The following is a 144,179-nucleotide window of genomic DNA, read 5'->3' on the forward strand; positions in this document are numbered from 1 at the left end:
AGATTAATGGTACAATATAATCAGGCCCAAATCCGGAAATAACCAATAGAATTCCACTAACATTTTTCCTAATCAGGCTATTAGTCAAATGTGGATCAAAATCACAAGGGTTTTCAATCTTCAACTATCATTCAAAGTGTTCTTCAAATATTCAAACCCATATTCATCAAGTATTCAACCTTTATTCAAACAAAACTATGAACAACCATCAAGATACAATTTACTAGCATGCATTCTAACATGACAAACATACTCCTTAGCCGATTTCATCACATATGTAAACCGATTTCATGAATCATCAAATCTAGTAGTTTAAACTCTCTTTAACACATGAACACATTCCAACACTAAACTTTTTAACACACATAAAACATCATCTCATGCATTTTATCATTTAACATGACTAACATAAATCCATAAACATTAAAAGCACTAACCGGTTAATGAAGTGTGTGTGTGTGTGTGCCGATCCGAAGTTCCAAACCCGAGAGTTCTTGTGCTAACCGATTGGATCCGAGAGTCTTGGAGGTGTGTTTGTGTGCTAGAGCTCTAGTGGGAGAGAAGATAGAAGTGTGTGTGTGTTCTTGTTCAACAAAATGGTAACAAATAACTAAGGGTGGTATTTATAGTCAAATTCCAAGTGTGTGCACCCTTCATGGGTTTCGAGTGGGATTTACGGCCCAAAGGCCCAACCGGCCAAAGGTTCTCGGCCCAAATTCACTCGAGACCTCATGGTCTCGAGTCGGGTTCTTTGTTGTTTCGTGTTGGGTTCTCGGCTCACTTATAATACATATAAATATATACAATGCACACATAACAAGCACATATCACATAAAAAGGTTCACGTTATCATTAAGTTTGATTGGTTAACTAGTCACAAAACGTACAAGCAAGTTACAACGAAAGGTTCTAAATTTCGAGTTGTCACATCATCCCCAAGTTGAAAGAAATTTCGTCCCGAAATTTGATGGCACTCACTGAGGAAGCTAGTCAAGTTGCATGGTTTTCCCGGTTTTCCTGGGGTGTCACATACCATGAAGTCTAATGATTTCTTGAGTAAAGACTTCAGATAATCTACTGACTGAGAATCCCTGCTGAATCGGAAGAAAGTGAGCTGACTTTGACAACCGGTCGACTACAACCCAGATAGTGTCATTCTTCTTGAACGTCCTCGGTAAACCAGTTACAAAATCCATTGAAATGTCATCCCACTTCCATATCGGAATATCTAGTGGTTGAAGCAAACCACCGGCTCTCTGATGTTCTGCCTTCACTTGTTGACAAGTAAGACATCTGCTAACATATCTGGCTACATCTTCTTTCATAGCGTTCCACCAAAAGCGCTGACGAAGATCTCGATACATCTTTGTAGATCCAGGGTGGATAGAGAATGGTGAACTATGAGCTTCAGCTAACAATGATTCACGTAGGGCGGAATCATTAGGAACACATAACCGTTTTCCACACCAAACCACTCCATTTTCATCAATGCGAAATTCTGATTGCTTACCAACCTCCAAATTCTGTATGATAGCCCAAAGTTCTCCGTCATCTTGTTGAGCACTCTTGATACGTGAGATCAAGTCAGGCTCAATTCGAAATCTGGCTAGATAACCGTTAGCGTCACCAAGATGGATACCAATACCTAGCTTTTCAAGATCAGTTAGAATATGAGGTTGTAATTGGAGAGATGAAATTGTTCCAGAATTCTTTCGGCTAAGAGCATCGGCCACAACATTGGCCTTTCCCAGATGATACTGGATATTGGCATCATAATCTTTTAAAAGCTCTAACCAACGTCGTTGTCTCATGTTTAACTCCTTTTGGGTAAAGATGTACTTCAAGCTCTTGTGATCAGTGAAAATATCACAAGTCTCTCCGTACAAATAATGTCGCCAAATCTTTAAAGCAAAGATAACGGCGGCAAGCTCGAGGTCATGCGTCGGATAATTAACCTCATACGGCTTCAACTGGCGTGAGGCATAAGCAATGACCTTATTTTGTTGCATCAAAACACATTCGAGTCCCTTCTTCGAAGCATCGCTATAAATCTGATATCCACCTGTACCTGATGGAAGTGTGAGAATTGGGGCAGACACCAACCTTTTCTTCAACTCCTGAAAACTTTTCTCTCTGTCATCATTCCAAGCGTACTTAACCCCTTTCCTTAGAAGTTGGGTTAGAGGTAAGGCAATGGTTGAAAATCCTTCGACAAATCTGCGATAATATCCGGCGAGGCCAAGAAAATTGCGAACCTCGGTGACTGAGGTAGGTGTAGGCCATTTAGTGATTGCTTCCACCTTAGCAGGATCCATTGAAATACCTTCAGCGGAAACCACATGACCAAGGAAAGCTACTTGGTTTAACCAGAACTCGCACTTCGAAAATTTTGCATATAGCTTCTTCTGTCATAAAATTTCAAGTACGGTACGAAGATGGTACTCATGTTCTTCCTTGCTCTTAGAATAGACCAAAATATCGTCGATGAAGACTATGACGAATTTATCGAGAAACTCGTGAAATACTCGATTCATTAGGTCCATGAAAACAGCTGGAGCATTGGTTAATCCGAATGGCATAACCAAAAACTCATAATGACCATACCGAGTGCGGAAAGCTGATTTAGGAATATCTGAATCTTTGATCTTCAGCTGGTGATACCCAGACCTTAGATCGATCTTAGAAAAACATTTAGCACCCTGAAGTTGATCAAACAGATCATCGATGCGAGGTAGCGGATATCGATTCCGAATGGTGATTTTGTTCAACTCTCGATAGTCAATGCAAAGTCTCATAGAACCATCCTTCTTTTTCACGAACAAGACCAGTGCGCCCCAAGGCGAGACACTTGGTCTAATAAAACCAAGTTCCAACAACTCTTGCAACTGCTCTTTGAGCTCCTTGAGCTTTAGAGGCGCCATGCGGTATGGTGCTTTAGAAATCGGCTCGGCACCAGGAATCAGATCAATAGTGAACTCCACTTCGCGATCTGGTGGGAGTCCAGGCAGCTCTTCAGGAAATACATCGGGAAACTCACGGACAATTGGATAATCGGAGATGTTAGGCTCATTCGGAGACGTAGCTTTTATCGAAGCCAAGAATGCTACACACCCGTGTGAAAGAAACTTTTGGGCCTTAAATGCAGAGATTATTTTCAACGGCTTACGAGGTTGAGTCCCTTGATAAATGAATTCAGGATGCTGAGGATTTCCAAAAAGAATGCGGCGAGTCTGACATTCAATCGAGACGTTATGCCGAGAGAGCCAGTCCATGCCAAGAATAACATCGAAGTCATTCATCTGAATGGGATACAAATTTGCGGGACGAATAATGGACGCGATTTCGATCGGACAATCTCGATAAACATGAGAGATGATAGTAGAATTTCTTAAGGGAGTAGATATCACTAAAGGATACTCTAAAGTAGTAGGCCTAGACATCAAGTGCTTAGCAAATAAGAGAGATACCACAGAATGTGTCGCACCAGTATCAAACAAGGCATAGATATCACGTTCACCAATGCGTAAATAACCGGAAACCGTACCTGGGGCATTTGCTGCATCATCAGCTGTCAGCGCGAACACACGTCCTCCCACAGCAGGTCTAGAATTACCCCCAGTATTGGCTTTGGGGGCAAGCTGAGGGCAAGCTTTAATCATGTGTCCTGCATCTCCACATTTGAAACAAAGGCCTTCAGCTCGACGACAAATACCTTTGTGAGGTTTCCCGCAAGTGGCGCAAGGAGGATCACGATTCGGTTGTGGGTTTTGTTGATTCAGTGGTTGTGCTCTAATGGGGGCCTGATTCTGTTGTGTCTGGTTCTGTTCAGGCTTATGATTTTGATTTCGATTCCCCCCATTTCGTGACTGATTGTTGAAATTCTTATCAGAACGATGTTTACGGTCTCGGGGTACTAAGGTCTGATCGTTTCCAGCGCGAAAAGAAGAGTGATCCTGATTATTTTCCCTTGGGTGTTTGCGGTTATCATCAAACGCCTTCTGACGATGCTTCTTATCGTTATCCAAGTTCTTAACCGCGTCAACAATCTCATTAATGTCATTGAAACGAAGATTCAAGATAAACTTCCTATCCCGGTCACATATAGCCCACTTGAAAGTGTTTGTCTGCTGCTCTATCATGCCAGCGGCGGGGCCTAGAAAACTAACCAAGCGACAGAAACGGTTCTTAAATTCCATGATAGGCTCATCATTTCTCTGCATGATGGATGAATACTCTCTCAGATATTCACTACGATCAGCATCAGTGAAATACTGCTGATAAAACAATGAGCGAAACTCATCCCATGAGAGTGTAGCTGCGTAATTATCTCCTCCATGAGAACTTTTCAAAATCTTCCACCACCTATGAGCATCGTCCTCCAATTTATAAGTAGCAAGCCTGACTTTGAACACATCATCAATGCCCAATACTTCAAACAATTTCTCGATATGAGCGATCCAGTTTTCCGCCTCAACTGGTGTTGTAGCAGTACTAAATGATTTTAGCTTTTGTTTTTGGAAGTGTGTAAGCCATTGATGGATGCTAACAGGAGGGTTAACATTATTTCCGAGAGGTGGCCTGTCGTGGTTACCTCCTGGTGGTGGTCCGTTGTGGTTACCTCCTGGTGGTGGTCCGTTGTGGTTACCTTCTGGTGGTGGTCCGTTGTGGTTACCTCCTGGTGGTGGTCCGTTGTGGTTACCTCCTGGTGGTGGTCCGTTGTGGTTACCACCATGATTCATTTGTTGTAACTGCTGTAATAAGTTAGGAACTAAACCCGCAATAGCTGTATTGACGGCGTTAGCAACAAGAGCCTCAAGAGGAGTGTCGTCTGAGGTATTAGTCCCACTACGACGAGTGTTCACACGTCTTTTAGGAGCCATCTGAAAAGAAGACTTTCAGATGAGCATTGAGATTTTACATTAAGCGGAAAAATTCCAAAGAGGAATCCTAACCCGATGTTACCCATTACCTCACGTGTTTTGTTATTAAGGTTTAAGTTTTCTACAGGAAGGAGCCTTGGCTCTGATACCATAACTGTAACACCCCAACCCGGGGCAGGTCGGAGCGTCACTATTACGAATACCATAACCAAAACACATCCACTTAATATAAGATAGGATTCAAGGTGACATACACGTCTCAAAATACCCTAAGTCTTAAGTTCATTTAAAAGTACATGATTTAACAAAATAAAGAGTCTTTAAATACTCTTGAACATCCATTAATCTCTCATTACTGAATCCCCATCTTATCCCTGATTACCTGTAAACAAGACAAGAAAAACATAGAAAAGAAAACTACGGCTGAGCCAAAGAGTTGCTCAGTAACGGAAAGAACAATAGTACAAGTAAGGATGACGAAAAGAAAGAAACACGAAATGATATTGAAATAACGAATCCAATATGGGTACAAAAGTTAAACTGAAGTAGATGTTGAACCTAACCAGAAACATGCGTCTAAAGTATAATTGGCACAATAGTGGACGGATCATATCATATCACAAACGTATCAAACGCATATACTTATTAGGTGACCTTGAATGTCACAACAATAAATCATGTAATAAGGAAGCACCCAAAGCCAAATACAATATGGTACACAGCTAGCTAGTCCATGCACCTATGAGATGGTGAGTGTGGCGTTCACCCATTATTCCATCTCCACACAACAAACTCAAACTCGGAACTAAGATCGATCTATACGCCTCTAGGGGCCAAGGTGCTACACGAGCACAAAATATATATATGTATATATATATATATGATGGATAGGTTTAAACAAGATTATATAAATATCTTTATATAAGGCATATTATATAAAATTTTAGAATATAAACCATATTCATGATTAGGTAAAATGTAAATAATAAGCACACTAACATGGTTTATAAAAAAATCAAAGTAATCCACTTTAACTTGTTTTAAACGTGAAATTCGAACTATACTAAACGGTAATAAATATTATAACAATTTTAGAAATTTTCGAGTGTTACACACCCAATCCTCCTCAAGTGCGTGGACAACGCGCAGCAGGTAAGCAATCTGCTGCTCAGGAGTGAGGAAGCGAACATCAGAATCAGGGGGTAGTGGAAGAGGAGCTGATGGTGTAGCAAAAGGAGACTGACAATGACAAGGGGTAAGACGCGGAGTCCTCTCCAGCTCCTAGACTCGACGGCTCAAAGCATCCTGCTGTAACTGCAGGGATATAAGTATGTCATCTGTGGTATATCCGACATGAAACGGGTGATATGGGTCTGACAGAGGCATAACATTGGGCGATGACCACAAAAAATGGCTCGCCCATAGGTGCAAAAGGTGATGTAGTGCGAGGAAACTGAGACATGAATGGTACAACTGACGACACAGGCGGGACAAAAGCAGGCTGCTGTCTCGATGAACCCTCCCCAGGACGAGGTGGAGGAATGTCCTAGAGAAAAGTGATAGGAAGGTCGGTGCGATGGATATCTGACACATAGGGAAAATGAGGGGCAACATCAATCGGTGCAGAAATGGGTGCATGACAGGGAGTGACTGGTCTAACATATGGGGGATAATCGTCATCATCGACCCACCCATTGTGGGTGTCAGCATATCTAGGATCTAGGTGGGTGGCAAACGGAGCATGGTCATCAAACATAAGGACCGGATCAAGTAATATCGGTGCAATATCAGGTATCTCAGCAAAGATAGGGTCATGATCTGGCAATGGGACAGGGTCAGCTGGGGCTAGATCTAGATCAGCGGGTACAACAGGGGGCTGATCGATAGGAGCAATAGGAGCCTCTAGGGGCTGATCCTCGTGCGCAAGCCCAATCTCGTGATTTGGGTCGAGATCGTGAGGAGAAACAGGGGCCTCGAATGGCTACTCATCAGGAGCATAGTCCATCTCATGCTCGACGTCATCAGCAAGGTCAAACTCGTGATCGGGGTCATCAGCAAGGTCAAAATCATGATCGGGGTCATCAGCAAGGTCAAAATCATGGTCCTGATCGGATGCGGCTGACATAGCCATATTAGAATCTGAGTCGGTGGGGTATCACTGTAACCCCAACACGTGGAGAGTAGAAGATGCTACTGACTCGAAAGAGTCTGAACCAGACGAATCAGAAAGAACCTCCATCTCAGGAAGCTCAATGACAGGGACAATAGGGTCATCAACGGGAATATCAGCAGGTGGTATGTCGTCATCCGACACATAATCGAAAGGCAAATCCTCCATGGGAAATGCAACGAGTGGGACAGGTGCAGGGATCTGCACGAGGGGTAGATCCCCATCAAGAATGCCATCAGCGAGCTGAACATCGTTCCCGAAATCCGGCAAAGCAAAAGGCTGGAAATCGTCATCATCACTGCTGTTAGTATCAGATGTATAAATCTCGGGATCTGTGGGCATTGGATCATCTGGATCTACTGCTATGGGGTCTAGTGTGCCAGAAACTCCACTCGAAGAAGACATGATGTCTGTAACAAAACAATCACGACAATTGCACATATATCAACATATAATCAATTAAGCATGTAAGTCACAATAACGTAAGCAAGTAATCGTCCTAGTCTTCCCCAGACTATCCCACCCAGCCTTTCAGACTAAACTCCCTGGTCTCTAAGACCAACTCGCTGGTCTCTAAGACCAACTTTCCTAGTCTCTAAGACTAAACCCCTGGCCTCTAAGACCAACCTCCCAGTCTCTAAGACTAAACCTCCCTCAGTCTCTAAGACTGATCCTCCCTCAGTCTCTAAGACTGAACTCCCTCAGTCTCTAAGACTGAAATATAAACTTTGAAATATGTATTTGTGCCTTTAGTTTGTAAAATGTTTGTGCCCTGGATCTGCACGTTTAGTGTATGCAATGTAAAAAAAAAATGTTTGAAAATGTTTTCGTGAGAGCCCTGATGATCATAGTCTAGACTCGAGAAAGAATCCTAGTTCGCTATGATCGAGGCTCTGATACCAAGCTGTCACACCCTGGCTTTTGCGGAAGCGTGGGTTTAATTGGTGTGACTTCGTAATGCCATAGCAACAACCATAACAATGCTATATGATAAAACAGAAGATATTCATCCATTAATTAGGTCTTAGAAAATACCATACATACTTGTCTTAAAAACGTTGTTACCAAAATAAATTACAACCCTTGAAAATGTTTAACCGAGTTCCTGAGACTCCACAAAGACTTAAAATAAAACGAGGTTTCGAGACGTGTGACCCGTCCTAGAAAGGGTTACACCTCCCAAACCCTACAGCCCTGGATGACATCTTTATTTAGTACGCAACTTGACACATATGCAGACACTTGCCAGATCCGATCAATTCCCTGAAATACATGTAGTTTGAAAAAAAAAAGAGATCACCAATGGGTTGCAAAGCCACTGCTATGTGTGTAGTGATACGGGAAAACTCAAACCTAGCGGAGTTGCACCAGGCTTCCGGCTGTAAGACACATATGGGCCGCCCCGGCCTCATGGGTGTGGGCTCGCTACACCCAAATAGATCTATCACTCATGTCCCTCGGTCCTACGATGAGGATTAATGGCCTTAAGTGTTGTGCCCACAACTCACATGATCTAAGTAGTATGCCCTCCTTAAGCTAAGCATGCCATGTATAAAACTCTTCGTAATATTGTACCATGTATTTCACCCCCGAAGTTATAAAACTGAAAACAGTTAAGAGAAAGGGGGACATGAACTCACTGTAGTGCGTCTCCTGTGCTCGTACTCAAACCTAGTCAGCTACACGATAACCTACATCGTACTAATGTCTATTAGACGAAAAGGCCGTGCCTTGCTTTTGTATTTACGATTTGAGTTGCGTTACTTTGATATTATTCCAAGTTATAACTTATTGTTAAAATAATAATAATAATTATTTTAACTTACATTATATTTTTAGGTCTTGGAATAATAGTTAGACAACTATTTCGTATTCATACTTCTCAAGTATTTTATGTGCGTATTTCTTTCCCAAGGATGGGGGTATTTTATACATGTATTTTTGTGATTTAAAGTCTTGATATTATGTGCTCTTAAGTCCCATTTTTAGAAAGTATATGATAACTTAGTTGTCAAAAATAATGTGTTTCCAAGAAAATAAACATTTGTCCCAAAATTTATATATTCTCCAAATATACTAGAAAAATATATTATAACTTCTCAAAATAATATATTTTCTACTTGTTCAACAATATGTTATACTTTGTGTCAAATCATATTGTTCGTTATCCATCAAGAATATACTTGTAATGGTATTTTGTTAAGTTATATTATTTTTCTCTAAGTAATATAACTAGTTCCCAAATCATGCAAATATTCACACAAGCGTTTTAGTATAAAATATATATTGTAAATATATATTTGTCCGCTTTTATTTACGAAAACCAACCCCCGACAGTTTGTATTTTTGTAACAAATCCTATGGTGAAGTTTATTTTGAAAAACAAAGTTTAAAACACAATTGTTTGTTAGAAAATAATTTCTAAGTGTTTATATTTTTAGAAAATTTCGCCATAGTTTCCCTTAAAAACGGAGGTGTCCATGCTATTAAGCATATCATTTTCTTTTCAAAATCCATCAACAATCAATCCTTAAACAATTTTACATTACCAAGAACAAAAACTATATGCGTTACATATTAATCATGAACCTGATACATCCCAAAAACACGTAGTAACTTGGTAGTGCGTTTAGTGGTCATAGTTACCTTCCAAAGTATATTTATTTCTTTAAAAATCTTTCTCTTAAAGGAGTCTAGTGTTTACAACTTGTAAACAATTTTTACAAAAAATTAACCCTTTGAACTCTTCTTGTAAATAAAAGGTTTCTACACTTATTTCATTTCCAAAAATGGTGTAAGTGTATGTAAAGGTCATAATCTTTTAAAAATCGATTTTTAAACTTAGTTTGTTTTAGAAAAGTCTTTTGTAAACTCGGATCTACATGATCATCAACTTACTTTGTTCACTTATAGTTCAAGAAAATCGTTTCTTTCAAGTTCATGCTTAGACTTAGAAGATGATTATTCTATGAACCATATAATCACCTTCTAGTCTTGTTAAATCATATTTCTAAACATCATTTAACAAGATCCATATGGTGATTAACACCACATAACCAAGAATCAGCATGCAATCAACAACATATTCACTGCAACATCCTACTAACAACATTTCATCTTCATGTAATCTTTTATGTTCAAGTTTCTTATTTAAACCCTTTAGTGTTCTTGCAAATTTCAACATACCATAACTTTTAACTACTCAAAATGGAAGAAAACTAAGGTAAATCAAAGACTTACAACTAGCTCAAAGGCTAGGGAAGTATCTGTAGTGAAAGGATGGTGAAAATGGTGTGAGAAAGCAAGTAATGAAGCTCCTTGATGCTCCACAACTTCAAGCTCCTTTAATCCTTCTTCTAACACTTGATTGAAGCTTTAAAAATGGATGAAGATGGTGGTGATATGGTGATGGTGGTGGCGGTTGTGGTGAGGCTGAGAGGGAGAGAGAGGAGAGTGAGTGAGAGAGTGTGTGATATAGTGAAAGATATGGAATGATATGAAGGATCTCTCATAATCTCCAACCATACTTATAATCTCCTACTACATATCTTGTTCACTTCAATAAGCAACAAGGGGATGGTTCAAATGAAAACCACTTTTATTGTGAAAACTCGAAAACTAACTAAAAAAACCCTAAAAAACACACAAATTATTTTTTTCAATTTTTTTTATAAAAATCGCTGGTTTTTATATATAAAAAAACTTTTTTTCAAAAAAAAAAAATTGTAGTACACATGTGTAATAATACACATGTGTAGTACACATACACATGTGCAGTATTACACATGTGCACTACACAATTTTTTTTTTTTGAATTTTTTTTGTTTATATAAAAACCTGCGAAATTTGGTTTGCAAAAAAAAAATTAAAAAAAAAAATTTTTGTATGTTTTTTTGGCTTTTTTTTAATTAGTTTTCGAGTTTTCACAATAACTAGTTGTTTTCATTTGAACCATCCCCTAAGCAACAATCCAATAAAATATAAGATAAAATCTTGGAGGCATGGGGGTGGGTCCCTTGGGTGACCGAAATCGGGTATGGGGGGGGGGGGTTGGATGTAAGTTTTGCAACTAGTTGGTAAAGGTAAGTTAAATTCCAAGTATATAATTTCATATGTTAGTTAGTGGGTATTTTGGCGGGTGTTATGGTGTACGGGGATCATGGCAAGCCAAGAAATGATTAAACAATGTATTTGACAAGAATTTAGTGTTTCGGGTAATGTCCGGGTGTTCGGTTAGATACCGTTTCGTTAAAGTGTTTAATTATTCCGTAAAGTGTCTTTTATACATCTTTTGTAACACTTTTAATTCCCGGCACTTAGGAAAGCATACAGGACCATTCTGCCATATTTTTGCATATTACTAGCATGTTACAATGCTGAATTTTGTTAATGAATGCAGAATTCTGCATTATTAGTGGGTTTTAGGCACTTCCCGGCACTTTAACTATCACCTAGTGACGCAGTTTTATGGTCCTCACTTCCCTACACTCCATACTAGTGTAGTACTTTGTCCCTGGCCCATACTGGGACTCAAAACACTGTCTGACTATTTACTGGCACTGTCAGTAAATTTTGGAGTTATCCATTAACTCTGCTAATTGTGCTTTGTGCATCAAGTTTGTCACTAAAGTTTGTATGTAATGAATGGAGTGACAATATGAAGTGTGATGCATATGTATGTATGTAACAGAAATCAGAAAGCAGTTTAATCATCAGTTGTAATTAAGCACAGTCATTAAGCACGTAATTAAAATTAATTAATTGTACGGATACCTGGTTTAGTGAGAGTTGTCACATTCTCCCCCCATTAAGAAAATTTCATCCCGAATTTTAGGTTCTACTTCTAGTTGCAGGGGTCTTGGGGAACAAATGTGGGTACTTGGCCTTCATACAATCCTCACGTTCCCCCGTGAATTCTGGGCCGTGTCATGCATTCCATCGAACCTTGACGAGCTTGACACTACTCCTGCGTGTTTTGTTAATCTTCCAATCCGTAACCTCAACTGGTTCCTCAATAAAGTGGAGTGTGTCGTCAACATGAACTTCGTCAGCAGGAATGACCACTGTCTCTTGAGTTGGACTCTTTTTCAAATTTGATACATGGAATGTATCATGAACGCCATTTAGCTCTGCGGGTAAATCCAACTTGTATGCTACGAGACCAATCCGTTCCAGGATTCTAAATGGACCAATATATCTGGGATTCAACTTCCCACGCTTCCCAAAGCGTGCCACACCCTTCCAGGGTGAAACCTTCAACAATACCATATCTCCCACCTTAAATTCTAAAGGTTTTCTTCTGTGGTCCGCATAACACTTTTGTCGATCACGAGCCACTTTGATGCATTCTCGGATCTGCATAATCTTGTCTGTTGTTTCCTAGACCAATTCCGGGCCAACAAGTTGTCTATCACCCGCGTCTGCCCAGCATAGGGGTGATCGACACTTACGTCCATAGAGAGCTTCGAACGGTGCGGCTTGATTGCTTGCATGATAACTATTGTTGTATGAAAATTCAACCAATGGTAGGTGAACGTCCCAACTTCCACCTAAATCCATTACGCAAGCTCGCAACATGTCTTCTAATGTTTGAATCGTTCATTCGCTCTGTCCGTCTGTCTGTGGATGAAAGGCAGTACTCAAATTTAACTGAGAACCAAAAGCTTCTTGGAAGGTTTGCCAAATCCTTGACACAAATCTTCCATCTCTATCAGAGATAATTGAGAGAGGCACTCCATGTCGTGCAATAATCTCCCTCAGGTATAGCTTAGCAAGCTTACTTGTACTATCTTTTTCTCTGATCGGCAAAAAGTGTGCAAACATGGTCAGACGGTCCACGATTACCCAAATTGTATCATGACCTCTGGGTGTCCTTGGCAATTTTGTTATTAAATCCATGGAAATCTGTTCCCACTTCCACTAAGGTATTTCAGGTTGATGCAAGAGACCTGAAGGCTTCTGGTACTCGGCCTTTACCTTGGCGCAAGTCAAACATTTGCCTACATATATCGCAACGTCGCCTTTCATCCTTGGCCACCAATAAAAATCCTTTAGATCTTGGTACATTTTGTCCGATCCTGGGTGGATCGAGTACCGTGACTTGTGAGCCTCATCAAAAATAACGTCCCTCAGACCACCAAAGAAAGGAACCCAGATTCTTCCCAAGAAGCATAACGTTCCATCCTCCTTTGGTACCAATTGCTTCTCCATCCCACGAAGATATTCATTCTCAAGATTTTCCCTTTTGAGAGCTTCTCTCTGCGCGGCACGAATGCGCAACGAGAGGTCTGTCTGAACAATCATTTCAAAAGCCCTAACCCTTATGGGCTTAATCCTTTCTTTCCGACTTAAGGCATCGGCGACTACATTCGCCTTCCCCGGGTGATACGTGATTTCATAATCATAGTCGTTTAATAGTTCTACCCAGTGTCTTTGTCTCATGTTAAGCTCTTTTTGGTCGAAGATATGCTGTAGGCTCTTGTGATCAGTATATATTGTACATCGCGTGCCATATAAATAATGTCGCCAGATTTTCAGAGCAAACACCACTGCGCCTAATTCCAAATCATGCGTGGTGTAATTTTTCTCATGAACCTTCCACTGGCGCGAAGCATAGGCAATAACCTTCTGTCGTTGCATCAGCATGCAGCCTAAACCTTGAAGCGAGGCGTCACAATATACCACGAAGTCGTCGTGCCTTCGGGTAGAGATAGGATCGGTGCGTCACAAAGTTTGTTCTTCAATAATTGAAATGCCTCTTCTTGTTTGTCTCCCCAATCAAACTTCTTGTCTTTCTGGGTGAGAGAGGTCAGAGGTTGAGCGATTTTTGAGAAATCCTCAATGAACCTTCGATAATACCCGACCAAACCTAGAAACTGTCGAATCTCAGTTGGCGTCTTTGGAGTTTCCCAGTTCTTGATTGCTTCAATCTTCGTGGGATCCACATGAATTCCATTTCCATTAACCACATGACCAAGAAACTGAACTTCCAGTAACCAGAACTCGCACTTCGAGAACTTCGCGTATAACTTTTCCTTCTTAAGCAGCTCCAAGATAGCCCTTAGATAATGCTCATGTTCTTCTTTTGTTTTTGAGTAGATCAAGATGTCGTCAATGAACACGATCACAAACTTATCAAGGTAGGGCTTGCAAACTCTGTTCATCAAATCCATGAATACCGCTGGTGCGTTTGTCAACCCGAACGGCATAACCAGGAACTCGGAATGCCCGTAGCGAGTCCTAAAGGGCGTCTTTGGGATACTTTCTTCTTGAATCCTCAACTGGTGATAACCTGATCGTAGATCGATCTTTGAGTAAAAACTTGAACCTTGTAACTGATCGAACAGGTCGTCAATCCTTGGCAAGGGATATCTGTTCTTAATTGTCAGCTTGTTCAGCTCCCGGTAGTCAATACACATGTGGAAACTACCATCCTTCTTCTTGACAAACAAAACTAGAGCTCCCCAAGGCGAGAAGCTTGGTCTGATAAATCCTTTGTCTAACAGCTCCTGGAGTTGCGTTGACAGCTCTTGCATTTCCGATGGTGCAAGTCTATAAGGTGCCTTAGCCACAGGCGCGACGCCTGGAATTAAGTCAATATTGAACTCGACTTGTCTTTGTGGTGGCGATCCTGGCAAGTCTTCTGGAAAGACTTCAGGATATTCCTTTACGACTGGAATGTCTTCTATCTTTGGCTCCACGACTTCTTTATCCACGATGTGTGCCAAGAAGGCAACACATCCCTTCTTGAAACACCTTCTAGCTTTTAAACAACTAATGATCCTCAAGGGTGTATCGTGCTTCTCTCCATGTACCACAATCGTTTCTCCATCTGCCATTGGGATGCGAATGGTCTTCTCGTGACATACAATTTCGGCTCTGTTGCTTGACAACCAATTCATTCCTACTACCACGTCGAAGCTTCCCAACTCGACTAGCAGTAGATCCAGTGTAAATTCGCGTTCTCCCAGTTCTATCACGCATCCTCTGATGACTTCATTTGTTCAAACTAGCTCTCCATTAGCCAGTTCAATTGAGTACGGAACGTCTAACTTACTAGCAGTTAACCCAAGCATATTCTTAAATTCTTGCGATACAAAACTATAGTCGGCACCAGTGTCAAATAGAACAGATGCAAAGCGTTGATTTATAGGGAACGTACCAGTGACAACATTCAGGTCCTGGCGTGCTTCCCTCGCTCCAATGTTGAATACCCTTCCACGAGCTTGATTGAGTTTTCGGCATTCACGCTTGAAGTGCCCGATGTCTCCGCAGTTAAAATATCCCGGTCCTCGACCGTTACCATCTCCATTACCGCCTTGATTGTTGTTTTGATTGCGGTTACCATTTCCTGCTTGATTCCTGGAGTTACCGCGATTACCATTTCTGCCGTTGCGGTTCCCATTCTCGTTACTTCCACAGTTGTTGTTACCAAATCCCCTTTGGCTACCATAGCCAGTACCAACCCAACAAGTGTCCTTTAAGTGACCAATCTTCCCACATGACTCACATTTTCTAACACTGCACCGGCTAGCATGATGATACTGGCAAAATTCACATTTGGGCAGAGCGCCCATGTATCCTTTCCCTTTGACTTCAACACAATACTTAGCTTTAGCTGGGGGGTTCACATCCTTCCTCTTGTTGGCACTGCCTGTACTCTTTTTAAAGTTGGAGAATTTCCTCTTGTTCTCCCCTGACGATTCAACATGAGTTTCTTTCTTCTTTGGTTCAGAAATTGAGAACTTATTTAACCTGATGGCTTCTTTTGTAAGTGCTACGCTGAGATTAATGGCTTCGATAATCGTTGGAGGCTTGGACGTTGTTACCATGCTCATGATCTGGGGTGCCAATCCCCAGATGAAACGCTCAATGCGTTTAAATTCAGGATCAACCATATATGGCACAACATGTGAGAAGTCGTGGAATCTTTGGACATATTCAGCAATTTTTGGGCCGTCCATTTTTAGGTTCCAGAATTCCGTCTCCAGCTTCTGTATCTCTGCCCGTGAACAATATTTCTTCCTCATGAGCTCCTTCAGCTCAGCCCATGACAGTGCATACGTCGCCGCCTCTCCCAAGGTTTGAACTTGCAGGTTCCACCAGGATAAAGCACCATCAAGAAAGAGTCCTGAGACGTAAGTAACTTGGTTCAGGAGCACACTTGCTCATCCTTATTACCGAATCTGTCTTTTCCATCCATCTGACAAAAGCAACAGTACCCCCAGTGCCGTCGTAGTTTAAGGGCTTATAATCCAGGAATTGTTTGTAGGTACAGCCTGTACAGGCAATATCATTTACAGAAAGCATTAGTGGATGTGTAAGAATTATCCAAATGTAACGCAAGGTGTCTCAAGCGACTTGACATTACCATTGAGTGGGTTGTTGTTGTTGTTGTTTGAGGTATTCCTGCTTGTTTCTGTGCGCGAGGCCTCATACTGTGCTATTGCTGCGACAATTCGCTCCTGTAGTTCAGCCTCAGAAGTAGGCAAGCGTGTGTCTCGACGTGGAGGCATCTTCTAAATGATGATCATATTGCTCAGGTCATAGTAAGTATAGTAAATATGCATATATAATAACATCCATCAACCTCATAACACATAACATCCCATGTTATAATATGAAACAAACAATTCCACAATGCATGTAGTGAGAACGTTGCTATTGAGCTTTCATTTAATCATGACCACAATATAGTTTTACATGTTTCACAGTACATCATACATCAAAATAAGATCATAGGGTTACATCACCCCAAAATACAAGTCAATCTACACAAATCATATACAAAAATGTGGTCTTCCAAAAGTCTTCATATGTTGGCCCAATTGCGACTCTCTCACCAAAACAATCTACCTGCACCAAACCAAAATATAGCTACGCTGATGGCGGGGGAGGAGGAGGAGGGAAGAAAAGCAAACGACGCATAAGCACCCAATCCTCCTCAAGTGCGTGGACAACGCGCAGCAGGTAAGCAATCTGCTACTCAGGAGTGAGGAAACGAACATCAGAATCAGGGGGTAGTGGAAGAGGAGCTGGTGGTGTAGCAAAAGGAGACTGGCAATGACAAGGGGGAGGACGCGGAGTCCTCTCCAGCTCCTGGACTCAACGGCTCAAAGCATCCTGCTGTAACTGCAGGGATATAAGTATGTCATCTGTGGTATATCCGACATGAAACGGGTGATATGGGTCTGACAAAGGCATAACATTGGGCGATGACCACAAAAATGGCTCGCCCATAAAAGGTGATGTAGTGCGAGGAAACTGAGACATGAATGGTACAGCTGACGACACAGGCGGGACAAAAGCAGGCTGCTGTCTCGACGAACCCTCCCCAGGACGAGGTGGAGGAATGTCCTAGAGAAAAGTGATAGGAAGGTCGGTGCGATGGATATCTGACACATGGGGAAAATGAGGGGCAACATCAGTCAGTGCAGAGATGGGTGCATGAGAGGGAGTGACTGGTCTAACATATGATATCGGGGATAATCATTATCATCGACCCACCCATTGTGGGTGTCAGCATATCTAGGATCGAGGTGGGTGGCAAACGGAGCATGGTCATCAAACATAAGGACCGGATCAGGTAATATCGGTGCAATATCAGGTATCTCAGCAAAGATAGGGTCATGATCTGGCAATGGGACAGGGTCAGCTGGGGCTAGATCTAGATCAGCGGGTACAACAGGGGGCTGATCGATAGGAGCAACAGGAGCCTCTAGGGGCTGATCCTCGTGTGCAAGCCCAATCTTGTGATTTGGGTTGAGATCGTGAGGAGAAACAGAGGCCTCGAATGGCTGCTCATCAGGAGCATAGTCCATCTTATGCTCGACGTCATCAGCAAGGTCAAACTCGTGATTGGGGTCATCAGCAAGGTCAAAATCATGATCGGGGTCATCAGCAAGGTCAAAATCATGGTCCTGATCGGATGCGGCTGACATGGCCATATTAGAATCTGAGTCGGTGGGGTATCGCTGTAACCCCAACACGTGGAGAGTAGAAGATGCTACTGACTCGAAAGACTCTGAACCAGACGAATTAGAAAGAACCTCCATCTCAGGAAGCTCAATGACAGGGACAATAGGGTCATCAACGGGAATATCAGTAGGTGGTATGTCGTCATTCGACACATAATCGAGAGGCAAATCCTCCATGGGAAATGCAACGAGTGGGACAGGTGCAGGGATCCGCACGAGGGGTAGATCCCCATCAAGAATGCCATCAGCGAGCTGAACATCGTCCCAGAAATCCGGCAAAGCAAAAGGCTGGAAATCGTCATCATCACTGCTGTTAGTATCAGATGTATAAATCTCGGGATCTGTGGGCATTGGATCATCTGGATCTACTGCTATGGGGTCTAGTTTGCTAGAAACTCCACTCGAAGAAGACATGATGTCTGTAACAAAACAATCACGACAATTGCACATATATCAACATATAATCAATTAAGCATGTAAGTCACAATAACGTAAGCAAGTAATCGCCCTAGTCTTCCCCAGACTATCCCACCCAGCCTTTCAGACTAAACTCCCTGGTCTCTAAGACCAACTCGCTAGTATGTAAGACCAACTTTCCCAGTCTCTAAGACTAAACCCCTGGTCTCTAAGACCAACCTCCCAGTCTCTAAGACTAAACCTCCCTCAGTCTCTAAGACTGATCCTCCCTCAGTCTCTAAGACTGATCCTCCCTCAGTCTCTAAGACTGAACTCCCTCAGTCTCTAAGACTGAAATATAAACTTTGAAATATGTATTTGTGCCTTTAGTTTGTAAAATGTTTGTGCCATGGATCTGGACATTTAGTGTATGCAATGTAAAAAAAATGTTTGAAAATGTTTTCGTGAGAGCCCTGATGATCATAGTCTAGACTCGAGAAAGAATCCTAGTTCGCTATGATCGAGGCTGTGATACCAAGCTGTCACACCCTGGCTTTTGCGAAAGTGTGGGTTTAATTGGTGTGACTTCGTAATACCATAGAAACAACTATAACAATGCTATATGATAAAACAGAAGATATTCATCCATTAATTAAGTCTTAGAAAGTACCATACATACTTGTCTTAAAAACGTTGTTACCAAAATAAATTACAACCCTTGAAAATGTTTAACCGAGTTCCTGAGACTCCACAAAGACTTAAAATAAAACGAGGTTTGGAGACGTGTGACCCGTCCTAGAAAGGGTTACACCTCCCAAACCCTACAGCCCTGGATAAAATCTTTATTTAGTACGCAACTTGACACATATGCAGACACTTGCCAGATCCGATCAATTCCCATAAATACATGTAGTTTGAAAAAAAAGAGATCACCAATGGGTTGCAAAGCCACTGGTATGTGTGAAGTGATACAGGAAAACTCAAACCTAGCGGAGTTGCACCAGGCTTCCGGCCTTAAGACACATATGAGCCGCCCTGGCCTCATGGGTGTGGGCTCGCTACACCCAAATAGATCTATCACTCATGTCCCTCGGTCCTACGACGAGGATTAATGGCCTTAAGTGTTGTGCCCACCACTCACATGATCTAAGCAGTATGCCCTCCTTAAGCTAACCATGCCATGTATAAAAATCTTCGTAATAATTGTAACATGTATTTCACCCCCGAAGTTATAAAACTGAAAACAGTTAAGAGAAAGGGGGACATGAACTCACTGTAGTGCGTCTCCTGTGCTCGTACTCAAACCTAGTCAGCTACACGATAACCTACATCGTACTAATGTCTATTAGACGAAAGGGCCGTGCCTTGCTTTTGTATTTACGGTTTGAGTTGCGTTACTTTGATATTATTCCAAGTTATAACTTATTGTTAAAATAATAATAATTATTATTTTAACTTACATTATATTTTTAGGTCTTGAAATAATAGTTAGACAACTATTTTGTATTCATACTTCTCAAGTATTTTATGTGCGTATTTCTTTCCCAAGGATGGGGGTATTTTATACATGTATTTTTGTGATTTAAAGTCTTGATATTATGTGCTCTTAAGTCCCATTTTTAGAAAAGTATATGATAACTTAGTTGTCAAAAATAATGTGTTTCCAAGAAAATAAACATTTGTCCCAAAATTTATATATTCTCCAAATATACTAGAAAAATATATTATAACTTCTCAAAAAAATATATTTTCTACTTGTTCAACAATATGTTATACTTTGTGATAAATCATATTTTTCGTTATCCATCAAGAATATACTTGTAATGGTATTTTGTTAAGTTATATTATTTTTCTCTAAGTAACATAACTAGTTCCCAAATCATGCAAATATTCACACAAGCGTTTTAGTATAAAATATATATTCTAAATATATATTTGTCCGCTTTTATTTACAAAAACCAACCCCCAACATTTTGTATTTTTGTAACAAATCCTATGGTGAAGTTTATTTTGAAAAACAAAGTTTAAAACACAATTGTAAACACTTGTTAGAAAATAATTTCTAAGTGTTTATATTTTTAGAAAATTTCGCCATAGTTTCCCTTAAAAACGGAGGTGTCCATGCTATTAAGCATATCATTTTCTTTTCAATATCCATCAACAATCAATCCTTAAATAATTTTACATTACCAAGAGCAAAAACTATATGCGTTACATATTAATCATGAACCTGATACATCCCGAAAACACGTAGTAACTTGGTAGTGCGTTTAGTAGTCTTAGTTACCTTCCAAAGTATATTTATTTCTTTAAAAATCTTTCTCTTAAAGGAGTTTTGTGTTTACAACTTGTAAACAATTTTTACAAAAATTAACCCTTTGAACTCTTCTTGTAAATAAAAGGTTTCTACACTTATTTCCTTTCCAAAAATGGTGTAAGTGTATGTAAAGGTCATAATCTTTTAAAAATCGATTTTTAAACTTAGTTTGTTTTAGAAAAGTCTTTTGTAAACTCGGATCTACATGATCATCAACTTACTTTGTTCACCTATATTTCAAGAAAATCGTTTCTTTCAAGTTCATGCTTAGACTTAGAAGATGTTTATTCTATGAACCATATAATCACCTTCTAGTCTTGTTAAATCATATTTCTAAACATCATTTAACAAGATCCATATGGTGATTAACACCACATAACCAAGAATCAACATGCAATCAACAACATATTCACTGCAACATCCTACTAAAAACATTTCATCTTCATGTAATCTTTTATGTTCAAGTTTCTTATTTAAACCCTTTAGTGTTGTTGGTGCAGTTGTCTGTCCACTTGATCTTCGTTCGAGTCTTAGTTTAGGGCTGATTGTATAGTGTACGGAGATATAGAGTTGTAGTGGTGATTTCCCAAGAAAGTTAATTTTCACACGAAAGTTGATTTCACACGAAAGTTGATTTCACACGAAATGGACATGTCATTTCGTGGGAAATCAGAAGTTAGTCATTTCGTGGGAAATCAGAGTCTAGTCATTTGGTGGGAAATCAGCATGTTGATTTCGCTCCAAATGGTCAGATGTCATTCTGAGCGAAATTAGAACAATATATATAGGTAGTTTCGAGCGAAATCAAGTAGGAAGTTCATGTATGTGACGGCGAAGCCCTGCCAAATCGTCTCCAGCTTGTAAATTGTTAGAAGATCAATAAAAGAGATAGTAAATAGTATTTTCAGTGTTAAACAAGCTAAACGAAGACAGAATCAATGAATTCCGCCTCTGATTCTGTCTGAGCACTCTTCTGGTCGACTCGTTAGGTCGTTTTGCGATCCTACATGTGGTATCAGAGCTCAGGAGGAAGAGTTCTTACCGTTTAGCTCGTTTTCGCTGGAATATTCTGATTTCTACACCTTCTTTCTTCATCAGAACAAGTTTTATTGGTCAAAATTGGATCAAAATTTCACAGACTATAGGAAATTGGACATAGATAAATCCTTGAAAGTTTGACACTTAAAAACAGACTAAAAATGGACAAAAATGCCATCCGAGTTGATTTCGCTCGAGAGGACATTCTTTGATTTCGCTCCTATAAGTCTGATTTCGCTCCTGCAATATTCTGATTTCGCTTCTAATTGCCATAGTCTTTTGATTTCGCTCCAATATTAGCTAAGATTTCGCTCCAGGGTGTCTGTTCAGTCTAATTTCGCTCCAAATAACAGTGGTGATTTCGCTCTTGCGAAATTTAGTATCAGATTTTGCTCATAAGACACCACATCTGATTTCGCCCGAACCTTTATCCTGATTTCGCTCGAACTTTAAAGTCTGATTTCGCTCGAACTTTAAAGTCTGATTCCGCTCGTAGTTTAAGTCCTGATTCCGCTTTAAACGTGACTGTGCAGATTTCGAGTAAAACATTTCATTGAACCGTGTGTTGATAAAGTTTGTCTGTTCGCCAAAACAAATCGGTCCAATGAGAACTTGAATGTGTGTCGGTTCACTGTTTACATCGACCCAATACATTTCATAAGTCCATAAATTGAATTGTGAACCACTAATTGATAAGGCCCAATCAAAATCATTTAATGTGACGACCCATGTGAAGTATTAATTGAATTGTCAATTTGATATTGTCTGACAAATTGTCAAATTGCATGTGAAGGCCTAATGAGACTTTCGGTCAAGTCAGAAATTGAGATTACAAGTTTTGGTCCAATCAGAAACAATAGGTGTCGGCTGGATTGAAATCAACAAGTGCAAATTGTTGTCGGACTAGTGGGTTTTAGACCCAATCATATTTGAGCATATTTGGTATTTTGTCGGCCCAAGGTACAACAAATTAAAAGAGCGGCCCAATCACAAAGTTGAATGTAATAAATTTTGTCGGCTTAGTGAAAGTGAAGGCCCAATCATAAAGTTTGTGGTGTTACCGAGGTTGCATAGTGATAAGTTGGTGAAATAGTTCGGCCCAATCAAAAGCTTTAATCATTGTTTGACGAGTTTTTATGTTTTAATCAGTAGTTTCATTCGAAATTTGATTCTGCCTCAAATCATTTTGATTCCGCTTGTAAGGGGATTGTTTTGATAAACGTGTTTGTGAATCATGGATTCAAATTTCTTTAATATGACTAATGAAACAATTAACGGAATAAATGTATTAAAGAAAGAATTTTACTCGTTTTCAGGTTGTCCAGGAGAGAGTACAAAGAATATCATTGAGAGGTATAGCCATCTTCTTCGTTCGATGTCTGGGATAGGTATAACTAAAAATCCAGATGAATGGGTCAATAAATTTATCAAAGCTTTACCTCAAGAAGAAATGGGGAGAATATCTTTTGAAGTTAAAGCACTCCGAAGAATTTCCTCAATTGACAATTTGTCAACTCATTGAAAAGCTTGAAGAACAGATGGAGAAAAATGCTATGAAAAAGAAAAGTCAAGATGGAAAATCGTTATTAAAAATGAGCAAGAATATAGGTGTCCAAGTGGGAGAGGAACAAATTGGAAAAATTTCAGTTTTGAAAGATGAAAAGCAAACTGATGATAAACATATTCTTGTTTTGCAGGGAAAGTGTGCGAAGCTGAAATCTGAAAATGACAGACTGTTAAGTGACTTGAACAGTTTGACATTGGAAAACCAGAAATTGAAAGAAAATGCAAAAATGTTTGAAGATAAAATCAAAAGGTTTGAAATTGAGAAATTAAAAACTGAGAAAGAATTTCAAAGTCAAATAAAAATTCTTGAAGATGGGAGAGATGTATTTAGCAAAAACAACATTGAAAAGCAAAAGGTAATAAATTCCCATCTTAAGAAGATTATTCGACTTGAAAAAGAAGGTGAATGTGCTCGAAAGAAAATCAAAGAGTTAGAAGAAAAGGATGAAAGCAAAAAAGAAATCTTCTGAAAATGAAGATTTCTGGATAAAGCTTGAGAACAAGAACTTGAAAGCAAATAAAACAAAATTTCAAGAACAGATAAAAGTTTTGGAAAATGAAAAATCTGTTCTTGAAAACATGAAAATAGAAAATGGAAAAACAATCAAGTATCATTCTGATAGAATATCTCAGCTTGAAAAAAAAGCTGAGAATTCAAGACTAAAATTAATGAGCTTGAAAAGAAATTGAAAGGTTTTGTGACCTCATCTGAGTTTTTAAATATCCCCTGTCCAAAACCGATCAATTCTGTTCCAATAAGTGACAATGTCACAAACTTTGACAATGTCAAAGTTGAAGATTGTGATGATAAGACTGATGATGAAAATGAAAAACAGAAAATATTTTTGAAATTAAAAGATAAATTTCAAGAAACTGTTCTACAATCAACCGAAAAGGGTGAATGTTCTACACAAAAACCCTTGAAGAAGAAAATAGAACAAAAACAAAAAGTTAAAATTCGAAAAATCTTCAAAAAGAAAATAAAAGTTCATCAGTTCAGTCATCCAATCATCTTAAAAAACCACAAAAATCAGAAAATAAAAACTCAAAAATAGTTGGTGATTAGTGGTGCAGGTTGGACCACAGTGCTCAAGTGCAAAATCCAGCTCAAAGGAGAAGATGGAATAGGAATTCACCCAAGAATAATCATTTCAATGATAGCAAATTGAGAAATGATCAGTACTTCAAATCAAATCAATGCTATGATTTGAATATTTGGGCTGAGAAAGAAGAATGGTACGACAACAGAGTGTGTTACAATTGTGGCTATCAAGGACACATCGCTGTTGATTGCCAGAGAAGGAGTTTTGAGATGAGAAGATGCTTTGAATGCAACATCAAAGGTCACATTGCCAGAGATTGCCCAGGGAGATTTATGAGAAGATCGAGGGTTGTATCTCAGAAAGTGGCAAGAATTCCAGTCAATGTCAAGCCCGACGAACAAAAGGTTCAAGAACCTAAAGCTCAAGAACAGAAAGTTCAAGAAAAGAAAGTTAAACTTTCACAGGGGCAGAAAGACAGACTGAGGAAGAAGAGGAAGAAGGCTAGAGAGTATCTCGAGAAGATCTTGTCCTCGGGTTCATCTGTTGGTAAAAATAAGAGTTCTGATGAATCGACTCCCTCGATTGCAAAGTCAAGCAAGACGAATTCATCGGATACAAATCTGAGGACGAAAGAAGAAAAGAAGAAGAAGAAAATGGTCAGCGATGAATCTGATGTGTCAAAGTCAGACAAGCCACCTTCAGGCAATGAATCTGACAGGTCAAAGTCAGACAAGCCATGTGCAGGCAATGATTCTGGTTCGTCAAAGCCAGAGGAGCCTGGTGTTGAGGTAAAAAAGGAGAATTCGGGTTTAACAATGGATGATGCAAATTTTCCACCATTGTTGAACAAGAATTCAAAATCACCCAAGTATCATCAGGCTTGGGTGAATCTGTTCAAATAGAAAAGCCTGACTTGCTGTCACAACCCCCGATCCCTAGTTCCCGGGAAAGGGCGGCCGCGAGCCAGTTTCGGTGGTATCATGTTTATTTATTCAATTTGGTAGCGGAAATTTTCATCAGGACCGTAGTTAGGAAATATTGAATCAGAGTAAACCACCACATTTTATAACATTAAATACATGGGTAAAACCCAAGTTTTCAGTACATATAATTTCATAGGGATACACCCTATTTTATTTAAGAAAAACATCTATTTCTTTTTAGGTAAATTTTATTGCCACTTTTCCAAGCCTTTAGTGCTGTCCAGCTGGCTTCTATTTGGCTTTCACATTTTGTTACCTGAAACGCGTTTTAAAAACATTCTGTCAGTGGGAAATACTTGTGAGTGAATCCCAGTTTAATCAAGTTTAAATAAAAACCAATTTGCAGTATTGAGGGCACATCCGCAATTACATTTGTATCCAAGACATCACAATTAACATCAGTGGTACGATCATACTCAACTTATGGGATGTTACCACGCCAGTAACCAATTTTGTATACAAAACCCTAACATACCCACTATAATTGTATTCTTTACAAATACTCAATAATTGCTTTGTATATATTTAATTTAGTGAGGTTTTCTAAAAACAATAAACAAAAAGGTTTACAAAAAGTGGATCAACTCACAAAAATGAGTTCATAAAAAGAAGGATCACTCACATTGCTGTCTTAGGGTTTTCAGTAGTGATTTCCTGGGAATAATCTATAAATTACACAAATGCACGTGTGTTAGTATAATAACCCATTTTAACATTAGTAATACCCTCCCCGAGACGGTATTCCAACGACTACTTCGGGCAGAACCACGACAGCCGTTACGGAACCCTAGATCAATTGGGCAGCGTAGCTAATACGTCTCCAAGGGTTATAATACTTACATCGTAGCAGAACCTCGCTATTTAAGGGGTATAATACCCGGCTATAATAACTTTCTACAGAAATTTGAGATTCGAGATTGAAATTGTGAACGTCGAAAACGAAACCTAATGGCCTTCTTATATAGTGCTGAAATCTGGTCTCCACACGGCCCGCGTAAGGAACAGGCCAAAGTAACACGGCCCGCGTCAACCTTGGTCAACCGAGTAGCTTAGCTGCGTCAGCTTGTAGACCCGCCACAATGATTACACGTGTCATCACCGGGCTGCGCCACTATTTGGGACACTCGCGGCCCGTGTCAACTAACGGGAACTCTTACGCGACCCGCCTAAACTAAAGAAATCAAAGGTATCCGGTTTACACCTTCATACGGCCCGCGTGAATGGTTGGGGTGGGTCTACGCGGCCCGCCTCAACTTAATATTTAATGTTTTTAATTTAGTTTATAGGTTATGTTATATTTCGGCTCGGTTTTCACATACGGGGTGCATATAAAAACATATTGAGACATTTTAAGATATATTAGGGTGTCGGAAAAGTTATAAAGGTATTGTTTTACATTAGGGCTGTTATACTTGCCGGAGTTCCCAGGTTGGTAAGCGTGGAACATGAATCGGCACATTTCTTGAGAAATTTCACTCTGGTGATTTTTCGTCTTACATGTGGTAAATCAGGGACATTAAGTTGTACTTGATTTTCTACAAGTGGTTTTTATGGCAAAATCGGTAAATGATAAATCTTCATATGGAAGAAGAAAACAAAGTGATGAAGTGACCCCGAACCTACAAATGTCTGGTAAACAAACTAATTTTTCCGGAAAAACCATTTTGATTAAAACAAACTTAAGTGTTTTGAAATCATAATGGGAAAATAGTTTGTTGTAAGGGGGAGTTCTGGTTGTTTACGTCAGGTGGATGGAGAATTGAAGTGATTCTCATCATGTTGTCTAGTTTGTACAGTTTTGTTTCAAATTTTCCCAGAAAATCAAAATTGAAACATATTTTGATTTTAGGGGGAGTAAAAATTAAAAAAAAATAGAAAATTTGAAAATGTCAAATATATGAAAAATTTAAAAATGACTTTTGCTGAAACAAGAGGAAAATAATAGAAAATCAGTGGACGATCACAGCATGCTAAAGAAATGTAAAGTCTAAAAGTGATAAACGGTCTCACTAAAGATGTGACGATAGGTTCAGCTAGACTAGTAGATTTGTGATAACGATACAAACTAAATGAAAAAGCCTAGTTCTAGTGGTAAACATGGTTGAAAGCATTGTACTTAGTTTTGTCCTTATTGATTGTGTACCTACTCAGTAATCGCTGAATGCAAAGAGCATAAAAACTGGTTAAATTTGTGAACTTTCAAAATTTTGCTGAAAAGTCGCTGTGATTGTGCATTTCATTTTGCAAAGATTTAAACTTGTTTTATTTCTTTATGTTGTTTAAGCATTGGACATCCTCTGCGTATACGTGAGTATCGACCTGGATTTTATTGCCTAAACGTTCTGCTTTATTTTCTTTGGTGTTTCGTTTAAGCTTTGGATCACTTCTGCGTATACGGGAGTATCGACCTGGTGGTTAAAGCCTAAACAATTTCAACTTGTTTTATTTTCTTATTTTGTTTAAACATTGGACTTTCTCTGCGTATACGGAAGTATCGACCTAATTGTTAATGTTTAAACATTCTTCGTTATTTTTGAACAAATCACAGTTGATGAAAGTTTAAAGGCATTACTTGAGTTAATGTATTACATGATGAGGGGATATGCTGAGATCGTGGGGTCCATAAGAATTTAGTGCGAAATTAATATACCTAAACGTATCGGTAAGCATTTCGAAAGTTTTTAGTTTGAGTTTATGTGGACAACTATATCGTCAATCTATGTGAATCGTTTAAAACTTAAAACGATTAAAAGCTTAACGGTGCTTGTGATGTGTCTCAAAACTGATATGATCCTCTTTCACAAACTTATAAAAATACTGTTTGTACGTATTTCATTTCTGCATTTAAATTTCTGTTAGTCTGAAAAATTTATAAAAAAAAAAAGATTTTCGACAACTGATGTTGAAGAGCTGATTTTCAAAAATTCCAAAGGCTAAACATGATGAACAGTTGGGTTGGATAATTGATTTGAAATGTTTAGAATGATTCATTAAGTTGAATCAGAATTTAGAATGATTCAAAGTTTGGAAAAGTTCTTTAATGAGTAAATCCTCAAATGTTTAGATGATTCATTAATTTGAATCACAATATTGTTTGTTATGTGTTTGAGAGTTTGATGTGTAGGTCTCTGATCTTGTTGCTACGAAAAGCCAGGAAATGCATCAGAACCTGCGGAGAGCTTAATCAGAGAAAATGCCAGGATGTAATTTCAAAGGCGATAACAAATTCCAGACGGCGATCCCAGCATGGTGAAAGGGGGAGTCTGACGAGAGTTAGAGCCAGAGAAAGATTCGGGTACATGATTCCAGGAAAAGTTCCTGAAGAAGACCGATCAAGATTAAAGAGTAGAATCGTCATGTTGAAGACTCTCACTGAAGATTCCGTCAACATTCAAGGGGGAGTCTGTTGGTGCAGTTGTCTGTTGACTTCATCTTCGTTCGAGTCTTAGTTTAGGGCTGATTGTATAGTGTACGGAGATATAGAGTTGTAGTGGTGATTTCCCAAGAAAGTTAATTTCACACGAAAGTTGATTTCACACGAAAGTTGATTTCACACGAAATGGACATGTCATTTCGTGGGAAATCAGAAGCTAGTCATTTCGTGGGAAATCAGAAGTTAGTCATTTCGTGGGAAATCAGAAGTTAGTCATTTCGTGGGAAATCAGAGTCTAGTCATTTGGTGGGAAATCAGCATGTTGATTTCGCTCCAAATGGTCAGATGTCATTCTGAGCAAAATTAGAACAATATATATAGGTAGTTTCGAGCGAAATCAAGTAGGAAGTTCATGTATGTGACGGCGAAGCCCTTCCAAATCGTCTCCAGCTTGTAAATTGTTAGAAGATCAATAAAAGAGACAGTAAATAGTATTTTAAGTGTTAAACAAGCTAAACGAAGACAGAATCAATGAATTCCGTCTCTGATTTTGTCTGAGCACTCTTCTGATCGACTCGTTAGGTCGTTTCGCGATCCTACAAGTGTTTGTCACTTGTAGGACACTTAGTGAGAACAAGTTCACAGCAGGTTTGTCACTCGATCGGATAGCAATCCGATCGGATGGCAATCCGTTAGTTACTGATGATCTTTGAAAATTGCGAAAATGGTTAAGTGTCGAAGTTCCAAATGTCAAACAATCGGATGGTCGTTCGATCGGATGACTATCCAATCGGATGGCAATCCGTTCGACGTGCAGATCTTTGAAAGTTTGAAGAATAGTTTAAGTGTGGAACCAAGTGCAATCCGATCGGATAGCAATTCGGTCGGATGGCAATCCGATCGGATGGTTATCCGATCGGGCGGCAATCCGTCCCAACGAACCTAATTGCAGTTTTCTCGAGACAGTATGACAACGTACTAAACAACGGAACCTCGGCAAGTCCCAAGTCGTTCGATCGAACAGAAATCACCCTAATCCAACCAGTTAACTGTTCCTTGACGGTTGTACATGTTTAATCCGGAATCGGATGTCTCTTTGATCGAAACCAGATCTCAGACCGGTACTTCACTAAGAAATGAGTAGAAGACCAGAATGAGCTCCGATTCTATCGGTTCTGAGTGCACTGAGTGTAAAAGAGTTGAAAGAAAGTTGGAAAAAAACTTCTTTCAATCCTTTTATTCTTGAAATGTTTAGATCTATGCAAAATCGTTGTGAAATCATGTGGAAATCCTTCAGATCTGAACTATTCATGGTGGAATGAGGTCAAAACTTGAAGTTCGTAAGAACTCCGTGATGACATCACCCTAGAACACCTCAAATCCGCTGATTTCGCGGTTAAAAGTTAAGATTCAAAGGTGAAAATGATGAAGAGGTGTGTGTAGATCGTAGAAGTACAAGATTGAGGTTGAAAACTTACAAGAATCGTGAGGAATCGAGATAAATAGAGCCAAAAGTGTGTTGGTCGAACGAGAGCTGTCACATCACTGTTCAAGTGATGTGACAAGTGCTATTTATAGGTGAAAAGGAGAGAAGGTGATGGAGTGCCATGGATCGGATGGCAATCCGATCGGTGGTCTCCAGCGAATTGCGTTTCGATGTTTCATTTTGTTCATTAAGGGTTGCGATGGTTTGGTTACACATTTTCATACACACATTCATATATTCATATGTTTATTCAAATTAGTCACAAAGGGTCGTATAAATATCCACATTCCAAAGTCTGCGTTACGATAATCGAGTTGCGCGTTTCGAATATGCGTTGCGTTGCGATACAGCACGGCTATCGAGGAGGGTAGATTAGGTCCTCACTCAACGTCATCGTGAGTGTTAGTATGTGGGATGTGATGTGTTGTAGCGATAAAGTATGTGAAATATGCGAAAGTACTACAAAGTAGCGATGTATTCGATATAGCTACATTATGATCTGAATCTCCAGAGCTAGGCGTAACGAGTATAGCGAGTAGTAACAACGCACGAACGTGCGGGTTGTTACAGATGGTCGTTCGATCGGATGGCTGTTCGTTTGAAACTGACGATCTTTGAAAATTTTGCAAAAGTTTAAGTGTTTAACTTATAAAATCAAATCACATGTTCGAATAGTCGTTCGATCGGACGGTCGTCCGATCGAATGACTATTCGATTGAGCAACTGTTTGTTTGAGAACTTGTACAACCAGTTAAGTTTAGAAAGTTTGCGGTTTGACAGAGACAGTGTAACAACGTGTTAAACAACGGAAATCACATCTAATCCAAGCCATCCGATCGGACGGGAATCATCCCGTTCGATCAGTACCAACTGTTCTTGACGGAGTTTCATATTCAACCCGTGAATTGGTCGTCTCTTTGTTAGAAATCCATTCCCCGCCCGGTTCTCCACTAGAGAATGAGTGAAGAGCCCGAACGAGTCCAGCTTCTAACGGTTTTAAGCGAAAAAATGAAGATTGTTGAAGAAAAGTGGAAATCAGTTGGAAAAATTTTTAGATTTAGGCGAAATAAGTGTTTAAACATGTAGAAATCCATTAGATCCGAACCGTTCTTGATGAGATGAGGTCACACTTCAATGTTCATAAGAATTCCATGATGACATCATCTTAGAACAACCCGAATAAGAGGATTTCGCGGTGGAAATGTGAGATTTGTTGGTGAAATTGATGAGAAAGTGTGTAGTGAAGATGAAAGTACAAGATTTAGGGTGAAAACTTACAAGAATAGCAAGGAATCGAGAGAAAAGAGCTTAGGAGTGCACTGGATGGAGGGAGCTGTTACATCAAGTGAACAGTTGATGTGACTGCTGTGTATTTATAGGGGGAGGTGAAAGGCGGTGCAAGGTTGTGTGGGTCGGATGGCTGTTCGATCAGATGGCCATCCGATCGGATGGTCATCCATTCGGATGTCCATTCTACCGAATGGTCGTTCGATCGGAGGGCCTTCGCGAGTTGGTTTTCCGACCTTCGTTTCGTGCGTTGAGCGTTGCGTTGCGTTTAAGTGAGTGACGCGTAAGCGGTGCTATAGTTTTAAACAATAGTTACACAAATAACATAACTAACACATAACATAAAAGTATAACTTAGTTTTCGAGTCCGCGATGAGATTGTGTTGCGATAGAGTTGCGATTACGTTTGCGAATAACACCTCAACCAAATATAAACATCAAATCAGCACACACAAGTAAAGCACATAATAACACACACATATAGAACAATCAAGTAACTGCGATTTGAGTTGTGATGTAATAGCGTTAAGTAGATTAGCGTTTAATTGCGTTTATCGCATTGTTACATCACACATTACGAATCGTAGAACAAAATAGCGTTAACCAATGTATCAATTATCGGGTCGGAGAGTACAAGCAATAATTAAGTCAGAAATGACAGGTCTGAATAGCAATCCTTTCTTCCTTTGACTTTGACTTTGACTTGTACTTTGACTTTAAAAGTCGGGTTGTTACAGCCTCCCCTACTTTTGGGAATTTCGTCCCGAAATTAAGGCGCAGGCGTAACGAATAGCTATGGATACTTAGCCTTCATGTCACTTTCGAGTTCCCAGGTGAACTCGCCGCCGCGTTTGCCTTCCCAACGAACCTTCACTATAGGAATGCATGAGCGTTGAAGTTTCTTGGTTTCTTGGTTCCAGGATCTCGATTGGCTTTTCCACGAAGTGTAATGTTTTGTCCACTTGAAGATCCTTAAGAGGAGCATGTAAATTTTGCTCGCTAGACACTTTTTGAGGTTCCAAACATGAAAAGTCGGGTAGACGTTGCTAAGTTCCTCTGGTACTTCGAGTCTGTAGGCCACTTTGCCAATTCTTTCCAGAATCTTAAAGGGTCCAACATATCGAGGGACGAGCTTTCTTTTCTTATCGAATCGGATCACCCCATCCAAAGTGAAACCTTTAGGAGTACGTGATCGCCAACGTCAAATTCAAGGGGCCTGCGGAGTTTATCGGTGTAACTCTTTTGACGACTCCGAGCTTTCAGGAGATTGTCTCATACTGGAGGATTTTGTCAGTCGTTTCTTGCAAAAACTCGGGACCGGTAATTTGTGCATCTCCCATCTCGTGCCATACAATTGGCGATCGACATTTTCTTCCATATAATGCCTCAAATGGTGCCATTTGAATGCTAGAATGATAACTGTTGTTGTACGAGAATTCGACTAAAGGTAAATGCAAATCCCAATTACCACCAATATCTATGACACACGAGCGAAGTATGTCTTCGAGGGTGCAAATCGTGCGTTCCGTCTGAGCGTAGGTTTGGGGATGGAAAGCGGTACTTAAATTAAGAGTAGTACCGAGAGTAGATTGAAATGTTTCCCAAAGGCGCGAGGTAAACCGACCGTCGCGGTCAAAGATGATATCACGAGGCGTCCCGTGTCGACATATAACTTCGTCGGTATAGATCCGTGCTAATCGTTCTACCTTAAAGTCTTCTCGTAATGGCAGAAAATGAGTAGATTTGGTAAGACGATCAAAGATAACCCAAATGCTATCGTGACCTGATGGTATGCGGGAAAGTTTCGTTATGAAGTCCATAGCTATACTCTCCCATTTCCACATAGGGATCTCGGATTGTACGAGTAAGCCAGATGGTCTTAGCTATTCAACCTTGACTTTCGAACAAGTCAGGCACTTTGAAACATAGACAGTGATATCCTTCTTCATTCCAGGCCACCAACACCGTAGACGAAGGTCATGGTACATCTTGTCGGCACCGAGATGAATGGAATACTGAGACTTATGAGCTTCAGTCAGCAATAATCCGCGCAAGTTATTGCGACTGGGGATCCAGATGCGATCGAGATAGTAATAGATACCGTTTGATTTTGTGACAAGTTGGGCTTCAGCACCACACTTCCTCATTTCCTCTTTCAAGGTGTTCTCAATGAAGCAGGTGTGCTGAGCGTCACGAATTAGAGCTTCGAGGCCATGCTGGGCTTGAATATTACGAACGCCATGCAAATAGCTTCGTCTGCTGAGAGCATCGGCAATGACATTTGTCACACCCCCAAAATCCACCCGCGGAATACCACCGCTTGGGAGCGTGACTGACCAGGATCAAGCCATCAATCATATCAAACATAGCATTTAATAATAATAAAAGTAATTAACGTAAGTCACCATGACATGATTGATGTTTCAAAACCAAATACTGTTTTAAGTAGCGGAAGCATAGTAAAGTAAATTCAAAACGAGTTATGAGTTCGACATCATTAACGATCCATCTGCCCACAACGACCTGCTCCTTCCCTGTGCAAGCTCCCAAGTATACCTAAGGTCCTGCAAGGCATGCAGCAAATAATCAACAAACTAGTTGAGCGAGTTCACAGAAAGTAAGTTCATAAAGTAATGCATAAGTATAGCTAGTGGGGGCTTCCCATACTAGTGTGTAATAAAGGTGGGGGCTTCCCATGTTCATCCTGGTTAATGAGGGCTTCTCATTAACGGTACTTACTAGACTAACTTCCGACCATGTGTTCTTCTTTACCGAGAACAGGAAAACGTACAGGGTCACGTAGGCTTTACGTGACGTGCCCTTCCCCGAGGACAGTGGTACGCGTGGGGGCTACGTAGGCTTTACGCAGCGTGGCCTTCCGACCTGGAAGCCAGTGGAGGGTATTGGGTTACGTAGGCTTTACGTAACGTGTCCTTCCCGACCCGGGAGACATATGGCAAAAGATCTGGGTTACGTAGGCTTTACGTAACGTGTCCTGACTAACCTGAGGACGATGGTCTATAGTCTGGTATATGCGTAAGTACGAGTAATCATTCCATTTCATCATATCCAACCCAATTCCCAACCCGGGAATCCCATGCCTTGGCTGTGTGAACTCACCTTGGTTTGCTCGGCAGATACACAGAAAGTACAAGTAGCAAGTAAATGATCACTCACGTCCTATCATGGTTATTATACGAGTCAGGTTCGTATATAGCACGTATATAGTAATCACGTATAGTCATGGCAAACATGTACGCACGTAAACAGATAAGACATAGCATGTGAGGATCCAATTGTTCTAAGTCCATTCATACCCGGCCCAATGACATAAGCAGCCCAATAACAAAACAATCCAGATTCTCAATCGGCCCAAATAGCAAACACATACAAGTCCATTAATAAACAGTCCACAATTCAAATCGTTGGGCTCAATAGATTGGGCCCGTGACAGTGAAGGCCCAACAGTGTGCGTGTAAAGGGTGGTCTCGAGTCGCAACGGAGATCTCGAGTCGCAACCGGAGATTACGAGTCGCAACAGCTGGTTGCGAGTCGCAATGGAGATCTCGGTTCATCATGGTCTGGTTACGAGTCGCAACGGGACTCGCAACCGTGGTTTCGGCTGGTGCTGTTTGTGGTTTCGAGTCGAGACGGGGAGGTTTCGACTCGCAATCTGAGTCGCAACCGGCTGTGTAACTGGTTTCCATAATTCTAGTCAATTAAACTCCGTGATTTCAGCAAACACTTAGGCAGTTTCGGAAATCAGATCAAACAAGGATTATACAACATTCAATCATATTCATAATGTCTTCAAACCTTCATCATTTAGCAAATTCATAACCGTATCAAATCAATAATCGGATTATCAACCAACACTAAACCGAATCCTAATCATAACACCATCCTAGCATGCACCCTAATTCGCATGTACAAACAGAATCATCTCAGCCGATTACAAACATCAATTCGGACCAATTAACAAATCACTCATGCAACCTATTTCGTATGAAAACATGATCATCATTCACAGAAACCGATTAACAAGAGCACAATCAAATAACTCATACCAACCGAATACTAAATCATACAATCCGATTTATCATGGCATCACCTAAGCATAAAACACATAATCATAGATAATATACTAACCGATTACAAGTAACGAGATGTGATCCGAACAAGAGGGTGGTCGGATGGCCTTGTGCCGTCGGTTCCTCAACAAGCCGAGAGAGAGAGAGCAAAGCTTCTAGGGTTTGTGTGTGTTTGTGATTTGCAAAAGTGGTAAAACAAAACCCCTAACTCGGTTTTGTGTTGCGAGTGGGGAGTGGGCCGAGCCCACTTGGTTGTCTAATGGTCCGCGTGCACAAGGAGTGGCCCAAAGGGCTTTGTGTGGCCGGTTTGTGTAGTTTGGGCTCGTGCAACACATAACATTCATACATACACAACACACGTAAACAATTATTCATTTAAAATCATATAATTCAGTTCTCATGAGCACGTAACGTTACATCAAAGCATGTCTAAAGTTCGAGTTGTCACATTATCCCCAACTAATTGGAAATTTCGTCCCGAAATTTGGTATGCACTCACTGAGGAAGCTAGGTAAACTGTACTGTTCACTGGTTTTCCTGGGGTGTCACATCCTCCCCCCGTTGATCTGGAATTTCGTCCCGAAATTCCGAAGTAGTAGCTTCAGCCTCAGTAGTGGTTGCCTTGTTCCCGAATAACTGGGGGTACTTTTCTGTCATCCTGTCTTCGCGTTCCCAGGTGTACTCTGGGCCACGTTTGGAGTTCCAACGAACTCGGACAAGAGGGATTCTCTTGTGTTTGAGGACCTTCACATCCCGGTCCGTGATTTCTACTGGTTCCTCAACGAACTGCAACCGCTCGTCGATAGTGAGTTCCTTGAAAGGAATGATAAGATTTTCATCTGATAGGCACTTCTTTAAGTTCGATACATGAAAGACATTGTGAACTGCCCCGAGTTCAGCTGGTAGGTTCAACTTGTAGGCTACCTTGCCAATCTTTTCTATGATTTCAAATGGTCCGACGTACCGCGGATTCAATTTACCCCGTTTGCCAAAACGAACCACACCCTTCCAGGGTGAAACTTTCAATAAAACCCGGTCCCCGACCTCAAATTCCAATGGCTTTCTATGCTTGTCCGCGTAGGCTTTCTGACGGTCGCGTGCTGCCGCCATGCGTTGTCGTATCTGTGCAATCTTTTCTGTGGCGTCCACTACAATCTCTGGACCCGTGATCTGACTATCCCCCACCTCTGCCCAACAGAGAGGTGACCGGCATTTACGCCCGTACAATGCCTCGAATGGAGCGGCTTGAATGCTGGTATGGTAACTGTTATTGTAAGAAAACTCCACCAAAGGGAGGTGCTTTTCCCAGCCGTTGCCGAAATCGATGACGCATGCCCGAAGCATGTCTTCAAGTGTTTGGATCGTACGCTCAGACTGCCCATCCGTCTGAGGGTGGTATGCTGTGCTCATGTCTAACCGTGAGCCGAAAGATTTGTGCATCGCTTGCCAAAGTTCTGACGTGAATCGTGCGTCGCGATCCGAAATGATAGATGTGGGCACCCCGTGCCTCGAGACAACTTCTTTAAGATATACGTCTGCGAGAGTGGAGAACTTATCCGTTTCCTTAATCGGCAGGAAGTGTGCAGACTTGGTGAGTCGATCAACTATGACCCATATTGTATCGTTCCCACGCTGGGATCTAGGTAAACCCGTAACAAAATCCATGGAAATTTCTTCCCATTTCCACTGAGGTATCTTAGGCTGCTGCAGTAGGCCAGCTGGTTTCTGATATTCGACCTTGACTCTTGCACAGGTCAAGCACTTTCCAACGTACGTAGCGATGTGGGCCTTCATACTAGGCCACCAATAAGTAGTGCTGATATCGTGGTACATTTTATCCGACCCTGGATGTACCGAATAGCGAGACTTGTGTGCTTCGTCCATTACAAGTTCGCGTAGACCGCCATAAAGAGGGACCCAAATACGGCCCGTTACATAGTAGGCACCGTCTGCCTTCTGTTCCATTTGCTGTCGTGAGCCGCGTAAGGCTTCAGCCATGACGTTTTCGGGCTTCAGTGCTTCTGTCTGAGCATTTCGTATCTGTGCAGGAAGGCTAGACTGGATCGTAAGCTGTAGCGCTCGCACGCGCTTCGGTAAGGTGTCCTTTCGACTAAGGGCGTCAGCCACAACATTGGCTTTGCCTGGATGGTACTTGATAGCGCATTCGTAATCGTTAAGTAACTCGACCCATCGTCGTTGACGCATGTTCAAATCCTTCTGCTTAAGAATATGCTCGAGACTCCTGTGATCGGTGTAAATCGTGCACCTGGTACCGTACAGGTAGTGTCGCCATATCTTAAGCGCAAAAACAACAGCTCCCAGCTCTAAATCGTGCGTCGTGTAGTTCCGTTCGTGAACCTTGAGTTGACGAGAGGCGTAAGCGATAACCTTGTCGCGCTGCATTAACACACATCCCAATCCCCGAATGGATGCATCACAATAAACCACAAAGTCATCCGTGCCCTCTGGCAATGAGAGGATAGGTGCACTGCAAAGTCTATCCTTTAGGTGCTGAAAAGCAGTCTCCTGGGGCTCTCCCCAGCGATAGGTAACACCCTTCTGTGTCAGTAACGTAAGCGGCTGAGCAATCTTCGAGAAATCCTTGATAAACCGTCTGTAGTAACCTGCCAGACCCAAGAATTGGCGTATCTCTGTCGGTGTACGCGGTGCAGGCCAGTTTCTGACCGAATCTACCTTGGATGGATCGACATGTATCCCATCCTTGTTCACTACGTGGCCTAAGAAGTGGACTTCACGAAGCCAGAAGTCGCATTTAGAAAGCTTGGCGTACAACTGTTCCTTCCGAAGGAGTTCCAAAATAAGACGAAGATGCTGCTCGTGTTCCTCCTGACTCTTGGAGTAAATCAGGATGTCGTCGATGAACACAATGACGAACTTGTCGAGATAGGGTTTGCACACCCTGTTCATAAGATCCATAAATACCGCAGGCGCGTTCGTTAACCCGAATGGCATGACGAGAAACTCGTAGTGACCGTAACGAGTTCTGAATGCAGTCTTGGAGACGTCCTCATCCCGGACTCTCAGCTGATGATAACCAGACCTCAAGTCTATCTTCGAGTAGTAGCACGACCCTTGCAACTGGTCGAATAAGTCGTCTATGCGTGGAAGAGGATAACGGTTCTTCACCGTCACCTTGTTCAGTTCCCTGTAGTCTATACACATCCTGAACGTACCATCCTTCTTTTTCACGAAAAGTACTGGAGCTCCCCAAGGCGAAGAGCTTGGTCGAATGAAACCCTTTTCCAAGAGCTCTTGTAATTGCTTTGACAATTCCTCCAATTCCGATGGAGCTAGGCGATATGGTGCGCGAGCTATGGGTGCTGCTCCTGGAGCGAGCTCGATCTGGAATTCGACCTGACGATGAGGCGGTAAGCCAGGTAAGTCTTCAGGAAACACCTGAGGGTAATCACGTACAATCGGAATATCCTCCAATTTCTTTTCCTTTGCTGATGCGTCTGTAACGAGAGCCAGAATGGCTGTGTGCCCCTTTCGTAAACATTTCTGAGCCTTCAAGAAAGAGATGATGCCAACCACAGCACCACTCTTGTCACCTTGCACTTCTAGAGGTTCCTGACCAGAACGAGGAATGCGAATAACCTTTTCGCTGCATAAGATTTCTGCCTGGTGTTGGGATAACCAATCCATCCCAATCACGACGTCGAAACTACCCAAAACTATGGGAATGAGGTCGATAGTGAAAGCTTGACCAGCTAGGATAAGATTACAACCTTGAACTACGTGCGTGGCTTCTAGACTTTTACCGTTAGCTAACTCTACTACATGTTTGGCGGGTAAAAGTGTTGGTGCACGTTTTAGCAGTTGACACATTTTCACAGACATATAGCTTGTATCCGCACCCGAATCAAATAAAACAGTAACGTAAATATTGTCAAGGAGAAACTTACCCATGACAACGTTGGGATCGTTCACTGCGTCGCCTCGACCTAGCACAAAAGCACGACCACGAGCTTCATTGCCGTTGTTGTTGTTTCCACCGTTGTTGTTCCCGTTGCCCTGGTTATTGTTGTTGCGATTCTGGTTCAACTGAGGGCAATCGCGTTTGAAGTGACCTTCAGCCCCACACTGGAAACATCCCCGGTTTCCACGCTGTGGCTGCTGCTGCTGCTGCTGGTTCTGTGGAGCTGGTTGCTGAGGCTGCTGATTCTGATTCGCAGGACGAGGGCTCCTGCAGTCTTTGGCCTCGTGACCCATCTTAAGACACCTTTGACAACGACCCTTGTTACATGGGCCGTGGTGATGCCTGTTGCAGTTGTGGCACCTGGGTTGACTACCCTGATATCTCCTCTGTCTGTGACTACCAGAGGATTGCTGACTAGGACTCTGGTAGTGATCGATCTTCTGCTGCTGAGCTTGTGGCTGAACAATCGCTGAACCTTTGCTGGAATCCCCATCCCACTTTCTTTTACTGTCACCAGTTGTAGCAGGAGTAACTGAGGTGGTGACGTTAGCAGTAGCATTAACACGCTTGGGCAGTTTATTCTGATCCACTGCCTGATCAGTGATGCGATGAGCTAGGCGTTGGATTTCCTGGATGTTTTCGAGATTAGCCGACGTCACGTGGCTCTGAATTTCTGGCGCCAATCCCTTGAGATACAACTCAATGCGCTTGTATGGAGGGTCCACCATAGTAGGACACAGAACGGCCAGCTCGTTAGACCGTTTGGTATATGCTTCGATTTCCGATCCAACCATCTTCAAGTTATACAGCTCGTCTTCCAGCTTGTGAATATCTTCCCGCGTGCAATACTCACGCTTGATGAGTTCCTTGAAATCGTTCCATGGGGTGGCGTTAGCAGCTGCCAACCCTAAGATCTGGACTTGGGCGTTCCACCAAGTCAGTGCTATTCCTTCCAAAGTGCCAGTAGCAAACTTGACCTTGCGAGCCTCAGGGCACTCGCACATTTCGAATACTGATTCTAGCTTCTCGAACCAGTGGAGGAGTCCAACCGCTCCTTCTGTGCCGCTGAAAGAGTTTGGACGACAGTCCATGAAATTCTTGAAAGTGCAGACAGGCTGCTGCGCGTGTTGACCTATTGTGTATAGTCTGGTATATGCGTAAGTACGAGTAACTCATTTTACAGTAACAAATCCAACCCAATTCCCAACCCGGGAATCCCATGCCTTGGCTGTGTGAACTCACCTTGGTTTGCTCGGCAGATACACAGAAAGTACAAGTAGCAAGTAAATGATCACTCACGTCCTATCATGGTTATTATACGAGTCAGGTTCGTATATAGCACGTATATAGTAATCACGTATAGTCATGGCAAACATGTACGCACGTAAACAGATAAGACATAGCATGTGAGGATCCAATTGTTCTAAGTCCATTCATACCCGGCCCAATGACATAAGCAGCCCAATAACAAAACAATCCAGATTCTCAATCGGCCCAAATAGCAAACACATACAAGTCCATTAATAAACAGTCCACAATTCAAATCGTTGGGCTCAATAGATTGGGCCCGTGACAGTGAAGGCCCAACAGTGTGCGTGTAAAGGGTGGTCTCGAGTCGCAACGGAGATCTCGAGTCGCAACCGGAGATTACGAGTCGCAACAGCTGGTTGCGAGTCGCAATGGAGATCTCGGTTCATCATGGTCTGGTTACGAGTCGCAACGGGACTCGCAACCGTGGTTTCGGCTGGTGCTGTTTGTGGTTTCGAGTCGAGACGGGGAGGTTTCGACTCGCAATCTGAGTCGCAACCGGCTGTGTAACTGGTTTCCATAATTCTAGTCAATTAAACTCCGTGATTTCAGCAAACACTTAGGCAGTTTCGGAAATCAGATCAAACAAGGATTATACAACATTCAATCATATTCATAATGTCTTCAAACCTTCATCATTTAGCAAATTCATAACCGTATCAAATCAATAATCGGATTATCAACCAACACTAAACCGAATCCTAATCATAACACCATCCTAGCATGCACCCTAATTCGCATGTACAAACAGAATCATCTCAGCCGATTACAAACATCAATTCGGACCAATTAACAAATCACTCATGCAACCTATTTCGTATGAAAACATGATCATCATTCACAGAAACCGATTAACAAGAGCACAATCAAATAACTCATACCAACCGAATACTAAATCATACAATCCGATTTATCATGGCATCACCTAAGCATAAAACACATAATCATAGATAATATACTAACCGATTACAAGTAACGAGATGTGATCCGAACAAGAGGGTGGTCGGATGGCCTTGTGCCGTCGGTTCCTCAACAAGCCGAGAGAGAGAGAGCAAAGCTTCTAGGGTTTGTGTGTGTTTGTGATTTGCAAAAGTGGTAAAACAAAACCCCTAACTCGGTTTTGTGTTGCGAGTGGGGAGTGGGCCGAGCCCACTTGGTTGTCTAATGGTCCGCGTGCACAAGGAGTGGCCCAAAGGGCTTTGTGTGGCCGGTTTGTGTAGTTTGGGCTCGTGCAACACATAACATTCATACATACACAACACACGTAAACAATTATTCATTTAAAATCATATAATTCAGTTCTCATGAGCACGTAACGTTACATCAAAGCATGTCTAAAGTTCGAGTTGTCACAACATTTGCTTTGCCAGGGTGGTAGCGAATCTCACTATCGTAATCGTTAAGAAGTTCAACCCATCGGCGTTGGCGCATATTCAGTTCCTTCTGGTTCAAGATGTGTTGCAGGCTCTTATGGTCGGTGAAGACCGTACACTTTGTACCATAAAGGTAGTGTCGCCAAATCTTTTACGCAAAAACAACTGCACCAAGATCGCGGTCGTGGGTTGTATAGTTCTTCTCGTAGATCTTGAGCTGACGAGAGGCGTACGCGATAACCTTGTCCCGTTGCATAAGAACACAACCAAGACCGAGGTTAGAGGCATCACAGTAGACAACAAAGTCATCGTTTCGATCGTTTCGAAAGTCTTCCTCTTGATCAGTTCCTCAAACAAAAGGCTTGTCTTTATGCGTCAGAGAAGTAAGCGGAACGGCGATTTCAGAGAAATCAGTGATGAATCAACGGTAATAGCCCGCAAATCCGAAGAACGAACGAACTTTGGACGGGGATTTTGGTGTAACCCAGCTCTTAATTGCTTCAATCTTCGCGGGATTGACATGTATACCTTGACTATGGATGATGTGACATAGGAATTGAACTTCCTCTAGCCAAAATTCACACTTGGAGAACTTGGCATAGAGTCGATTCCCTTGGAGTAATTCAAGAACCAAACGTAGATGTTGCGTATATTCAGCTTTCGACTTCGAATAGATAAGGATATCATTGATGAACACGATGACGAAGCGGTCGAGAAAGGGTTTACATACGTGATTCATCAAATCCATGAAAACCGCGGGTGCGTTGATTAGACCAAAAGGCATAACGACAGATTCATATTGGCCGTATCGGGTTTGGAAAGCGGTTTTAGGTATATCTTCCTCCTAGATTCGTAACTGATGGTAACCTGAGCGTAAATCGATCTTCGAGAAACACGTAGCACCTTGCAATTGATCAGACAAGTCGTCGATTCAGGGTAAGGGATAGCGATTCTTGATAGTCAGCTTATTAAGTTCCCTATAATCGATGCACATCCGGAAAGATCCGTCCTTCTTTTTGACGAAAAGGACAGGTGCGCCGTAAGGAGAGGTGCTAGGGCGAATGAAGCCTTTGTCAAGCAATTCCTAGAGTTGACTCGAGAGTTCGCGCATTTCAGACGGAGCGAGGCGATATGGAACTTTAGCAACAGAGTTAGCTCCAGGAATGAGGTCAATACGAAAATCAATATCACGAATCGGGTGTAAACCAGGTAAATCGTCAGGAAAGACAGCAGCAAAATCACGAACCACATGCACCTTATCAATTGCCTTCCTCTCCTTTTCCTCCGCTAGTACGATGTGTGCCAAGAAAGCTTTGTATTCATTTCGGAGATACTTACTCGCTTGGATGCACGACATGAGTTTGAGGTCCTTCGAAGATACTTCGCCATAGACACAGAGTTGATTGCCATTGGCAAGAGAGAAGCGAATCATTTTATCGAAACAAACGACTTCAGCATGATTTTCACGAAGAAAATCCATGCCTACTATGATATCAAAACTACCAAGCTGCATCGGGATGAGATCGATAGGGAAGATGTGATTGTTGAGTTCAAGCGTACAATCATGGAGAATATAATTAACAGTGACGGTTCTTCCAGTGGCAATTTTTACGTCGAACGTCATAGGGAGGTTAGCGCGTTTACGGTTTAGGAGCTTTTCGAATTCTAACGACACAAAACAGTTATCGACTCCAGTATCAAATAAACACGAAACATATATACCATTGACAAGAAACGTACCATCGACAACATTGTTGTCAGTTTGCGCCTGGCGGACATTGATGTTGAACGCTCTGCCGCGGGCTGCTTGCTGAGCTGGTTGCTGCTGCTGAGGCTGCTGCTGTTGATGTTGTTGCTACGCTGGTTACTGTTGTGGCTCTTCACCACTCGGTTCGGGCAGACATTTGCAAAGTGGTTTGGATCACCACATGCGAAGCAGGCTCTTGCGTGAGCAGCCGGAGCAGGAGCTGCTTGAATACCCTGAGGAGCGGGAAGAGGAGCTTGCAGTGCATGAGGTGCTTGAGCTTGAGTTTGACGGGGACCAGTACGGTAGTTGGCGGTAAAGTGCCCGTAAAGGTTGCAGTGAATACAAAATCAACATGCGATCCCAACAGGAAGATGATAAGTACAAGTAGGGCACAGAGGGTGCGGACCAGTGTATGCACGTTTTGTAGGAGGTGCATTGGTCACGGGCGTGGCTACTTGGCGGTTCTGGTTCTGGGGTTAAGCAGGGACAACATTTAGAGGTGCGGTTGCAACAACACAGTTCTTTTTGTTGTTGTTGTTCTTGCGCTTGCGGCGTGAAGATTTCGACCCTTGCGGTGCGGCGGTTTCAAGAGTGGGAGAAGCGGTGACTTGGTGGAGACTCTTGGTGGTGTTCTTGAAGTAACCAACCCTAACTCGCTTGTCATTGATTTCTGCAGCGAGTAGATAAGTCTCTTTGATGGTGGTCGTCTTGGCGGCTTGCCCGAAATCAGCAACACAATCAGGTAAAGCGTGAATATATTTATTGATTGTGATATCAGGAGTTGAGACTTGGCCGGGAAAAATGATGTTGAGCTGCTTAAAGCGAGTAGTAAGACAAGCATTGTCGCCATCTTCTTGCTTAATGTTCCAAAACTCGTCCTCCAGGTTCTGAAGCTTATGTGGGGGACAGAATTCATGATTTCCTTCAATTCCTCCCAAGAAAGCCCATAGGCTGCGTCGTTCCCTCGCCTGTTTCTTTCGGCGGTCCACCAATCCAGAGCCATGGACTGGAAAACGCCTGTTGCGTTAACAGTGTGGAGGTTGTCTAGACATCCGCTTTGGCGAAGAGTGACTTCAATCGAGTTGAACCATTGAAACATGGCGCTGGGCCCGTCTTCACCGGAGAAGTCTTTGGGGCCGCAGGCCTTAAACTGCTTGAACCTAAAAGTAGCACGAGGTGAGTCAGTCCTAGATTCCTCAGAGGACTTGCTACCGATTTCATTAATTTTGTTGATGATTTGCGAGGCGATGCGTTTGTAAGCGTGGTTGCGGCGGGTAGCGCGAGAAGTATGCGAACCGAATGACGACATTGTCTGCAACAGACATCGTCATAGAATTCAGACGTGATATAATCGAATCTCTCCTCACAAACATACTTATTACTATTAGATAAAGCATTAGGAACACGTCTAACACATAGGCACATAATCAAATGGGCACATAATCCACATAAACACATAAGCACCTAAGCACGTAGAGCACAAGAACACATATTCCACTATATTTTGCACGTATTCACCCACATATATTGCACGTATTCACCTATCTTTCAAGTTTCGCGAGCGCATTCGAGAATAGCGAGTGCGAGAAGCGAGTAACATAAGCAAGAAAACATAGCATGCGGGAGTCCATAGGGTAACAGCGATTTGTTAGCGTATTGAGATAAATGTGTAGTGCGAGTTGTGCGTGTTTATCAAAGTGATGAGCGGAAAGCGTATAGTCTTCCAAAATCATAACACATATAAACTCATAAAACCACATAAAAAATAAATACACATCAAAACTTTTACATAAAAGAGAGGAAGCGTAAAATCGGCGATCGAAAATAGATTGTCCTGGGTTCCGTCGAAATATGTCTACCACCCAAAATGATTCAACTATTCTCAAGGACTTCGAGTACACGCCTTGGCCTAATAGACTGTGCTCCCTCATCGACATACGGTGAATGGAACGCATCCTTTCGGCTTATACGTGAATTGAGTCATTGGAATCCATCGAGACTTTGCTGAGAGTTTTGTAAAACCAAAATAGAGAACGGAACAAGTCATCAAGATTTGGGTTTCACCCCTACCTTGACGACTGCATTCCTGTTTGTGTGATAGAATCACGAGTTAGAGAGGGAGAATTTTGTCGAGATATGGATTTCACTCCTGAATCAACGCAAATTCTTGTGTTTATAGTAAAAATGTGCGTCGAGCGAGCGATCTAGTTGAGAGTTTGCGGTTTTCACACCTAATCTCGACCCGATTACTCGTTCGTTTTTGAAAAATCGTGTGTGTTGTGCTTGCCTTAGGAAAGGCAGGGTGATAGTGTTCCATGTGACAACTGTGCTCTGTAATCTCTGTACGATGTAAAACAATGGTGATTATCAATAAAACAATGTGTTTTAGTGTTAATATAGGTGTATTTGTGTTTGACAATTTTACAATTTGATTCGATTTCGACTTCAAGCTTTAAACCACTTTCTGGAAGGTTATACGCAAACTGGTGCTTAAACGCAATCAGTTTAACGCGACCTACATTCCGGAACCGTGATGTAAGCCAAACATACCCTAAATATCCCTTACATAACTTAGAAATAAGTTTCGAAGGATTCGGTATGGCGAAGACATGTTCATTTGAACTAAAGAACTAATTACGACAAAACTGCGAAACGAACGTTGGTGACCGCCCGGATAATATTTAAATCCCAAAAATATTCTATTATGATTAAAAATTTATTTTTAATCAGGTCTGTGTTGAAAAATGAATTGAAACGCCTAAAAACGTTATTTTTCAAGTGTAAGCTCGTAACGCGTGTTTCTGCGCGACACAGTGCTTATACTGCAAAACGCGGACAACGCAGCCAGTCTCAGCAACTGAAATTTATTTCAGTAATATTTTGGCGAGTTTATTTTTATAGAATAATAAAAATAATTTAGAACGCCATAAACCGGGATTTAAACGCTAGATAAAATACCCGGTACCAAGTTAAACACCTACTTTTATCTAATTTACCAAACAATTTACACTTTAACCCCCCTCCCTACTCAAATTTCGGTCAAAATATTATGGTGGCCCCACCAAATTTTTACAAGATCACCAATATATTTTCCTTTGATCTTGGCTAGATTATGTGTGTACTTGATATCTTCACTAAATCCTTCCATATCTTCTTATATATTCCATAATCTTTTCAAGAGATCTCATCCTCACTCAACACTCAAACTTCCTCACTCTCTCTCCCTCCCAACCGTCCACCCTCTCTCTCTCTATCCATCTTCATATATTCAAACTTAGTTCATCAAGATTCAACTCCATTCCAAGCATATTTCAAGCGGTTGTGAAGATCCAAGGGTGTTTCCAAGATTCATTCAAGTAATTTCAAGCTTTCTATCATCAAAAAAAAAAATCTCATCCCACAACCTACTTGAATCTTGAAGGTATAACATTAATTTTTTTTTTTAAATCATACTTTTGGTTCTTGGTTGTTCTTGATGGTTTGAAGTTCTCTTGAATCTTGGAATTTTCACTAAACTTGAAATCTAAAAGAAATGGGTCTTGAATCAAGCAAAAAAAAAATGATGGTGATATGTATGTATGTATAATCGTACATATATATATGTGTGTATGAGTCTTGAAGTTTGATTTCTTGTTAAGTACTTGTTTATGTTGTTGCATGTTCTTGAATATAGTTAAAAATGCAAGTATTTGATGATTTGTGCAAGATATGATAAATGATCAATTAAATCAGCAAGTAAACATGAATAAATCACATGTTTGATGCATCTAAACTCATATGAAAAGATGATGATATGATAGTGTGCTTTAGACACTTGTACATGAAGGAATATGTTGATTTAAGGCTCAAGAAGTGATAAAAAAATGGTTGTATGACAAAAGTGATTTTGAACAGATTATAAACACTAAAAATAACATTATTTGGTGTAATATAATGGCATAAAACTTTGACATAGGTTTGGTAGCATTGCATGTTGTACATATAGCTTAAAAAGTGATAAAATATGTGAGATTTGCATGATTTATATGCTCTATTTAAGACCTGCACTATTGTGAGTATAACCATTATTTTGTTCAGTAAATAACATGGGTTGTGTCAAAATTTCAAGTCGTTTCGATTTTGGATGGTTCGGGTAACGTTTGATGCAAAACTATGCGGTAAAACGGTTAAAAATCGCCTTTTCGGAGGACTTTTACAAAACTGTTTTAGATCAGTAACCAAACTGATATTTTTGGTATAAAAATACGTATTTTAACTTATATTAAGTTTACTTTGTGTTTGGTTAGTCATACGTGGCTTCCGACGTCCAAAAATGTTACCGAAACGTTAAAATAAGTGTTTTTCAACATAACTAGAATGGGTTGTTCATAAGTAAATTTAATGTGTCACAATGTGCTATGTGTTTTACAATATGTGTATGATGATGTGTTAGTGTTGACAAGATTATGCGTATTACGCTTGAGTATATGTATATATACAAATACACCAAAATAATCAAAAATAATAACTTTTCGAGAAAACTCAAAGTTATGTGAAAATTCCAAGTATCGGAGAAACTTCGGTATTTATGTGAATTTTGATTATTAAAAATCATCCTTACTTTATTTAGGACGCATAAACAATTTGAGGGATTGTGTTAACATTTAAAAACGCACCCAAGGTGAGTACATAGTTCCCCTATTTTACTATTTTCAATTGTTTTGGGGTGATTCATATGTATCAAAACGATTTCGATGTTTTCACGATGGTTTCAAAAACGATTAAGGTGGTTTATACAAAACTAATAACGACTTCGATGTTTTCACGATGGTTTCAAAAACGATTAAGGTGTACACGACTTGTTGGTTGTAATTACATAACGAATGACATTCATTAACATTGATCAAGCCGACCAGTATTAGGTTATGGTACCATAGGATCTGACAAATCCCGTTATTGCACTGCACCCATGGTTATGTGTGGGGGTTGTGGGTAACGACTGAATCTGAAAATTGTTAACTTACCCTTTGGAGGTTTGTTAATGCGAAAACGAGTTGAACAATAATCGAGTCACACAGGTTTGAATGTTATTAGCGAGACGACCAAAAGTAGTTCACTATTAAAACGAATATGATTTTGAGACGAGTTAAACGATTTGAAACGAGATACACGAGGTGAAACGAGTAAACGATTTGGGAACGACTTGGAAACGATGTTAAACGATTTCGATAAGCGATTGGTTTTTGGTTAAGTGATTAGATAACGAGACGGGTGTAATGTGGTGAAAACATGGTAGATACGGCGATGGTACTTCTTATATATAAGTGTTTTCATCATATTACATATCGTGGCGTTATTTAGTTCACTTGGGTAAACGATTTTGAAATGATATCACACAACGATGTTTTCTAAGAGATATAAACTATACGAGTTTTTAACGAGCTTTTACATGATGTTTTACAAGTTGGTGTTCTAAAGCAAAGGTTTTTGGGTTAAGAATCATGGCTACGAGGTTTTATGAACTATAACCCACTTGATTCGAGTTGGTTAATTAAGTTGCAATATTATACTCTTTTCAAAACAAAGTTTTTATTAAAGTATTGCAACACTTAAACTAGCCATGAATTCGACACTCCTATAAAACCTATGTACTCGCCAGCATTTCTTTGTTGACTAAGTTTTTACATATGTTTTAGGTGTTGATACTCGAATGACTGCTAGGATGCATGCGTCACATAGGATCTGGACGAGGCCTTAGTGACATAATAACTATGATAGACAATATTAAACTTGTTTATTCTATGTTAAGACAATGAAATGCTTAATATTATCAATAAAACGAAACACTTTTTGTATCCATGGTTGTGAAACGATTACTTCTGTTACAACACTCCCCGATGTTTCCGCCACGGTTTGTTGTCCTACGTGGTCGGGGTGTGACAGAAGAAGTTGGTATCAGAGCCAATGGTTATAGGGAATTAGGTTATTAGTAATGCTTTGACCTAGACTATAACTTTAGGACCCTAACACAAGTTTACTTGTGTTTAGATTTTAAAACAATACCGTCACCTATCCTTAGGTGATAACCACAACGAGAACACAAATCCGAATCCGCTTTGAAAATTAATCATCCGTTCTAGGATGATTGATTACTAGGTTTTGAACCCTCTGTTTTATGGTTTTGAACCCTTCCAGTTTGATTCATATTTGGCTTAGTGCCTTTTGAATTTTCAAAATCTCGTCAAAGTCTGGGTTAAAATAATGTGAACACATGCAAACTGGAAGAGTGAATGCCTGTACCCTGAGTTTTCTGTCTAAGGCTAGAGTGTTCGTACAAATCCACATAATCGGACCAGTCACTCTTACCTGGGAACTCTTGGGGTGAGTGTTCACTTATAGGCGAGCATGTCTTCGTGATGCATTATTTTGATTCATTTACTTTGATTAATCTCTGTGTGTCGTTTGTTTGTTCGAGGTAACGAACAAATGATCGCCTCTCTTGCGTTTTGTCGATGCCTCTTTTGTTTTTCCAATGATCGATCCCGCTCATGGACGAGCATTCAATCTGAATACAAACAAGGCTAGAGTTGACAACCTCGTTGGTAATGGTACCTTCGTTGTCAACGGTACGTTTCTTGTTAATAATCAACCCGCATCTATTCTTTTTGATTCTGGTGCCGATCGAAGTTTTGTTTCGTTATCTTTTGAACCTTTGCTTGCGATACCTAGAACTAAATTAAGGAAACCCTTATCTGTCGATGTTGCTACTGGTAAACCTCTTGTTCTCGATTCTGTTATTCGTGATTGTCAGTTAAACCTTGATAGCCATCTTTTTCCTATTGACCTCACGCCAATGCAACTTGGAAGCTTCGACATCATCATTGGAATGGATTGGTTAACCAAACACCATGCTGAGGTGGTTTGTTTCGATAAGATTGTTCGTATTCATCTTCCGTCTGGCGATGTTTTGGAAGTTCGTGGAAAGAAGCCATCTGGCGGTTTGAAGCTTATGTCATGTACAAAGGCCCAAAGATATTTAAGAAAGGGATATGTTGCTTTTCTAGCACATGTCACCGAGGAGAGACGCAAAAGTAAGAGTATTCAGGATATTCCGATTGTTCGGGATTATCCAGAGGTGTTTCCCGATGAACTGCCTGGTTTGCCTTCAGTTCGTCAGGTTGAGTTTCATATCGACCTTGTACCTAATGCCAACCCGATTGCAAAAGCACCTTATCGTCTTGCACCGTCAGAGATGCAAGAGTTATCGAAACAACTTCAAGAGTTATCTGATAAAGGATTCATCCGTCCGAGTTATTCACCTTGGGGAGCTCCTGTCCTCTTCGTGAAAAAGAAAGATGGGTCTTTTCGAATGTGTATCGATTATCGTGAGCTTAGTAAGCTTACCATCAAGAATCGATATCCCCTACCTCGAATTGAAGATCTCTTTGACCAGCTGCAAGGTGCTTCATGTTTTTCTAAGATCGATCTGCGTTCTGGGTATCATCAACTTCGTGTTCTCGAAGAAGATATTCCCAAAACTGCTTTCCGCACGAGATATGGACATTACGAGTTCACAGTCATGCCTTTTGGCTTGACGAATGCTCCAGCTATCTTTATGGACTTAATGAATAGGGTCTGTAAACCTTATTTAGATAAGTTCATTATTGTGTTCATCGACGATATCCTCATTTATTCGAAGACTCGAGCCGATCACGAGCAACACCTTCGCTTAACGTTGGAACTCCTTAAGAAGGAACAACTTTTCGCTAAATTCTCCAAGTGTGAATTATGGCTTAAAGAAGTTCAGTTTCTAGGTCATATAGTCAACAAGCAGGGTATTCATGTGGATCCATCCAATATTGCTGCTATTAAGGAGTGTAATACACCGACAACGCCGACAGAGATTCGATCTTTTCTTGGTCTTGCCGGTTATTATCGTCGATCCATTTCTAATTTCTCGAAGATTGCGTTCCACTCACAGCTTTGACTCAGAAGAATAAGCCTTTTGAGTGGGGACCCAAGCAAGAAGAGGCGTTCCAAACGCTGAAGCAGAAATTATGTAATGCTCCTGTTCTATCTCTGCCCGAGGGAAACGATGATTTTGTTGTCTATTGCGATGCATCCAACTTAGGCCTTGGTTGCGTCCTCATGCAACAAGGTAAAGTTATTGCATATGCATCTCGACAGCTGAAAATCCACGAGAAGAACTATACGACTCATGATCTCGAGTTAGGAGCTGTGGTTTTCGCGCTTAAGATCTGGAGACACTACCTCTATGGAACGAAGTGTGTGGTTTTCACAGACCACAAAAGTCTTCAGCATATTCTTAATCAGAAAGAGTTGATCATGAGGCAACGACGTTGGGTTGAACTCTTGAACGATTACGATTGCGAAATTCGCTACCATCCTGGTAAGGCGAATGTCCTGGCCGATACGCTTAGTCGAAAAGAGCGAGTCAAGCTTCATTTCGTTCAAACTCTATCTGATCTTCAATCTCGTGTTCTTCAAGCTCAACAATTTTGTGTTTCACAGAAGTTGATGGTTATGGAATTACCACATCAGCTTGAGCTTAAACTCGAGGCAAAAAGCGATGGTTTGCTTTATTTCAAGGATCGTTTGTGGGTCCCGAAACAAGACGATCTCCGCACCCTAGTGATGGACGAATCTCACAAGTCCCGATATTCTATCCATCCTGGTGCTGATAAAATGTACAAGGATCTTCGTACTAAGTTCTGGTGGCCTGGTATGAAGAAAGATGTTGCCTTGTACGTATCGAAATGCCTAACTTGTCTAAAAGTTAAGGCTGAACATCAACGACCTTCTTGTTTGCTTGTACAACCAGAGATACCGGTTTGGAAGTGGGAGAGCATTGCGATGGATCTCATCACCAAGCTACCGTGTACTTCTAAAGGTTGCGATGCTATCTGGGTTGTTATCGATCGATTAATGAAGTCATCTCATTTTCTCCCGATTCACGAAGACCTATCTGCTGATAAACTTGCAAAGATCTGTGTAGACGAGATTGTATCACGACATGGTGTTCCTTTGGATATCATTTCTGATCGTGAGGCTCGATTTTCATCTTATTTCTGGAAAACCATGCAATCTGCTATGGGAACCCAACTAAATCTAAGCACTACTTATCATCCCCAAACAGATGGTCAATCCGAGAGGACAATTCAAACTTTGGAGGATATGCTTAGAGCATGCGTGATAGACTTTGGTGGTAATTGGGATTCTCATCTGCCAATGATCGAGTTCTCTTACAACAATAGTTATCATGCTAGCATCAAAATGGCACCATTCGAAGCTCTCTACGGTCGAAAATGTCGTTCACCTATCTGTTGGAACGAGGCCGGTGAAGCTCAGCTTACTGGACCTGAGCTCGTTCTGGAAACAACGGACAAAATCAAGAAAATTCGCGATAATCTTGTGACAGCTCGAAGCCGTCAAAAGAGTTATGCGGATTTAGGACGCAAGCCCTTAGACTTTCAAGTCGGAGACCGTGTCCTGCTCAAGGTTTCACCTTGGAAAGGAGTCGTGAGATTTGGAAAGAAAGGAAAACTTGCACCTCGATATGTTGGACCATTCAAGATTGTGGAAAGAATTGGGAAAGTTGCCTATCGACTAGAGCTACCTCCAGAGCTTGGAAATATTCATCCGACTTTTTACGTGTCCAAAGATAACAAATTAAAGGTCAAGTTAAACGATTAATGCGATTATGTGTTTAGGTGTTCTCTTTTTATGAGATCCGATTTTCGTTACCCAAATCCTCATAGAATCTTCCATATCCTCATATGAGGGATTCTTAATAGGATATTCAAAAGGTACTATCTTAAATCCTTAATGGGTTTCTAGGTGGTGGTTAAGACCCTTGGATTATATAGTACAATTCCATGATTCGAAAATAGACCCTTGAGTGGTCTAGTTAAAGATTGATTCAAAATCTTGTTAAGAGTGGCATGTGATGATACAGCTGAAAGGACCCTTTGGTGGCCCGGTCACACTCATCACAGGTTCATTCATTTGGTTTTTCCCCTACACATTATTAAATGCACTGTGTGGACTATGCAAGGAATTACGTAATTATGGACGCGTACATAATTATAAAAATTCAGTGCACGGAAACCACAGTAAGATTTATCATGTGTAAGAACCAATAGTGACAACAATAACGAAATGTGAACAATGTAATGAAGGTACGGTGGACGCACCAATGACGCTTCATATACTTGTATATAAGTGTCCCTCTTGCCTTGCAAGCATAATGTTATTTAAAGTTACTAGAAGTTCGGAACCCTAACCGGTGTTGTTTTATCTTTTCGACCTCATGTTTCAAGCTTTCACAAGTTTCCTCTAAATAAAATTTCGGGACGAAATTTCCTAAAGTAGGGGAGACTGTGACAACTGTGCTCTGTAATCTCTGTACGATGTAAAACAATGGTGATTATCAATAAAACAATGTGTTTTAGTGTTAATATAGGTGTATTTGTGTTTGACAATTTTACAATTTGATTCGATTTCGACTTCAAGCTTTAAACCACTTTCTGGAAGGTTATACGCAAACTGGTGCTTAAACGCAATCAGTTTAACGCGACCTACATTCCGGAACCGTGATGTAAGCCAAACATACCCTAAATATCCCTTACATAACTTAGAAATAAGTTTCGAAGGATTCGGTATGGCGAAGACATGTTCATTTGAACTAAAGAACTAATTACGACAAAACTGCGAAACGAACGTTGGTGACCGCCCGGATAATATTTAAATCCCAAAAATATTCTATTATGATTAAAAATTTATTTTTAATCAGGTCTGTGTTGAAAAATGAATTGAAACGCCTAAAAACGTTATTTTTCAAGTGTAAGCTCGTAACGCGTGTTTCTGCGCGACACAGTGCTTATACTGCAAAACGCGGACAACGCAGCCAGTCTCAGCAACTGAAATTTATTTCAGTAATATTTTGGCGAGTTTATTTTTATAGAATAATAAAAATAATTTAGAACGCCATAAACCGGGATTTAAACGCTAGATAAAATACCCGGTACCAAGTTAAACACCTACTTTTATCTAATTTACCAAACAATTTACACTTTAACCCCCCTCCCTACTCAAATTTCGGTCAAAATATTATGGTGGCCCCACCAAATTTTTACAAGATCACCAATAAATTTTCCTTTGATCTTGGCTAGATTATGTGTGTACTTGATATCTTCACTAAATCCTTCCATATCTTCTTATATATTCCATAATCTTTTCAAGAGATCTCATCCTCACTCAACACTCAAACTTCCTCACTCTCTCTCCCTCCCAACCGTCCACCCTCTCTCTCTCTCTCTATCCATCTTCATATATTCAAACTTAGTTCATCAAGATTCAACTCCATTCCAAGCATATTTCAAGCGGTTGTGAAGATCCAAGGGTGTTTCCAAGATTCATTCAAGTAATTTCAAGCTTTCTATCATCAAAAAAAAAAAATCTCATCCCACAACCTACTTGAATCTTGAAGGTATAACATTAATTTTTTTTTTAAATCATACTTTTGGTTCTTGGTTGTTCTTGATGGTTTGAAGTTCTCTTGAATCTTGGAATTTTCACTAAACTTGAAATCTAAAAGAAATGGGTCTTGAATCAAGCAAAAAAAAAAATGATGGTGATATGTATGTATGTATAATCGTACATATATATATGTGTGTATGAGTCTTGAAGTTTGATTTCTTGTTAAGTACTTGTTTATGTTGTTGCATGTTCTTGAATATAGTTAAAAATGCAAGTATTTGATGATTTGTGCAAGATATGATAAATGATCAATTAAATCAGCAAGTAAACATGAATAAATCACATGTTTGATGCATCTAAACTCATATGAAAAGATGATGATATGATAGTGTGCTTTAGACACTTGTACATGAAGGAATATGTTGATTTAAGGCTCAAGAAGTGATAAAAAAATGGTTGTATGACAAAAGTGATTTTGAACAGATTATAAACACTAAAAATAACATTATTTGGTGTAATATAATGGCATAAAACTTTGACATAGGTTTGGTAGCATTGCATGTTGTACATATAGCTTAAAAAGTGATAAAATATGTGAGATTTGCATGATTTATATGCTCTATTTAAGACCTGCACTATTGTGAGTATAACCATTATTTTGTTCAGTAAATAACATGGGTTGTGTCAAAATTTCAAGTCGTTTCGATTTTGGATGGTTCGGGTAACGTTTGATGCAAAACTATGCGGTAAAACGGTTAAAAATCGCCTTTTCGGAGGACTTTTACAAAACTGTTTTAGATCAGTAACCAAACTGATATTTTTGGTATAAAAATAAGTATTTTAACTTATATTAAGTTTACTTTGTGTTTGGTTAGTCATACGTGGCTTCCGACGTCCAAAAATGTTACCGAAACGTTAAAATAAGTGTTTTTCAACATAACTAGAATGGGTTGTTCATAAGTAAATTTAATGTGTCACAATGTGCTATGTGTTTTACAATATGTGTATGATGATGTGTTAGTGTTGACAAGATTATGCGTATTACGCTTGAGTATATGTATATATACAAATACACCAAAATAATCAAAAATAATAACTTTTCGAGAAAACTCAAAGTTATGTGAAAATTCCAAGTATCGGAGAAACTTCGGTATTTATGTGAATTTTGATTATTAAAAATCATCCTTACTTTATTTAGGACGCATAAACAATTTGAGGGATTGTGTTAACATTTAAAAACGCACCCAAGGTGAGTACATAGTTCCCCTATTTTACTGTTTTCAATTGTTTTGGGGTGATTCATATGTATCAAAACGATTTCGATGTTTTCACGATGGTTTCAAAAACGATTAAGGTGGTTTATACAAAACTAATAACGACTTCGATGTTTTCACGATGGTTTCAAAAACGATTAAGGTGTACACGACTTGTTGGTTGTAATTACATAACGAATGACATTCATTAACATTGATCAAGCCGACCAGTATTAGGTTATGGTACCATAGGATCTGACAAATCCCGTTATTGCACTGCACCCATGGTTATGTGTGGGGGTTGTGGGTAACGACTGAATCTGAAAATTGTTAACTTACCCTTTGAAGGTTTGTTAATGCGAAAACGAGTTGAACAATAATCGAGTCACACAGGTTTGAATGTTATTAGCGAGACGACCAAAAGTAGTTCACTATTAAAACGAATATGATTTTGAGACGAGTTAAACGATTTGAAACGAGATACACGAGGTGAAACGAGTAAACGATTTGGGAACGACTTGGAAACGATGTTAAACGATTTCGATAAGCGATTGGTTTTTGGTTAAGTGATTAGATAACGAGACGGGTGTAATGTGGTGAAAACATGGTAGATACGGCGATGGTACTTCTTATATATAAGTGTTTTCATCATATTACATATCGTGGCGTTATTTAGTTCACTTGGGTAAACGATTTTGAAATGATATCACACAACGATGTTTTCTAAGAGATATAAACTATACGAGTTTTTAACGAGCTTTTACATGATGTTTTACAAGTTGGTGTTCTAAAGCAAAGGTTTTTGGGTTAAGAATCATGGCTACGAGGTTTTATGAACTATAACCCACTTGATTCGAGTTGGTTAATTAAGTTGCAATATTATACTCTTTTCAAAACAAAGTTTTTATTAAAGTATTGCAACACTTAAACTAGCCATGAATTCGACACTCCTATAAAACCTATGTACTCGCCAGCATTTCTTTGCTGACTAAGTTTTTACATATGTTTCAGGTGTTGATACTCGAATGACTGCTAGGATGCATGCGTCACATAGGATCTGGACGAGGCCTTAGTGACATAATAACTATGATAGACAATATTAAACTTGTTTATTCTATGTTAAGACAATGAAATGCTTAATATTATCAATAAAACGAAACACTTTTTGTATCCATGGTTGTGAAACGATTGCTTCTGTTACAACACTCCCCGATGTTTCCGCCACGGTTTGTTGTCCTACGTGGTCGGGGTGTGACATTCCAGCCTTAGGAAAAGTTGGCTTTGCGCGAGGCTGTAGTATGCGGTGTTCTTGCAAGGATGAGTTCGAGAGAGTATAACAGAAATAAGCTCGTGCAGAACCCCTACTGGGTTTGCACATGGCGGTCTGTTGGTACTTAGACTATATACTAGGTCATTTCTAAGACATCGACCCGGACTAGGTCGAGTCTTGCCTAATTCCCTATAGTTGTGGCTCTGATACCAATCTGTCACACCCCAACCGATGGCAGAAACATCAGGGTGAGGCACTGAGCGAAACAGATTGTCCAAGAGAATCCATAACAACTAATATATTACCGAATCCTTAACGTTAATATCCTATAATACTAACAGATAAAGTAAAAATAGTTATTACAGATAATTGTTCTCAAAGACAAATATTGTTCCGACAACTCATAAATTATTCCTGGGTTTCTAGACCACCTATTCTTGATTCACCACAGCAAGCATAGAACAGCATCCTAAACACCTGTCACATACGTTAAAATAGGTCAATACACATAGTGTAAAGGTGAGCATACAAGTTTAATAGTATAATAGGAGCGAAAAGCGATTTACGCATAACCAACATGTAACACGTAGAAATGTGAAGCTAGTAGGCTATTGAAGGGGTATGGTCCCAAAAACCTTGCGCAGGCACATTGGACCATGCCACAACTTTGCGCGGCTACGCACCGGTTCTAAAGAAGAAAACCTAAAAGAAAGCAATCTTCAACATCCGCGCGCCGAGATAGAACTAATAACACATCCCTGCGCGGGCTCATGCAACGGAATAGTTAGGAGCAAAACCCTGAAACATCTCCGCACGATCACAACCCAGACTTAAACAGAAAGTGACCTTTCTGTTACATCCGAATTAGCATGAGGAAGAGGCATAGAGGATTACAGCTGTAAACCTTCTAGAAGACCTCATCGTGCACAACCATTTTGTTATAACTGAATAGTGATGTGGCATCATCCTGAGTGCTCATCAGGGTAACGATGATGGCAACAACTTGGAAGAGGATCCACACACATACACTTTCCATGTGGCACCTCCCTAGCCGTGGATCTCGACCACGATCCGTGTGCATAAACATCAAGATGAGGATTAACGGCAGGAGGAGTAACCGCTTATGGAAAATGCTTCCTGTTATCTCTTCTGTCAACAAACTTTCCCACCCAAATCCGGTTATAAATAAGACAATTCAGGTACAATCTCTCAAGTTACTCTCACTTCACTTCACTTACACTACTACTTCTTCTTTTTCATTGAGATCTGTACTTATTCTCACGCCGGAGGGTGGTCACGGAGAGAACCCCCATTCTCCCCGTGGCGAGTCTAACGGCTGTTCGTTTTGCAGATATCGTCCGGAGAAGAAGCTCAGCCAAACCCGGATCAAACGAGAGGACTTACCTTTTTATGCAGAACTAAACCCCTGGTCCGATTGATTCCGGTCATTCGAACCAGTGTTTTTTCATTGGCGCAAACCGATTCTTCAATTTCTGTTCTCAATCTTCTAGTTGTGATTCATTTCTTTCCAACCTCTGTTTTCCATGGAAGAGACTCCGTCAAATCGTCCATCAGGCCCTCGACCAGCGAATTTTACTAATGATCCTCGTGTCGAGGGGATTGTGGAGGAAGCTTCTGATGATAACAAGGTCCAGCACAACGTTAATCATCTGAACGACCTTGTTACACCGGGAGCACAACCCAAGATCCTGATAAGTTCAAACTTACCTCCAGGTGAAACTCCCATCTCGTGGTACGTTAGATCTCAGGGTGCATTAAACACAGTATACGCATAGCTTTGTGCACAGACGGCCCCTCCTGTGACTCAATCACGGAGATCTGCATCTCAGGTACGGGCACCGTCTGCACCACGTACATCACACTATGACGTACCATCGCGAATGCCTGTAGACGACACAGAAGTCTATTCCAGATCTCCTACTAGGTACGAATCTACTCACTCTGAGACTCGACGAAGAGATTACCGTGATGAACCATATTCTCATAGAAGGCAGTCAGTCCATTCTCGGTTGTGCCCGCGTTCTTACCAGAAGCGGGACACCCAAACCGACGAATACGACAAAACATATCAGGAAGGTGATAACATAAGCGTGTTCAGCCAGTTGCAGCGGGACCATGAAAATTATAAACCTCATGCGGTTTATAACCCGGATGCAGAACATGATTACAACCTAATTTAACGCCCGACAGAAGCAGCTGAGAACTCGAAATTCGTCAGTGAAATCGCTCTAGCTCCCCTCGAAAAGGCAAAACTACCATCAAATATCGCAAAATTCAATGGGATGTCAGATCCAGACGACCATCATCGTGTGTTTACCAGCGCAGGCCTGGTAAGGGGTTGGACATTGCCTATGTGGTGCCACTTATTCGTCCAAACCTTGACAGGTGCGGCACGGTTATGGTTCGACAACTTACCGATAGGGAAGTTAACATCATGGGTGGATTTAAAAGAAAAATTCCTGGTCCACTTTAGCCAGCAACGCAGATCCATCAGAGACACCGCCGATGTAATGAATAGCTGGAGGCGATATGATGAAAGCCTGGAGGACTTCATAACAAGATACAGCAAGGAGGTGCTATAAATTGGTGATGTACACGAACATCTGATACGAGCAAAATTCAAATACGTCGTACGTTGTGACGACATGATTAAAGTTCTCTCAGGAACAGAAGGTTTACCCAAAAGTTGGGAAAAACTGATGGCTGCAGCCAAGGTTTAAGCTCAAACCAAGCCTAATCTAAGCTCCAACAGACCACCGCCACCACACAACCGTCCGCGGGACATGAGTGGGAGCAGCGGAAAGAAATTTAAGAAGAACTCGAGGGACTCGGCCTCAGGTACATACTCGTCCGACGATGCGCGCACAACAATTAACAAACTAACAGCGCAGAAAGAAACAAAACAGGAGAACCGTGAACGGCAATGGACTCCTCTCACAGAAACACCGGCGGAGGTACTCAGCACTGAGGATTATCAATTTAAAACTCCTCCCCCAATGAAAAACAAGAGAGGGCAGGATCCAAACCAGTATCGTGAGTACCATAAGGATAACAGCCACACCATAAATAATTGTATAAGTCTCCGCACATAAATCGAGAAGGCACTAAAAAGTGGTGAACTTACCCACCTACTTCAAAATGTGCGGAAGGACATCAAACAGATTACTCGCGAGGATGAGGGGCCGAGCAAAAAAGCCAAAACTTAAGCCACGCCAGAGCAACAAGCATACAATAGCTTCCCTTTATATTGGTTAAGTTCTTCAACTTACCAATCTATGGCACAGGACTACTCGTATGAGTAAATTAAGTCTCAATTAATTATCCTAAGAAACAACTTTGTAACTATGGCCTCTGAGCCCTATCCAAAATCAATGCAAAGTTTGTTATATTATTTATGTGTTTATTACAAAGTGCATGCAATTCCTTTTGCTAAGCGCAAAAACACTACGGTAACCTTAACACAAGTCTCATGAACGGTCTGCGATCACACATATCACGCAAGGCCCAGCCTTACGTTCACACATGAGCTTTATACCACCTTTATTCGCCATACCTAATCAAAGAAATTGTACTCATGCAAGATATTGTAATTCAAACATATATTATAACAGTTACTGGCACAACGCGCGCCTTAACAAAAAGCTATTTACATGCACAGCAGTGCATCGACAAAGTTACTTGCGCCATAGCGCATTAACAAACAGGGATCCACATCCCAAACCTATTTCAACTACCAATTGTTCATACAACCACAAAAAATCATAGAAAACCTACTCTAGGTCTTTATCATCGTCATCCTCTCTATCCGGGAAACCTTCCCTCAGCTGTGCCACGAAATATTCAGACTGCAGTGCAATAGTAACAAGGTCCATCACAGGAAGCTGCAAAGTGTTATATTGAGCCTTCGCAAAAGCAAGAGCATCTTCAGTATCCACTCCTTGCGTAGCAGACCTACTGGTATCCCAATCAACCTTTAAAGCGTTTATAACATGTTTAGTACATTCTGTGCACCCTTGGGCATACCCATCATTACGCGCAGCAACCAGCAGGTGCGCAACCGTTTCATCCAGCTCATTGGAATTAAGAATAGAATTGGCAACCTGCGCAATAAAACAAGTAAGAAGGTGTATAAGCATCTCAAAACATTATGAAAAGCGGATACACTTACGCTTATGATTACGCGATCTTTCAACCATAGCATGTCATTCTTCAACGGTTCAACTTGACTCTCCCTCGTCACTCGGGCAGTCTCAGAACTTTCCAACTTTTCTTCAGTTTCAACAAGACGACGGGAAGTCTCAGCCTTTTCAACCCGTTAAGTTTCAAATTTTTTTTGGCAGACTCAAGACCCGCCTTAATTTGTTCCTGCTCAGAAAATAAAGAGGTGAGTTCGTCTATCTCCTTATCCTTAAGGGCAAGTGTGGAGCAAGTTCGTACCTCTCTCTGTCGCTCCTCTCTCGATGAGAGCGCGCTTCATCACGAGCCGCTTCAGCATCAGCTTTTTCTTGCTTCAACTTCTCAATATCCGCATCTTATTTCTTTAGTCTCTCAACTTCAGCCTTGAGATTGTTGATGACATTGCGGAGACCCATTTTTTCATTATTATCCTTCTCACAGATCTCCCTTCTACGTTTGCGCTCCTTTGAAAGAAGCGCAGCCTCAGCCTCTGCTTTCCTTTTCCAGATAACAACAGACCATTCTTCAGTCTTCCAATCATTCTCAAACCTGGCCTGGTCAGCCTCCAACTTAGCCCTCAACAGAGCAACTCGGGCCTCTTCTTCAGCAGCCCTTTTCCTGGATGTTTCAACGGTAGACCATTCTTTATACATGCTACGCCACTCGCGCACTATATGATGGGTAGTAGAGGTAAAACTAGCATCTTCTTCAAGGTAAGCGTAGTAAGACTGCTCGTGAAAACGATCTTCATGGAACTTCACTTCACCAGGCGGAAAGGTACCTTGTATCCAATCATGACAAACCCGCCAATCTGAAAAGGTATCGCCTTTTTTCAGCTTCCACACCAGAGCATGAACCTCGGAAACTTGTTTTTCTGAGTAGGTTCTATAATAATAATCCCCCAAAGTTTCCTCTGTGTGGTCTCTGGCACAATATCTTCTTTGCCTCTAAAAGTCATCTTCATCGGAATCACTCCGGCTCTAATGAAGAAAAATTTTGGTTTCCACTCATGAAAGGACTTTGGGGGGTTCAACAAAATCTTCTTTGCCAAAGCACGTTGGGCAAAGGAATAAAAACCCTGAGAGCAATGCATTTGATACAATACTCGGAAACAGTTAACTGTCGGTTCAATATACATCGACCGACAAAGGAATTCGAAATGGCGAATCCGAACCATTGCGATGGGATGCATTTGAGAAATATGAAACTTGTAGAATGAAAGGATTTCAAGAAGAAACCTCATCACCGGCAATCGGAAGTTGCCTTCAGCAAAATAATCCCAGAACAAGGTAATGTACCCGGCCGGAGCATCTTCCGCCGTCTGACCCTCATCAGGGTATCGAGCACCCCAACTGTCAGGGAACCTAAAATTCCAAACCATACTGTCAAACATTTCTCGGGACCACTTCAGGGGTGGAAGACTGGTAGACATCTCTTCAGAAGAATCTTCGTGATGTTCTCCGGTAGACATAAAGGAAAATTTTGCAGAGAATAGTGGGGAAGACGAAAGAAAATCAAGAGCAAACAATAAAAAATGAGGCACTAAAAAGAGGTTTATATACTCACCGCCAAAAATGCCCTAGAAAACCGTAATAGCCCTTTTTCGGAAAAACACGGTTATCGAAGCATCAGGAGTGAGTGAGAAGCAACAAACACCCTCACGCACGCGTGTAAGCCACGGTTGACTCACATCTGACAATTGACAGCCTGTCATCAAAACATCACACGTCAACATCAGCATAGTACTTTTCACCTGCCAAGGATCACATTTTTCAAAATTCGAAATCATAAGCAATACAACTTAAAAGAGTATCTTCTCCAAGAAGATTCTACACATTTCGTGCCAAAACTTCACAAAGAAAATCACACCTCTCTTATATTGTCCAATACTCCACTTCCTTGCATAAGAGCAACACTGGACTGGGGGGACCTTGAAGGGGTATGGTCCCAAAAACCTTGCGCAGGCACATCGGACCATACCACAACTTCACCACAATAAACTTCTTTAAAAAAAACCTGCGCGGTTGCGCACCGTTTCTAAAGAAAAAAACCTAAAAGAAAGCAATCTTCAACATCCGCGTGCCGAGATAGAACTAGTAACACATCCCTGCGCGGGCTCATGCAACGGAATAGTTGGGAGCAAAACCCTGAAACATCTCCGCACGATCACAACCCAGACTTAAACAGAAAGTGACATTTCTGTTACAACAGAATTAGCATGAGGAAGATGCATAGAGGATTACAGCTGTAAACCTTCTAGAAGACCTCATCGTGTATAACCATTCTATTATAACTGAATAGTGACGTGGCATCATCCTGAGTGCTCATTTGGGTCACGATGATGGCAACAACTTGGAGAAGGATCCACACACATACACTTTCCACGTGGCATCTCCCTAGCCGTGGATCTCGCCCACGATCCGTGTGCATGAACATCAAGATGAGGATTAACGGCAGGAGGAGTAACCGCTTACGGAAAATGCTTTCCGTTATCTCTTCCATCAGCAAACTTTCCCGCCCAAATCCGGTTATAAATAAGACAATTCGGGTACAATTTCTCAAGTTACTCTCACTTCACTTTCACTACTACTTCTTCTTCTTCATTGAGATCTGTACTTATTCTCATAGCAGAGGGTGGTCACAGAGAGAACCCCCATTCTCCCCGTGGCGAGTCTAACGGTTGTTCGTTTTGCAGATATTGTCCAGAGAAGAAGTGATGTGCACAAAATGCAACATATAAATTACATCAATTGAGGCATAAAACTAACCCTTTTTTAGTACTAATGTTGGAAAAAGTGTGCTTTTGTCTTCCTTTTGTATTTTCAGGATTAAATGAGCTCAAATAAACAAAAGAAGCAAAAAGGCAGCTAAATCTAACATAAATACAAGAAAAGGAACAAACGTGGCATGCCCGGCCTCCCGACAGCATCTTCCCAAGCAAAACAAGAAAACAAAAGACTGAACACGCCCCGTGCTCAGTGAGCACGGGGGCGTGCCCAAGTGTCAGCAGAAAAGACAAAGTTGTAGAAGCTTCTATTGCCCACCACGTGGTCGTGCTCAGCGGACACGGGGCCGTGGTCAACTATAAGATTCGCAAAATCCAGGCAAATCTTGATAGTACAGATATGCTTCTGCACACGGGGTCGTGCTCAGCGGACACGGGGGCGTGGTCAACTAATGCAGACAAACTGCATTTAATGAAGAAAGAGAGAAGGATGAACACGGGGCCGTGCCCGAGCTTCTGTTCAGCCTATAAATAGGAGTGCTTGGAGCTCTTGCGACTCATCCCTTGGCACACCACCTCTCTCACACTTCACCCACCACCCACCACAATCCAACCCCATCATCCACCACCATCATCCATTGTCCATCATAGAGTGTGTGAGTCATCTCGGGATCCAAGATTGATTGTAAGAGTTCTTGACAATCAAAGGCCATGTTTGCCTAAGTCTCTTACATCACTTGGTGAAGACAAGTGTTTAGTGTAATACTTTTTATTTTTAATCTTTTGCACTTTTTAATTGGTTATGTATTAATGACTGATATACGTTAAATTATACATGTTTTTATACCGCAAAACACTTCCGTTTTAAGCATTTTTGACCGAAAACAAGACGGTTAGGTACCAAAATCGGTACTTTTATATTTTCAAGTCTTAAACAGAGCATAAAGGAAAATTCTGACGAAAACGGACAAATCCTGATGCATTTCTGATGAAACGGGCAAAATTCTGATGACTGCCATGTTTGGCACTACCGTGCCACCGGCGGCACTACTGTGCCGTTTCTCCGATCTCGGAAGCACTGCTGGTGCGACTAGGAGTGTCGACTGTTTCTCGGGTCGCACTACCGTGCCACCCGCGGCACTACCGTGCCAATGCCAAATCAAGGCTTCTGACCAACATTTCTGATGAACGGCACTACCGTGCCACCCGCGGCACTACCGTGCCGATCTGATGACCCAGGCAACTCGTCCACTAGTCCACTTGGCTGACGCGGGATCGCTGAAACTGACGTCACCCGACAAGACCTGACCGCATGGCCGTGCCAAATCCGCACGGCCGTGCCAAACTGAAAATTGCCTATAAATAGCAGCATTCGCTACTGATCAAAATGTTGGCTTTTTCTCCATGTTTCTGGGCGATTTCTGGGTTCCGAAGCAGTCCTGATCAGACCCATTTGAAGCTTAAAGATCGAGTGGAAGCATAACCGATCCAACCCATCAATTCCTTGCTTGTTTATGGTTCGATTCCTTGTTCTTGAACATGTATTCTGATCATTTTGCAAGTGTTGAGCTGATGTTAGTTTATGTTTAATGTAGTTTATGTAATAGTAGTTATAAACTTGTTTCTTGAATAATCTTTATGTTGTAATCTTGTTTGTATGAAACTTAAGTACTTTTTCTTGTTGAATCTTCATGATTATATAATGAACATTTCATTGATGTTGAGTTCCTGATTATGTTTAGTTATCTTGGATAATGAATCTGTGGTTTGTGGGATGGTAACTATTTCTTGATTAATCACTTATTTGTAAACTTTGTTTACACCATGAAACCAGACCAGGGTATTGGTTTTATACAAGATATATCTTATTGTGATTAGGAATACTTTCTTGCACGTAAGGGTTCTAACGAATTACATGGTGTTGATTGCATGTTCTTAGATGCGATTTATGATCCTTGTTTAGTAGTTTTGGTCTGAAATTGCTGACATGGTAGATTTGTGTTTTTAAGACGTGTAAAGGTGAAATTGTTTGTTATATGATCTACATAATTGCTTATCCTCGTGGCTGTATTGTGACCATCGGTATTGCTTTCTTTGATAAGTGAGGTTAGGAATCCAGACCCGGTAAATAACCTATCTTTAAAGATTCGCATGAATAAATATCAATAGCTCACTAATGAATGATTTTAGGTGGTTAACGTGTGACCATCGCGTTAACTGTGACATCTGTGCTTGTGATATCATTTTACAAACTCTGAACAATACAATATTAATAAAACAGCGTGTTTTGATCCCAAATGTTTGTCTTTTATGTTTGGTTTTGTGCCCATGTTGATTTTTGATTGATCTGGAACTCTATGTCGCATTCTGGGAAGTTATACGCGAACTGGTGCGTAAACGCAGTCAGTTTAACGCGACAAACACCGGAACATCATCATAAACTTAACATACCTTAAATAACCTTTACATAACTTAGAAATAAGTTTTAAAGGCTTTGGTATGGCAAAAACAAGTTTATTCGCTCTCAGGGACTAATTGCGTCAACTTGCAAAAGTCTGCCGTTTCGTCAGGCAACGTATAGTCCGGAACTTGATCATAAGTTAAACATACCATATATAACCTAAACATGGCTTAGAAATAAGCTTTGATAGGTTCGGTGTGCGAAAACATGCTTACATGATCTTATAGGGACTAAAAGTGTCAAAAACGGCGTAAGTTTGCATTTTCGCGCATATCTTACGTTCTGGCCACATCTGGACATCCAAACTTTTTGTACACACTAAAATATTTTTATTTTAGTGATCGGCATGTAAAAATTCCATTAGTCGCTTAATTTGGTTCGTTTTCGCATCCGTTTGAGTTCCGTCGTAATTAACCGAACAACGCGATCGTACGACCAAACGAGCCGACATCCGAGAGTGTTCCAAGCATATTTTGAGTCCTCTAAACTTCATTGACCTTGTAGAGCCTTGAAAATGGCCTAACGGGGGTCAAAAAGGCCAGAAATGGACTCGATTTCATGCAGGGACCAAAACTGTAAATTTTCAAAGTTTGCTGATCTGGGGAGCTCAGGCGGGGCGCGTAAGCCCACCCCCACCTCTTACGTGGGGCGCCTTAGCAGCCCAGTGACCAGAAACTCAATTTTAGCAAACTGTTGATACTTCAGGGGCTGTTTTTGGCAATTTCTTTGTGTGGTAGCCAAGTTAACACCTTCCCAAGTAATATTAGCTGGCTTTAACACATGTATGGTTGTGATTTATTGCTTAATGGCCAAACAAAACACTTGTGATGATCCTAGAGCATCAACACAACTATAAATAGCCATCCAAGTTCACTTCATTCCTTGCTCATTCCTTCTTTCTCTCCTTCACATTTGCTTTGGAGCTCTTCTAATCTGATTTGGGACTTTGTCTTCTTTGTAGAAAAGATAGCAAGGACCCTAAGTGAGCTTCTTTCATTCTTTTTATTGCTTTTTCCTTATGTTGTGTAGAAAGTCAAACGGTTTGGCCAATAGTTTGACTTTCGGTTTTGACCATCAATTGGTCAAGTCAAAGTTCAATTGAACTTTGAAACGTGATTGTAATCACGATAGTTATAATCCTTCGTGATTATAGCCGCTGATTACCACGTTAGCTAGTTGTAGTGTCGAGTCAAAGTTTCGGTCAAAATGCGTTTTAGCACGCATTTTGCCTCGGAACTACTTTAGGGTATCAAAACATTTTGTTTTGATACCAAATCAGTAGGTTAAACATGTTTTGTCATGTTTAACTCGACACTACTAGTTTAGTGCTTGTTTAGGGTCGTAATGTAAGCGGTCTAAACAACCGCTTAGACTTTCGAACCCGACCCGTTTGGTCGATCTTTAGGATCCGACCAAGCTTAGTTAGTGATCATAGTTGCATAGGGAATAACCACTGAGGTTATACCTTATGATCACATAGGATTGGTTAGTCATTTGCTAGTTAGCTTGTATGCCCATAGGAAATGACCAAAATGCCCTTTTGAAGCTAACATTCGTATTTTGCCTATGTGAACATATTTTTGACAAGTAATCTGATTTAGTAACATGTTTAGGGATAATTAGGCATGTAAGACTTGACATAGCACATAGTTAACCATCCAAACATAGTTTTACGCTAACGACACCTTATAGTAGCTTATGTTACCATAATGTTTCAAAACGGGTCAAAAGCACATAGGTAGACTTTCCAATCAGAATGTAGGGTCTATTAAATCATACCATATGAGTTCAATTACACATTTGATTTATAGAACCTCATTCTATCCTATCTCCCGATTTAGGAGCCGATTTATTAACATAGTTACCTATACTAGGTGCCGGTTGATTCCGTGACCCTTGGAGCTTAAATTGGTCTTAAATCTCAAGACTAATTAATCCCAATGAGTACATAGTTCCCCTCTTTTACCGTTTTCAAATATTTTAGGGTGATACACATGTACATACATGTTACTTTTGTGCATTTCATGCTTTTATGACATAAACATGCTAGTTTCACCTAGTACATATTTAGTACATGCTTTCACTATGTTTTGCTATGTATGTTAAGCATGCTAGCACATTGATTTATTACACATTTGTTGCATATGTTTACTTAGCATATGGAACACATTGTTTTAAATGACATTTCTGCTATGTATGTTTACTTAACATGCTAGCACATTGTTTTACATGAACATTTCTACTAGGCATGTTTACTTAACATTCCTAGTACATGGTTTTCACATGCTACATTGGTTATGACATTTGGTATGTTAAATCGGGACAATAATACATTCATTAACATTGATCACGCCGCTTGGACTTATGTAATGGTACCATAGGAATTGACAACTCCCGTTTCCGACTTCCTAGGTTTGTTTGGAAGTTGGGAATGACAGAATCCGACTACATAGTTTAGATAAACCTTTAATTCGTTTAAGGGTTTGTCGCCACATTCGCAAGGCTTGAATGTATGTGATTAACATTACTGCATAAATGTTTGTAATCATAAAGCATTGTTTTTCTGCAAAGCATAACATTTGATTTAGACTTAGATTTATTCAAAAACATTGTTTTCTGCAAACCATACATGACATTTGTTTTCAGATTTGACATCATTACATAGTTAAGTAGATGATTTCCTACTTGCTATGCATTTCATTGGTTATACATGATACATATTACACATGACATTATACATGGTTTATACATGAACATTTTGACTTTGAACATGACATTTCGGTTAGTTATTGATAAGTGACTTATGTAACGGGGCTATGTGTTATATGATAAAAGCATGGTGGATACGCCGCTGGTACTTCCTATATATAAGTGCTTTTATCATATTACACATCGTTGCATTATATAAACCACTTGGGCAAGACATGAAACATTTCATACATAAACATGACATTGTTTTACAAATTACATATTTTATACAAATTCACTTCTACTTGGTTATTTATTTAATCATGCATTATCATTTCATCATCATTTGATTTTCCTTGATTTTCACATGGTTTTACAAAGGAAAACATTTTATAAGGTTCATGACTACACTTTATTAAACACTTCTTTCAAATACAAGTCATGAGTCTGCATAAACAAAACCTATGTATCTCACAGGCATTTTTATGCTGACATACCTATTTTTACATGTGTTTCAGGTGCTAATGCATGATGGTGTTTGTGCTTCACTTAGGCGGACTCGGGCCTTAGTGACTTAAAAGACAGTTGTTATATAGTTTTAGTTGAACTCAAAGACAATGTAACTTTAATTTTAATAATACAAAACTTTATTTGCCATGGTTGTCGAAACAATAATTCTGCCGCTACTCACCTCCCCGGCGTTTCCGCCGCGGCTTTCGTTGTTTTACCCCGGCCGGGGTGTGACAGAAGAGTTGGTATTAGAGCCAATGGTTATAGGGAATTAGGGTATTAGCAATGCTTTGACCTAGACTATAACTTTCTAGGACCCTAACACAAGTTTACTTGTGTTTAGATTTTAAAACAATACCCGTCACCTATCCTTAGGTGATTACAAAAACTTGAACACAATTTTCCAAAATGATTTCAAAATCAATCATCTATCCTTAGATGATTTCTTTTGGCCTCGTGCCTTCCAATTTTTTTCAAAATCTCGTCAAAGTTTTGGGTCTAAATAATGTGAACACGTGCAAACTGGAAGAGTGAATGCCTGTACCCTGAGTTTTCTGTCTAAGGCTAGAGTGTTCGTACAAATCCGCAGTATCGGACCAGTCACTCTTACCTGGGAACTCTTGGGGTGAGTGTTCACTTATAGGCGAGCATGTCTTCGGTAATACATTATTATGACTCATTTACTTTGATTTGTCACTGTGTATTGTTTGTTTGCTTTGTGGTAACAAACAAACGACCACCATCCTTGCTTTTTGTTGATTTTATTGATATCTCATTTCTTTCATCACATCATCTCACTCGTTTTCTCTCATGTTTCCTCTTTTAGAATGCCTCCTCGACGTAATGTTCCTCAACCTGATGCCAAACTGGCAGCTATTATAGCACAACAGATGGCTGCTATGCTACCTGGTCTCATAACTCAAATAAACCAAGCCACCAATAACAATGTTAATGCACCTACTCCGTGCAACTTTAAACAGTTTAACTCGTCTAAACTGCTCAAGTTTAGTGGTACTGAAGGAGCAACAGGGCTTCTCCAGTGGTTTGAGAGTCTTGAGAGCACATTTCGCCATGTTCAGTGTCCGAACAATTGTAAAGTCGAGTTTGCTTCGAGTGTATTTCAAAAGAGGGCTCTTACCTGGTGGAATGGGGTAATGAGAGACCGAGGTGCTGATGTTGCTTTGGGTCAGACATGGGAGGAACTCAGGGCTCTCATGATGAGAGAATTCTGTCCTCGTCACGAGCAGAGGGCACTCGAAGATGAGTTCAATGATCTGAAGCAAGTCAGTGGTGAACACCGGGCTTACACTGACAGATATGAGGAGTTAAGCTTGCTCTATCCGACTATGGTCACGCCTTTGGATAAGGCCATTGAGAGGTACATAGACGGTTTGCCAGATCCTGTTCAGGATATTGTCACTGGCAATCACCCTACTACCGTCTGGCAGGCCATTGAGTTAGTTGCTACCCTTACTGAATCCCAAATCAAGAAGGGTAAACTCCACAGAAAAGGTGACAAAAAGAAGATACAGTCTGATGGCACCAAGGATAACAAGGGCAAGAAGGCTGCTGAGTCTTCTAAGAAATCGAGGAAGCGTAAGGCTTCCAAGAACTTTGCTGTTACTACTCAAGCAAACCAGGCTGCTCCTAATCAGCCTGCACAACCTGCTGCCAAGAGGCAGTACGCTGGAAATGCACCTTTGTGCAACAAATGTAACAGCCACCACCAGCCACAGATGCAATGCCGTATCTGCACAAATTGTGGCAAGTCTGGTCATCTTGCAAACACTTGTCGTTTTGCTCCAAATCAGAATCATGCAGCTCAAAACCAAGTTATACAAAACCCTGCCCAGAATCCTGCACGACCTCACTTTCCGCCTGGTTCATGTTTCAACTGTGGGGATCTGACCCACTACAGGAACAACTGCCCGAGGTTGGCAAATGCAAATCAGGCACCAGCTCGTGGTAGAGCTTTCAATCTGAACGCAAATGAGGCTCATGCGGATAACGAAGTGGTGAACGGTACGTTCTTTGTTAACAACCATCCTGCTTCTGTTCTATTTGATTCGAGTGCCGATAAGAGCTTTGTGTCCTTAGCATTTGAGCCTTTGCTTTCGATGACTAGAACAAAACTAGGAAAGCCCTTGACAGTAGAAGTAGCTAGTGGTGAACCCGTTGTACTCGACTCGGTTCTTCGAAATTGCCAGTTGAATCTCAATAACCATCTTTTCCCTATTGATCTCACACCGATGCAACTCGGGAGCTTCGATGTTATAGTAGGAATTGATTGGTTATCGAAGTTGTCACACCCTGGCTTTGCGGAAGCGTGATTAATTTTGGTGTGACTTCTTAATACCATAGCTTAATCATAACAAGCTATATGAAATAAAACCATGCAAGATCATCCATTAAATTAAGTTTTAAAAACCAAATACAACAACATTGTTTTAGGACGTTGATTCGAGCAACTGAAACTACAACCTGATAACATATATCATTGTTCAGAAAACACAAACATCGACATGAAACAAACACAGTTTAAGGACTGTGACTCGTCCAGGAAAAAGTCACATCCCCTAAACCCGGATGACCTCGGACTCTTATGCAGCGGGAAAACGCAACATACCGCGCCAGATCTTTAGTTCCCTGAAATATATATAAGTTGAAAAATCAACAATAATGTTGAGCGAGTTCATGTGTAAGTGAGTAATAAAACCTCTGTATGTATAAAAATCCTGGTATGTAGCAAATAAGGAAAAAGAGATCACCAATGGTTTGCAAGGCCATTGATATGTGTGAAGTGCAAGTAGGAAGACTCAAACCTAGCGGATTTATGCGTTGGGCACAAAGTCACCCCGAGGTCCGTTATGCTGGGCCTGGGGCTGGGCTCGCTACACCCAGATAGATCTACCGCTCCTGTCCCTCGGTCCTACCCTGAGGATTAATGGCCTCAAGTTTCCGCCTACCCACTCACATGATCTAAGTAGTAAACCTCCTTACGCTAACCATACCATGTATAAAGTACTCGTAAATACAGTAACATGTATTTCACCCCCGCAGTTTAGAAAACTGAAAACAGTTAAGAGAAAAGGGGGACATGAACTCACAGTGGTGCGTCTCTAATAAGAAGATCTCCTGATCAAACCGCTGAGCGACGACCTACACGTACTAAATCTATTAGACGGACGGCCGTGCTTTAGTTTAAGGTTTAATGTTTTTGGGAAATAGTTAGACAACTATTTCGTAATTACACTTAGTAATTGTTTAGTAAATATTTTCCTTCCCAAGGATGGGGGACTTAATACATGCGCGTTCGTAAGATTTCGAAATATATTATTAAGTCTCACTTAAAATATATTTTATTTCTAACTCCAAAATATAAATATTTTTCCCTAAAATATTATATTTTTAATACATATGACTTTCCCAAAATAATACCTTGACAAAATACGCGTTCCTAAATATTTTCTTAAAATGCGTAAGTTACGTTTTAAAGGTCGGGTGGCATTAATTATACCGGTGTAACTTATTATTCATTGTGAAGGCGTCCGTATTATTTTGGAATCGTTAACATTCGGTAATATTATTTTTACCCTAAAAATAATATTTGTATAGTTCACAAAATAATCATAAAAATTCACAAGTGTTGTTATGAAAAATATATATCAAATATATATTTATCCCGTTTTATTTTGTGAAAATCCCACCTCTGACACTTAGAAATTTTGTAATAAAGATTGTGGCGAAATTTATATTTAAAAACAAGTTAAAAATGTATTTCTAACACTTGTGATGACAATATTTCCAAGTGTTAGGTTTTTTGGAAAAATTTCGCCAGAGTTTCCCCTGTAACTGGAGGTGGCCACGCTTTCAAGCGTATCATTTTCTTTTATAATTCAAATCAACAATTTTCTCATTCACAATAACAATTTCCAAACCATCAAACTAGTAAATATATATGTAAATCGCAAAAATTACATGAACTTGTGGTTTGTCCAAAATATGTAGTAATTTCCATTACTTTCAGTGGATCTTTGCAATAATCTACTTGGTTTCTTGTGAATCTCGTTTTTAAAGAAAATGTATTTTCACATCTTCTTGTAAAATTTGACAAAAATAGTTCTTTGTCGAAACTTAGTGTTACACAAGTGTTTACACACTTGTGTGTTTAAAAATCACTCTTGTTCATGAAAGATCCGGTTTAAAAATATGTTTTCTTTGACACTTGGTTCTTTGAAAATACCACTAGTAGAGCCGTAGATCTACTAGTTTTGAACACTATTTCATAAGTAAAATCGTTTTTACACAAGTTCATGCTTCGTAAGTGGTAGTGTTCATCATTTAACCCCTTTTTACACTTAAACATACTCTATGTCATGATCCATGAACATGACTAATCCGGGTTAGATGATGATCCGTGCTACCACAACATAGATCGGCACTAAATAATCACACAAAACAAGTCTTACAAGATTTACACAACCCTTATGCTTTTAACCAACACATTCATCATTTTAGTAAACTTTTAACATATCATCTTGTAAGTTCATGAGTTTTAACCGTCATATTTCATTTTAACCACATTAAAATAGATCGAGAGGGCGTTTATAGCAACTTACTACTAGCTCGAGGCTAGGGAAGAAACTAGTCGAAGAATGAGTGGATAAAAGCAACGGGGTGAGGTTCTTCACGATCCGAATGCACCAAGCTTCCTTGTGTGAGATCCTTAACACTTGTATGCCCTTGGAAATTTAAGATCAAAATCGAAAGATGGATGGATGGATGTGGGGGTGTTCGGCCGAGAGTTTGAGGAGAGGGAGAGAGAGAGATGTTTGAGTGTTGTGGTGAAGAATATGGTGTGTTCTTGTTAATACATATAGACAAAATTCTTCACTACTAACCAATGGATTTAGTGTCTAAATGATATGGGACATGGGTGATTATTTTAATCAACAAGTACAAAGGGGAGGGTCACCATGTGACCGAATTCGGTTGGGGGGGGGGGTAATCCGGTTAGTTTCCAACTATTAGTTAGGTATTAGTTAAGTTAAGTTGAAGGTTAACTCGGTTACTAGCGTGTTTTGCATTATAGCGGGTGTTAGGGTATTCAGGGACCCTAACTGGCTCAGAAAATGAGAAACAATGTTGTTGGCAATATTTTTATATTCCGGGTAAAGTCCGGTTGTTCGGTTGGATAGTGATCCGTTAAAGTGCTTAACAAAGCTTTAAAGTGTCGTTATTACTATTTTTAGTGACACAACTTATTGCCGACACTTTGGAAAGTGTCTAGTAATATTTTTCTCATGTTTTGGCACTTTATTAGTTAGCTTAATGCTGAATTTATAATTAAAGTGCTGAATTTTGTGCTTAAAGTACATTTTAGGCACATCCGGTCACTTTAACTTATACCTAGTGACGCAGTTCTACAACCCTTATATCCCTACACTCTCTACTAGTGTAGCAAAATATCTCTGGCTCATACAGGCCTTAGAGGCAGTGTCTGCCTGATGCTGGCTATATCAGCATGTTTAATAGGTTATCCGTTCATAGTGCTACTTTGCTTTTGTGCATCAAGGTTGTCACTAGAGTTCAGTATGTAAATCATGGAGTGACAGCAAAGAAAGTATGATGCAAGTATGTACATGTATCAGTATTCAGGTAACAGTTTATCCACAATTTCAAGCAAGCACAGTAATTAAGCAGTAACTAATTATTAATTAAGTCCTACGGATACCTGGTTTGGTGAGGGTTGTCACAGAAGTACCATGCCGAGGTGGTATGTTTTGAGAAGTTGGTCCGTATACCGCTATCGACTGGTGATATCTTAGAAGTTCATGGGGAGAAACCCGTCAGTGGTCTTAAGCTTATGTCTTGTACCCAAGCCCGCAAATACCTGCGAAAGAAATATGTTGCTTTCCTAGCACATGTCGTAGAGGATAAAGGCAAGGGTAAGACTATCCAAGATATCCCTGTTGTTCGGGATTATCCAGAGGTATTTCCTGAAGAATTACCTGGTTTACCCCCTGTGCGCCAAGTTGAGTTCCGTGTTGATCTTGTGCCTGGCGCAAATCCCATTGCCAAGTCACCTTATCATCTTGCACCATATGAGATGCAAGAGTTATCTAAGCAGCTTCAGGAGCTATCTAACAAAGGATTCATCCGTCCAAGCTTTTCCCGTTGGGGCGCTCCTATCCTATTCGTGAAAAAGAAAGATGGATCATTCAGGATGTGTATCGATTACCGTGAGCTTAATAAGCTTACCATCAAGAATCGATATCCCCTACCTCGCATAGATGATCTCTTTGATCAGCTACAGGGTGCTACTTGCTTTTCAAAGATTGATCTACGTTCTGGGTATCATCAACTTCGAGTTCTCGAAGAAGATATTCCCAAGACAGCTTTTCGCACACGTTATGGTCATTATGAGTTTACTGTTATGCCTTTCGGTTTAACAAATGCTCCTGCTGTTTTCATGGACATGATGAATAGGGTTTGCAAGCCTTACTTGGACAAGTTCATCATCGTCTTTATTGATGATATTTTGATCTATTCTAAGACTCAAGCTGATCATGAACAGCATCTTCGTCTTACAATGGAGCTCCTAAAGAAAGAACAGCTTTTCGCCAAATTCTCCAAGTGCGAATTCTGGCTTAAGGAAGTTCAATTTTTGGGGCACATCGTCAACGAACAAGGTATACATGTAGATCCCGCCAAAATCAGTGCGATTAAGGATTGGGATACTCCTACTACTCCCACCGAGGTTCGTTCATTTCTTGGTCTAGCGGGTTATTACCGCCGTTTCATAGAAAACTTCTCCAAGATTGCGGTTCCTGTCACTGCTTTAACTCAGAAAAGCAAACCTTTTGAGTGGGGATCCAAACAGGAAGAAGCTTTTCAGACCTTGAAACAGAAACTCTACAATGCACCTATTTTATCTTTACCCGAGGGTAACGACGATTTCGTTGTGTACTGTGATGCATCCAATTTAGGCCTTGGTTGCGTTCTTATGCAAAGAAACAAAGTTATAGCCTATGCATCAAGACAGCTGAAGGTACACGAGAAGAACTACACCACTCATGATCTTGAGTTAGGTGCAGTAGTCTTTGCTCTCAAAATCTGGAGACACTACCTTTACGGTACAAAGTGTGTAGTGTTTACTGACCACAAAAGTCTCCAACTTATTTTCAATCAGAAAGAACTTAACATGAGGCAACGACGTTGGGTTGAACTCCTAAACGACTACGATTGCGAAATTGGCTACCATCCTGGTAAGGCGAATGTCGTGGCTGACGCATTGAGTCGTAAGGAACGTGTCAAGCTTCATTGTGTTCAGGTTCGATTTGATATTCAATCTCGCATAATTCAGGCTCAACATACTTGTGTTGCACAAGACTTGATGGGTAAAGAGTTACCGTGTCATACTAATCCTGAGCTTGAACTGAGAGATTTTGGGATATTCTACTACATGGGACGTTTGTGGGTCCCAAGCATAGACAATCTTCGCACCTTGCTTATGGATGAAGCTCATAAGTCTCGTTATTCTATTCATCCTGGTGTAGACAAAATGTATAAGGATCTTCGAACCCAGTACTGGTGGCCGGGTATGAAGAAAGACATTGCCTTATATGTTTCAAAATGCCTTACTTGTCTTAAGGTCAAGGCAGAACATCAACATCCCTCTGGATTATTGGAGCAACCAGAGATTCCGGTTTGGAAATGGGAAAACATTTCTATGGATCTCATTACCAAGTTACCGCGCACTAAGAAAGGTCATGACGCCATTTGGGTTGTTGTTGATCGTCTTACAAAGTCAACACATTTCTTGCCAATCCGTGAGAGTCTATCTGCTGACGATCTTGCCAAAAGCTATGTTGATGAGATTGTATCCCGACATGGTGTTCCTTTGAACATTATATCTGACAGAGATGCTCGATTCTCATCTCGCTTTTGGAGAACCATGCAATCTGCCATGGGTACTCAACTTCATTTGAGCTCAGCGTACCATCCGCAGACAAATGGTCAATCTGAGAGAACAATCCAGACACTGGAGGATATGCTTAGAGCATGTGTGATTGATTTTGGTGGTAGTTGGGATTCGCATCTTCCATTGATCGAATTCTCCTACAACAACAGTTATCACTCTAGCATCAATATGGCTCCTTTCGAGGCTTTATACGGTCGAAAATGTCGTTCACCGGTCTGCTGGAATGAGATAGGTGAAGCTCGGCTTACTGGACCTGAACTCATTCTAGAGACTACAGATAAGGTCAAGAAGATTCGTGAAAACCTTCAGACAGCTAGAAGCCGTCAGAAGTGTTACGCGGATCGACGACGCAAGCCCTTTGAATTTCAAGTCGGTGATCACGTCCTACTCAAGGTATCCCCTTGGAAAGGTGTGATTAGATTTGGGAAGAAAGGAAAACTTGCACCTCGTTATGTTGGACCATTTAAGATCGTTGAAAGAGTCGGAAAAGTAGCCTACAGACTTGAGCTACCTCCTGAACTTGGAAATGTTCATCCAACATTCCACGTGTCCAATCTCAAAAAGTGTTTAGCTGATGAGAACCTCCAGATACCACTTGATGAAATTCGTGTTTAGCTGATGCACTTCGTTGAGAAACCTGTGGAGATAGTGGACCGTTCATTTAAGTAGTTGAAGGGCAAGCGGATTAAATTGGCCAAAGTTCGCTAGGAATCTAAACGTGGCCCAGAGTTTACTTAGGAACGTGAAGATCAGATGAAAGCGAAATATCCGCATCTATTCTCACAAGTTTCATCTAAATAAATTTCGGGACGAAATTTCCTGAAGTAGGGGAGACTGTGACATCTGTGCTTGTGATATCATTTTACAAACTCTGAACAATACAATATTAATAAAACAACGTGTTTTGATCCCAAATGTTTTTCTTTTATGTTTGGTTTTGTGCCCATGTTGATTTTTGATCGATTTGGAACTCTATGTCGCTTTCTGGGAAGTTATACGCGAACTGGTGCATAAACGCAGTCAGTTTAACGCGACAAACACTCCGGAACATCATCATAAACTTAACATACCTTAAATAACCTTTACATAACTTAGAAATAAGTTTTAAAGGCTTTGGTATGGCAAAAACAAGTTTATTCGCTCTCAGGGACTAATTGCGTCAACTTGCAAAAGTCTGTCGTTTCGTAAGGCAACGTACAGTCCAGAACTTGATCATAAGTTAAACATACCATATATAACCTAAACATGGCTTAGAAATAAGCTTTGATAGGTTCGGTGTGCGAAAACATGCTTACATGATCTTACAGGGACTAAAAGTGTCAAAAACGGCGTAAGTTTGCATTTTCGCGCATATCTTACGTTCTGGCCACATCTGGACATCCAAAGTTTTTGTAAACACTAAAATATTTTTATTTTAGTGATCGGCATGTAAAAATTCCATTCGTCGCTTAATTTGGTTCGTTTTCGCATCCGTTTGAGTTCTGTCGTAATTAACCGAACAACGCGATCGTACGACCAAACGAGCCGACATCCGAGAGTGTTCCAAGCATATTTTGAGTCCTCTAAACTTCATTGACCTTGTAGAGCCTTGAAAATGGCTTAACGGGGGTCAAAAAGGCCTGAAATGGACTCGATTTCATGTAGGGACCAAAACTGTAAATTTTCAAAGTTTGATGATCTGGGGAGCTAAGGCGGGGCGCGTAAGCCCACCCCACCTCTTACACGGGGCACCTTAGCAGCCCAGCGACCAGAAACTCAATTTTAGCAAACTGTTGATACTTCAGGGGCTGTTTTTGGCAATTTTTTTGTGTGGTAGCCAAGTTAACACCTTCCCAAGTAATATTAGCTGGCTTTAATACATGTATGGTTATGATTTATTGCTTAATGGCCAAACAAAACACATATGATGATCCTAGAGCATCAACACAACTATAAATATCCATCCAAGTTCACTTCATTCCTTGCTCATTCCTTCTTTCTCTCCTTCACATCTGCTTTGGAGCTCTTCTAATCTGATTTGGGACTTTGTCTTCTTTGTAGAAAAGATAACAAGGACCCTAAGTGAGCTTCTTTCATTCTTTTTATTGCTTTTTCCTTATGTTGTGCAGAAAGTCAAACGGTTTGGCCAACAATTTGACTTTCGGTTTTGACCATCAATTGGTCAAGTCAAAGTTCAATTGAACTTTGAAACGTGATTGTAATCACAATAGTTATAATCCTTCGTGATTATAGCCGCTGATTACCATGTTAGCTAGTTGTAGTGTCGAGTCAAAGTTTCGGTCAAAATGCGTTTTAGCACGCATTTTGCCTCGAAACTACTTTAGGGTATCAAAACATTTTGTTTTGATACCAAATCAATAGGTTAAACATGTTTTGACATGTTTAACTCGACACTATTAGTTTAGTGCTTGTTTAGGGTCGTAAGGTAAGCGGTCTAAACAACCGCTTAGACTTTCGAACCTGACCCATTTGGTCGATCTTTAGGATCCGACCAAGCTTAGTTAGTGATCATAGTTGCATAGGGAATAACCACTGAGGTTATACCTTATGATCACATAGGATTGATTAGTCATTTGCTAGTTAGCTTGTATGCCCATAGGAAATGACCAAAATGCCCTTTTGAAGCTAAAATCCGAATTTTGCCTATGTGAACATATTTTTGACAAATAATCTGATTTAGTAACATGTTTAGGGATAATTGGGCATGAAAGACTTGACATAGCACATAGTTAACCATCCGAACATAGTTTTACGCTAACGACGCCTTATAGTAGCTTATGTTACCATAATGTGTCAAAACGGGTCAAAAGCACATAGGTAGACTTTCCAATCAGAATGTAGGGTCTATTAAATCATACCATATGAGTTCAATTACTCATTTGATTTATAGAACCTCATTCTATCCTATCTCCGGATTTAGGAGCCGATTTATTAACATAGTTACCTATACTAGGTGCCGGTTGATTCCGTGACCCTTGGAGCTTAAATTGGTCTTAAATCTCAAGACTAATTAGCAATCCCAAGTGACTACATAGTTCCCCTCTTTTACCGTTTTCAAATATTTTGGGGTGATTCACATGTACATGCATGTTACTTTTGTGCATTTCATGCTTTTATGACATAAACATGCTAGTTTCACCTAGTACATATTTAGTACATGCTTTCACTATGTTTTGCTATGTATGTTAAGCATGCTAGCACATTGATTTATTACACATTTGTTGCATATGTTTACTTAGCATATGGAACACATTGTTTTACATGACATTTCTGCTATGTATGTTTACTTAACATGCTAGCACATTGTTTTACATGAACATTTCTACTAGGCATGTTTACTTAGCATTCCTAGTACATGGTTTTCACATGCTACATTGGTTATGACATTTGGTATGTTAAATCGGGACAATAATACATTCATTAACATTGATCACGCCGCTCGGACTTATGTAATGGTACCATAGGAATTGACAACTCCCGTTTCCGACTTCCTAGGTTTGTTTGGAAGTTGGGAATGACAGAATCCGACTACATAGTTTAGATAAACCTTTAATTCGTTTAAGGGTTTGTCGCCACAGTCGCAAGGCTTGAATGTATGCGATTAACATTACTGCATAAATGTTTGTAATCATAAAGCGTTGTTTTTCTGCAAAGCATAACATTTGATTTAGACTTAGATTTATTCAAAAACATTGTTTTGTGCATTTTCTATGGGGTTGAGTAACTTCTAGTTATTCACCATACATGACATTTGTTTTCACATTTGACATCATTACATAGTTAAGTAGATGATTTCCTACTTGCTATGCATTTCATTGGTTATACATGATACATATTACACATGACATTATACATGGTTTATACACGAACATTTTGACTTTGAACATGACATTTCGGTTAGTTATTGATAAGTGACTTATGTAACGGGGCTATGTGTTATATGATAAAAGCATGGTGGATACGCCGCTGGTACTTCCTATATATAAGTGCTTTTATCGTATTATATATCATTGCGTTATATAAACCACTTGGGCAAGACATGAAACATTTCATACATAAACATGACATTGTTTTACAAATTACATATTTTATACAAATTCACTTCTACTTGGTTATTTATTTAACCATGCATTATCATTTCATCATCATTTGATTTTCATTGATTTTCACATGGTTTTACAAAGGAAAACATTTTATAAGGTTCATGACTACACTTTATTAAACACTTCTTTCAAATACAAGTCATGAGTCTGCATAAACAAAACCTATGTATCTCAGAGGCATTTTTCTGCTGACATACCTATTTTTAGATGTGTTTCAGGTGCTAATGCATGATGGTGTTTGTGCTTCACTTAGGCGGACTCGGGCCTTAGTGACTTAAAATACAGTTATTATATAGTTTTAGTTGAACTCAAAGACAATGTAACTTTAATTTTAATAATACAAAACTTTATTTGCCATGGTTGTTGAAACAATAATTCTGTCGCTACTCACCTCCCCGGCGTTTCCGCCGCGGCTTTCGTTGTTTTACCGCGGCCAGGGTGTGACATTAACTTTCCGAAGAATCATAATGCTAGAAATCCAGACCCGGTAACTAGCTGTCTCGAAATTGGAAAATTGATTAAGTGCTTTTGCGACATATCTGATAGATAACATGTTTAGGTTGTTTGTGAAACAAGACAGTAGTATATTTATGTTTCAGATGTAATTTAGATAATTTAGTTAAACAACCATTCACGTATCTTTTTATTCACGTATCTTTTTATCTGGTAATCTAATGACAAAGATTTAGTACATTATAACGCCCGTGTTCCATGGATCGATATCTGGCTCTTACCAATACTTTGCTGCATATATGATGGGATACACTTGTCCTTTGTTGTGTGTGTTTTAATGTTAAGGTATAAACCATTTTTATAAATATAAAACGCACTTCGTTGGGCGCGGTTGTAGATACTGTAAATAAATGTGTATAGCTGCGCCCACGTCAAGTTTTTGGCGCCGTTGCCGGGGACCACGGCGAAATTAATGGAACAATCCGAGTCACTATTTTACCAGTGTACAAACTGTGAATACTTGTACATTTTTGTATTTATTTGTTTTCTTTTAATTTACTAACTTGTAAATACCTAGCCTGGCATGCCCACTAGGACTAACTTTTGACTAACTTTTCTTTTCTGTTGTACTAACCAACTAACCACTAACCAACTAACCACTAACCAACTAACTTTACTAACTCACTAACATACTAACTTTTTATTTATTGTTCGACTAACATTTTTTTTTTATTTTTTTTTTCTATTTATTTCATTTTTTTCACTCAGTTTTGTGTTCGGGATCGAACCATTTACTGGCAATCATTTAATTCAGTATTTTAATTTCAGTAATTTCATTTCTGTTCTTCATTCATTTATTTATTTCAATTCAGTTATTTCTAATTCAGTATTTCGTTTATTTTAATTCAGTCATTTCATTTCTGTACTTCATTCATTTATTTATTTATTTCATTCCAGTACAGTTATTTCAGTATTTCATTTATTTCAATTCAGTCATTTCATTCCTGTTTATATTTATATTTATGTCCGTGTTCAGAATCGAACCGCTTATATATTTATTTATTTATTTCATTCATTTATTTCATTTATATTCATTTATTTCAGTTACATTTATTCATTTATTCATTCTTGTTCATTTGTTTATTTAGTTAACTGCTTTTTCATTCATTTATTTGTACTCGATTGTTTATTTATTTACTCCACAAAAATAAATCATCAGATTTTCTGGTAAATTCTGATGAATTTAACAGAATTTCTGATGGATTCTGATAAACCCATTTGATTTTCTGAGACAAAAATTTTCACTTCTGATGAATTTACCGGATTTTCTAGTAAAGTCAGATGGATTTATTAGAAATTCTGATGGAAAGAAAATTTTCATCAGATTTTTATCACATCTTATCAGATTTTCTGATATAAAAAAAACGAAGTGTCCTCAGATTTCTGATAATTTTCTTCAGAAATTATGGTAAAAAAACAGATCTCGGATGTAAATAAGTAAATAAGCTAGTAAATATTTGTTTAAATTTGTTTAAAACTAATCTGTATATATATGTATATTAGATATTAGTATTGTTATTATTATTTATTTCATATATATATATATTATGTTCTTTTTTCTGTATAATGTGTTCCTTTTTATGTGCAGGCTAATGTCCACGCCCCCTGCACCCGCTAACGCTGAGCTAGCCAACGAACCAGAAAATAACTTAAGAAGTAGGTGGCTTCGCGAAAGATCACTTGTTGTAGCACAAAGGATTGCGGCCGCAATCGATGAACCAGTGATTCTTTCTAATAGCGAGAGTTCAGAGGACGACACAGGAAGCATTATGGCAGAAGACGACCAGCCTCTGAATGAGACCGGCCGTCCAGGAGGAGAGGGCTTGCTACCGAGCATCGCTCGACCTACGATAGCAGCACCGAGTTTTGAAATTAAATCTAGTATAATTAACATGTTACAAAATTCTGTGCAGTTTGATGGGAAGGATCACGAAGATCCAGGTCGACACATCGCTTCATTTCTCGAAGTTTGCTCGACTTTCAAAATTTGAGATGTTTCTGAAGACGCAATCCGTTTGCGGCTCTTTCCATTCTCTTTGCGAGACAAAGCCCGATCTTGGCTTTTGTCACCTCCAGCAGGGTCCATCACGACTTAGAACGAGATGGCAGATCTTTTTATGCAAAAATACTTCCCTCCGGAAAAGACAGCTAAGCTAAAGAACCGTATCATGACATTCAAACAGGACGAAGGAGAATCTCTACACGCAGCTTGGGAAAGGTTCAAAGATCTTCTGATCGATGTTCCACATCATGGGTTGTCCAAAAGACAACTTGTGTTAAACTTCTACCAAGGACTCAACTACGAATCACAAGAACGTATAGACGTATATGCAGGAGGCGATCTTGGAACTAAAACACCAACGGAAGCCTACGCAATTATAGAAAAAGCTACCTTGAAGTCGAGTTCGCGTCATAGTGGAGTGGGAAGTAAAGCATTATCTATTCCTGGAGTTCATCAAGTGGATACATATACTGCTCTTGCAGCGCAGATCGGAGCTTTGGCTGCAAGGTTTGATCAAGCTCAGAACGTTTCGAAAGTACAATCATCATGTGAGCAGTGTGGAGTGTCACATGAGCCATGTACTTGTGAGCAGGGTGTTATGTTTACTGTCCACGAAGAAGTGGACTATCTGGGCAATCAAATAAGGCCCCAAAATAACCCCTACAACAACACGTACAATCCGAGGTGGAAGAATCATCCGAACTTTGGGTGGAAATCTAATTATGGGAACCAAAACCCACTCGGATACGTTCAGCGTGCTCCCGCGCCACAACAGCCCCAGGGACAGCCCTACCAGTCTCAAAGTCAGTCCTTCCAGCCACATTACCATCGTCGGGCGCGGTTGTAGATACTGTAAATAAATGTGTATAGCCGCGCCCACGTCAAGTTTTTGGCGCCGTTGCCGAGGACCACGGCGAAATTAATGGAACAATCCGAGTCACTATTTTACTGGTGTACAAACTGTGAATACTTGTACATTTTTGTATTTATTTGTTTTCTTTTAATTTACTAACTTGTAAATACCTAGCCTGGCATGCCCACTAGGACTAACTTTTGACTAACTTTTCTTTTCTGTTTTACTAACCAACTAACCACTAACCAACTAACCACTAACCAACTAACTCACTAACATACTAACTTTTTATTTATTGTTCGACTAACATTTTTTTTATTTTTATTTTCTATTTATTTTATTTTTTTTCATTCAGTTATGTGTTCGGGATCGAACCATTTACTGGCAATCATTTAATTCAGTATTTTAATTTCAGTAATTTCATATCTGTACTTCATTCATTTATTTATTTCAATTCAGTTATTTCTAATTCAGTATTTCATTTATTTTAATTCAGTCATTTCATTTCTGTACTTCATTCATTTATTTATTTATTTCATTCCAGTACAGTTATTTCAGTATTTCATTTATTTCAATTCAGTCATTTCATTCCTGTTTATATTTATATTTATGTCCGTGTTCAGAATCGAACCGCTTATATATTTATTTATTTATTTCATTCATTTACTTCATTTATATTCATTTATTTTAGTTACATTTATTCATTTATTCATTCTTGTTCATTTGTTTATTTAGTTAACTGCTTTTTCATTCATTTATTTGTACTCGATTGTTTATTTATTTACTCCACAAAAATAAATCATCAGATTTTCTGGTGAATTCTGATGAATTTAACAGAATTTCTGATGGATTCTGATAAACCCATTTGATTTTCTGAGACAAAAATTTTCACTTCTGATGAATTCACCGGATTTTCTAGTAAAGTCAGATGGATTTATTAGAAATTCTGATGGAAAGAAAATTTTCATCAGATTTTTATCACATCTTATCAGATTTTCTGATATAAAAAAAAACGAAGTGTCCTCAGATTTCTGATAATTTTCTTCAGAAATTATGGTAAAAAAAAAAACAGATCTCGGATGTAAATAAGTAAATAAGCTAGTAAATATTTGTTTAAATTTGTTTAAAAATAATCTGTATATATATATATGTATATTAGATATTAGTATTGTTATTATTATTTGTTTCATATATATATATATATATATATATATATATATTATGTTCTTTTTTCTGTATAATGTGTTCCTTTTTATGTGCAGGCTAATGTCCACGCCCCCTGCACCCGCTAACGCTGAGCTAGCCAACGAACCAGAAAATAACTTAAGAAGTAGGTGGCTTCGCGAAAGATCACTTGTTGTAGCACAAAGGATTGCGGCCGCAATCGATGAACCAGTGATTCTTTCTGATAGCGAGAGTTCAGAGGACGACACAGGAAGCATTTTGGCAGAAGACGACCAGCCTCTGAATGAGACCGGCCATCCAGGAGGAGAGGGCTTGCTACCGAGCATTGCCCGACCTACGATAGCAGCACGGAGTTTTGAAATTAAATCTAGTATAATTAACATGTTACAAAATTCTGTGCAGTTTGATGGGAAGGATCACGAAGATCCAGGTCGACACATCGCTTCATTTCTCGAAGTTTGCTCGACTTTCAAAATTCGAGATGTTTCTGAAGACACAATCCGTTTGCGGCTCTTTCCATTCTCTTTGCGAGACAAAGCCCGATCTTGGCTTTTGTCACCTCCAGCAGGGTCCATCACGACTTGGAACGAGATGGCAGATCTTTTTATGCAAAAATACTTCCCTCCGGAAAAGACAGCTAAGCTAAAGAACCGTATCATGACATTCAAACAGGACGAAGGAGAATCTCTACACGCAGCTTGGGAAAGGTTCAAAGATCTTCTGATCGATGTTCCACATCATGGGTTGTCTAAAAGACAACTTGTGTTGAACTTCTACCAAGGACTCAACTACGAATCACAAGAACATATAGACGTATATACAGGAGGCGATCTTGGAACTAAAACACCAACGGAAGCCTACGCAATTATAGAAAAAGCTACCTTGAAGTCGAGTTCGCGTCATAGTGGAGTGCGAAGTAAAGCATTATCTATTCCTGTAGTTCATCAAGTGGATACATATACGGCTCTTGCAGCGCAGATCGGAGCTTTGGCTGCAAGGTTTGATCAAGCTCAGAACGTTTCGAAAGCACAATCATCATGTGAGCAGTGTGGAGTGTCACATGAGCCATGTACTTGTGAGCAGGGTGTTATGTTTACTGGCCACGAAGAAGTGGACTATCTGGGCAATCAAATAAGGCCCCAAAATAACCCCTAAAACAACACGTACAATCCGGGGTGGAAGAATCATCCGAACTTTGGGTGGAAATCTAATTCTGGGAACCAAAACCCACTCGGATACGTTCAGCGTGCTCCCGCGCCACAACAGCCCCAGGAACAGCCCTACCAGTCTCAAAGTCAGTCCTTCCAGCCACATTACCATCATCAAGGCTCCGGGAGCAGTTCCCAGCCTCAAGCCTCTCAGAGTAACTCTAAGCTAGAGGAGATGATGACACAGCTGTTAGGAAACTTCAATTGTGCTAATCAGATAGCTGAGAACCGCTACCAACAACACGAGGAACGATTCACGGCCCAAGAAGGGGAGATGCGGAGTCAGAAAGCTTCTATACAGACCATTGAGAATCAGGTGGGACAGTTGGCTAAAATGTTGTCTGAGAGACCCCCGGGTGGTCTTCCAGGTAACACAGATCCAAATCCGAAAGGGCGTGTCAATGCCCCGCACGTTTAACAAGTGTGGGGGAGAAGGAGTCTAGCTATCGACTCGCTGACAAATTTAGCGAGCGTGTTTTCACACGCTAAGGGTATTTTTTGTAAATATTAAATTTATCGCATTTATTTCCTTGTTCGTTAACTTTTCATGGTTTTAGTAGGATTGAACAAGGTTGATTCATGTCTTCGGAAGTTTTGAAGTTAGTTTAAAAGTTAAAACATGTAAAACCTGGCAAAAATGGTAAAATCTATTGAGAAAAAGGAGTTGAAGAGCATTCTGTTACTTCTGTTTGCAGAATGTATAGATAACACACGGTCGTGCACCTGATCCGCATGACTGTGCACTTCATAATCACATATGACCAAGAACAATGTGCATAAGGTGGTCGTCGGACATGCAATACCGTGTGAACAGATTGCACTACCGTGCACAGCGGCAATGTTGCGAACCACTGTACACAGGTTGATGCGCACGTCTGTGTACGACTTTTAGCAACAGTAATTTTTCAGGGTATAAAAAACGACTTTTCAAAAAAAAATCCCTTCAAAATTACTAACCCTGGCCGCACACCCGTTCTTGGCTCTCCCACTCCTAAAACCAACCAATTTTTGCAAGGATTTAACTCAAATCTTCAATCAGGGGATGATTCTTTACTTGTTTTTAGTATTGTTTGTTTTTGTTTGGAATAATGAATTTGGTTTAAGTTATCTAACGTTTTAATCAATAGTAGTATTTGTTGTTTCAGTAGTGACGTATTTGGCAGGTTTGTAAGGAATGCACACAGAGTTGAGAAGGCTTCAATTCAAAAGTCTAGTTATACGAATCTACTTCAACTCTGAGGGAGTACCTCTATCCTTTTTCACATTATTAGTTTAGCTCTTCATAATCGCTTAACTAGTAAGCGTTTGACATTGGGGACAATGTGAAGTTCAAGTGTGGGGAGGGGTTAAGGTTAACTTTGTTTGTCCTTGAGTGTCCTTGTTTTTGTATATATATAAAAAAATAATAAAAAAAATAATTAAAAAAAATTTAAAATACAAAAACAGTCAGTTGTGTTCTTTAGAAAGCATCATATTTGATCAAAACCGACAAGCCAAATTGATTTTTGAAAAAGATAACTAAAAGCGTGATGAAACAAAAAGAAAGACTAGCATGTTTACCTTTATGTTTATACCCATTCCTTCCATTTACGTGAGCATATTTTTGAGCCTTTACTGCTTTCTTGACAATGCTTCTTTCTTTTTGCGGAAAATGAGTGAGCCGGATGTTTCATGTAATTTAGAACTTGTCATTTGTATACTTTTCAAGATCATGAATATGTGAAATTGGATAAAAATGACGGAGGCACTTAGGATACCTTTTGTGTTAACCTTTTTCTTTGTTTATATCCCGCACCCAACATTATCCATTAGTCCGCCATGTTGAGCCTATTTTCTGTTTTTTTTTTTCAATTTTGCCCAACTACTTAGCCTACTTAACCAAATTTAACCTTTTTATTTTTAAACCTTTTTGGTAAAACTTGGTCAAAGTTATTTTCCAACTAGCCTGTTTGTAATTATTTCCTTGAAAAAAAACAGAAAAAAAAAAGAAAATAGCGATCGAAAAACAGATCAAAAGACGATCAAATTAGAGCAATTTTAAGCGCTAAATAGTACAAGATATGTTGTATAGCTTGAAAAGGGTAAAATCGTCTTTAAGCGTTATTTATGTATAGTTGTTGATTCATTTACGCTAGTTACAAAGAACCGCCGAGTTTTAACCATTTAGCCACTTTCAATTATCCATTCCATACCCTTAACCATAGCCTATCATTACAACCCATCAAAGACCTCTTGATTTATGTTTTTCACATATTAATTAGTGGAGATTAGATCTTTTGACAAGCTTATGATATTGCATAATTCATTGACTAGGCATCGAGTGTTTAACATACACATTATATATATGATTCAGAAATTTAACCGAGTGTGTGTGAACATTGTGAGAAATATAGAGATTTGCATGCTAAGTCAATCGAACGTAGAATCATTGCTTTTTAATTATCCTTTCATACATCTAACAAAGCTTGTTGGTTTTAAAATCTTTGATGATGACTTTTTGAAAACCGATTTGACCACCAAACAAATTAAGTAATTTTGTAAATATTTAGATTTGTTCCTTGCTTTATTTTAAGTTTGCTTGAGGAAAAGCAAAGTTCAAGTGTGGGGATGTTTGATATACGTTAAATTATACATGTTTTTATACCACAAAACACTTCCGTTTTAAGCATTTTTGACCGAAAACAAGACGGTTAGGTACCAAAATCGGTACATTTATATTTTCAAGTTTTAAACAGAGCATAAAGGAAAATTCTGATGAAAACGGACAAATTCTGATGCATTTCTGATGAAACGGGCAAAATTCTGATGACTGCCACGTTTGTCACTACCGTGCCACCGGCGGCACTACCGTGCCGTTTCTCCGATCTCGGAAGCACTGCCGGTGCGACTAGGAGTGTCGACTGTTTCTCGGGTCGCACTACCGTGCCACACGCGGCACTACCGTGCCAATGCCAAATCAAGGCTTCTGACCAACATTTCTGATGAACGGCACTACCATGCCACCCGTGGCACTACCGTGCCGATCTGATGACCCAGGCAACTCGTCCACTAGTCCACTTGGCTGACGCGGGATCGCTGAAACTGACGTCACCCGACAAGACCTGACCGCACGGCCGTGCCAAATCCGCACGGCCGTGCCAGACTGAAAATTGCCTATAAATAGCAGCATTCGCTACTGATCAAAATGTTGGGTTTTTCTCCATGTTTCTGGGCGATTTCTGGGTTCCGAAGCAGTCCTGATCAGACCCATTTGAAGCTTAAAGATCGAGTGGAAGCATAACCGATCCAACCCATCAATTCCTTGCTTGTTTATGGTTCGATTCCTTGTTCTTGAACATGTATTCTGATCATTTTGCAAGTGTTGAGCTGATGTTAGTTTATGTTTAATGTAGTTTATGTAATAGTAGTTATAAACTTGTTTCTTGAATAATCTTTATGTTGTAATCTTGTTTGTATGAAACTTAAGTACTTTTTCTTGTTGAATCTTCATGATTATATAATGAATGTTTCATTGATGTTGAGTTCCTGATTATGTTTGATTATCTTGGATAATGAATATGTGGTTAGTGGGATGGTAACTATTTCTTCATTAATCACTTATTTGTAGACTTTGCTTACACCATGAAACCAGACCAGGGTATTAGTTTTATACAAGATATATCTTATTGTGATTAGGAATACTTTCTTGCACGTAAGGGTTCTAATGAATTACATGGTGTTGATTGCATGTTCTTAGATGCGATTTATGATCCTTGTTTAGTAGTTTTGGTCTGAAATTGCTGACATGGTAGATTTGTGTTTAAGACGTGTAAAGGTGAAATTGTTTGTTATATGATCTACATAATTGCTTATCCTCGTGGCTGTATTGTGACCATCGGTATTGCTTCCTTTGATAAGTGAGGTTAGGAATCCAGACCCGGTAAATAACCTATCTTTAAAGATTCGCATGAATAAATATCAATAGCTCACTAATGAATGATTTTAGGTGGTTAACGTGTGACCATCGCGTTAACTTTCCGAAGAATCATAATGCTAGAAATCCAGACCCGGTAACTAGCTGTCTCGAAATTGGAAAATTGATTAAGTGCTTTTGTGACATATCTGATAGATAACATGTTTAGGTTGTTTGTGAAACAAGATAGTAGTATATTTATGTTTTAGATGTAATTTAGATAATTTAGTTAAACAACCATTCACATATCTTTTTATCCGGTCATCTAATGACAAAGATTTAGTACATTATAACGCCCGTGTTCCATGGATCGATATCTGGCTCTTACCAATACTTTGCTGCATATATGACGGGATACACTTGTCCTTTGTTGTGTGTCTTTTAGTGTTAAGGTATAAACCATTTTTATAAATATAAAACGCACTTCGTCGGGTGCGGTTGTAGATACTGTAAATAAATGTGTATAGTCGCGCCCACGTCAATAACTTTAATAACTAGTTTCTTATGTTGAAGGTGAATCTTCCTTATCGTTTGTCCGTGGTGTCTTGGCATTATTTTACTGTCTATATAAAGTAAAAGATTTTCACCATTCATATCTCCACGGTCTATATGGAGGTATGTTGGCTACCTAGTCGGGGGTTAAGGGAACGGTTTGGTAAGAGTCTTGCCATTGTTCAGTGTATAGATCATGCAAAGGACCTGGGTCAAATTTAGTAGGACCTCCTTCAACACCCCTCGGTATTGGATGGCGGGGGTCCAAACTCTTTGATCCCCTCATAAGTTAAACTACTATTAAAACTTTAACCCGTCTACTTAGGACTGTATCCCTGCTGACTCAGACTACTTAGCCGAGGGTAATGTCACCTTCAAAAGAGGGGCCTACCACAATATGCATTAATAACTTAATTAATTATCTTTCAATAATCCGGCCCTTTAGAATTGTATCCTTGCTGACTCAAACTACTGGGTTGAGGGTAATGTCACCTTCAAAAGAGGGGCCTACTGCAATAATTAAGATAATCTCTTAAACAAGTGCAAAAGTGCGAAAATAATCAAAGGTTACACTACACACGAGTCGGATCCAAGTGATTCATCTTGTCTATCTGTTTTTACTTTTATTTTTATTTTCAGCATTTTAGTTAGTTTTTCTAATTTAAAAACCTTTTTCTAACATTTTGATTTGATTAGACGTTGAGGATAAAACGGTACTAAAAGCTCTTGTGTCCTTGGACGACCTCGGTATCTTACCAACACTATACTACGTCCACGATGGGTGCACTTGCCCATATGTGTGTTTAGTGTTAGTAAATATCGTGTTTTATAAATTTAAAACTTGGCTAAAAAGTGTAAAAAGGGCTTAAAATATACACCTAAATCATATACACACTGACACGCATCAAGTTTTTGGCGCCGTTGCCGGGGACACAAGGATTTTAAGAAAGTTAGGAATCAGCGGCCTAATCAATTTTTTTTTATTATTTAGTTTATTATTTTTTAGGATTTTCTTGATTTTTCAGATTCTGCAGGGCTCAACACGGGCCGTGCGTGGTCGGACACGGCCGTGCCCAGCATTGTTACATGCAGTTTTTATTTTCCAAGTTACAGAGAGTTGAGAACGGGGCCGTGTCGGTGCAACACGGGGTCGTGTCCAACTCCCCAGTAACAGGGATCCGGAAAACAATCACTGTATCTCCGACCAAGGGCCGTGTTCACTAAGCACGGGGCCGTGGTGAACCTTCTGACCAACATTCTTTTATGTTTTCACTGCATGACTTGGAACCCAGGTGCCACATCTGAACTTTCTACATAGTGTATGAGCTCCAGTTCTAGTAGAGACATAAAAGAACCTCTAGAAGAATCTGTACGCTTTCTCAGAAAAAGACTTAAAGCTAAAAACCAAGAGAAAGTCTCGGGGGACCCACTTCCAATGGCGGACCAACGTACCCTCATGGATTACCTACGACCCACCGTAGGTAATCTCGGCGCCGCTATCAATGCACCGAATGTCGAAGTTAACAACTTCGAACTTCGGCCACATTTGATACAAATGCTTCAAAACTCCGCAATCTTCCATGGGCTTGCGGACGAGGATCTCCGTCTACATATTACTAATTTCTTAGAAATATGTGATACCTTTCGGATCAATGGAGCATCAAACGACGCCATCCGACTTCGAATGTTTCCATTTTCACTAAAGGACCAAGCAAAGGCTTGGCTCAACGCCCTCCCAGTTGGCTCGGTAAACACCTGGGATGAACTAGCCCAAAAGTTTCTATATAAGTATTTCCCTCCCGCTAAAACGGCTAAATTAATGACTGGAATTAATACGTATTCACAAGAGGATGGGGAATCCTTATATGAAACTTGGGAAAGGTTCAAGGAGCTATTGCGAAAGTGTCCTCATCACGGTCTTGCGGTATGGCAACAAGTATCTACTTTCTACAATGGGTTGTTGCCACACACAAGACAAACACTTGACTCTAGCTCCGGGGGAATTTTAGGTAATCGTCGCCCACATGAAATATACAATCAAATTGAGGAAATTGCTCAAACCAATTTTCAGTGGCACACTCCCCGAGGCAATAAATCTATTGCCCCGGGCGCCCATAAGGTTGATGAAAGCACTTCTTTACAAGCCCAAATCGAGGCCCTTTCTTCAAAAATAAAAAAGTTAGAAATGACAAAAACGGTCTCGGTTATGGCTTGTGAAGGGTGTGGTGGGCCGCATGAAAATTGGAGTTGTATGAAAGAAACAGATGATCAACCAGAGTCGGTAAACTACATTTACAACAGACCTAGGCTGTCGGGTCCTCCAACGGGTACCTACAGCCAAGGATGGCGTAACCATCCTAACCTTGGTTGGAGAGAACCCAGCAATAGTAGTAACCAACAAAACCTAAACCAACGAACAAACTTTCAACAACCAAGAAATGAGTCACAAAATTTCTCTCAACAACAAATTGGAAGAGAAAGGCTTGAAGATATTGTATCTCGCCTAATCTCCGACACTGAAAAGAAAAACTCAGATTGATTTCAACAATTGGAATCGAATTTTAGAAATCAACAAGCTAGTATACAAAACATTGAAGAACAATTAAATCAAATAGCACAAAATTTCTCCGAGAGGCCACAAGGCGCGTTACCAAGCAATACCGAAACCAACCCAAAGGCACAAGTACATCTCATAGCTTTAAGAAACCGTACTGTAGGTTCCGAAGAAGCCCCCCTGCACCAACTGAAAGAAGACAACCCACGGCTCCACTCGCGCAATAGCAAGAAAAGGCTTCCCCACCGATTCAAGAGCCTACTAAAATTCCTCCGATCCCATACCCCGGTAGGTTAATTCGCCAAAAGACCAATGAGCAATTCGCAAAATTCAAAAATTTACTAAAACAATTGCATGTTAATATTCCATTTATCGAAGTCCTAACTCAAATGCCTAAATACTCAAAATTCATGAGGGACTTCCTCACTCATAAAAGGATAATTGAATCATTGCAATTAGTTAACTTAGGCGAAGAATGCTCCGCCCTTCTACTCAACAAACTCACGCAAAAGAAGATTGATCCTGGAAGTTTCACGATTCCTTGCTCGATCGGGGAATCCCCCGCTCGTAATGCACTAGCCGACCTTGGGGCTAGCATTAACCTCATGCCTGCATCAATGTTCAAACGACTCGGCCTAGGAAAAACGAGCCCTACCAAGATGAGTATACAACTTGCCGACAGATCCGTCAAATACCCGCAAGGTGTCGCTGAAAATCTATTGGTCAAAGTCGACAATTTCGTCTACCCGGACGACTTTGTTATACTAGATATGGAAGAGGACACCGAAGTCCCCCTCATACTAGGGAGGCCATTTCTAGCCACTGCACAAGCGGTGGTAGACATGAATGACGGGACACTTACATTGAAGTTTGGGGATAAGGAAGTGAAGTTTGGGGTTGGAGAGAGAGTAGAGGACGATGACCCGGTCAATTACATGAAGGTCATTGATTCGAGTTTGGATGATGCTCTCCGACGGTGCAACAAGGGATGCAAAACATCCCACTCGGATAACATATGACCAGGCTTTGGGTCTAGCCAAGGACCCTTATAAACGTGGCGCACCATGGAGGCATTCCGCGAAACTATCCTTAGTTTAGCTTAGATTAATTTTAATATTTTCTAGTTTAAATTTAATTTTCAGGAATAAAACACACTCGGGATGGTGAAGGATGACAAGGGAAATGAGAAACATCACCCCATGCACGAAAACAGAGCTTCCCGACAAAATTTCTTCGTTACAGCAACTTCGGCATGGGCCGTGTCCGCCCAACACGGCCCCGTGCTGCACAGTCTGCAGAAAATGCCCAGTTCAGGTAACTGGACACGGGGCGTGCTCACTGAACACGCCCCCGTGTCTAGGCTTCTGTTTCTGTGTACTAATTCTTGTTACTGGCACCTGAACACGTGGTTGTGCCCGGACACCACGGGGCTGTGTCCTGGCGCCCAGTAACACAAAATTTTGCTTTTTAACACCCTTTTACACGGGGTCGTGCTCAGCGGACACGGGGCCGTGGTCAACTATAAGATTCGCAGAATCCAGGAAAATCTTGATAGTACAGATACGCCACTGCAAACGGGGTCGTGCTCAGCGGACACGGGGGCGTGGTCAACTAATGCAGACAAACTGCATTTAATGAAGAAAGAGAGAAGGGTGGACACGCGGCCGTGCCCAATGGACACGGGGCCGTGCCCGAGCTTCTGTTCAGCATATAAATAGGAGTGCTTGGAGCTCTTGCAACTCATCACTTAGCACACCACCTCTCTCACACTTCACCCACCACCCACCACCATCATCCATTGTCCATCATAGAGTGTGTGAGTCGTCTCGGGATCCAAGATTGATCGTAAGAGTTCTTGAAAATCAAAGGCCATGTTTGCCTAAGTCTCTTACATCACTTGGTGAAGACAAGTGTTTAGTGTAATACTTTTTTATTTTTAATCTTTTGCACTTTTTAATTGGTTATGTATTAATGACTTTAATAATTAGTTTCTTATGTTGAAGGTGATTCTTCCTTATCGTTTGTCCGTGGTGTCTTGGCATTATTTTACTGTCTATAAAAAATAAAAGATTTTCACCATTCATATCTCCACGGTCTATATGGAGGTATGTTGGCTACCTGGTCGGGGGTTAAGGGAACGGTTTGGTAAGAGTCTTGCCATTGTTCAGTGTATAGATCCTTCAAAGGACCTGGGTCAAATTTAGTAGGACCTCCTTCAATACCCCTCGGTATTGGATGGCGGGGGTCCAAACTCTTTGATCCCCTCATAAGTTAAACTACTATTAAAACTTTAACCGGGCTACTTAGGATTGTATCCCTGCTGACTCAGACAACTTAGCCAAGGGTAACGTCACCTTCAAAAGAGGGGCCAACCACATTATGCATTAATAACTTAATTAATTATCTTTCAATAATCCGACCCTTTAGGATTGTATCCTTGCTGACTCAAGCTACTGGGTTGAGGGTAACGTCACCTTTAAACAAGTGCAAAAGTGCGAAAATAATCAAAGGTAACACTACACACGAGTCGGATCCAAGTGATTCATCTTGTCTATCTGTTTTTACTTTTATTTTTATTTTCAGCATTTTAGTTAGTGTTTCTAATTTAAAAACCTTTTTCTAACATTTTGATTTGATTAGACATTGAGGATAAAACGGTACTAAAAGCCCTTGTGTCCTTGGACGACCTCGGTATCTTACCAACACTATACTACGTCCACGATGGGTGCACTTGCCCATATGTGTGTATAGTGTTAGTAAATATCGTGTTTTATAAATTTAAAACTTGGCTAAAAAGTGTAAAAAGGGCATAAAATATACACCTAAATCATATACACACTGACACGCATCAAGAAGCTCAGCCAAACCCCGGATCAAAAGAGAGGACTTACCTTTTTATGCAGAACTAAACCCCTGGTCCGATTGATTCTGGTCAATTGACTGAGGGAGGTGTGTTTGTAAAATATTGAACTTTTGAAGTTTTCGTTGTAGTATAAGTAAAGTCATTCGATCGGATAGTCATCCGGACGGATAGCCGTTCGATCGGATGGTTGTTTGTCACACCCTAACCGATGGCGGAATCATCGGGGCATGGCACTGAGCGAAACAGATTGTCCAGAAGTTTCCATAACAATTATCATTACTATTTAATTTATATAATACGTCCCATACCGTACCTCAAATAGCAAATAAATTATTACAAATAAAATCCAGGCAAATGTTCTGTTCCGACAACTCAGATTTCAATATAAATATTGTTTATCTAGGTCTAGAGACTCATGCTGCAAGATCTACAGACAACTATGCTCTAGACTTTTATTCTAGCCTCGCCTTCCTAGCAGATAAGCATCTTAAACACCTGTCACATACGTTAAAATAAAGTCAATACATAAAATGTAAGGGTGAGCGTACAAGTTTGGTAATAGCATAATAGAGTTCGAAATAGTTTACGCATAACCAGCACGTACACAGAAGAAAACGAAGCATGTTAATTATCGACATGGATCTATCGATACCAATGACTACGGGTTGACTGCCTGAGGCAGTTCGCAATACATGATTACCACCGTAATCCATGCAAGTAATTATCCTTAACAACCTCCGTGTGAACGGGTGCTGAGTCCAAACTATAGTACTATCGTCGTTAAGGCAGGTAGACAGCATTCCACGTGTAAACATAACAACAAGCATTCATTTAGTCACGTAATACATGCGGTAACGGTTAGCGTTTAAAGTAATTGAGTAGTGTGTCGATTGTGAATTAGAATAAGTAACGTATGTAACACCCAAAAGTGCTAAAGCAAAAAGGGTTCGAGTATACTCACAGCGGTTGATGGATTGAAGGGAGCGCTTGAGAGTAGGGTTAGCCTGAATAGTTTGATAGTATAACGATAAGCAACGCGTAAAACGGAAAGTAAGTGTTGGAGGGTCGGACAGCTGGTCGATCGGACGGCAGTTCGATCGGACGGCTGACTGTCCGGTTGACAGTCCGTTCGGACAGCTGTCCGGTCGGTCGATAGGCCGATCGGATGGCTGTTCGAGTGGATTGTTTCTTCCTTAGAGAAGGATGTGTTTGTGTATGATGGTTTGACTTTTGAAGTTTTCGTTGTAGCATTTGGAAACATTGAAGTATCTTTACCTTTCAGGTCGGTCGATTGGACGGTCGTTCGATCGGCCGGCAACCCGATTGGTTAGGTACTTCTAGCAAGACAAGTTCTCAGCAGGGTGTCACCTGATCGGACGGCTATTCGATCCGGTGGCACTCCTAGTGCATTGAACATGTTGAAAAATCGAATAAGTGTTGAAGTATAGTATGTCATGATCCGAAGAGTAATCCGATCGGACGGTAGTCCGATCGAGCAGCTGTTCGTTCAATACTAGTCTTCAAAATAATTGATTAAGTGTTGGACCTTGTGCTAGCCGATCGGCTGGTCAGTCGATCGGCTGACTGTCCGTTCAGCTGGCTGTCCGTTCAGACAGCAGTCCGATCGGTCAGTCATCCTGACCTGATCAGCCTGTTCGTCTAACACTTGGCTGTTCTGATTGTTTTGTCGTTATATCGAGGTGTTTTGACAACGAGTCGAACCATAGAACCCTCATTCTTACTTGTTTCTTCTGATCGGACAGGAATCACCCAAACCCGACCGGTGAACTGTTCGGAACGGAGTTTAACGTTTAATCGAATTCGGTGAACCTCGTGGATAAAATCCGGATCTTGAGTCATGCAACCACCGGAATGATTAGCAAATCGGCACAAGCCCCGTTTCTATCGGTTTGAAGGCATTGAGTGTAAAAGAGTTGAAAGAAAGTTGGAAAACCATCTTTTCAATCCTTTTCACCGTGTAAAAGTTTATAGACTATAACAGATCTTTGTTCGTTTCTGTGGAAATCGGCTAGATCCAAGTTATTCTTGGTGGATTAAGGCCAAAACATGAAGTTCTTCAAGAACACCATGATGACATCATCCTAGAACACTTGAATCTTGATGATTTCATGGTTAGAAATCAAGATTTGAAAGATAGAAAGGTGTAGGTGTGCGTGTAGATCAAGAAAGTACAAGATTTAGGATGAAATCTTACCGGAATCGTGAGGAATCTGAGAAAAAGAGGGGAGCACGAGCTGGTCGGTCAGAGGTTTTCAGAAGCAGAAAGTTTGAGACTGACAAGGGGTATTTATAGGATGCCAAATGAGGAAAGTGTCGGCCGATCGGCCAGGCAGCTCGATTGGACAGCCTGTCCGATCGGACAGCAGTCCGATCGGCTGGCTGTTCGATCGGCTGGTAGCCTGATCGTTCAGCTGCACGATTCGAGTGTTCGGTGCGACGATTTTTGATATTTCGATCTCGATTGCGATTGATGAGAATACGATAGAGTTTCTTATTCAAATTACTTTTATTCCCAACCACTATATCTAACATACAATCATCTATATCTCGCGCTATCTCTTCTCCACCAATTATCATGATTCGATTTCGATTGAGTTTGATTAGGTTTCGATTTCGAGTCGACTTTCGATTGATTACCACACATAACATAAAGTAGGCACGCACAAGTCACACATAAGGCACATACACACACGTATATTAACACCAAAATTCGCGTAATTCGAGTCTCGAGTTCGATGATGATTAGATTAGTTTGATTACTGATTAATTGACTTTATCGCATTGTTACTTCCTATTATTCACAGTCGTAAAGCGGTTCGCGTCGAGAAATATACTTCGATTACTTCGATTGTAATTAAATACTCCACATAATACAACTAACGTAAACATAAAATAGGCTAACTATAGTCAAAGAAGTCAACCAGGGATCGAGCAAGGAGAGACAGAAAGCAATTAGCGATCTTTTCTTCCTTTGACTTCAATCTTGACTTTGACTTTGACTTTGACTTTCGAAAACACGGGGTGTTACAGCCTCCCCTTGTTTAGGGAGTTTCGTCCTGAAATTAGGCTAAAAGCTGCACAACACCATGAATCACCTTTTGCTACTTTCTCTCTCTAGACTTTCACTTAAACAACTGCGGGTACTTCGCCTTCATGTCGCTCTCGAGTTCCCAAGTGAACTCTGCGCCTCGTTTGCCTTCCCATCGGACTTTCATGATAAGAATGCGCGAGCGTCTGAGCTGCTTGGTTTGGCGATCCATGATTTCAACAGGCTTCTCCACGAAATGTAGCGTTTCGTTTATTTGAAGGTCGTCGAGAGGTACAATCAGATCATGCTCAGCCAGGCATTTTTGGAGGTTTGACACATGGAAAGTCGGGTGGACGTTACTAAGTTCCTCCGGTAGTTCGAGTCTGTAGGCAACTTTTCCGATCCTTTCCAGAATCTTAAAAGGTCCAACATATCGAGGCGCTAGTTTCCCTTTCTTGCCGAATCTGACCACACCCTTCCAAGGTGATACCTTTAGAAGTACGTAGTCGCCAACGTCAAATTCAAGGGGCTTGCGTCTTCTATCGGCGTAACTTTTCTGTCTACTTCGAGCTTTCAACAAGTTGTCTCAAATTTGGAGGACTTTGTCAGTCGTTTCTTGCAATAGCTCAGGACCAGTTAATTGCGAGTGACCGATCTCATGCCACACAATAGGCGATCGACATCTTCTTCCATATAGGGCCTCGAATGGTGCCATCTGGATGCTGGTATGATGACTGTCGTTGTACGAGAATTCAACTAGCGGCAAATATTTGTTCCAATTACCGCCAAAGTCTATGACACACGCACGGAGCGTGTCTTCAAGAGTAGGGATCGTTCTCTCAGTTTGTCCGTCGGTTTGAGGATGGAATGCGGTACTTAAGTTAAGCGTCGTACCAAGAGCCGCTTGAAACGTTTCCCACAATCGCGACGTAAACCGGGCATCAAGGTCAGAGATGATGTCACGAGGCGTACCATGATTACAAATGATCTCGTCGGTGTAGATTCGGGCTTATCGTTCTACCTTGTAGTTTTCCCGTATTGGCGAGAAGTGGGCTGATTTGGTCAAACGATCAACAACAACCCAGATGCTGTCGTGACCTGATGACGTGGGCGGAAGCTTTGTTATGAAATCCATAGCTATACTTTCCCACTTCCATATAGGGATTGGGGGTTGCTCGAGTAAGCCAGAGGGTCTTTGATGTTCAGCCTTGACCCTTGCACAAGTCAGGCATCTTCCGACATAGAGAGCGATATCCCTTTTCATGCTCGGCCACCAGTACTTGTAGCGAAGATCCTGGTACATTTTATTGGCACCAGGATGAATAGAATACCAGGATTTGTGGCCTTCGTCCATTAAAATCCTTCGCAATTCGGTCCGCTTAGGGATCCAAATTCGGTCCAGAAAATAGAAGATCCCATTCGATTTGCTGACAAGCTGAGCTCCATCGTGATAGATTCTCTCATTCTTCAAGGTGCGTTCATTAAAACAAGCATGTTGGGCTTCGCGGATGAGGGTTTCGAGATCGTGTTGGGCTTGGGTATTACGAATGCTGAGCAAATAACTCCGTCTGCTGAGTGCGTCGGCAATGAAATTTGCTTTGCCTGGGTGATAACGAATCTCACAGTCGTAATCGTTAAGAAGTTCTACCCATCGGCGTTGACGCATATTAAGTTCCTTCTGATCAAAGATATGTTGCAGACTCCTATGATCGGTGAAGATCGTACACTTGGTACCATACAGATAGTGTCGCCAAATCTTTAATGCAAAAACAACCGCGCCTAGCTCGAGATCATGAGTTGTATAGTTCTTCTCGTGGATTTTGAGCTGTCGAGAAGCGTAAGCTATAACCTTGTCTCGTTGCTTGAGAACACAACCAAGACCAAGGTTGGAAGCATCACAATAGACAATGAAACCGTCGTTCCCTTTGGGCAGTGTGAGAACAGGAGCATTGCAAAGCTTATGCTTGAGGGTTTGGAAAGTAGACTCTTGTTCAGTTCCCCAAACAAAAGACCTGTCTTTATGCGTAAGAGTGGTAAGCGGCACAGTGATCTTGGAGAATCCTTCGATAAATCGTCGATAATAGCCCGCTAATCCGAGAAAAGAACAGACTTCAGACGGGTTCTTTGGCATAATCCAGCTCTTAACTGCTTCAATCTTCGCAGGGTCGACATGGATACCTTGACTATTCATGATGTGACCCAGAAACTGAACCTCTTCTAACCAGAATTCGCACTTGGAGAACTTGGCATAGAGTTGGTTCCCCTGGAGTAACTCGAGAACCAAACGTAGATGTTGCACATGTTCGGCCTTCGACTTGGAATAGATTAAGACATCGTTGATGAACATGATAACGAAACGGTCCAGATAGGGCTTACACACGCGATTCATCAGATCCATGAAAACGGCGGGTGCGTTGGTTAAACCAAAAGGCATAACAACGAACTCATAGTGGCCGTAACGAGTGCGAAAGGCGGTTTTAGGTACCTCTTCTTCCTGAATGCGTAGCTGATGATAGCCTGAGCGTAGATCGATCTTCAAGAAACACGTAGCACCTTGCAATTGATCAAACAAATCGTTGATGCGAGGTAAGGGATAACGGCTCTTGATGGTTAAATTATTCAACTCCCGATAATCGATACACATCCTGAACGACCCATCCTTCTTTTTAACGAAGAGGACTAGTGCGCCCCAAGGAGAGGTGCTCGGGCGAATAAAGCCTTTTTCAAGTAGTTCCTGGAGTTGGTTCGAGAGTTCCCGCATTTCGGATGGCGCGAGTCGATAAGGGGCTTTGGCTACGGGGTTAGCTCCAGGAATGAGGTCGATACGGAATTCGATATCACGACTTGGCGGTAGTCCAGGAAGATCATCAGGGAACACCTGAGGAAATTCACGGACCACGGGAACGTCTTTAACTTCTGTCTTCCTTTTCTTTTCCTTCTCTGCTACTACAATGTTGGCCAAGAAATCTCTGTATTCCTTGCGGAGATACTTGCTAGCTTGGACACACGACTTGAGCTTGAGACCTTTCGAAGCAGTTTCGCCATAGACACACAGTAAATCACCATTTGCAAGGGAGAATCGAATCATCTTGTCGAAGCACACAACTTCAGCATGGTTTTCGCGAAGAAAGTCCATGCCTACTATGACGTCAAAACTTCCGAGCTGCATCGGAATGAGGTCGATTGGGAAGATGTGATTGTTAAGCTCGAGAGTACAATCACGAAGAACAGAATTAATGGCGACAGTTCTTCCAGTAGCAACTTTAACTATGAATGGCGAGGGGAGATAAGAGCGTTTACGACTAAGGAGCTTCTTGAATTCAAACGACACAAAGCAGTTATCGGCTCCAGTATCAAACAAACAAGATGCATAAATACCATTCACAAGGAACGTACCATTAACCACGTTGTTGTCAGCCTGGGCTTGACGAGCATTGATGTTGAAGGTTTTGGCGCGTGCTGCTTGTTGCTGCTGCTGAGGCTGCTGCTGCTGCTGGGGCTCTTGCTTCACAACCCTATTCGGGCACATGTTTGCAAAGTGGTTAGGATCACCACATGCAAAGCAGACTCGAGCATTGATCGCGGGTGCCTAAGCCGCTTGTTGGCCTTGCGGGGCTGGGAGTAGAGCTTGATGAGCAGTGGCAGGAGTTGCGGTGTTACGGGGACCATAGCGACAGTTGGCAGTGAAATGACCGTACAAATTGCAATGAGCGCAGAAACGACAGGCAAGACCCACCGGATGGTGATATGAGCATGTCGGGCAGAGCGGGTGGGGACCTGTGTAAGCACGCTTTGCTGGCGGCGCTTGAGTAACTGGTGCTGGTCGATGATGAGACTGTTGCTGAGCCGGTACGGCTTGCAGAGGAGCAGCAGTGGTAGTGACAGCACAGTTCTTGTTGCTGGAGCTACTGTTGTTGTTGTGCTTCTTCTTGGGGCGTGACGCCTTGGATGATTGAGCAGTGGCGGTTCCGGCGGTCAGTGCAGTGATGGCTTGGTGCAGAGACTTGGAGGGCTTATCCCAAAAACCAGCTTTTACTTGCTTGTCGTTGATCTCGGCGACAAGCAAGTAAGTTTCTTCAATTGATGAGGTCTTCGCGGCGTGAACAAAATCGGCAACCCAATCGGGTAGAGCTCGAATGTACTTCTTAATGGCCATGTCTGACATCTTGACTTGATCGGGACAGATGATGCTGAGTTGTTTAAAGCGAGCAGTCAAGGCAGCGTTGTCTCCATCCTTCTGCTTAATGTTCCAAAACTCATCCTCCAGCTTTTGGCGTTCATGGGGAGGGCAGAATTCGTCCATCATAATAGCTTTCAGCTCTTCCCAAGTCAGCTCATAAGCTGCATCATTCCCGTGTTTGTTTCGTTCGGCCGTCCACCAGTCTAGAGCTCGGGATTGAAGACGCCGGTTGTGTTTAGGGTACAGAGATTTTCTGGACAGCCGCTTTGGCGCAGAGTGACTTCGATGGAATCAAACCATTGAAACATAGGTGTTGGGCCATCTTCTCCGGTGAATTCCTTTGGTCTGCATGCCTTGAATTGTTTAAAGCTGAAAACAGTCTTGGTAGCATCTTTGGGAGCTTCAGTTCTCGACTCCTCAGATGATTTGCTGACGTTTTCGTAGACATCGCTCACAGCTTTTTCTACTTGTTTGGCGATGATAGCAGCAAGGCGTCTGTCTCTCTTTTCTTGGCGAGTAAGTGGGGTTCGGTGTCTAGCTGACGACATTGTCTGCAACAGACATCGTCGTAGGTCTCAGACACATCAAAATCGAATCTCACCTCACACGTCTACTACTCACTAAAGCTCAGGAACACGTTCGAAGCACGTATCACATAAACACATAGGCACATAACCACAGTTTCACGTAGTCACAGAAGCACATAAGCACGTAAGCACGTAGGGCACAGAATCACAGAAGCACATACGCATTCAATCACAGAGGTAGATAATATCACGTAATCCTCCTATCAGCACACAGTAGCACATACAGTATCCTGACTGCCTCAATGTTTGCGGGTATTCGAATATAGCGATTGCGTTTTAGCATATCGAGTAATATAGTGTAGCGTACAGCATAATGTCGTTCAGATTGTAGCGACCTGTTAGCGTTTGGAGATAGAAGAGCAATGTGGGTTGTGTGTGTTGATCGAAGTGAGAGTAAAAATCGAATAAGTCTCAAAATTTCAAGCACATAAACAGTTAAATACATGTAAACACATAAAATCAACGCGTCATCAGAGTCAGCAGTTACAGGCTCAGAATCGAAACACATAAAATCTAGAAATAGATTGTCTGCGGCTATTGGACGTTGACTACCCAAAGCGATTCGACTATTCTCAAGGATGCAATGACAAATCCTTGTTGTCCTAATAGACTATGCTCTATCACTGTCATGCGGTGAATGGCACTCGTCCTTTCGGTCGTTTAAGCACTCGAGTCCTTGGAATCCATCGAAACTTTGGTGAGAGTTTTGGTAAAATCCATGGATAAGCCGTCAAGGTTAGGGTTTCACCCCTGTCTTGACAACTTCCCCTTGATTTTAGTAAAATAGAGGAGATTATTCATCAAAATATGGATTTCACTCCTGATTTGGTATAATTCTCCCGTTGAACATGCGTTCGTTATTGAAAAAGAATGAAGAAATCATTGATAAGTTGATAAAATAATAGCATTGATCAAGCAATATAGTCAAGAGTTTGCGGTTTTCACACCTAATCTTGGCTAAATCGCTTTCTCATTTTTGAAAGTTCGAGTGTGGTGATGGTGTAGTGTAGGCGAGAAATAGCAGGATATATAGCACATAAGCTTGGTCTGTTGGTTCCTAACTATAGTCTAGGTCTCGAAGACATCGACCCGGACTAGGTCGAGTCCTACCTAATTCCCTATAGTTATGGCTCTGATAACAATCTGTCACACCCCAACCGATGGCGGAATCATCGGGGCATGGCACTGAGCGAAACAGATTGTCCAGAAGTTTCCATAACAATTATCACTACTATTTAATTTATATAATACGTCCCATACCGTACCTCAAATAGCAAACAAATTATTACAAATAAAATCCAGGCAAATGTTCTGTTCCGACAACTCAGATATCAATATAAATATTGTTTATCTAGGCCTAGAGACTCATGCTGCAAGATCTACAGACAACTATGCTCTAGACTTTTATTCTAGCCTCGCCTTACTAGCAGATAAGCATCTTAAACACCTGTCACATACGTTAAAATAAAGTCAGTACATAAAATGTAAGGGTGAGCATACAAGTTTGGTAATAGCATAATAGAGTTCGAAATAGTTTACGCATAACCAGCACGTACACAGAAGAAAATGAAGCATGTTAATTATCGACATGGATCTATCGATACCAATGACTGCGAGTTGATTGCCCGAGGCAGTTCGCAATACATGATTACCACCGTAATCCATGCAAGTAATTGTCCTTAACAACCCCCGTGTGAACGGGTGCTGAGTCCAAACTATAGTACTATCGTCGTTAAGGCAGGTAGACAGCATTCCACGTGTAAACATAACAACAAGCATTCATTTAGTCACGTAATACATGCGGTAACGGTTAGCGTTTAAAGTAATTGAGTAGTGTGTCGATTGTGATTTAGAATAAGTAACGTATGTAACACCTAAAAGTGCTAAAGCAAAAAGGGTTCGAGTATACTCACAACGGTTGATGGATTGAAGGGAGCGCTTGAGAGTAGGGTTAGCCTGAATAGTTTGATAGTATAACGATAAGTAACACGTAAAACAGAAAGTAAGTGTTGGAGGGTCGGACAGCTGGTCGATCGGACGGCTGGCCGTTCGGTTGACAGTCCGTTCGGACAGCTGTCCGGTCAGTCGATAGGCCGATCGGATGGCTGTTCGAGTGGATTGTTTCTTCCTTAGAGAAGGATGTGTTTGTGTATGATGGTTTGACTTTTGAAGTTTTCGTTGTAGCATTTGGAAACATTGAAGTATCTTTACCTTTCAGGTCGGTCGATCGGACGGTCGTTCGATTGGCCGGCAGCCCGATCGGTTAGGTACTTCTAACAAGACAAGTTCTCAGCAGGGTGTCACCCGATCGAACGGCTGTTCGATCGGGTGGCACTCCTAGTGCATTGAACATGTTGAAAAATCGACTAAGTGTTGAAGTATAGTATGTCATGATCCAAAGAGTAATCAGATCGGACGGTAGTCCGATCGAACAGCTGTTCGTTCAATACTAGTCTTCAAAATAATTGATTAAGTGTGGGACCTTGTGCTAGCCGATCGGCTAGTCACTCGATTGGCTGACTGTCCGTTCGGCTGGCTGTCCGTTCGGACAGCAGTCTGATCGGTCAGTCATCCTGACCTGATCAGCCTGTTCGTCTAACACTTGGCTGTTCTGATTGTTTTGTCGTTATGTCGAGTTGTTTTGACAACGAGTCGAACCATAGAACCCTCGTTCTTACTTGTTTCTTCTGATCGAACAGGAATCACCCAAATCCGGCCGGTGAACTGTTCGGAACGGAGTTTAACGTTTAACCCGAAATCGGTGAACCTCGTGGATAGAATCCGGATCTTGAGTCATGCAACCACCGGAATGATTAGCAGATCGGCACAAGCCCCGTTTCTATCGGTTTGAAGGCATTGAGTGTAAAAGAGTTGAAAGAAAGTTGGAAAACCCTCTTTTCAATCCTTTTCATCGTGTAAAATTTGAGATCTATAACAGATCTTTGTTTGTTTCTATGGAAATCGGCTAGATCCAAGTTATTCTTGGTGGATTGAGGCCAAAACATGAAGTTCTTCAAGAACACCATGATGACATCATCCTAGAACACTTGAATCTTGATGATTTCACGGTTAGAAATCATGATTTGAAAGATAGAAAGGTGTAGGAGTGTGTGTAGATCAAGAAAGTACAAGATTTAGGATGAAATCTTACCGGAATCGGGAGGAATCTGAGAAAAAGAGGGGAGCACGAGCTGGTCGGTCAGAGGTTTCCAAAAGTAGAAAGTTTGAGAGTGACAAGGGGTATTTATAGGATGCCAAATCAGTCTGATCGGATAGGCTGTTCAATCGGATGGTAGCCAGATCGTTCAGCTGCACGATTCGAGTGTTCGGTGTGACGATTTTTGATATTTCGATCTCGATTGCGATTGATGAGAATACGATAGAGTTTCCTATTCAAATTACTTTTAATCGCAACCACTATATCTAACATACAATCATCTATATCTCACACTATCTCTTCTCCACCAATTATCATGATTCGATTTCGATTGAGTTCGATTAGGTTTCGGTTTCGATTTCGAGTCGAGTTTCGATTGATTACCACACATAACATAAAGTAGGCACGCACAAGTCATACATAAGGCATACACACACACACGTATATTAACACCAAAATTCGCGTAATTCGAGTCTCGAGTTCGATGATGATTTGATTAGTTTGATTACTGATTAATTGACTTTATCGCATTGTTACTTCCTATTATTCACAGTCATAAAGCGGTTCGCGTCGAGAAATATACTTCGATTGTAATTAAATACTCCACATAATACAACTAATGTAAACATAAAATAGGCTAACTATAGTCAAAGAAGTCAACCAGGGATCGAGCAAGGAGAGACATATCACAATTAGCGATCTTTTCTTCCTTTGACTTCAATCCTGACTTTGACTTTGACTTTCAAAAACACGGGGTGTTACACTGTTCGTTTGAAACTGATGAACTTTGAAAATTTTTCAAAAGTTCAAGTGTTTAACTTATAAAATCAAGTCACCTGGTCGAATAGTCGTTCGATCGGACGGTCGTCCAATCGGATGACTATTCGATTGAGCAACTGTTTGTTTGAGAACTTGTACAATCAGTTAAGTTTAGAAAGTTTGCGGTTTGACAGAGATGGTGTAAAACATGTTAAACAACGGAAATCACATCAAATCCAAGTCATCCGATCGGACGGGAATCACCCCGTTCGATCAGAAACAACTGTTCTTGACGGAGTTTCATATTCAACCCGTGAATTGGTCGTCTTTTTGTTAGAAATCCATTCCCCTCCCGGTTCTCCACTAGAGAATGAGTGAAGAGCCCGAACGAGTCCAGCTTCTAACGATTTTAAGCGAAAAAGTGAAGATTGTTGAAGAAAAGTGGAAATCAGTTGGAAAATGTTTTAGATTTAAGCGAAATCAGTGTTTAAACATGTAGAAATCCATTAGATCCGAACCGTTCTTGATGAGATGAGGTCACACTTCAATGTTCATAAGAACTCCATGATGACATCATCTTAGAACAGCCCGAATCAGAGGATTTCACGGTGGAAATGTGAGATTTGTTGGTGAAATTGATGAGAAAGTGTGTAGTGAAGATGAAGGAACAAGATTTAGGGTGAAAACTTACAAGAATCGCGAGGAATCGAGAGAAAAGAGCTTGGGAGTGCACTGGTCGGAGGGAGCTGTCACATCAAGTGAACAATTGATGTGTCTGCTGAGTATTTATAAGGGGAGAGGTGAAAGGCGGTGCAAGGTTGTGTGGGTCGAACAGTCGTTCGATCGGATGGCCATCTGATCGGATGGTCATCCGGTCGGATGTCCATTCGACCGAATGGTCGTTCGATCGGAGGGCCTTCGCGAGTTGGTTTTCCGACCTTCATTTTGTGCGTTGAGCGTTGCATTGCGTTTAAGCGAGTGACGAGTAAGCGATGTTATAGTTTTAAACAATAGTTACACAAACAACATAACTAACACATAACATAAAAGTATAACTTAGTTTTCGAGTCCACGATGAGATTGCATTGCAATAGGGTTGTGATTGCGTTTGCGAATAACACCTCAACCAAATATAAACATCACATCAGCACACACAAGTAAAGCACATAATAACACACACACACATATAGAACAATGAAGTAACTGCGATTCGAGTTACGATGTAATAGCGTTAAGTAGATTAGCATTTAATTTCGTTTATCGCATTGTTACTTCACACATTACGAATCGTAGAACAAAATAGCGTTAATCAAAGTATCGATTATCAGGTCGGAGAGTACAAGCAATAATTAAGTCAGAAATGACAGATCTGAATAGCAATCCTTTCTTCCTTTGACTTTGACTTTGACTTTAAAAGTCGGGTTGTTACATTCGCTTAGGCAATCTGATACAAACTCTCAAACTGTTTAGGACAAAGCTGAAAATGAAGTTAGATCCTTCAAAAACCTTTTTACAAACTTATTGGATTCAAACTGAACTGTATCTAAGGTTCGTCAAGTTCAGAAGCTGAGTAAATAGCTGTGGATTCAAGATGTAACCAATTCCAGTTGAGTAGATGGTCAGTTCAAACAAAACCGAATAGATTTACCTAAGAAACAGCCACATCCGTCCGAATGGCAGGCGCATCCATCCGAAAAGGACATCCCGTTCGTACGAATGCAACTGATACTTCATGTTCCGACGATTTTCAAGTGTTGAATGATTACTCAGATCACTATCTTCCATATGGTTGATTCTAGAACATCAGTGTATGTTCTGTGGGAACCTTGGTTTCCAATCTAAAACCACCACCTCACTTAAACTCGTAAACGAACACCCAAACAACTTTCTAGACCTAGAGCAAGTGAACCCTGTCTAGCCTCTGTGTCACACCCCCAAAATCCACACGCGGAGTATCACTGCCTGGAGGCGTGACATGACCAGGATCAAGCCACCAATCATATTGAACAATAGTAAATGTAATTCAACCAAACAATATGAAAGGTGTTCCAAAACAAAGTATAGTTTCAATGTTTAGCGGAAGCATAAATGTAAAACCCAACATAAGTAATAAGTTTGAAATGTCATAATTGTTTAACATGGCATCCACGATCCATGTCCACAACGACTGCGCCTCCCAGTGCAAGCTCCATGAGTACCTACTGACCTGCAAGGCATGTAACAACGAGTCAACAACAAAGTTGAGCGAGTTCACAGCTGGTTGTTTAGTTATAGTATTCGTTTCGTAATTCACATGTTCGTTTTGTAAACCATGTATCGTATTTATTTGTATCGCGGCCTTCCAGGCATGTTTGCGAAGATTAGTGGGGATTTCCCATGTATTCTAGACTAGTTGTATTTGTATCGCGGCCCTTCCAGGCATGTTTGCGAAGATTAGTATTCGTATCGCGGCCTTCCAGGCATGTGTGCGAAGATTAGTGTTCATATCGCGGCCATCCAGGCATGTGTGCGAAGATTAGTGGGGGCTTCCCATGTGTTACCAGTCTAGCTGTATCTATAAGTGACCTTCCCCTAACGAGGTCAGTGGTACGTATTCCAGTAACGATGAAAGTACAAGTAATCATTCAATCCCATTCCCAACCCCCGGGAATCCCATGCCTTGGTAAGAGTGTGAACTCACCTTGGTTTGCTCGGCAGATAAACAAAAGGTCACTTGAGCTGTATGGGGTCAACCACGTCCTAACATGGTTACCATACAAGTCAGGTCTATGGTTTAAGTAGTGCACGTATATGTTCTACATGTATACTAACAAGTTGCATGATCATGGCACACACGAGTAATCATAGCAGTTTAACAGTAGAAATCACGTAAATAAACAAAGCCCAAGTATGCGACCCAAGCTCTTGGGCCTGTGATAATGTGCAAGCCCATAACAGATGTGTGAGTTGGTGGTCTCGAGTCGAGACTGTGCGGTTTCGGGTTGTTGGCCTAAAGATCTCGAGTCGCAACTAAGGGATCTCGAGTCATGCATTTATCACTCGAGACCGGGTGGTTTCGAGTCAGGTCTCGAGTCGCAACCAGACCAGCAACCGTGGTCTCGAGTTATGCTGTTTTTGTGCTGATGATGCGTGGTCTCGAGTTGAGACAGTGGGGTCTTGACTCGCAACCCTTGTCGAGATCAGAATATGTAACAAATTTCCTTAATTACAGCTCATTAATCCTGTAACATTTGCTAACAGTTTTGGCAGTTTCAATTTAGATCAAAACAACAATTATTCAGAAATCAAGCATATTCATATTACCTTAATCATCATCTAATCATAAACAATAATTAAGCATTCCATCAGATCATTAGGTTAACAGTTTCGAATACTATCATGCAACCCTAGTTCTTGTGCAATATCAAACTATCATAACAACACAACATATAATCGAGAATTATAATTCCAGTAGCATGTATTCGATCCTAGATCACATCAACAACATGCAAAACATATCAGCCATTAAATCCTGAAATCATTAATCATCAAAACCTTATATCAATCGATTTGGTTTACACTCTTGGACCGATTTGCGTGACAACAAATCATATCACATATTAACATCATAATCAGGCACATGTTCCGAATTTTACAAGCATAATCTCAATCATAAAACTACTAGCATGAAACCCCTAGTTAACACCAACATAACATAACACCAATGATCATACAACTAAATGATAACAAGGCACTAACCGGAAGTGTGTGTTGTGACTAATTTGATCGAGATAGGCTTCAGCTACCACCGGGTTCGGTGATGGAGGGTTGTTGCCGTCGCACTGAAGAGAGAGAAGAGGAGAGAGCTTAGGGTTTGTGTGTGATAAGTGTTTGCAAAGTATGAGGATCAAAAACCCCATAATGGGTTAGTGAACACGCACAAGGGAAGTGGGCCGATCCCAGCATTGGGCTGCCCTCATGGTCTCGAGTCCATGTATAGTGAGCCGAGAAAGAGAAGTGTACGGCCCAAAAGGGCTTGTGCGATTAGGACAAGTGTTATGAAACTATACTTATAGCATTCACATAAAATCACATAGCACATAATATAACGACGTCGTAACATACATTGAAATCAAGCACATCAATCAATCAAGTAACGTTCATATAAGTTGCGTCAAAACACAAAGAAATGTTCTAGAATACGGGTTGTCACATTATCCCCACGTTGAAAGAAATTTCGTCCCGAAATTTAGCACGCGGTTACTGAGGTAGCTAGTTAAATTGCATGGTTTTCCTGGGGTGTCACATCCTTCCCCCGTTAGTTTGGAATTTCGTCCCGAAATTCCGCAGTAGCTTCAGCCTCAGTAGTGGTTGTACTGTTCACGAACAATTGGGGATACTTTTGTTTCATCAGATCTTCGCGTTCCCATGTGAACTCTGGGCCACGACGGGAGTTCCAAAGAACTTGAACAAGAGGTATTCTGGTGTCCTTGAGGACCTTAACATCCCGGTCCGTGTTTTCGACTGGTTCCTCGACGAATCGCAACTGTTCGTCGATAGTGAGCTCCTTCAAAGGAACTATGAGGGTCTCATCTGACAGACACTTCTTCAGATTTGACATGTGAAAAACATTGTGAACTCCACCGAGTTCTGTTGGCAGGTTCAGTTTGTAGGCCACTTTGCCTATTCTTTCTATGATTTCGAACGGTCCGACATACCGCGGATTGAGCTTGCCTCGTTTGCCAAAACGAACTACACCTTTCCAAGGTGAGACTTTGAGTAGCACTCGATCCCCAACCTAGAACTCGAGTGGTTTCCGTCGCTTATCAGCGTAGCTTTTCTGAGTGTCACACCCCCAAAATCCCACACGCGGAGTACCACCGCTTGGAGGCGTGACTGACCAGGATCAAGCCATCAATCATATCAAACATAGCATTTAATAATAAAAGTAATTAATGTAATTCATCATGACATGGTTGATGTTTCAAAACACAACATTGTTTAAGTAGCGGAAGCATAGTAATGTAAACTCGAAATAGTTATAAGTTCAAATATCGTCCATGATCCGTATCCCACAACGACCTGCTCCTCCCTGTGCAAGCTCCATAATGTACCTATGGTCCTGCAAGGCATGCAGCAAATAATCAACAACTAGTTGAGCGAGTTCACAGAAAGTAAGTGCGTAACAGTAATGCGTAAGTTCATCTAGTAGGGGTTTCCCATGTATATACTACTGATGAGGGATTCTCACGTTTATCCTTTATAATGGGGGCTTCCCATTATGGTACTTACTAGACTAGTGCAACCATGTGTTCTTCTTAAACCGAGAACAGGAATACGTACTGGGTCACATAGGCTTTACGTGACGTGCCCTTCCCCGAGGACAGTGGTACGCGTGGGGGGGCTACGTAGGCTTTACGCAGCGTGTCCTTCCGACCCGGAAGACAGTAGAAGGTATTGGGTTACGTAGGCTTTACGTAACGTGTCCTCCCGACCCGGGAGACAAATGGCAATTACTGGGTTACGTAGGCTTTACGTAACGTGTCCTGCCTATCCTGAGGACGATGGTCTATAGTCTAGTGAATGCGTATTACAAGTAATTCTTTCCAACATATCCAACCCAATTCCCAACCCAGGAATCCCATGCCTTGGCTGTGTGAACTCACCTTGGATTGCTCGGCAGATACACAAAGAGTACAGGTAAGCTAGTAAATGGTCAACCACGTCCTATCATGGTTATTATTCAAGTCAGGTTTTGACTAAGGTAGTACACGCATGCATCACATAAATTAACACGTTACTATCACATGTAAGTCATGGCAACGTTTGACAGTTAAGCAATACAAGTAACAATCACAACACATTTACTTGCACGATTAGAATAAGCCCAATAGTACCCGGCCCAACGATATAGCAGTCCAACCGAATATACTTATGGCCCAATACATTAAACAGTCAATTGCATAAGTCCAATTATTTGGCCCAATTGATTGGGCCCGTGACAGTGTGAGTCCAAAACAGTGTACGAGCATAACTGGTCTCGAGTCGCAACCAGCGATCTCGAGTCGCAACAGAGGGTTTCGAGTCGCAACAGAAGATTACGAGTCGCAACGGTGGTTTCGGCTTGTCATGGTCCGGTTACGAGTCGCAACAGGACTCGCAACCTCGGTTGCGACTTGTGCTGCTTGTGCTAGTGTTGTGGTTTCGAGTCGCAACTGGAGGTCTATCAATTTGTAACCATTATCCTGATTTCATGCAGATCGGTTACACGCATTTATGCAAATCAATTATCATTATCAGTTTCCATGTTTAACAATTATCAGCTAACACAATTTCAACAAATCATTTGGCAATATATCGATCAAACAGAACAATTGTCAACACCAAAACCCATGAACCCTGATCTAATCATAGTACGAACAACATCTTAACAATACATAACATTCTGACATGGATCTCGATTACCAACTATATCCGATTATGACAATACAAAACAGGCCGATTACATCCTTTCCATCCTAATCATGGTGCAATAACATAATCAATCATAGTAATCATACATGTGAGCCGATTAACAATCATTCAGTTTCATATATCAAACAATCCGATTATTATTGCAAAACACATATAAGTCGATTAGCTATAACACATCATCAAACAACATCAACAAACACTTAATCATACTAACCGAATTGGAGAAGGAACAAGGATGATCCGAATGAGAATGATCTTCGGTTGTAAGGTGTGTGTGCCGTCGGGTTCCAAGCAAACAAGAGAGAGAGCAAAAGTTGTCTAGGGTTTTGTGTGTTTTGATGTGCTGTAACTAGAATGAGAGAACAACCCTAGATGGGTGTTTGTTCGCGTGCAAGTGGAGTGGGCCGAGCCCAACTCGGTGCTTACTAATCCGAATGCAAAGTGTAGAGCCCAATAGGCTTGTGCGGTCCGAAAGGTGTTGTGCGATTCGGGTTGTCTAGTGTTGTGCGGTTCAATACATACATGCACACATAATACACATAAAACAAAACATTCATTAAATCATATAATTCAGTTCTCGTAAGCACGTAACGTTACATCAAAGCAAGTCTAAAGTCCGAGTTGTCACATTATCCCCAACTAATTGGAAATTTCGTTCCGAAATTTGGTATTCAATCACTGAGGAAGCTAGGTAAACTGATTTTCCTGGGGTGTCACATCCTCCCCCCGTTGATCTGGAATTTCGTCCCGAAATTCCGAAGTAGTAGCTTCAGCCTCAGTAGTGGTTGCGTTGGTTTCGAATAACTGGGGGTACTTTTCTGTCATCCTGTCTTCGCGTTCCCAGGTGTACTCTGGACCACGTTTGGAGTTCCAACGAACTCGAACAAGAGGGATTCTCTTGTTTTTGAGGACCTTCACATCCCGGTCCGTGATTTTAACTGGTTCCTCGACGAACTGCAACCGCTCGTCGATAGTGAGTTCTTTGAAAGGAATGATGAGGTTTTCATCTGATAGGCACTTCTTTAGGTTCGACACATGAAAAACATTGTGAACTGCCCCGAGTTCAGCTGGTAGGTTTAGCTTGTATGCTACTTTGCCAATCTTTTCTATGATTTCGAACGGTCCAACGTACCGCGGATTTAGTTTGCCCCGTTTGCCAAAACGAACCACACCCTTCCAGGGTGAAACTTTTAATAAAACCCGGTCCCCGACCTGAAATTCCAACGGCTTTCTACGCTTATCCGCGTAGGCTTTCTGACGGTCGCGTGTTGCCGCCATGCGTTGTCGTATCTGTGCAATCTTTTCTGTGGCGTCCACTACAATCTCTGGACCCGTGATCTGACTATCCCCCACCTCTGCCCAACAGAGAGGTGACCGGCATTTACGCCCGTACAATGCCTCGAATGGAGCGGCTTGTATGCTGGTGTGATAACTGTTATTATATGAGAACTCCACCAAAGGGAGATGCTTTTCCCAGCCGTTGCCGAAATCTATGACGCATGCCCGAAGCATGTCTTCTAGAGTTTGGATCGTTCGCTCCGACTGCCCATCCGTCTGAGGATGATATGCTGTGCTCATTTCTAATCGTGAGCCGAAAGATTTGTGCATTGCTTGCCAAAGTTCTGACGTGAATCGTGCATCGCAATCCGAAATGATGGAGATGGGCACCCCGTGCCTCGAAACAACTTCTTTAAGATAGACGTCTGCGAGAGTGGAGAACTTATCCGTTTCCTTTATAGGTAGGAAGTGTGCAGACTTGGTGAGTCGATCCACGATCACCCATATGGTATCATTCCCCCGCTGGGATCTAGGTAGGCTTGTAATGAAATCCATGGAAATTTCTTCCCATTTCCATTGAGGTATCTTAGGCTGCTGAAGTAGGCCAGCTGGTTTCTGATATTCAACATTGACTCTCGCACAGGTCAAGCATTTTCTAACGTACGTAGCGATGTGGGCCTTCATGCTAGGCCACCAATAAGTAGTGCTGATGTCGTGGTACATTTTATCCGACCCTGGATGTACCGAGTAGCGAGACTTGTGTGCTTCGTCCATCACAAGTTCGCGTAGACCACCATAAAGTGGGACCCAAATACGCCCCGTTACATAGTAGGCGCCGTCTGCCTTCTGTTCCATTTGCTGTCGTGAGCCGCGTAAGGCTTCAGCCTTGACGTTTTCGGGCTTCAATGCTTCTATCTGAGCATTTCGTATCTGTGTAGGAAGGCTAGACTGAATTGTAAGCTGTAGTGCTCGCACGCGCCGAGGTAAAGTGTCTTTCCGACTGAGGGCATCAGCCACAACGTTGGCTTTGCCTGGATGGTACTTGATAGCGCATTCGTAATCGTTCAGTAATTCAACCCATCGCCGTTGATGCATGTTCAAATCCTTCTGCTTAAGGATATGTTCGAGACTCCAGTGATCGGTGTAAATCGTGCACCTGGTACCGTACAGGTAGTGTCGCCATATCTTAAGTGCGAAAACAACAGCTCCCAGCTCTAAGTCGTGCGTCGTGTAGTTCCGTTCATGAACCTTGAGTTGACGAGAGGCGTAAGCAATAACCTTGTCGCGCTGCATTAACACACATCCAAGTCCCCGAATGGATGCATCACAATAAACCACGAAGTCATCTGTGCCCTCTGGCAGAGAGAGGATAGGTGCACTGCAAAGCCTATCCTTTAGGTGCTGAAAAGCAGTCTCCTGGGGATCTCCCCAACGGTAGGTGACACCCTTCTATGTCAGTAGCGTAAGCGGCTGCGCAATCTTCGAGAAATCCTTGATAAACCGTCTGTAGTAACCTGCCAAACCCAAGAATTGGCGTATTTCCGTTGGCGTTCCTGGTGCAGGCCAGTTCCTGATCGAGTCTACCTTGGATGGATCGACATGGATCCCATCCTTATTCACTACATGGCCTAAGAAGTGGACTTCATGAAGCCAGAAGTCGCATTTTGAAAACTTAGCGTACAGCTGTTCCTTTCGAAGAAGTTCCAAAATAAGGCGTAGGTGCTGCTCGTGCTCCTCCTGGCTCTTGGAGTAGATCAGAATGTCGTCGATGAATACTATGACGAACTTGTCAAGATAGGGTTTGCACACCCTGTTCATAAGATCCATAAATACGGCAGGCGCGTTCGTTAACCCGAACGGCATGACAAGAAACTCGTAGTGGCCGTATCGAGTTCTGAAGGCTGTCTTGGAGACGTCCTCATCCCGAACTCTCAGCTGATGGTATCCTGACCTCAAGTCTATCTTGGAATAGTAACTCGACCCTTGCAACTGGTCGAATAAGTCATCTATGCGTGGAAGAGGATAACGGTTCTTCACCGTCACCTTGTTCAGTTCCCTGTAGTCTATGCACATTCTGAACGTACCGTCCTTCTTCTTCACGAAAAGTACTGGAGCTCCCCATGGCGAAGAGCTTGGACGAATGAAACCCTTTTCCAAGAGCTCTTGTAGCTGCTTTGACAATTCTTCCAACTCTGATGGAGCTAGACGGTATGGTGCGCGAGCTATGGGTGCTGCTCCTGGAGCGAGCTCGATTTGAAATTTGACCTGACGATGAGGCGGTAAGCCAGGTAAGTCTTCAGGAAACACCTGAGGGTAGTCACGTACAATTGGAATATCCTCCAATTTCTTTTCCTTTGCTGATGCGTCTGTAACGAGTGCCAAGATTGCGGTGTGACCCTTCCGCAAACATTTCTGAGCCTTCAAGAAAGAGATGATGCCAACCACAGCACCACTCTTGTCGCCTTGAACTTCAAGAGGTTCTTGACCAGAACGAGGAATACGAATTATCTTCTCGCTGCATAAGATTTCTGCCTGGTGTTGGGATAACCAATCCATCCCAATCACGACGTCGAAGCTAGGATAAGATTACAACCCTGAACTACGTGCGTGGCTTCTAGACTTTTACCGTTAGCTAACTCTACTACGTGTTTGGTGGGTAAAAGTGTTGGTGCACGTTTTAGCAGTTGACACATTTTCACAGACATATAGCTTGTATCCGCACCCGAATCAAATAAGATAGTAACATAAATATTGTCGAGGAGAAACTTACCCATAACAACGTTGGGATCGTTCACTGCATCACCTCGACCTAGCACAAAAGCGCGTCCCCTAGCCTCGTTGCCATTATTGTTGTTGTTCCCACCGTTGTTGTTCCCGTTGCCCTGGTTAATGTTGTTGCGATTCTGGTTCAACTGAGGGCAGTCGCGTTTGAAATGGCCTTCAGCCCCACACTGGAAACATCCCCGGTTTCCACGCTGTGGCTGCTGCTGCTGTGGGTTCTGTGGAGCAGGTTGTTGCGGTTGCTGGTTCTGGTTTGCAGGCCGTGGGCTCCTACAGTCTTTAGCCTCGTGACCCATCTTAAGACACCTTTGACAACGACCCTTGCTGCATGGGCCGCTATGGTGCCTGTTGCAATTGTGACACTTGGGGTGAAATCCCTGATATCTTCCCCGTCTATGACCACCAGAGGATTGCTGACTGGGACTCTGGTAGTGGTCAGTCTTCTGTTGCTGAGCTTGAGACTGAACGGATGCTGAACCTTTACTAGAATCTCCATCCCATTTTCTTTTGCTGTCGCTAGTAGTAGCAGGAGTAGCTGAAGGAGTGACTGTAGCAGTAGCGTTGACACGCTTAGGCAGTTTATTCTGATCCACTGCCTGGTCGGTGATGCGATGAGCGAGACGCTGAATATCCTGGATGTTGTCGAGATTAGCCGAGGTAACATGGCTCTGGATCTCTGGCGCCAATCCCTTGAGATACATCTCAATGCGCTTGTATGGAGGGTCCACCATGGTTGGGCACAGTACGTCCAGCTCATTCGACCGTTTAGTATACGCTTCGATCTCTGATCCAACCATTTTCAAATTATACAGCTCGTCCTCCAACTTGTGAATATCTTCACGTGTACAATACTCCCTCTTGATAAGTTCCTTAAAATCGTTCCAGGGTGTGGCGTTAGCAGCTGCCAACCCCAGAATTTGCACCTGCGCATTCCACCAGGTTAGCGCGATTCCTTCCAAGGTGCCAGTTGCATACTTAACCTTGCGAGCCTCAGGGCACTCACACATTTCGAATACTGACTCTAGCTTTTCAAACCAGTGGAGGAGTCCCACTGCCCCCTCTGTGCCGCTGAAGGTACTTGGACGACAGTCCATGAAGTTCTTAAAGGTGCAAACTTGCTGCGCTGGTTGACCTATTGTGTACGAATAGGGCAAAGTTTAAATACAAGGGCTAGTTTAGGAATGTAGGATCTAAAGACCCTAGCGTAAGTTATAACTACAAGATATACTACCTACTTGAGCAGCTGCAAGTGCCGCAGCAACTTGAGCTTGGACGAGAGCCTCTAGCTGGGCTTGTGTCATGTTAATTCTTCCAGACATGATCTTCATAGTAAAAGTAACGTAAATGAGAGTGGTTCGCGAGTAGGGCGATGACAGAAAAGTGTAAGCACGTAGGTGTTCTCATGAAATAAGTCATGTGTATCTAAGTGTAATGCGAGCAAAGTTCTAAGCAATTCTAGCAAACAGGCAATAAACATAAACCTTATTACCTAGGATGTCGAGTCTTGCACGTGGAGCGAAGCGTCGTTGTGGATCGTTAAGAGCACTGTACTGGTTATAGTCTGGTTTTAATAAAAACGTTTTCCCATATTAAAACCAAGTTCTCTATAACCAATGGCTCTGATACCAATCTGTCACACCCCCAAAATCCCACACGCGGAGTACCACCGCTTGGAGGCGTGAGTGACCAGGATCAAGCCATCAATCATATCAAACATAGCATTTAATAATAAAAGTAATTAATGTAATTCATCATGACATGGTTGATGTTTCAAAACACAACATTGTTTAAGTAGCGGAAGCATAGTAATGTAAACTCGAAATAGTTATAAGTTCAAATATCGTCTATGATCCGTATCCCACAACGACCCGCTCCTCCCTGTGCAAGCTCCATAATGTACCTATGGTCCTGCAAGGCATGCAGCAAATAATCAACAACTAGTTGAGCGAGTTCACAGAAAGTAAGTGCGTAACAGTAATGCGTAAGTTCATCTAGTGGGGGTTTCCCATGTATATACTACTGATGAGGGATTCTCACATTTATCCTTTATAATGGGGGCTTCCCATTATGGTACTTACTAGACTAGTGCAACCATGTGTTCTTCTTAAACCGAGAACAGGAATACGTACTGGGTCACATAGGCTTTACGTGACGTGCCCTTCCCCGAGGACAGTGGTACGCGTGGGGGGGCTACGTAGGCTTTACGCAGCGTGTCCTTCCGACCCGGAAGACAGTAGAAGGTATTGGGTTACGTAGGCTTTACGTAACGTGTCCTCCCGACCCGGGAGACAAATGGCAATTACTGGGTTACGTAGGCTTTACGTAACGTGTCCTGCCTATCCTGAGGACGATGATCTATAGTCTAGTGAATGCGTATTACAAGTAATTCTTTCCAACATATCCAACCCAATTCCCAACCCAGGAATCCCATGCCTTGGCTGTGTGAACTCACCTTGGATTGCTCGGCAGATACACAAAGAGTACAGGTAAGCTAGTAAATGGTCAACCACGTCCTATCATGGTTATTATTCAAGTCAGGTTTTGACTAAGGTAGTACACGCATGCATCACATAAATTAACACGTTACTATCACATGTAAGTCATGGCAACGTTTGACAGTTAAGCAATACAAGTAACAATCACAACACATTTACTTGCACGATTAGAATAAGCCCAATAGTACCCGGCCCAACGATATAGCAGTCCAACCGAATATACTTATGGCCCAATACATTAAACAGTCAATTGCATAAGTCCAATTATTTGGCCCAATTGATTGGGCCCGTGACAGTGTGAGTCCAAAACAGTGTACGAGCATAACTGGTCTCGAGTCGCAACCAGCGATCTCGAGTCGCAACAGAGGGTTTCGAGTCGCAACAGAAGATTACGAGTCGCAACGGTGGTTTCGGCTTGTCATGGTCCGGTTACGAGTCGCAACAGGACTCGCAACCTCGGTTGCGACTTGTGCTGCTTGTGCTAGTGTTGTGGTTTCGAGTCGCAACTGGAGGTATCGACTCGCAACCGTGTTGGTCTATCAATTTGTAACCATTATCCTGATTTCATGCAGATCGGTTACACGCATTTATGCAAATCAATTATCATTATCAGTTTCCATGTTTAACAATTATCAGCTAACACAATTTCAACAAATCATTTGGCAATATATCGATCAAACAGAACAATTGTCAACACCAAAACCCATGAACCCTGATCTAATCATAGTACGAACAACATCTTAACAATACATAACATTCTGACATGGATCTCGATTACCAACTATATCCGATTATGACAATACAAAACAGGCCGATTACATCCTTTCCATCCTAATCATGGTGCAATAACATAATCAATCATAGTAATCATACATGTGAGCCGATTAACAATCATTCAGTTTCATATATCAAACAATCCGATTATTATTGCAAAACACATATAAGTCGATTAGCTATAACACATCATCAAACAACATCAACAAACACTTAATCATACTAACCGAATTGGAGAAGGAACAAGGATGATCCGAATGAGAATGATCTTCGGTTGTAAGGTGTGTGTGCCGTCGGGTTCCAAGCAAACAAGAGAGAGAGCAAAAGTTGTCTAGGGTTTTGTGTGTTTTGATGTGCTGTAACTAGAATGAGAGAACAACCCTAGATGGGTGTTTGTTCGCGTGCAAGTGGAGTGGGCCGAGCCCAACTCGGTGCTTACTAATCCGAATGCAAAGTGTAGAGCCCAATAGGCTTGTGCGGTCCGAAAGGTGTTGTGCGATTCAGGTTGTCTAGTGTTGTGCGGTTCAATACATACATGCACACATAATACACATAAAACAAAACATTCATTAAATCATATAATTCAGTTCTCGTAAGCACGTAACGTTACATCAAAGCAAGTCTAAAGTCCGAGTTGTCACACTGAGGGTCACGAGCTGCCGCCATTCATTGCCGTATCTGAGCAATTCTTTCCGTAGCATCAACTACAAGTTCTGGACCCGTGATCTGACTATCACCTACCTCTGCCCAACAGAGAGGTGATCGGCATTTACGCCCGTACAATGCCACAAATGGAGCGGCTTGAATGCTGGTGTGGTAACTGTTGTTATATGAAAACTCCACTAACGGGAGATGTTTTTCCCAGTCGTTGCCGAAGTCGATAACACATGCCCGAAGCATGTCTTCTAGGGTCTAGATAGTGCGCTCAGACTGCCCATCTGTCTGAGGGTGATAAGCTGTGCTCATGTCTAATCGAGAGCCAAAAGATTTGTGCATCGCTTGCCACAGTTCTGAAGTAAGTCGTGCATCACGATCGGAAATAATGGAGGTTGGCACCCCGTGCCTCGAAACCACTTCTTTTAAGTAGATGTCTGCTAATGTAGAGAACTTGTTTGTTTCCTTGATAGCCAAGAAGTGTGCAGACTTAGTGAGTCGATCCACGATCACCCAAATCGTATCATTCCCACGTTGAGATCTAGGCAGGCCAGTAACAAAGTCCATGGAAATTTCCTCCCATTTCCATTGTGGTATCTTTGGTTGCTGAAGTAGGCCTGATGGTTTCTGGTATTCCGTCTTGACTCTCGCACAAGTCAAACACTTGCTAACGAAAGTTGCTATGTGGGCTTTCATGCTAGGCCACCAATATGTAGTTCTGAGATCGTGGTACATCTTATCCGAACCTAGATGTACCGAGTAGCGAGACTTATGTGCTTCATCCATTACAAGCTCGCGTAAGTTGCCATAAAGTGGGACCCAGATGCGTCCTGTTACGTAGTAGGCGTCGTCTTCCTTTTGTTCTAACCGTTATCTTGAGCCGTATAGGGCTTCAGCCCTGACGTTTTCTGGTTTCAATGCTTCTACCTGAGCATCTCGTATCTGTGCCGGAAGACTAGACTGGATGGTAAGTTGTAACGCTCGTACGCGTCTAGGCGTAGTGTCCTTTCGACTGAGGGCGTCAGCCACAACATTGGCCTTGCCTGGATGGTACTTGATGGCACATTCGTAATCATTCAAAAGTTCGACCCATCGTCATTGACGCATGTTCAATTCCTTCTGTTTGAAGATATGCTCGAGACTCCTGTGATCGGTGTAGATAGTGCACTTGGTACCGTACAGGTAATGTCTCCATATCTTAAGTGCGAAAACAACAGCTCCCAGCTCTAAATCGTGCGTAGTATAGTTTCATTCGTGAACCTTAAGTTGACGTGACGCATAAGCAATGACTTTGTCACGTTGCATTAACACACATCCAAGACCCTCAATGGATGCGTCGCAATAGACCACGAAATCGTCTGTGCCCTCTGGCAATGAAAGAATAGGTGTGCTACAAAGTCTATCCTTTAAGTGCTGAAAAGCTGTTTCCTGTGTATTACCCCAGCGATAGGTGACACCCTTCTATGTCAGTAGTGTAAGCGGCTGTGCAATCTTTGAGAAGTCTTTGATGAACCTTCTTTAGTAGCCCGCCAAACCCAAGAATCGGCGAATTTCCGTTGGTGTACGCGGTGCAGGCCAGTTCTTAATCGAGTCTACCTTGGATGGATCCACATGAATCCCGTCCTTGTTTACCACGTGGCCTAGAAAGTGGACTTCACGAAGCCAGAAGTCGCATTTCGAAAACTTGGCGTATAATTGTTCTGTTCGAAGGAGTTTCAAAATGAGCCGTAAATGCTGCTCGTGTTCCTCCTGACTCTTGGAGTAGATCAGGATGTCGTCGTTGAAGACAATCACAAACTTGTCTAGGTAAGGCTTGCACACTCTGTTCATAAGATCCATGAAGACCGCAGGCGCGTTTGTTAACCCGAATGGCATAACTAGAAACTCGTAGTGGCCGTAGCGAGTTCTAAATGTTGTTTTGGAGACGTCCTCATCCCGGACTCTCAGTTGATGGTAACCTGACCTCAGGTTAATCTTCGAATAGTAGCTCGACCCTTGCAGCTGATCGAACAAGTCATCAATGCGTGGAAGAGGATAGCGATTCTTCACAGTCACCTTGTTGAGTTCACGGTAGTCAATGCACATCCTGAAGGTACCGTCTTTCTTTTTCACAAATAGTACTAGAGCTCCCCAAGGCGAAGAGCTAGGACGAATGAAACCCTTATCCAAGAGTTCTTGCAGTTGTTTGGATAATTCTTCCAATTCTGATGGGGCTAAGCGATACGGTGCACGAGCTATTGGTGCTGCTCCTTGAGCTAGTTCGATCTGGAATTCGACCTGGCGATGAGGCGGTAGCCCAGGTAAATCCTCTGGAAACACTTGAGGAAAGTCACGCACTACAGGAATATCCTCTAATCTATTCTCTTTCGATGATGCGTCAGTAACAAGTGCCAAAATGGCATTGTGGCCCTTTCGTAAACACTTCTGGGCCTTCAGGAAGGAGATGATGCCAACCACGACACCACTCTTGTCGCCTTGAACTTCGAGAGGTTCTTTACCAGAACGGGGAATACGAACAATCTTCTCCTTGCATAAGATCTCTGCTTGTTGTTGAGATAACCAATCCATCCCGATAACGATGTCGAAACTACCCAGAACTATGGGAATGAGATCGATAGAGAAAGTCTGACCAGCGAGGATGAGATTACAACCCCGAACTATGTGTGTGGCCTCTAGGTTTTTACCATTAGCTAACTCTACGACATGCTTGGTGTTTAAAAGTGTTGGTGTACGCTTTAACAGTTGACTAACTTTTAGAGACATATAACTGGTATCCTCACCCGAATCAAATAATACAGTAACATAAAAGTCGTCGAGAAGAAACTTACCCATCACCACGTTAGGATCATTCCTTGCATCACCCTGACCCAGCACAAATGCACGACCCCTAGCGCCGTTGTTATCATTGTTTCCCCCGTTGTTGTTCCCATTGCCCTGATTATTGTTGTTGTTATTCTGGTTCTGGTTTAACTGGGGGCAGTCTCGCTTGAAGTGGCCTTCAGCACCACACTGATAGTATCCCCTATTGCCTCGCTGCTGTTGTTGCTGCTGGTTTCGTGGAGCTGGTGGTTGTTGTTGCTGGTTCTGATTCGCAGGTCGTGAGCTCCTGCAATTTTTAGCTTCATAACCCATCTTGAGACACCTCTGACAACGACCCTTGTTGCACGGGCCATTGTGGTGCCTGTTGCATGTATTGCACCTTGGGAGGTTTCCTCGGTATCCACCCTGCCTTTGACTACCAGAAGATTGCTGACCAGGGCTCTGGTAGTTATCAGTCTTTCGCTGTTGTGCCTAGGACTGAGCTGTAGCTGAACTCTTGCGGGAATCCCCATCCCATTTCCGCTTGTTGTCACTGGGAGTAGCGGAAGTAGTAGCATTAATAGCACCGATACGTTTGGGCAGTTTGTTCTGTTCCACTGCCTGATCTGTGAGGCGATGAGCAAGACGGGTAATATCCTGGATTGTAGCAAGGTTGGCCGATGTCACATGACTTTGAATTTCTGGTACTAGTCCTTTGAGATACAACTCAATACGCCTGATAGGAGGGTTGTTGGACCCAGTACGGCCTTAACAACTTCTTTTTACGTAATATGGCAAGTGATTTCAGTATATGTGAAAAAGATGTGCGGAAATGGAAATCGGACTTTCAAGAAACAAGACCTACAGAATTATCAAGTTTATATCACTTTGAAACAAATTAGTTTAACAAGGTGATTGTAAGATTATTATCTGATACAAATGAATCTTGATTTCTGTGGGTGAGAAGAGAAGTGGAGTTTGGGTGTTTGTATGTGAATGCTAAGCTTCAAACTCAAGTATCTTCTGCCTCTCGAGCCTTCTATTTATAGACAGATGTGGACATGAATAAACAATTGTTTATTCATGCAATAAGTGCTGCGTAAAGTAGCAATTTGACATATTCATTGAATCCATCGTTCAAGTTGCATTTGTAATCATGAAAATCAATAATATCATGCTTCGGTCATGGGTGGCAGGATAGAGTTGTGATTTTTAGACAAGTGGGTCTTTTATCAGAATTTCTGATAAACCACTTCATCAGAAATTCTGGTGAACAAATCATCAGAAAGTCTGATGATCAGAATTTGTCAGAAACTGATGATATTTCATCAGATCCATCAGAAATGACCTTCTCTGATAATTCAAATCAACTCGTGATCAACTTGTGATTCTTTGTAGTAGATACTTTGCTTTTCAGTTGTCCCAACTGATTTTCTTCATCTTGCTGTGTTCTTCAGGACTATTATCTTCTTCAGAGATCCAGTTGATTGAGATTTTCTTCAATACTTACAAATAAAGTTTCCTAACAGTTTCCCCCTAAGTATTGAAAGAAAATGAACTATCTCTATGTCCAAATGTAAACAACATTTAACTAATTCTTGAAAAAAAAAAAAAGATCAAGTGACTATGTCCCACTGACATAAAGCATAAAACATAAAACTTAAAGCATAGACCATCCAACCATTGTAAAAGAAACAGAAAAAACAAATTCTAAACATTGTTAAAAAAAACAGTACTATCTCATCAATGCATTCAATTGATCTTCACTCCACTTCTGTATTTGTCTCCTGATTTCAGCTTTTTCTTGTGATCAATTATCTTTTGAGTTGCCTTGTACATTGATTTGTATCATTCTCTTGCTTCCATCCAATCTTCAATGCAATCTTCAATTTTCTTTCTCAGCTGTTCATTGTTCTTTCCTTTCATCTTGAGTTGATCTTGTTTTTCATTTATGCAGTTTCTTATATACTTTAAAGTTTGGTTTGAATACCTGCAAATTTCACTAATTCTGAATAGAGCTTTCTCATCATGGGCATCTTTGAAGACTGCACAAATTTCTGGTGTGTCAAAGATTGCACCAGTTCTTGATAATTTTGAAGGGATTTCAGCTGGAGTCATTGTGTTGGGTGGAGGTATTAACACTTTAGTGCTATACTCGAAATTGATACACGGATCAAAGTCTGCTAATGCTGCTCTTTTGTATAATTTCGCTCCTGCACTTTTAACACTGTCAAGAGCTCTCCTGATCACTACTGAACCACCTTTCCATTCATCAATGATGTTCTTCATCTTGACTATGTCCATTGGATGAATTTTATCAGCCAGGTCTGCATCAGTAACCTTTTGAACATCTTTGTCTTTTCTGACTAGGGTGTACTTGTTTTGACTTTCATTCCCTAGTAAGCCTCCTCCAGTAGTCAAAGTATCAACTCTTTCAATTGATGCTATTGGATTGGTCAATTTATTGTGCAATATTACCCAGCTGCCATTATTTCTTTCTTCATAAATACCTTTACTCATTGGTGAGAGTGGCCTTGTTGGGTTGTCTTCTGGACCTTTCCAATAGTAGTGCTTCAGATGTTCTTCTGGATACATGATTGTGTGTAGATCACCTTCCAGCACTTCTGATTCTTTGATGTTGCCTTCTGAATCTACTCTCATTATTTTTCTTGGCCTTTTTGAATAGGTCACTTCATGTTCCATTCTTCGCTTCTCTTTTGTGTCCATCCTTATGCGAAATTCTGTTTCTCCAGTGATGGTTGTAGTTGATGGTTGAGCTGAAGTATATTCTTTATGTTGGATCCTTGAAGTGCCTGGCTTTGATATGCTTGGTGGAGGACCCATGGGTAACTTTTGTTTATCTGGTGGTGGACCCATGGTCTGCTTTTGTTTTTGAGTTGTTATGGTTTCTGTTTGCTTCATTTGTTCTTGTTGGATGGTTTCTGGTTGATGTTGGGGACTTTCTGACTCTGTTGCTTGTCTTTCTTGTGGAATTGGAGTCTTTAGTTTATGAAGATCAATTTTTGCCAGTGTGGCAACATTGTATTGCAGTCTTTTTACTAGTAAGTGAATGTTAGTAAGAGCTTGACTGTTTGTTTCTTCTTGCTTCTTTATCTTCTGAAACTCCTGATTTTCTTTATTTCTTTGTTCATTTAATTCCAGTATCAACTTTTCAAAAGCCTCAGTCAGACTGCTGCTGTTAGCTCTAAGAAGTTGTATTTCTTCAAGAAGCCTCCCTGAACTTGAACTTTCTCCTGCAGTTGCAATCTCAGTCATCTTTTTCTTGATATCATGTAGTTCTTTAAGAGCCTTCTCCATTTCTGAAGAACTTCCTTTGTTTTCTGATGACTTTTGTATTTCTTTGAGAGTTGCATTATTTTCTTCAGTTTGTTTCTGCATAGCTTTGACAGTCTCTGATAGAGATTTGACTTCTGATTTTTGATTTCTGATTTCTTCCAGTATCAGATCAAGTTTTTCATCCATGACTGTTTTCTCAGTAGCAGCTTTATCTTCAAGTTCTTTATAAAGTTGTTTTGGAGACATAGATGGTTGTTCTTGGAAAGTAGGAGAAACAACAGATGTTTCTCTTCTAACACCACCAGAAAACACATTTTCTGATGTTCTGAGGTTAAGAGGATTGGAAGTATCCAAATTCTCTGTTCCCTCACCAGAAACTTGAAACAAATTCAAGTCCTGGTTTTCCTCACATCCTTGAACCCTTTCAGGTTCTCCATGAGTTGTTGAGAAACTTTTATTTTTCTCATCCAACTTTCCTTGATCAGTGAACTGATCTCCACCTGTTGTTACCACATTTTCCTCCTCAGAGTCTGACTTAGAAAATGAGTCTTTTGTTTCACTCACATTTTGTTTTGTAAAAACAGTGCTTCTTTGTAATATTTCATATTTTGGTTGAATTGATTCCTCAGAATCACTTTCAGAAGTATAAAATATATTGAGTTTAGATTTTGTTGCACCTGTTTCTCCTATATGTGAGCCTTCAGCATGATGTTCTTCTGTTGCATAAGTCATATGCACATCTTTATCAGTTTGATGAGGATCAGATTCATCCTGCTACTCTATTCTTGGTGTGCTTGATTCTGCATCATGCTCCATGGGTGACACCTTTTCAAATCCTTCTTTTGTTTCTACTTGCTTACTTAACATTCTCAGATATTCTGCTCTGTATGTTGAGTTTTCTGGTATCAGATCTATCATATTTTCTGGCAGAACAGGTACATCAAAATCTGACTTCCATGACCCTGCAGCACTCCAAGGTCTCATAATTTCTGATTTCCACATATATTTTGATTTTGGAGTTTGTAGATTCCTTTCAGAAAAAGCATCAGAAATTATGATGGATAGAAATCTGGGGAATGGTAGATGTGAATCTATTTTTCCAGCTTTGGTCAGAATTGATCTTTTGATCAGATTAAATATTTATGTTCCAAAATCAATATTCAACCCAGTTATGAGGCTGAACATGATTGTTAGAATATTCATATTTATCTGATTTGTACCTCCAATCTTCGATGATAAACATCTATTCAGTATTTCCATCAACACTTGCTAGAAGGTAGGCAGCTTGTTCCTCTTGAACTCATTGATTTTTGAAATTTTTGCCTTGCATCCCATTACAGCATCAAGTTGTTCAAACATGTCTTCTTTTGGCGGTGTTTCTTCATACTCTTGATTTAAGGGTAGTTCCAAACATTCCCTTATTTTCTCCGGTGTGATTATGATGAAGATATCTTCCCATACATGTGCTATTAGCACCATACTTGTACTATGAGCTTTGAGAGATTTTACAACTTGTTGTAGCAGTCTTTCTGGTACCTCTCTAGTCTTTGTAAGAGCATGAGCTATTGGGCTTTTGATCAGAAATTCAATGAGAATTTGACACTTCACATCATATTGTTCGATATTGGTGTTCATTGCTTCATTGTTGTTCTTCAAAGGAAGATATTCAGCTTCAGTGATTAAGGGAACAAAGTGTTCAGCTGGAGGTGGACTGTTGTTGGTGGCAGCCATTAAGAATTTGGGTTTTTGCTTTTGAGAAGGGTTTTTAGGGTTTGAGAATGAAGATTGAAGATGGACGTCTCTGTTTTGGAGGGGATATTTATAGTGAGTTGAGACAGAGATTTTTGAGTGTTTTTCGTGGGTTGTTTGTATTCAAGGTGTTTTATGACACCTTAATGATGTTTTAATCTTTTAAAGAAGCAGCCGTTTTTGAAAAACCTTTGGTTTATCTCTAATTTAATGTATATCTCATTAAAGATAATTAGAGATTCCAACGATTTTTAAAAGGATAAACACTAGTATCCAACTTGCACCTTTTTCTGCGGGACCCTTTTTGATTTCAGACACGGTCTAATCAAAAACCTTTTCTTCAATTAAGTGCTTTCCCATGTTGTCCTTTTAATGATATATACTGAAAAAATCTCTAAATATTTCTTGGAGAGTTGAATTTTTCAAATATATCATCAGAAAACATTTGATTCATTTATAGAAGTCTGAATAATTTTTTTTTTTTTAGATGAGAGGGAATGAGTGGAGTTTGAGAAAATTTCTTACCTTGATCTTGTGAACTCCACACCTTTGTTCTGGTGTATCAGGAAGTCTTTTTCATATAGCTTGTTCCAGTCCTCAGAGAAAAAAAAATTGAAAGAAACTTATCTAAAAATAATGTACATTTTTTTTTAGTTTCTTTGTATCTGATCAACCTTGGTTAACACTTTCCTTTTTTTTAAGCAATCGATCCTTCCTGTTTGTCAAGAAAAATTACTTTTGATGTTTTGTATCAAATTTTTCAGTTTTAACTGGTGAATTTGAATCAAATTCTGATGATTTGATGATGTTTCTGATAAATTTTATCAGATTCTGATGATTCATTATATCCTATCAGATTTTATTTGATTCTTACCAGATTTTCCTTGTTACCATCAGACAAGATGTCTTAGTTCCCCATGGACCTATTGACATATATAATTAACATTTAATTTAAGAAAAACTTAATATATTACTAAACGAAAGTTGGTTAGAACACACAAAAAAAAAAATTAAACAAGCAAAAACAAACACCGATAGACCTAACTACTCATCCTCTTCATCCAACACGTTATACATGCACTTTACATATAACCAGAGACTGGTTATTCTTCCTGTATGAAAGGTTGATGGACCAGGGAAGCAACTCTTAAGTTTTCTTGAAGTGTCAGTTCAGCTCTTGTATAACAACTTCTCACACCTCCAAAGTCAAGCTGACTTGTGATTACTTTGGTTACGAAACGAGGGTAGATCAGAAAAGGATTACGGTCATGGACGTTTCCTTCTAAGTCTCTCATGAGAAACTTAGCATAATTGTAAGGTTTTTCCTGTACAATAGCATGCGCCACTTCCATCATCCTATAAGACAGCTCATTAAAGTGTCCAGTCTTTTTTGAAAAGCAAACACTCAGCTGTGTTACCAAATATTGAAAAGGTGGTATGAACCCAGATTTGCAAATTTTCCTTGACACATTGTTTGAGTTGTAGCCCATTTCAGTCAAGGTCCGTTGCACCTCTGCCTTTTCCAATATGCTGATCTTTCGATAATCACCCAATTTGAGGACATCTCTGAGTGTTTCCTCTTTTAGGGTGATCTCTACCCCCATAACCTCACTTCTTATCCACATAGAAGTGCCACTCATAACGACTTGAGCATTCCACCAGAACTTGAAGAAGTTCTGGATATATGGCGACATGTGTAGACATGGCAAAGCCCAAGGGACTTCTCATGATCATATTGTATACAAACCTGCAGTCCTCCCATGCAGGTCCTTCTAAGTTGGATCTTAATCTGAGATTATGATGTTCGTAAAGTTTGAGAGGGAATTGGTTGGATTCCATTGATTTTGGGTGATTCGTTTGAAATAAGAGGTTTTTCTGATGGTAGGCTTTTGAAGAGAAGATTTTGTTGTGAAGAATGTCTTTTTCAGATTGTTAATATTTATAGATGAAAGTGATAGTTTCATATTAACAAAAAAAAATTTCTTCTCTTCATTTAAGACGATATCTATTGCAGTGAATATGACAGTCTACTAAGCCTTTTATGTGAGTAAGCATTCAATAGGTGGGCGGCTACTTTCATAGCTCCTAATGATATTGGTGCTTACGTGTTTCTGTTAAACTCCTTATAACCGAATGACGTTGCATGTTCAAAAAAAAATATCCTTTTGTAAAAAGACATTTGTGACGATTGAATTCTTTGGATTTAATTTTGTCTTCATGCATGTCATCAATGTTTCCCCCTCCTTTTTTTAAAAAAAAAAATTAAAAAGAACTATAAATTTATACAAATGGAATATGTATGAAGATATGGACTTTTGTTGATTACTGATTATTATGTACATTTAAACAAAAGTTTCAGATGTAAATCAAGATTTCTGGTAAATCATCACATTTTATTGATGATTTATTAAATCTTCTGATTTTTCATCAGATAGATGAATTTCTGCATCAGAATTTTGCTTAATTGTCCTTTCATTCTCATGTCACACCCCGATTTCCACGTGTATCACCGGTGGGCCCGATGGGGGATTTCTGTGACGTAGTTGGCAACAATATAGTCAAACCACACAATTATATAAATGCACAGCGGAAGCTTTAAAGATAAATATATACTTCAACCTCTGGTGGTAATATCAAATATATTACAGAAGTCGAATGTATCCACAGCGGATCAAAATAATAAAATATTGTTCATTCAGATACGGCATCGAGTTTGCGAGACTATTCGTGATGCTTTAGGAAACTAATACCAGCCAATTTCGTATAGTACCTGCACTTAATCTTTTTGGGGAAAATACGTTAGTTTACACTGGTAAATACATTCAACTGACACATTTGAAAATGCTTATTTAAAATTGATTTGAATGCACAAGGCACAAACTCTTTTATAACTTGGGAAAATTATTAAAATCTTGTGAACGTTTTACATGTTCTTTTATGCGTTCAGTAGCCCGAGTCGTACCGGGTTAAAGATTTATAGACACACCACATTGCGTAAAACCGTAGTATAAAAACCAACGGCTACGTCTTTTAATTTAATGTCGACAATGTATACCGGGTGTACGCCTACACCGGGATGTCGATGGTCGTGGCCATTTCGTAAAATGATGCCAAGGATATCCGGGACAACGGTCATTAAACCCCCCAAAGGCTTTTAAGAAACAAAACTGTTTAAATGAGCCGATCATATTATTTAATTAACCACCTAAGCGATGGAAAAATATAATGCTCAATCAAGCGGTATTAACATACCGTAGCCCAAGCCCGTATAGGGGAAATAAGTTAAAGTATTTACCTTTGCAAGTATTATTCCTTAATTTGATTAAATCACCGATAGCTTTTACTGGGCTCCTAATCTGGAACGAAGGTTGTAATTAACCTCTTAGAATCCTAACGGGTCTTTATATTGGCCGTAGCCTAGACCGGTTGGTTCCGGAATATAAATATGGTTTAATCGCGCGAAAAGGCGAAAACCGGGAGTGGAATGTGATTCTGCCCCAAACAAGTTCAGAGACTTGTTTTTATATGGGTTCAAGGTTCACACTCTGGATTTTGGGGTCCAAATAATATAGTTTGACCCGTATCGGCTAATTTATGAAAACTAGTTTCATAAGCCGAACCGCGCGCGCAATAGGCGAAACGGTTAACCATGAGAGTCTTACGTTTATTTCCTAAGTCAATATGCCTTAAAGAGGTTGTGGTATCAGTAGGATACCTTCCGTGATGCCCGTAACGAGTTTAAGTTAATATTACGCCCCGTAGGGGTTTTTCGGTCATTTTAAAGACTTTTAAAGAGCTTTTCGAGTTCTACAGGAAATCTGAGTTTCCCGAACAGTTTATAATGTCTAAAATACTTTAGTTATTATTTAAAATCAGTAGCAACTGGAATCGGGTCAAAAGACCTTGTAGAACTCATGTTTTGGCCGAAAAGGGCATATTCGGTATTTACCGAACCGTAGCCATAACCGCAGGTTATGAGCAAGGTAAAAATTATTAAAAATCTTTAAAATTCCAAAAATATTATTTTATAACAGTGGGTAAAAGTTTTGGAGTCGAAATCTTGGTTTAGATGGGTGTTATGCTAATTGCGCCGTTTATTACAAAAGTTTCTTATGAATGCGCTATTTAGCATAACTCTCATTCTAGACCTCGGATTGACGTGAAACTTTAAGGACATGCTTATAATTTAGTAAGCAAGGTTATGGTCCGTTCACGTGTCCGAAATACTCGTTTTATTTTAAAAAGGCCGTTACGGTCAACTTTTAGGCGATTAACGGAAATGCGTAAAAGACTCGGACAATTCATGAACCGATCACAGAGGTCTATACCATCATGTAACCTGGTCCTAAGAGAGTCCTAAGGCATATCTATACCTCACTAAAACGGGTCAGAACTGAAGTCAATGCAAAAGTCAAACTTTTGCGACATTCGGCTCCGAACCGGGTCAATATAGCAAATGGTCGATTCAAACGAGCGTAAACAAGTTTATATACTTATTATCATGTTTTATGATTACCAAAACAGGTTTCATAGCATATACATTACAGATTATGTATAAAATGGCAAAACGACTTTCTGTTGACTTTTTAAGTGCACGTTTGACTCGATATTTGACATAGTTAGAGTGGTGATCAGAGGAAACCCTTTTAGGGGTTTATTACCCACATAAATACCAACTCAAAACTACTTTTGATCTGACAATTCACTGGACCATTTGTGAATTATCGTTATGACAACCGTTAGTTACCACGGTTGAGTTTATACGCTAAATCTATGGAAATATAAGACCAAAATGGATTTGAACGACTTACAGAAGTTGTATCTTGCTTAGAGAGCAGAGAAGAAATGCTTGGGAGCTTTAGAGTGATCAGTAGGTGAGTGTTTGAGTTGTGTGAATGTTATGAGCCAAATGTGGCTATTTATAGTGCAACAAAGCCCTCAAGATCATCACACAACACTCTACACTGATCATGGATGATGGGCAGGTGTCCCATAGAGCTATGGGTCGAGTATAGGGTGCCCATGCCTCATTTATTGGCGTTTTGATCATTCACAAGCTCAAAAGGCAAGAAACTACAAACATTCTGCATCTGGGCGTCCCACGCGGCCCGCATAGGAGTTCCATGCATGTTTTAATGCGGGTCGCCTGAGATTCAAATATCAGGCGAGTAAAAGAGGTGGCTCGCGGCCCGCCTCAACTTAACCCGAAACTTCACGCGGGTCGCGAGAGGTTAGATTTCCAGAAATTTTAAATCTTTTGTAATGATTATCAGAATCTGGTAATTAATAACGAAATCTTTCGTAATGATTTACCTAACCTTTCGGGTTTGAAGGGGTAACTTTACGTTTTGGCCCTTGGTTAATTACAACTAAGGACCTCGTGTTATTTACCCGTTTTGTTAAGTCCCCATTTAGTTTATTAATTATTCAGAAAGTCTTAACTTTCATTGTTGACGCTTTTAACCCTTCTTATACGAATTCGATCATAACTTTCTCGTTTTAAAACGGAACTTCGCGAAATTTACACAGTATGTTCTAGTGAGCGTATAATACTGTCACAAAGCCTCGGGAGCGTTAAAGGGTCACTCAGAGGTATTATTAAACATGTTGACACAGTTAACCCCTGTAGCTTGTAATCTCTCACTTTCTTCTGCGTTTCGCTTCCGTACGATCCATGATTTATTCGTTTGAAGGTACAAGCACCATTTAGGGTTACTATACAGTATATTTACCCTTGTTTGACATTTATAACCCTCGAATTTATATACTTTCAAGGTTTGTCAATATTAGTCCTTTATTTAATATCAATGCCACGTGTAATCAAATGACACGTGTTAACACATTATTGGACACAAAAATTCGAGGTGTTACATCCTCACCCCCTTAAAATAAATCTCGACCCGAGATTTACTCAAATAAATAGGGGTATTTTTCCTTCATTGTGTCTTCGACTTCCCATGTATATTCGGGACCTCTACGAGCATCCCATTTGACTTTTACAATCGGTACGTGCTTTCTTCGAAGCTTCTTCACCTGTCGATCTTCAATCGACAACGGTTTCTCTACTAATTTTAAGCTCTCATCTATATGCACATCTGTGTGTGGAATCACCAATGATTCATCGGCGAAGCACTTCTTGAGGTTGCAGATGTGGAACACATTGTGAATTCCATTGAGCTCTTCAGGCAAGTTCAGTTTATAGGCGACTGACCCGACACGTTCAATGACCTCAAAAGGTCCTATGTATCTCGGACTCAGTTTGCCTTTCTTGCCGAAACGCATCACCCCTTTCCAGGGTGACACTTTAAGCAACACTTTTTCACCTACTTCAAAGTGAAAATCAGCGTAGCTCTTCTGCCTATCGCGGGCAGCCTTGAGACGTTCCCGTATCTGGACAATCTTGTCCGTTGTCTGGAAAACTATCTCTGGTCCCGATAATTGGACCTCTCCTACTTCCGCCCAACAAACAGGCGATCTACATTTCCTACCGTATAATGCCTCGAAAGGCGCAGCCTTTATGCTGGTATGGTAGCTATTATTGTAGGAGAATTCGATTAGGGGTAGGTTCTTATCCCAGTTACCACCTAAATCGATCGCACATGCACGAAGCATGTCTTCTAACGTCTGGATAGTACGCTCACTTTGACCGTCCGTCTGTGGATGGTAAGCCGTACTGAAGTTCAAACGCGTGCCCAAAGATTGCTGGAAACTCTTCCAGAAGTGAGACGTGTATCTAGTATCCCTATCGGAGATAATAGACACAGGTATGCCGTGTAAGGCTACAATCTTATCAACATAAAGTTGGGCTAACATATCGGAGCTATACGTCTCCTTGATGGGTAGAAAATGAGCTGATTTAGTCAGCCTATCGACTATAACCCATATTGTATCGTTTCCTTTCCTGGTTTTTGGTAACTTGGGTATGAAGTCCATAGTTACGCATTCCCACTTCCACTCGGGAAGCTCAGGCTGTTGTAGCAAGCCAGACGGCTTTTGGTGCTCGGCTTTGACTTGAGCACAAGTCAAGCACCTTGCTACATGGGCGGCCACAGACTTTTTCAAGCCTATCCACCAATAGTTCGCCTTTAAATCTTGATACATCTTGTCTGCACCAGGATGGATAGAATATTTGGAACTATGGGCTTCCTGGAGGATAACATCTCGTAGTCCTCCATAAATCGGAACCCATATACGTCCGTTCAGTCTAAGGATTCCATCCTTGCTAAGAGTCAACTGCTCCTCAGTTACTCCTAATTTTTCATTAGGATAATTAGCTTCCAACACAGCCTCTCGCTGTGCAGCTAATATCCTCTCTATCAAATTGTTCTTGACCTCAATGCTCTTGGCATTGATTCGAATAGGTTTTACCCTTTCTTTTCTGCTCAGGGCATCAGCGACTACATTCGCCTTGCTGGGATGGTACCTGATCTCACAATCATAGTCATTTAAGGTCTCCATCCAACGGCGCTGCCTCATGTTCAACTCTTTCTGATTGAACAGGTGCTGGGGGCTTTTGTGATCAGAATAAATCACAAATTTAATACTATAAAGGTAATGCCTCCACAATTTCAGTGCAAATACAACGGCACCCAACTCCAAGTCATGGGTGGTGTAATTCTTTTCATGCACCTTTAGTTGCCTTGAAGCATAGGCAATCACCTTGCCCTTCTGCATAAGCACACACCCCATGCCTGTGTGTGATGCATCGCAGTAAACTACGAATTCATCTGTACCTTCCGGTAATGTCAACACAGGTGCGTTGCTTAGCTTCTGCTTCAGAACTTCGAAGGACTCTTGCTGCTTTGGGCCCCAATTAAACTTTTCCTTCTTCTTGGTTAGGGAGGTTAAGGGTGCAGCAATCCTCGAAAAATTTTCAATAAACCTCCTATAGTATCCTGCCAATCCCAGGAAACTACGAATTTCGGTAGGCGTCTTTGGCTCTTGCCAGTTCATGACCGCCTCTACCTTAGCGGGATCCACTTGGATACCACGCTCACTCACAACGTGACCTAAAAACTGAACCTCTCGTAGCCAGAATTCACATTTCGAGAATTTGGCGTAGAGTTTCTCACGCTGTAGTAATTCGAGAATGCAACGGAGGTGCTCCTCGTGGCCAGCTTGGTTTTTGGAATATATAAGGATATCGTCGATGAAGACTATGACAAATTTGTCCAAATACGGCTTGCAGACGCGATTCATGAGATCCATGAACGCAGCCGGTGCATTTGTGAGCCCAAAAGGCATCACTAGGAACTCGTAATGACCATAGCGAGTCCTAAATGCTGTCTTATGTACATCTTCATCTCTGACCCTTAGCTGATGATAGCCCGACCTTAAGTCGATCTTTGAGAAGTAGCTCGCTCCTTGCAGCTGATCGAATAGATCGTCGATCCTTGGCAAAGGATATCTATTCTTTATGGTAACTTTGTTCAGCTCACGGTAATCGATGCACAACCGCATCGATCCGTCCTTCTTCTTTACAAATAGGACAGGTGCTCCCCAGGGAGACGAACTAGGTCTGATAAAACCTTTTGCCAACAATTCATCCAACTGGGTTCTCAGTTCCTTCATTTCAGTAGGAGCTAGCCTGTAAGGTGCTCTAGCTATAGGAGCTGCTCCTGGTATGATATCTATTCTGAATTCCACTTGTCTATCTGGTGGTAAACCAGGTAGTTCTTCGGGAAAAACCTCGGGATATTCAGAAATGATAGGAAGATCCTCGATCTTTGGCTTAGGTTCTTCAATTATCACCTGAGCCATCTAAATTACACAGCCTCTGTTCAAACACCTAGAAGCTTTGAGCATAGATACGTCCTCGGCAATCCGTACTGCGTATCTCCTCGAATGGTAAGCGATTCACCACTCGGAGTCTTTAATACTATATGCCTTTTGCCGCAAATGATTTGGGCTTGATTATGGGATAACCAGTCCATGCCTAGAACAATGTCGAAACCCGCTAGTTTGAAAGGAAGTAGAGATAGGGGAAAAGAATGGTTCTTAATGGACATTTCACATCCCTCTAGCACAGTGGAGACGGTTTCTATCGTGCCGTCTGCTAACTCTACCTCGTATTTCATATCTAGGGTTTTGATCGGCATGTTCAATAGTTTACAAAACTTTTGGTCTACAAAGGACTTATCAGCGCCAGAATCGAAAAGTACTCTTGCAAATATATTATTTACGAGAAAAGTACCTGTAAGCACATTGTCGTTCTGTACTGCCTCCTTTGCATCCATGCGGAAGACTCTCGCGTTTGTCTTCTTGGTCTCCTCCGCCTTCCTGGCGTTCTTAGGGCAGTTACTCTTGATATGCCCCTTTTCATTGCAACCGTAGCAGGTTGCGTCCTTGATTTTCTTACAATCCAACGTCTTATGATCCTTGGACTTGCATAGTCCACAGGAGGAAGTCTTTGGCTGCGACTGTGAATTTGACGCAAACCTACATTTCCCAGAGTGGGGTTTCTTGCAGATTTTGCAATTGGGTCTTTCACCAGCCTGCCCATCCTTCTTCGTCTCAGCCCCTCTCTTGCCGTCACCGTTTCCACGGTGCTTCTTTCCAGATTTTCGTGAGGTATCATCCTCACGTTTCCTCTTCTCAGCCTCCTTGCTCCTTAGCGTCCTCAGACGGACAGCATCTAAAGTTAGAGACAAGGAGAGGTCAGTAACTGACCTGAAGGTCGTCGGCCGAGAGGCCTTTACGCTAGCCTTTATCGCAGGCTCCAAGCCCCCAATGAAACGGGCGATTCTTCTAGACTCTGGTGTCACAAGGTACGGAACCAGGCGAGACATCGTATTGAAGCTCGTCAAATAAGCCTGGCAGTCCAGGTTCGTCATCACCAGTGACACAAAGTCAGCCTCAATCTTCTCAACCTCATGCTGAGGGCAGTAGTTTTCCTTAATGAGAGCAATAAATTCCTCCCATGTCATCTTGTATAAAGCAGACTTACCTGATGCCTGCACCAACGCCCTCCACCATGCCAGGGCCTCGCCCTTAAATGACTGGGACACAAACTTCACCACATCCTTCTCTGCGCATCCACTGATGTCCACAATAGTGTCCATCTCATCTAGCCAGGTGATACAATCAACAGCACCTTTCTCCCCCGTAAATTCCCGGGGCTTACAAGATACAAAATACTTGTAGGTGCAACCCTTGGCACCAGATGCATCAGTGTACTCTCGTTCACGACGAATACTATTTTCTGCTGACGAGTGATTGTCATCATCCTTCTTGGGTTGAGAGGGTGGTTTGGAGTGTGTCTTTGGTTTGGAGAGTGGTTTTGTTACAGATCTGCTATGGGACTCAGTGTATTGACGATCAAGAGCTGCCTGAACAGCATTGTCAATTAGAGCCTTTAGCTGTGCGCCGGTCAGATGCACCTGCGCATTGTCGTAGTCATCTTCATTTGTATGGTTGTTCTCTCCATTGGGATCCGCCATTGTAACTTGAATCTGTTACAGAAGATAACAAAATTTTATTCAGGAGATTATCATATAATTGTCTTTCATGACAATTTGTCAACCATGGTAACAGAGACCATATTTGGTTAACTTATTAATCATTAAATCTTAGGATTTGAATATATCCTATTTTAGCTATATCGATAATATTGGCGGCTTAAAGCCTAATCACGAGGATGTTTTATACTATTAGCCGAGATTTCAGAGAATCAAAGGCATAGAGATTTGAACCGTAGTTCTTTTATCTCTTTCTGACAGGGAGTCATAGACCACCACTGCCTTTTGTCTTTATAAGACAATTATTACGGCCCATAGGCACTACACCTCTAATGGATGTTTTAATATGGTTGGCCCGTAGGCACTACATCACTTAATTGATGATTTAATAAGATTTAATCACCTTCATTGGTGATTTACCCCTGATTTTTGGTTGGGTTTTGAAACCCTTAAAGGATTATTGTATAAGAATGACGTGCGTGGTTTCAACGAAGCACATCTGCCATGATTGTTAACATGCTTGCAGCGGTTAACAGGGAATCTGAATCTTTTAATTAAGTCCTACCATCTTGGCCGGATCTTAAAAGACACCAGGCTAGGTTTCACTCGTAAGATTCTTTATTTAGGCAGATCAGTTTAAAAGGAATGGTTTTGATTTATTTCATACATATTAAAACAAAACTCATAACATACATTCCATAATCTCAAATACAATCACATATTGCCCTAAACGGGTCTTTCAAATAGTACATACCTCCATAGAGGTTTAAAATAAGTGACAAGTTCACGCAGGGACTAACATAAGATAAGTGTCCATGTAAGGACTAAAAGATAAGTCCACGTAGGGACTGAAATACGATAAATGTCCACGCAGGGACTTCTTTCAAAGTAGAAATTACATTAGTACAACTATTAAGGGCTAGTGGTCACGTTTCTTCTTTTTGCCCTTTAGTAGGTTTGCCAAGCCTTTGAGAAATCCTCGGTGGCTCTTGCAATTGCTTCTGCCCAAAAGTGAGAGGGCATTTTGGCATATGCAAGCATTGTTCTGGCAGCTTCTACTAAGGTTCTATTTTTTATTTCAACAACCCCATTTTGTTGAGGGGTTCTGGGAGCAGAAAAGTCATGAGAGATTCCTTTGTTTACAAGAAAGCTTTCAATTTTTGAATTTTTGAATTATGTCCCATTGTCTGATCTGATCCTTCTTACTGTTAGTTTAATCAGATTTTCAATTTTCTTTATAAAATTAATGATCAAATCAGGTGTTTCACTTTTCTTTCTCAAAAATTCAACCCATGTATATCTGGAAAAATCATCAACTATTACTAGTATATATTTCTTTCCAGAAAAACTTTCTGTACCTATGGGTCCACACAAATCCATGTGTAAAAGTTCCAAATTTTGTGTAATGGAAGATTCAGAAATTGACTTGTGAGAGCTTCTTTTTG

At 40.9% G+C, this 144,179-nt stretch overlaps 1 non-coding gene across 1 annotated transcript; it reads right to left on the minus strand.

The window, feature by feature from the left end:
- Window positions 1-94,661: 94,661 nt before the first annotated feature.
- On the minus strand, window positions 94,662-94,768 carry LOC118487733. The gene has a single exon (XR_004882676.1). It is a non-coding gene; the product is annotated as a small nucleolar RNA R71 (small nucleolar RNA).
- Window positions 94,769-144,179: the final 49,411 nt, after the last annotated feature.

Source organism: Helianthus annuus, chromosome 15 (assembly GCF_002127325.2).
Source record: "Helianthus annuus cultivar XRQ/B chromosome 15, HanXRQr2.0-SUNRISE, whole genome shotgun sequence".
NCBI classification, from domain to species: domain Eukaryota; kingdom Viridiplantae; phylum Streptophyta; class Magnoliopsida; order Asterales; family Asteraceae; genus Helianthus; species Helianthus annuus.